Genomic DNA, 144,179 nt, shown 5'->3' on the forward strand with positions numbered 1-144,179 from the left:
TGTACACCTATGTCTTCTCGTACTCTCGGCACTAAGTAGGATTTAACATAAAGACATACCCCTCCCCCTTTATGGTTTCCATGGTCCCAGTAAATTCACTGTCCAGTCACATTCTTCATCAAGCCATGTTTCTGTTATGCCTGCTATACAGGTGCTCCCCGACTTGCGAACAGGTTCCGTTCCGGGAGCCCGTTCACAAGTCCGTTTTGTTCGCAAGTCGAACAAATGGTTGTATGGAGGGGATCGCGGGTGGATCCCGCTCCATACAACGTCGGTTGCCGGCTGTTCTTACAGCGGGCACCCGGCGGCAGCAGTTCCGACGAGCCGCGCCGCTTGTCAGAACTGTTAACACTTTAAATACCGCTCTGACAGTGGTATTTAGAGTGTTAACAGTTCCGCCGAGCGGCGCGGCTCGTCGGAACTGCTGCCGCCGGGTGCCCGCTGTAAGAACAGCCGGCACCCGACGTTCAGGGGGCCCGTACAGCGTCCCACGATGAGATCGCAGGACGCTGTGTGGTTGCTAGGCAGCCGGGGACCTCCTGAAAGGCCCCAGGGCTGTCTATGCAGAGTGCCCATCAAGCGCACGGCTTGATAGGCGCTCTGCATAGACAGCCCTAGGGCCTTCCAGAAGGCCCCCGGCTGCCTAGCAACCGCAGTGTCCCGCGATCTGACCGGACAGGCTTCTATCAGGCTTGATAGAAGCCTGTCCGGTCCCTGCACAGTATGATGTAATGCCATAGCATTACATCATACTGTGCAAAACAGATAGTTCGTATCTAGCGAAATTCGTAAGTCGAATGTTCGCAAGTCGGGGACTATCTGTATTGTAGTTTTCTTCAGACCTCCTCGCTTCAAGATTACCAACTTTACTGATCAGACTCTCCCCCCCCCCCCCCCCACCTATCTCTCTTGTTGTCCACCCCCCACCCCCCGGTCCCTAGTTTAAACACTTCTCCAATCTTGTAGCCATCTTCTCCCCAGCACAGCTGCACCCTCCCCATTGAGATGCAACCCGTCCATGCGGTAGAGCCTCTAGCTAACAGCAAAGTCAGCCGAGTTTACCAGGAACCCAAACCCATCTTGCTTGCACCAACTATGAAGCCACATGTTTATCTCCCTAATCTCCTGCTGCCTTTGTGGCGTGGCTCGTGGTACAGGTAGTATTTCTGAGTAAACTACCTTGGAGGACCTTGTAATCTGTCTACCCGATCCGTGAAGTGTTGAACTCGAACGCCAGGAAGTCAACGCACTGTTCAACGATCCCAGACTTTGTGGCAGATTGCCCTGTCTGTCCCCCTAATAATTGAGTCCCCCCCCACTAGGACCTGTCTAGTCTGCCCTGCGCTCCTAGATAGAAATAAAATAGATATATGTGAGAAATAGACAGTTATGAAAGAGATAGTTATTAGATAAATAGATATGAGATAGATAGATTAGATTTGAGAGAGATAAATATGAAAGAGGTAAATATGGGACAGATAGATATTACATAGATAGTGTATTAGTGTATCTTGACACCACCAGGAAGCTAGGGGTTTGACAGGGGGAACGCCCCTCTCACATCTCTAGCTGCCGTGGCTGGATTCGTCAAGGTACTTGAAGGTCCTTTTACCAGGGTCTGCATACCCATTGGTGAATTCCTGCCAGCGGTCCCTGGCTCCCTCAGAAGGAGGTTGGTGAGTTCTATGCTCCCCCACTTACACCAGCCGCACATTGCTGCACAACGGCCACTGCACCCCCTGAAGCGCCCCGTGATTTAACTGTGAGATGGGGATAGGGGGGATAGCGAGTGCAGCGTTTCAGTAGCTTTAGGCTGTATTTACCTTCCAGCTTTAAAACACCCGCTGCGCTTGGAAAATAACGGGGGTTGCGGCTTCAGGTTCAGCGCCAGGAAAGCCCTTGCCAAAGATCGCCCGGCTGTATGTCTTATGCACCTGGGGACGCTGTATCGCTTTTCTTAAAGGGGTTGTCCCGCGAAAGCAAGTGGGGTTATACACTTCTGTATGGCCATATTAATGCACTTTGTAATGTACATCGTGCATTAATTATGAGCCATACAGAAGTTATCAGAAGTTATTCACTTACCTGTTCCGTTGCTAGCGTCCTCGTCTCCATGGTGCCGTCTAATTTTCAGCGTCTAATCGCCGGATTAGACGCGCTTGCGCATTCCTGTCTTCTTTTCTGAATGGGGCTGCTCGTGCCGGAGAGCGGCTCCTTGTAGCTCCGCCCCGTCACGTGCCGATTCCAGCCAATCAGGAGGCTGGAATCGGCAATGGACCGCACAGAAGACCTGCGGTCCACCGAGGGAGAAGATCCCGGCGGCCATCTCCACCAGGTAAGTAAGAAGTCACCAGAGCGCGGGGATTCAGGTAAGCACTATCCCGTTTTCTTGCGTTTCTTTCGTTGTCTCGCGCCGAACGGGGGGGCTATTGAAAACAAAAAAAACCCGTTTCGGCGCGGGACAACCCCTTTAACATCTCTACTGCCCTTCCACAACCTGCAGCCTAAGCACATGTGGAGCCAATCAGGTACAGGGGGCGTTGCCACAGTGTGAATGTTGACTCCACCAGGAGTTCCTGGTGGTGTCAAGATACACTAATACCGATTTGAGCGATAGATATGAGAAAGATAGATGAGAGAGCTATGCAGCAAATATGTAATTCATTGCGTACTTTTTATGTGTTTTTTGCGCGGCAGACACGAACGCAGTAAACGCTCATGTTAGAGAGCCCTAATACATGGGAAGGAGGTGTGTGACTGCCGGCCTGCTGTGGGCTCTCAGCTCCAGAGCAGCTCTGTGTTGTGACTGCAGCAGATTATTGCTACAATGTTGCAGCTTGCTCCTGGCAGAGGAGAGCAGAACAGAATTGGTACTTTATGGGGATGCAAGGATTTACCAAAGCAAGCTGGTTTTCAATCACAATATTGCTGGCACAATCTAAGTGATGGCCACGATTCGCTGCTGATCGCACTATTTCTCCTTTTTTTAAACCCTATATAAATCCAAATGATGCATTTTTTTCAGTTTTCTTTCAGTTTCCGTCCTCCAAAAGCAAAGCAGAGGCGGAATCTCTGAATTGATCCTAAGACCGGCTGCACACGAGCGTTCACGTATTTGCGTACATCAGAGTGCTTAGTTTCTGCAGAATGAATAATCCGTTTTTGCGTTCGCATCAGCCTATTTTACTGTACTTTTTGCACCCACAAGATATGTACATTTGCACGCGACAAACAAAGCTGCACCGATAGAAATGGCTAATTAGTGTTAATGAGCTTCAGATGTGATCTTTTTGCAGCACAATTACGCAGCGCTTCATGTATATCCTGGTGTGTCGCACATACATTTGCGCACCCTCCATTAACGTCTATGCTAACCTTTGGTGCGTAAATACGCAGAAAAATAGAATGTTCTTTTTTTTTTTTTTGCACAACTGAAATTCGCATCCAAATTACATAAATGTGAGCGAACGGATTGAAGTCAATGCCATCTCTTCTCTGCGTGTTACACACATAAGTGTTCGTGCACAAATACGGCCATGTGAAGCCGGGCTCATGCAGGTGTGAAAGGAGCCTAATGTCTACCTGCCCGAGAAAGCGGCCATGTTGGACCAATGAAATGCGTTGCAGTTTGTATGGACGGCCTGTGCAGGTCCCTACAATAGATCTGGATGATAGCTTTACCCCCTGCAGACCATCGGTCCTGACCCCGCGATACCATTGGGATAGATTTATGGGCACACCTGGTAGGTGGTTGGTGTCTGGGTCCACCCCCTGCTCGGAGTAAGGCCCTCGGGCGGATCTTTGCTGTGGAATCCGCGGTCAGCATCTGCATTACGAATTTGCAGCAAATATCGGCTGTTACTTCCTTTGGAGATCCGCTGCTCCCTACACACGAGCGGAAATCAATTGCAATTTCCGCTTGCAGAGGAAAAATCACAGCATGCTCCATTTTCATGACGTCAATGAAAGCCGTCCGACCCGCGACCATGTCTGCAATGAACATTGCAGACAGGTGATGGATTCCACATCATTGCATAGCGGTGGCGCGGGCAAAAAAAGGATTTGAAAAGGAATATCTGTACTGTGCATGTGCAACGAGGAGCCAGGCATCCGCAGTACAGAACAAAGGCAACTTGCGGAATCCAACCGCCTGTGTGCAGGCGATGCTGCAAGGTTAAAAAAAATGCTGCAGTTCCTACTTTTTCAATCAAGCACACCGCATCCTGTGCAACGTGTACATGCGTGCCATGTGATGCTTCCCGTTAAAATCAATCGGAAACCCTTATCAATTCTCTGACATGCGTGAAAATAGCGCCGGAAGATCACAATTTGACAGCGTGTGTCGGCCTGCATAGATACATAGATATGAGATAGATAGATAATTATGGTGGCCAGGAACTGGCAGATCATAGAGACGGCAGAGAACTGCAGGTGACATTTTGTCCTGAAACCAGAGGGTTTCCAATTTCTGTTGCTTCAGAATACAAATTGTTTCGGCTGTGACACTGTTAGCCCGAGTTCACTTAGGCTGGTCTCACACGACTGGATTTGAATTGCAGAATTGGCGATCAGCACCCGCTTGAACAATCCGCCGTATTCCACATTCATTCAAAAAATAGAACATTTGCGAGTCTCCTCATATGAGCGAACAACGATAGCGATTTCCGCTTGTGGAAATGATAAGCATGTTCTACTTTCTTGTGGATTCAGCACGGACGGCTTCCATTGTAGTCTGCGGGCTCTGCGTCCGTGTAAGACCAGCCTGTGCAGCTCATTCATTCTCCGACTGGTCAGTAGACGCCGCTTACCACCCTCACGGAATAACGCCGTTCTGTGGTATCACCTGCGATGTCTCTGGAGTTCTTGCCACTTTCCTGCTACACCTCATCAACTGTGCCCAGCTATATATCACCCATGGGCAGCGTGACCTAGCATCTCCATGCCTTTATGTAGTTTCTGCCTTATGGCATTCCTATACATGCCACTGCATTAGGCGGCTTCAGATGAGTGTATGCGCAGAGACGCTCACCTCAGCGCAACATATTTGCTCGGTTGATTTGCCCGCACATCGGCGCATTGCACTGTGCGTTTTTGCGCATGCAGGGCCTGTTCATATTAACTTATGGGGTCCACCCACTTTACGCCCAGCTTTTGGGCGGCAGATAACGCGCTGCATGCAACGTCTTTTCTTCAGGTATTTTCATCTGCATCTGTGACAGAACCTCCGACCGACGCAGATGTGAAACCAGAGTTATTTAAGTATCTTCAGCAAGAATGTGATAGTTCTGTCACATTTGGTTCATTTCCATTGGGGTGCAGACATGGGGGTCATTTCCTATCCCTCTATGGCCTCCTACCCACGCCTGGATATTTGCTGCGGAATCCGTGGAGGGCTTCCCTACTGTGGATCCAAAGCAAATACCGCCCATAGTATACTATAGAAAATCGATTCTTCCTGCACGCTTGCTGAAACCAATTGCGGTTAGTGCAAGCGGAGGAAAAATCACAACATACTCCACTTTTCCGTGGATTCAGTGAGGACGGCTTCTAGTGAAGTCAATGGAAGCCATCCGATCCGTGGACCTTCCGCAATCATCATTGCGGAAAGAATACGGGATCCGCGGGATAAGCAGTAATTAAAAAAAACTGTACTGTGCATGCCTGACGGCGTGACGGCCGGGCCATCCGCAGAACAGAGAAAGAAAAGAGACGTACGCGGGGTTACCAGCCGGGGGGCAGAGCCGGATTCTGTGTGAGATTTCGTGTCCAGAATCTGGGCAGCCTGTCTGTGTTGCACCATTGGCGATATTTTTATGGAAGTAACTAGACCAGCCATATTTATATTACCTGGCAGGTTGGATCCCCTACAGGGAAGCTTCATATCTGCTTTAGAAGCTCTTGTCAGAGGTTCTGCCGCAGATGTGGTTCAAAATACTGGAAGAAAAAGCGCCATGTGCAGCAGTTCTTCCATCCAGCCGGGCCAAAACCGAACGGACGCCATTATAGTCAATGGCGTCTGTTTAGCGCTCTTCGGTTCCATTCTGAGACAGAGCCATTTGGCCATGGGGTTTTCACTTTCTTATTCCCTGAAAGGCGCAGGAAAGCGGAACCACAATCAGCCAGGGGATTCAAATGTCAGAATTGTATTAACAGCTCTGATGAGCGGCGTGGCTTACCGGAGCTGTTGCTGGCAGGTGCCTACTGTTAGAAATAGCCTGCACTCACGTTGTATGGAGGGAAATCGCTACATGATCTCCCTTCATACTTAATGCCATCAGCGTGTAAGTAGAGAATCACATACAATGGGCTTATTGTATAAGACACCACATATTACACTACATTACAGGTATATCATTGATGATTAATAAGTGTTGATAATAGGATGGAGAAGGATACGGATGGGATAAACATGGAGGAAAACGAGGAATCGGAGGGCGACTATGAGGAGGATGAGGCAGGATACATGATGAGATGGATCTTATTACAGGACCCCGCAGCAGTGACTGTTACCCCAATATCTGGGCTCATCCTCCTGGACATCCCCCCACTAACTCATCAGAAATCACACTTCAGAGACAAGGGGCGGATATGATGGGGATATAATATACAATCATTACAACACATGACATCATTAGTTCGCCGTACATCAGGGATGGCCACAGAATATAATGGTTTAGCTTTGCTTTTGGACTTTTAGTTACTCATCATATTTTTCTTCAGCAGCAAAATCAGCAAAAAGAAAAGCCGATGGAGAAGATTCAGCAGGTGAGTACAAGACTCATTCACTCACTCATTCATCCATCCATTCTTTCTTTATGTCTTACAATTTATTTTCTCTGGGGCTCATGGAATGCAGGCTTCGGCTATGTTCACATCTGTGTTGTGGATTCTGTATTCCTCCTGTGTTATGAGAGCAGTAAAGGCCCTTTTACACGCAGATAATCTTACAAAGGACTAAAAGATTGAAAGATTTAGCGAACTATTTGAATAACATGTTAATGTCCATTAACACTTCATTTGCATGTAAAAGGACCCACAGGCACATTCCATTGTTCTAGTATAAACACGCCTTGGGGAGAATATCCTGCAGTCTATGGAAAGATGAGTGAAATACATTCAAATGGAATATATTTTCTCAGCCTTTCAGCTGCCAAACTAAAATCCATCATTCAAACAAAACGTGCGTGATGTCTGCGTTTACATGTAACGATTATCGCTCATTTCTGTCCGTTTGGACAAATTTGAGTAATATTCATTTTGTGTAATAGGGCCTTAAGAAAGAATTTCCCGGCCAGAAGGTTCCATCTTATAATGGAACTGTATGATGCTAAGCAGCCCCCATTGACTATAATGGGTCTGTTCGGTTCCTGTTATCCCGCCCAGCATTTTACCGGACATAAATGTTCTGCATGCAGGACTCTCTTATCCAACATTTCGCACAATCTGTGCCGGAGGCTCCGGATACAACCTCCACCTACCGATGTCAGCAAAGCCTTATTTCCCCCCTACATTCCCCTATGTACAGATTAGAGGTAATGGTGATGCAATTGTTACCAGCCATTAAGTGCTGTTACCAGTTATCTGTACAGAGAACAATGCCCAGAACACACAGCGTCCCCCTGACATGTCTCCCCCATCCATCGAATACAGGAAGCCTTATATATATCACTGCTTCTCCGACCCCGCACTTCTGGCTTCTGTACCCACAAGACCCCTTGCTGACCCCCCCATTCTCTAGTACAAAGTCAATTCCCCAGTCACTACTGTCCTCACAGGACTAATCTTCTCTTATGAAAGTCTCACACTTGTTTTCTTTTTTTCCCCGGAGCCATCAGAAACCTAATTTTCCTGCTGCAAGCCCAAGACTTCTGATGACTAAAACATCTTGTCTCCCCATCTCCCTCCCACAACCTGCCCCCATAACCCTTTCCCCTCCCCCCTGTATAACCCTCTCCTTTTCCAAATCATCTCCACTCCCGCAACTCTATAACTCTCTCCCCAATCCCCTCCACTCAGGGGCGTACCTAAAGATACCCAGATAGATAGATAGTTAGAGAGATAGATGAGATTAGCAGCTGCGGCTCTATTGAAGACAACGCGAGCATTCCCTATGGTGCACGCCTGTAAAGCACGGACATGTGAACACACCATAGGGAATGCATTGGGGCTAATAGACGTGTGTTTTTGTGCGTGCGTATGCATGCACAAAATACACGCTCGTCTGAAGCCACCCTTAGGCCTCCTTCCCACGAACGGATTTCCGCCGCGTAATTCGCGGCGAAAATCCGCTGCGTTGCCCGCAGCTATTAGGTTCTATTGAACCTAATAGCACAATGCTCACGATGCGTAATTCCACCGCGGAATTACGCACCGCGATTTCTCCCGTCCTCACCCGCAGCATGCTCTATTTTCTGCGGGTGAGGACGGGCTGTACGCACTGACGGCTTCCATTGCAGTCAATGGAAGCCGTCCATTCACGCTATCTCCCGCTGTAACCAGCGGGAGATAGCGTGAAAAAACGCTTTCCCGCCCACCGCCGCGCGTCATATGACGCCATATGACGCTGCCGGCCGCGTCACGTGACACGGCCGGCCGTGCACGTGACACGGCAGGTGACGCGGTGGTGGTGGGCGGTGACGGGCGGTGACGCGGCGGCGGTGGGCGGGGAAGCGATTTCACGCTATCTCCCGCAGGTAAGTATAGGGGCTCTGGGGGGCGCCGTGACGGGCTTCACTGCGTAATATTACGCGGCGGACCCCGTCACGCTCGTGGGAAGGAGGCCTTACTCTGTATGTTATAACCATTAACATTTAATAAGTGGACAGATATTAATCTTCATATTCAGTATTCATGTAATGTTTATATCCTCTGGATATATCTTCTCCATAATGATTAAAGGGGTTGTCCCATGAAATCAAGTGGGGTTAAGTACTTCTGTATGGCCATAATAATGCACTTTGTAATGTACATCGTGCATTAAATATGAGCCATACAGAAGTTATACACTTACCCCCTCCCGATGCTGGCGTCTCCGTCTCCATGGCTCCGTCTAATTTCTGCATCTTCTGGCTTCTTTAGACGCGCTTGCGCTGTCCGGTCTTCTGCTCTGTTGAATGGGGCCGCTCCGGCGTGCTCGCGCCAGAGAGCTGGTCTGCGCATCGTCATCGTAGCTCCGCCTCCGTCACATGGTGCCGATCAGCCAATTAGGTGACTGTAATCAGCAGTGGAACGCAAGACAGGAGAAGATAATCCACGGTGCACCATGGGAGAAGACCGCGGTGCATCCTTGGGAAAGGACCGGCGGCCATCTTTAAAAGAAGAAACTGCCCGAACGGGGATGCAGGTAAGCGATTTTTTTATTTTTTTTTAAATAACAAAGGGATTGTTTTTAACAGGGCACAATGTGGGGGTATGTAGGAAAAATTTTTTTTGAGACAACCCCTTTAATATTTATCTATTTCTTCTCTTTCTATATGGGTTTGAGTCCACAATATAGACAAGTATGATCAGTGCACATTGTATGTACAGCAATGTAGGGGTTAACTTTCAGCTGTCACTTATGGTTTTAACTGATTTTAATTGCACTAGACTTATAAGGAATCGATGGTCTCACAGAGATTAGGGGACCAAGGTCTGCTGCGGAGCGAAACGCGTCCTGTGTGACTTCTGTTCTGACACTTTAAACAATAAAGGCTTTGTATCTTCATCCACAAGCAGCGTTCACCTTTTTTGAAGATTTTATTAGAAACAGTCCTTGGAAATCCCCACTTTCTGACCACTAGGTGGCGCACACACTCCACACATCATCTATTAGCTCTCTGGATTTGTTTGTTTGCTTTTCCAAATAACTGAAACAATTGTTACAGTTTTCTAACTTTCTCTTTTACTGACTGATGTTACATATTTTGCATACTGGATACAAACAGTAATAGCCTGATGCAGACAATACTGCATGGTAATAAGGGGTTACAGTAGTAGCGGTGGGGAGAGTGGAGTAGGGGGCTGCACAGTATTACTGATCAGGGGGATCAGCACGCAGCGGACTGTTAGGAGCTGAGCCCATCTCTGACTCACACCTCCGTAGACAAGTAGTTCACCTGCTATCCAGGACCTGAGCGGGGCGAGTCTGCACGGATTCCAGGATGGATGCTCTGGAGATGTCTTCTCCTTCCAGGACTGAGCGGGTTTCCAGTAATGTGGCACATAAAGTGGATTGATTTGCTGATTTGAATGCATAGAGCTATTGGTCAAGGGAAAAATCTACCACCCAAATCTCGCCCAGTGTAAGAGGTGAGCTTTATTTGAGGTTCCCCATGTCTCCTGAAAGCGCATTGTAAAACCTTCGGACATCGGATGTAAGAGAGGGTTGAACATTGTCCCATATCTGTTGCAAACAAACAGGAATCCAGGTCTTATGAATATGTAAGGTTTTAACCCCATAGTGACGGCCCAATAGTGTTTTTACATCCTGCCATTGCAGGACGTGTATAGAGGGAGATAGCGCCGCTATCTCCCTCCATACAATGCGGGCGTCAGCTGTTTATTACAGCTGACACCCGTGGGCAATAGCTGCAATTGACCGCGCGGCCAATCGCAGCTATAAACCCATTAAATGCCGCTGTCAATTCTGACAGCGGCATTTAAATCCTCCGAACAAGAGAAACCAAGTAATCTTGTAGATATACCACCTTTTAATGCCTAAGGGTGCATTCACATGAGCGCGTGCGTACATAAGTGCGCACAAAAGCGCACACCAACGTATGTGCACAAACACGTGTGAATGTAGGTTCGTGCCCATTGCCTTCAATGGGGCTGCGGCTGCTGCTGGCGGCCCCATGGAAGGCAATGGGCTGCCGGCAACTCCTACAGTGATTTTCGGGAAAGGGCTTGAAATATAAGCCCTTCCATGAAAATCAACCATGTTTGTGTAAAAGAAAAAAAGTGAAAAATATATATGCTCACCTCTCCGCCACTGCTATGTAAATATTCCCCATTGGGAGTCCCCTTGTCACTGAACACTGTGACAGCACTGTCACAGTGTTCAGTGACAAGGGGATTCCCGACAGAGTAAAGAATCCCCTGCCACAGCTGTGGCAGAGGATCGCTATGCTCTCCCATTGTTTTCAATGGCACTGCCACTTCTGCAGTCCCATTGAAAGCAATGGGCTGCCGACAAGCCATGCAGGGATTTTTTTTGGGGGGGGGGGGAGGGCTTTAAATATAAGTCCTTCCCTGAAAATCGTCCACAGAATGTGTTAAAAATGAAAAATATATATACTCACCTCAGCTGCCGGGGCTCAGGAGCATCCAGCCTGTCTTCTTCCTGCACTGCTCTGAAGCGCTTTCAGCAGGTGGGGATTTAAAATCCCCGCCTGCTGAAAGGGCTATATCTGATTGGCTGAGAGCTCAGCCAATCACAGGCAGCGCTTGGCCATTCATTGAATCTCTGCTATAGATTTTTCATACTTCCCACTCACGCATGAATTCTCGTGAAAAATTTAACCCTCTATTAAAAGTGTCAAAAGTTATGAGTTTATATTCCCAAACTCTTCTATGGCTTTGTGACTTGCAATTGCCTTTCAATGTCATAAATTTCATATTTTCTATGTCGTCTCAATGACTAGAGAAATTCATGATCACAGGTAATTCTGTCTTTCTCTGTTTAATCATGTGGCAATGAGATCTCATTTTCTCTAAGTTTTTGACCTGTTTTTCCAAAAACTTTAAGCGAGGATAAGATCTCATTGCCACATGATTAAACATCATTGGTTCTAATTAGAGATGAGCGAACGTGTTCGTCCGAACTTGATATCCGTGCGGATATTAGGGTGTTCGGGATGTTCGTTATTCGTAACGAACACCATGTGTTGTTCGGGTTACTTTCACTTCCTTCCCTGAGACGTTAGCGCGCTTTTCTGGCCGATTGAAAGACAGGGAAGGCATTACAACTTCCCCCTGCGTTGTTCAAGCCCTATACCACCCCCCTGCTGTGAGTGGCTGGCGAGATCAGGTGTCCGCCTAATATAAAAGTCGGCCCCTCCCGCAGCTCGCCTCAGATGCCGTGTGAGTTAGATGAGGGACAGTGCTGTTTGTACCGGAGCTGCTGTAGGGAAAGAATTGGTAGTTAGTGTAGGCTTCAAGACCCCCAAAGGTCCTTATTAGGGCCACTGATAGCTGTGTGTTGGCTGCTGTTAGCAGTGGCAATTTTTTTTCTCTCAAAATCGGCTCTGCAGAGCGTTGCACCCGGCATTAGGGACAGAAGTGTTGCATAGGCAGGGAGAGTGTTAGGAGTGAGTGTAGCCTTCAAGAACCTCAACGTTCCTTTCTAGGGCCATATTTAACCGTGTGCAGTACTGTGCTGGCTGCTGTTAGCTGTGCTGCATATTTTTTTTTTTCTCAAAATCGCCTCTGCAGAGCATTGCACCCTCCATTGATACTGCAGGGAAAGAATTGTGTAGGCAGGGCCACAACACAGTTATTATTCATTGAATATACGCAGTGCGGCCTTTTGCTTGTAAAACAAGTGAAAATAATTCTATTTGTCCAGCCTCTGTCCGTCCTAAGGGCGGTGGACACGTGTCGGCTGCGTGTGCAACGTTTAAAAATCAGACGCACCCAGCTACGTTTTACTCCTGGCTTCGCCATTTGCTTTCCTTAATTTGGAAAAAAAATACCTGCTCTGCCAGATTTAATAACTCTGCTACCCTCAAGTTCTGTGCCACATTAGCAGGGCCACAGCACAGTTATTAAACTTCTCATGTTCATTGAATATACGCAGTGCTGCTTTTTGGTGGAAAAAAAACTGAAAATAATTCTATTTGTCCTGCCTCTGTCCGTCCTAAGGGCGGTGGACACGTGTCGGCTGCGTGTGCAACGTTTAAAAATCAGACGCACCCAGCTACGGTTTACTGCTGGCTTCGCCATTTGCTTTCCTTAATTGGGAAAAAAAATACCTGCTCTGCCCGAGTTATAATAACTCTGCTACCCTCACGTTCTGTGACACATTAGCAGGGCCACAGCACAGTTATTAAACTTAGATTATTCATTCACTAGAGGCAGTGGGGCCTTTCGTTTTCAAAAAAGGGAAAAAATTATATTTGGCCTGCAGTCTTGCGCCAATTTATTTCCTGCCTGTGAAATCAAATTACTGGTAATACAGCATGCTGAGGGGTAGGGGTAGGCCTAGAGGACGTGGACGCGGCCGAGGACGCGGAGGGCCAAGTCAGGGTGTGGCCACAGGCCGAGCTCCTGATCCAGGTGTGTCGCAGCCGACTGCTGCGCGATTAGGAGAGAGGCACGTTTCTGGCGTCCCCACATTCATCGCCCAATTAATGGGTCCACGCGGGCGACGGTTATTAGAAAATGAGCAGTGTGAGCAGGTCCTGTCCTGGATGGCAGAAAGTGCTTCGAGCAACCTATCGTCAACACGCAGTTCTGCGCCGTCCACTGCTGCAAATCCGAATCCTTTGTCTGCTGCTCCTCCTTCCTCCCAGCCTCCTCACTCCACTACAATGACACCTGCTCAGGAGCGGGAACACTCCCAGGAACTGTTCTCGGGCCCCTGCTTAGATTGGGCAGCAGCGGTTCCTCTCCCACCAGAGGAGTTTATCGTCACTGATGCCCAACCATTCGAAAGTTCCCGGGGTCCGGGGGAAGAGGCTGGGGACTTCCGCCAACTGTCTCAACAACTTTCTGTGGGTGAGGAGGACGATGACGATCAGACACAGTTGTCTTGCAGTGAGGTAGTAGTAAGGGCAGTAAGTCCGAGGGAGCAGCGCACAGAGGATTCGGAGGAAGAGCAGCAGGACGATGAGGTGACTGACCCCACCTGGTGTGCAACGCTTACTCAGGAGGACAGGTCTTCAGAGGGGGAGTCAAGGGCATCAGCAGGGCAGGTTGCAAGAGGCAGTGCGGTGGCCAGGGGTAGAGGCAGGGCCAGACCGAATAATCCACCAACTGTTTCCCAAAGCGCCCCCTCGCGCCATGCCACCCTGCAGAGGCCGAGGTGCTCAAAGGTCTGGCAGTTTTTCACAGAGACGCCTGACGACCGACGAACAGTGGTGTGCAACCTTTGTCGCGCAAAGCTCAGCCGGGGAGCCAACACCAACAGCCTCACCACCACCACCATGCGCAGACATATGATGGCCAAGCACCCCACAAGGTGGGACGAAGGCCGTTCAGCGCCTCCGGTTTGCACCCCTGCCTCTCCCCCTGTGCCCCAACCTGCCACTGAGATCCAACCCCCCTCTCAGGACACGGGCACTACCGCCTCATGACCTGCACCCACACCCTCATCTCCGCTGTCCTCGGCCCCATCCAGCAGTGTAGTTCAGCGCACCGTCCAGCCGTCGCTTGCGCAACTGTTGGAGCGCAAGTGCAAGTACGCCGCCACGCACCCGCACGCTCAAACGTTAACCGTCCGCATAGCAAAATTCATCAGCCTTGAGATGCTGCCGTATAGGGTTGTGGAAACGGAGTCCTTCAAAAGTATCATGGAGGCGGCGGCCCCGCGCTACTCAGTTCCCAGTCGCCACTACTTTTCCCGATGTGCCGTCCCAGCCCTGCACGACCACGTCTCCCGCAACATTGTACGCGCCCTCACCAACGCGGTTACTGCCACGGTCCACTTAACAACGGACACGTGGACAAGCACAGGCGGGCAGGGCCACTACATCTCCCTGACGGCACATTGGGTGAATTTAGTGGAGGCTGGGACAGAGTCAGAGCCTGGGACCGCTCACGTCCTACCCACCCCCAGAATTGCGGGCCCCAGCTCGGTGCTGGTATCTGCGGAGGTGTATGCTTCCTCCACTAAAGCACCCTCCTCCTCCTCTGTCTCGCAATCAAGATGTGTTAGCAGCAGCATGTCGCCAGCAGTCGGTGTCGCGCGGTGTGGCAGCACAGCGGTGGGCAAGCGTCAGCAGGCCGTGCTGAAACTACTCAGCTTAGGAGATAGGAGGCACACGGCCCACGAACTGCTGCAGGGTCTGACACAGCAGACCGACCGCTGGCTTGCGCCGCTGAGCCTCCAACCGGGCATGGTCGTGTGTGACAACGGCCGTAACCTGGTGGCGGCTCTGCAGCTCGGCAGCCTCACGCACGTGCCATGCCTGGCCCACGTCTTTAATTTGGTGGTTCAGTGCTTTCTGAAAAGCTACCCACGCTTGTCAGACCTGCTCGTAAAGGCGCGCCGGCTCTGCGCACATTTCCGCAAGTCCCACACGGACGCTGCCACCCTGCGCACCCTGCAACATCACTTTAAGCTGCCAGTGCACCGACTGCTGTGCGACGTGCCCACACGGTGGAACTCTACGCTCCACATGTTGGCCAGGCTCTATGAACAGCGTAGAGCTATAGTCGAATACCAACTCCAACATGGGCGGCGCAGTGGGAGTCAGCCTCCTCAATTCCTTTCAGAAGAGTGGGCCTGGTTGGCAGACATCTGCCATGTCCTTGGTAATTTTGAGGAGTCTACCCAGGTGGTGAGCGGCGATGCTACAATCATTAGCGTCACCATTCCTCTGCTATGCATCTTGAGAAATTCCCTGCAAACCATAAAGGCAGCTGCTTTGCGCTCGGAAACGGGGGCGGGGGAAGACAGTATGCCGCTGGATAGTCAGGGCACCCTCCTGTCTATTTCTCAGCGCGTACAGAAGGAGGAGGAGGAGCATGAGGAGGATGAGGAGGAGGGGGAAGAGACAGCTTGGCCCGCTGCTGACGGTACACCGGCTGATTGCCTGTCATCCTTTCAGCGTGTATGGCCTGAGGAGGAGGAGGATCCTGAAAGTGATCTTCGTAGTGAGGACAGCCATGTGTTGCGTACAGGTACCCTGGCACACATGGCTGACTTCATGTTAGGATGCCTTTCTTGTGACCCTCGCGTTGCACGCATTCTGGCCATAACGGATTACTGGGTGTACACACTGCTCGACCCACGCTATAAGGAGAACCTTTCCACTCTCATTCCCGAAGAGGAAAGGGGTTCGAGAGTGTTGCTATACCACAGGACCCTTGCGGACAAGCTGATGGTAAAATTCCCAGCCGACAGCGCTAGTGGCAGAAGGCGCAGTACCGAGGGCAAGGTAGCAGGGGAGGTGCGGAGATCGAGCAGCATGTACATCCCAGGCAGTGCAACAGTCTTTAAGGGCCTGGCCAGCTTTATGACTCCCCACCAAGACTGTGTCACCGCTCCCCAGTCAAGGCTGAGTCGGCGGGAGCACTGTAAAAGGATGGTGAGGGAGTACGTAGCCGATCGCACGACCATCCTCGGTGACGCCTCTGCCCCCTACAACTACTGGGTGTCGAAGCTGGACACGTGGCCTGAACTAGCGCTGTATGCCCTGGAGGTGCTTGCTTGTCCTGCGGCTAGCGTCTTGTCGGAGAGGGTGTTTAGTGCGGCTGGGGGAATCATCACAGATAAGCATACCCGCCTGTCAACCGACAGTGCCGACAGGCTTACACTCATCAAGATGAACAAAGCCTGGATTTCCCCAGACTTCTGTTCTCCACCAGCGGACAGCAGCGATACGTAAGCAATACGTAGGCTGCACCCGCGGATGGAAGCTACGTTCTCTCTCACCATCCAAAACGGGGACATTTCTGCTTCATCAATCTGTGTCTAATATTCCTCCTCCTCCTCCTGCTCCTCCTCCTGAAACCTCACGTAATCACGCTGAACGGGCAATTTTTCTTAGGGCCACAAGGCTCACTTAAATAATTTTTCTGAACAATTTTTATAAGTTTCAATGCGCTTAAAAGCGTTGGAACTTTAACTTGAACCAATTTTTCGTTACACTGGGCTGCCTCCAGGCCTAGTTACCACTTAAGCCACATTAACCAAAGCGATTCACCTGCCATCTTGGTTGGGCATGGCCAATTTTTACTGAGGTACATTAGTACTGTTGGTACACCAATTTTTTGGGGCTCTCACCTACAGTGTAATCATAGCAATTTGTATGTTCTTCGCCTGCACTCATGGTACAGAAAGGTGTGTGGGGTTGGCCTACACTTTAGCTACATAAATGTAACTTGGGCCTTGGCTATACTAAGGCTACTGAAATGGAACTAAGACTGCGCTCCCACTATACTGCTGCTTCAGAATTGTTACTGGGGCCTGTCTTGAGTGCTACTATTGCTGACATGGAACGAAGACTGCGCTCCCGCTATACTGCTGCTTCGGAATTGTTACTGGGGCCTGTCTTGAGTGCTACCATTGCTGACATGGAACGAAGACTGCGCTCCCGCTATACTGCTGCTTCGGAATTGTTACTGGGGCCTGTCTTGAGTGCTACTATTGCTGACATGGAACGAAGACTGCGCTCCCGCTATACTGCTGCTTCGGAATTGTTACTGGGGCCTGTCTTGAGTGCTACTATTGCTGACATGGAACGAAGACTGCGCTCCCGCTATACTGCTGCTTCGGAATTGTTACTGGGGCCTGTCTTGAGTGCTACTATTGCTGACATGGAACGAAGACTGCGCTCCCGCTATACTGCTGCTTCAGAATTGTTACTGGGGCCTGTCTTGAGTGCTACTATTGCTGACATGGAACGAAGACTGCGCTCCTCCTATAATGCTGCTAGTGATATGTTAGTGGGGCCTGTCCTAATGCTACGGCTGAAATGTTACGAATTCTGGGCTCTGCCTATACCGCTGCTAATGGTATGTCTCTGGGGTGTGGAAACAGAGGCTTCCCAAAGATATGATGGCGGCGAGGCCATTTCCCACCAACGCGGTTACTGTTAAGGTGCATATAACCACGGACACGTGGAGAGGACACGTAGTGCCTCAAAAACATCCCCCTCCTCCTCCAACAGGGAAAACATTCTTGGCAAATGCCTTTGCATTGGTTCGTCTGGTGGCAGTCCAAGAATTTCACCTTTACCCACACAACAAGAGAGCCCCCACACCATCCCCCCGCCACGGCCCACTTAATCCTGGCCGCATTCCGAAAACCAACAAAATACAACCGCGCTACTAGGTCCGCAGTCACCACCACATTACCACCAACGCGGTTACTGTTAAGGTACATATTACCAGTCTGACTGGGGCATGCAGACACCTTGACAGAATGAATAGTGTGTGGCACATAGGTTCCCCATTGCTATGCCTACGTGTGCAGCTCCTGATGGCGGTGGCACAGGATTCTATTTCTCATTGCTTCTGTACAGCATTGTGGGCTATCGCCCCGCCCCTTTTAAAGAGGGTCGCTGCCTAGCCGTGCCAACCCTCTGCAGTGTGTGCCTGCGGTTCCTCCTCATGGCAGACGCACTTCTAAATAGACATGAGGGTGGTGTGGCATGAGGGCAGCTGAAGGCTGCGCAGGGACACTTTGGTGTGCGCTGTGGGGGGGAGGGGGGGGCGGTTGGGCAGCATGTAACCCAGGAGAAGTGGCAGCGGAGTGTCATCCAGGCAGTGATTGTGCTTTGTTGTAGCTAGTGTGGTGCTTAGCAAAGGTATGCCATGCTATTGAGGGCTTTTCAGAAGTAAAAGTTGTTGGGAGGGGGGGGGGGGGGGGGCCCGCTCTTGCCGGTATTGTGGCTTAATAGTGGGACCTGTGAACTTGAGATGCAGCCCAACATGTAGCCCCTCGCCTGCCCTATCCGTTTCTGTGTCATTCCCATCACTTTCTTGAATTGCCCAGATTTTCACACATGAAAACCTTAGCGAGCATCGGCGAAATACAAAAATGCTCTGGTCGCCCATTGACTTCAATGGGGTTTGTTATTCGAAACGAACCCTCGAGCATCGCGGGAAGTTCGTTCCGAGTAACGAGCACCCGAGCATTTTGGTGCTCGCTCATCTCTAGTTCTAATGCATGTGTGCGAGTTGTACCCAAGAGGTTCGGCTGTAACGCTCATCGGACAGCCCTCCATGTGCTGCCGATGATTAACGCTTAATTTTGTTTATTGCAGCGATTGTCGTTCAGTCTAAATGGGGCATTCAGAAGGGTCGGTGATTGAGGGATTATTCTGATTTCCAGATTGGAGTCAGGAAAGAATTTTTTTCCCCCTTAAAAGGGGAAAATTGGCTTTTACCTAATTTTTTTTTTACCTTGCTCTGGATCAACATTGAGAGGTAATAGGCTGAAATGGATGGAGATATGTCTTATCCTAGCCTTACATCCTATGTTACTAATCAAATGCAAAAAAAGATAAAATCCTACTTCAAAGGACCCCTTTATAGATGGCAGGGCCGGAGGTAAGTGAAGGGCAAACAAGTGACGGCACATAGATAGGAAGCCATCACTACAAATTCAAATAACCCCTAAACACTCTGAACAAAGTGGGTAATTTCCTTAGAGACTGTTTCTTCACACAGATACACATCTCATATATTCACTATATCTCTTGTGGTCTCTGAAAGAAAAATTCATGCAGTTATCCAAAGTGGTGAAAAAAAAAAAGGAGGTTGGGTACCAAAATAAAACTATTCCTACATGCATCCTATTCTCACCCTAAGAGCAGGGGGGTTGCCCTGAAAAGCGCGTCCCTGTTCAACCGATGGCTTACCGCTATCACACCCTAATAACCCTCTTGCTCCAGCATCAACAGTCTCTAGTAGGACTTAGAGCACTCCAACATAACAGGTTTCCCCTTAAATGATGGTATACGGTTCATATGGCAGTAATCACATATGCAAGCAAAGTGGTTCGATTTGTATACAGCCAGCTTGACAGATAGTGACATCCCAGATATGGACGACCTGACTAGTACCAATACACGCCCAAATATTTTTGAACTAATCCCCTTCTCCATCCATATAGAGTGACCAATCTTAAGGAGACACGCGGCACACACCCACCCATAGTGCAAAATCTCCCATGCCTCACTACTGCAACACGCTCTCCAAAGTATTCTGCATATGTGCACAACGCTCCCTTCTGATGACACCACCCCAACTTAACTCTATTGCTTGGGGGGGGGGGGGGGGGGGGGTTACTGCGGCTGCACACCAGTGGATATCAGGGGAGTGCTGCTGTGGCTCTATACACATAAATAACTTTGATGGCCTCTCAATATTAAAGGGGTTGTCTCGCACCGAAACGTTGTTTTTTTTTTGCATAGGCCCCCCGTTCGGCGCAGGACAAACCCAAGGGATGTGTTAAAATAAAAAAAAAAATATTACTTACCCGAATCCCCGCTCTGCGACTTCTTCCTTCTCCAAGATGGCCGCCGGGATCTTCACCCACGATGCACCGCGGGTCTTCTCCCATGGTGCACCGTGGGCTCTGTGCGGTCCATTGCCGATTCCAGCCTCCTGATTGGCTGGAATCGGCACACGTGATGGGGCAGAGCTACGCGATGACACGTAGAAGAGGGCGGAGCCAGAACACCGCTTGTGCCCGGACCGACCAGAAGGAGAAGACCCTTCTGCGCAAGCGCGTCTAAAAAAGCAAGAAGACCCCGAAATTAGACAGAGCCATGGAGACGGGGACGCCAGCAACGGAGCAGGTAAGTGAATAACTTCTGTATGGCTCATATTTAATGCACAATGTATATTACAAAGTGCATTAATATGGCCATACAGAAGTGCTGAACCCCACTTGCTGCCGCGAGACAACCCCTTTAATAAGATCTCCAACTGCGCCCGCACAAGCCTAGTCAGCACACTTCTCATCGGCAATGCTACCCGAATGGAGGCTGGGAATATACATAGTAACACACTTTTCATTTCAGCGAAACCTTTTTACATATTGATGATCATGAATAAATGGGAGATATGCTGCCTTATTCATAGCCAGCAGTGGGGACCACAATACAGAATATCACCAATATATATTATTAGGGTTATGTTTCATCATATCACTCTATGGTCACCAAAGCATGTCAAATGTGCTGTCTGAGATAAGAGACATGACAATGAGCGCTGAAATTCAATGTCATAAAAGGTTTATACAGAAATTCCCCAGAGTAATTTTTCTCGAGAAAGGAGAGAAAGCTTCCCATCAAAAAGCTTGGCCCAATCATACGAAAAAAATCATGTGTAGACTTCTAAAGGAGAAACCAAAAATGGCAACAGCACTCCTAATATATTCACTATCAGAGGCATACGTACCTATAACCAATACTCTAACCACATTAAATAATGCAAGGTTCTTGGTATATCATTTGATCAAATCATATTGGCCCATCTACCAAGGTCCAGGTGACCGAGCTCTCAGATGGGTCCTATCTTATCTTAATCACTCATTTATACAGGCAGAAGTAGAATTTTGAAATGGGGGTTCCAGGGAATCATGGACCACCGACTTCAGCAACATGAGATCAATGGGGGGGGGGTTCTATATTGCAGCCCCTGCTCCTAACGATTGGCCAGCCATGGAATACACAAAACCCCTAAAGGATTCTCCACAAATGACTCCCAACCCCCTGCAAAGTTCGGAGAACCCTAAGGGGTAACAGACATATGACCCAAAGTGTGTCATCGTGCGGCTCGGACTGACCTTACGCCGCCAGTCCGTTTCCACATTAGACCAGTTATGCTACGACTCTGTCACGGCTATTGAACCATGAAGCTGCAATGCTAAGGAAATCCTGAAAACATGATCTGTTCCGGGTATTGGATGCCCAGAGGTGAGGATAACTATTCTAGAACTCTAAGTCTGTGTCACATGATGATTACAGCTGGCTAGTTAGCATTACAGAAGCCCAAGATCAGCATGGTCTGCATACTTTATTACTTGTCACAGTAACCGAGACAAGTATCGTTAGTTGTCTAACACATCCTTCATGTACTTTAAGAGGAAGGTCATTCCTATACTGGTCATGCAATGCTCCCTGGGAATAAGGCATGCAAATGAGCAAGGGCATAATCGTCCACAGTGCCAACTATTGGAATGATAGCTACCCTGAGTAGATAACAGGCCTTTCAATAGGGATATAAGCCAGGCAAAAATATCCATGTACATACAGCTGTTTGGGGATATTGTCCCTCAGTGTACAGTAGGATTCTGTCTGGCTTCATGAGAGGTCATTGACCAGAAAAGGAGGTTACATTTTTTTCCTTGTGCAGGGCACAGAAGATGTAGCGAGTCTCATGTAGGCCACGTGGAGGATTATTCTATCACTCATTTACATGATTTTTATCCTCCAGAAAGTGTTGCATAGCCTATATAACACTCACTCACCACAAGGAGAAACATTACCCCACCCCCCAGGCTCACACCTGGCCAGCTAGAATCTTACTATACACCAATGAGGTGCGATAACCCATAAGCAGATGTACATGAATATTCTGGTTTGTCTTACATACCTAGTTGTATTGCAGGGGTTAGATATTAACTTGTAGGGGAAGTTTCTCTTCCAATAGGTGGCACTGTGGAGAATTAGCTTAGTCACTCATTTATACAGGCAAAAGCAGAATTTTGAAATGGGGGCTCCAAATTTGTTGCCAAGGGCTGCCAGCCAGTCCCTGCTCCTCCTTCTCCTCTCACTAACAAGATGTGGAAAAAGAGTCAATTAATATTGCAAATTTCCAAGACCCCCGCCTCCATTCACAGAAAGCAAGCAGTTGTTTATAAGTGATAACTACCAGTTTACAGAGGCCGCTGCATCCTTCAGTTTTCTGCATGCGGAAACTGAACTCATTAGAATTTGTTGGCTTCTTTTTCTTCGTTCCGTTGGGGCATGCATTTACACTACAATAAGAAGGCTTTTCTACTGCTCCTCCAATCGCTGCTCATGAAGAGGGGAGGGAAGACTGTTACTCCTCTCCTCCATCATACTGCTCTCTGCATCTAGCGCCCCTTCCAGCTACAGGACAGACAGTTCCTGCTTGTTAGTCTGATACAAGACAGTGAAGGTGGCTGCAAGTTAAAGTTCAATGACTGTCAGCTGGTGCCGCTCCACAGCAAGGAGCCGCCCTAGGTACTGGACCTCCCTCCAGTGGCTAATACAGCCTTGTCACCAGGTTCATGAAGCTTGACTAAGCTCTAAGTCGCAGAGGCGGGTAGTATACACATCATGCAGGCAGACAGCCTTCTCCCATTTGTTTATGGGAAGAGCGTAGTCACCCTGCATACTGCGGGCGGGGAGCCTCCGTGACTCACGAGCAGCACGCGTCATGATGACGGAATCCCTTAAACTACTGACCTAGATGGGCGGTTGGACAAACTACTATTAGAAGGATGCAATTTGCCAATAGTACCAAAACACAAGTTACTGCATCCACCATTAGGACTTCGTATTTGTAGAATATAATTGACCTATGATTACATTCATTTTAAAACCAGGAAAAGCTCACGCTGTCTGCCGGTACTATCCCTTTAACAAGGAGAGACGACGAACTAAACTGCTCAAAAAAACAAACACATTGATGTTGCAGGCAGCATACGTTCACCACGGTGTCTCTCACATCAGACTTATGTGCTCAGTGAGAACGGGGCGCCGACCGCGGATCTGCCAATTCTGGTGCTCTCCAACAAATGCCATTAGAAATGCTCATTGCAGGGCTGTGAGGATAAGTCCTGCCACAGGATGTCAGACCCTCATTGTATCTATATCAGACACAAGCAGACCACTAGCCCACTGGAGATCATGTTCTAGAGCTCTGGCAGTGCTCCTCCTGTTCCCCCTAGAACAAAGGAGCAGATGCCAGTCCTGATCCTGGGTTGATGCTCTTCTCCAGTCTTGTGCAGCTCTCCTCGTGTAATGGCCCATATCCTGGTATCTGCTAGATGCTCTTCAGACTACTACCGATAGGAGACACAGCAAACCACCTTGCAACTGCATGTATGGATGTGTCATCCTGGAGGAACAGGACTAATTATGCAACCTGATTGACTAAGTCACACCACACGCTACCCAAAGTGCCAAGGCCACTGGCAAAATTTAGAAGCATTAGGAAGGATAAAGGAGAGCACAAGTATCTGTAGCTTCAAAACCAAACCTTTTGGGGGGGATGTCTTGCTGCTGCCTCTCCAATGCAGCTGTTTTGGTGCAAATTAAATTGAGTGACAGTCATTTATACAGCCTAACTGGACAGATTGATAGCCCTGAAGTTTAAAGGACTTAGGGTCTCAACAGAAGGACCCCCACTGATAAGTGCAGTTAGGGCCTCATTTACACGCAACCATTATCGCTCAAATTTCGTTCAAAAGGCCAAAAATGAGTGATAATCCTTACATGTAAATGCCATCATCATGCACTTTTCATCTGAATCAGGATTTTAAGGTGAACTTAAAATCCATCGTTCAGCTGCAGAGAGATGAAGTGTCTCTCAATAGACCGCATGCGGTGTTCTCCACGAAAGCCAGGAGATTACATTGTATTCTGCCGTCAGCCCCAAGGAGAACAGTGAAGCCATTTGCAGAGCCCAGTGTGTGATTAATCACAGTGTCAGCTATGCAAACAGCTCCTGTTGGCCATTTTACATGCAAATGATGATTGCTGCAAGGCAATCCATCAAATACTCTGTGCCAACTACTGTAAAATAAAAGACAGAAAAGGCAGATTCTATAATGAATACGTTTATTGTCTTACAAAATTCATTGTCTAGAAATATGGGATATACACGGGGGGTGAGGGGGAAGAGGGAGATCCCAGGGAATGGGCAGGTGATTTCGGCAGCTGTTACGCATTTCTTAAAAAAGAAAAAAAATATATATAATAATTGGACAGACATTTTAGGCGCACACAGAGATAACCTGTATTAACCCTCATCGGTCCAGGAGGGGGCGACACCACCCCTCCCAAACAGGATGAGTATGAAGCTTTTAATAAAATAAAAAACAAAAACAAAAAAAACAAAAAAAAAACAAAACACATGATATTTCCAGCACAAGTTCCGAGTAATACTGACTTCTGGACTGAACCTATTAGTGATATAATGCGCAGTAACAATCTCATTCAGTCTGCTTGGAGAAGTGGATATGCGTTTTGATATTCTCAATTGACTAAGTGTCTAAGGCACCGTTTATGTCATTAAATATTTTTGTATCTTTTTTTAAAGGTTTTTAAAAATTCCAAGTGGGATCTGAACAAGGTGCTAAATCACAGGTTGAGATGCAGTTTGGATGGAATCGATCCAAACTACCAACATCACCGTGTTGGCAGAATAGCTGGTGCCAGGCAACTGATAAACGGAGAGCGTGCCCGACCCAGATAACTGCAGTTATTGAGAGATTCTGACGTCTGGCAGATTCACAGTTTAGTCATGCAACTTCTGTCCTGGAGTCCCCCACATACTGGAATAGTGGGACCAGATACAACATGAGAAAAAAATGGGGTAGGAATCGCGCGTCTTCCCTTCACCCCCGTCACCACCCACGTGGGATAAGGACATGTAGTGTAAGTTGTTTATCCACATGATGCTATAAAGAAAGAGCAAAAAAAGTCTTAAAACAGACACCGTAAAATGGAAATTGAGACGGAATAAGTAAATCTCTTTGTTGCCTGCTGTCTGTGCATGGGGGTGAAGATAGGTGGTCTCCACCTCGTTCCTGCGGAAATCAAGAAATTCTGCAGGAAACCTGTTGAAAACGGATTTGTGTTTTAGCATTACAAAGACCAAAGCCGTCTGGAGAGAAGCGAGATACAGACTCCTCCAGACTGGATGATCCCTTGGTGCCTCCACCAGCAGTTTAAATGTCCCTTCATTGTCGCTCCCTAGGCGGCCCAGACTTGGGCAGAGGAATGCCGCGGAGTGATGTCACTCGGCTGGGGAAGAAGCAGATGTCTCATTGACCTCATTGGTTTTACTCTCCGTGTCCTCATCTGAGAGATCGAGGGAAGCCCCCTCTATCTGGAGCTGACGGCGACCAGAACGGCTGGATGTTGAGGAGAAGGACATGGGACCACCCCTCCTGCAAGAGGGAACAATGATCAACATTCAGAAACTTATGGCAACTGTTACATGCAAGAATGGTTCTCCACCTTGTCAACTCTCTAGTCTCAATGGTCCACCCTGAATTAAAAAACCTCGAACAACCAAAACCTACGTCTTCCTGGGGAATGTCTAAGGTCATAAATATGATAGTTGTTGGTCCCGTTGAAATTGTCGACAGTCTTGTGTCTACGGGAAACACAGATTGGATATCATCATGTTCCAATCCTTTGGCTTCTTTTCTAAGAAACGTCAGCAGGTGTCTGACGGTCTGTTTTCTGCATTCATCCACAGAAAAAGTAGTCATGAAGATTGCGGGGACCTACCTCTATGATGTCTAATGTCCTTTGTGTGACAACCCTTTTAAAAGAGTGATTGGACTGCCCAACTTTGTTGGATCTCATTGGTGGAGCCGATGACCTCGTATCACTCCGGCTTCCACTCCAAATTTTTATCTCTAGCAATCTGATTTTAGGTAAAGCCTGGTTTAGACAATGATTATCGCTCAACTATTGAGCAATAATCGTTGTGCCTTTAAGCGCAAGGTGATTGCTCAAATGTTGAGCGATCACCTTGCGCTCCAAGCGGGGCTGCTTGTTTTCTGCATTCAGCTGTTCTCTGCTTGGAGCGCCTGGCTGTTATATAGTCAAGCGCTCCGAGCGGGGGATGAAGAACACAGCTGGACAGTTGTGTTCTTCATACCCCGCCTGTCTTCAGGGAGCGAGATACAGCGGAAATAATAGTATCAGCTGTATCCCACTGTGAATTCCTGATAAGACAATTAGCAACTGCTTAAGAAAATCTGTACGATGTCAGTGCAGTTAGACAACGATTATCGCTCAAAAGACAGCTTTGAACTATTTTTGAGCGAAAATCGTTGTGTCTAAATCAGCCTTAAGCGCCACAGATCTGAACGCGCCCTTTTTCAGAATTATGTCAAAGATTTCCAGTGTTGGTCTGCACTCTCAGGGGCAAAAATGTCTATTGTAGACTAAAAAGTTAATTAGAAGCGTTCAAGTAATGTGCAGGGCTGCAATACCAGAGTCCACAGGCAAGAAAGCATTTATGATTGTCTAATCTAATGCAACCCCTTTAAATGAAGAAAAAGCGGATTAGGAAGCCATTGGGCCACCTGCAGAAGTGACTGAATGCCAGCTTTATCTGCTTCAATAATTCTCCCTTCCTGGGTGACCCAACATCTGCTGTAGGCTTGGGCTGATGTAATTCCTACTTCCTGGTGAAGTTTAATTAAAAGGGGTTGTACAACAATTACAAGTTATCCCCTATACACAAGACAGGGGAAAATTTGATTAGTTAGGGTCTCACCGCTGATACCCCCACTGATCCTGAGAATGGGGGTCCCATGTTCCCCTCACTTTGGCGATGCTTCTCTCATCCACAGTGACATCACACTGAATGGAGCGCAGGGTGAGCATGCAGGTTCGACGCTTTATTCTTTTCACTGGGGTTGTTGGAAACACCTTAGCACTTGTCACTCTGCTATATCGAGCAATCCAACTGAAAATGAATGGAGCCACAGTACGCTTGTGCAACTGCAACCCCAACTCCATTCCTTCTCACTATGGGGGATGCAGTAAGCCAGCAATAAGAGGACTGGGGAAACAGGACCTCTGTTCTCGCAGATCAGTGGGGATCTCACTGCTGAGACCACCACCAATCCCAAATTATCCCCTATCCTATGGTACACCCCCTTTCACAGGCTCTTCTCATTACCCTCCCCAGTTTGGTTTTCTCACCTCAGTCTATTCTTAAGGGTAGACACTTCGCGAATTAGACCCTCATTGGCTTCTGACGCATCATCCAGCTCTCGCTGCAACTTGCGTCTTGAGGCGTTTGCACGAGTCGCTTCCTCTTCTGCTTCCTCCAGCTGCCTCTTCAGTTGTTTCATGCGGACGTTGGCTTTTTCCATCTGTAGAAGGATTAACCAGAGATTTACTGGAGTGGTGCACTAGTGATCACCTGAGCCATGTAAGGGTTAAACCAAGTGATGGTGATCCAACCAGCATTCAACATGTGGACACGCACCTGCTCTTTGTACTGGTCCGCATGTCGTCTTTCATCTTCCACTTGCATGAACACTTCCTTTAGTTTCTTCTCTGTCCTGCGCACAAGCTTGTTGGCTGCGGCTCGCTCTCTGTAAGTGGAGAGATAGACAGTTCACCAAGTGTTACAAGTCTTCATTCAGCAGGACAGAATTTCAGGAAACTCTAAGACCCCTCAGCTCTCCTGCCGGGCCTATTCTAGTAAATCCTTATATTCCACAAGAATTTTGAAACATTTTCTTAGCACTCAATTTCTTTGTAGGTTTCTATTAGTAATGGCAAACTGGGCAATCACTTTACCCCTATTAATGGGGCGTGCTCCTACACAGTCTAATCAGCACTGATTGGCCAATGTCAGACTGTGTAGGGGCACACCAAATAACACACAGTCCATTTATTCATAAACTTCTAGGGGGAGTAAGGCCTCCTGCACACGGGCGGGTCGGACCCCGCATGTGGGATTCCCGCAGAGCTTGACCTGGTGCCTGGCCGGTGGCCCCTGCATACCTGTCCCAAGTCTTCTGCACTGTGGATGTGCCAGCTGGCACTCTGTCGCGCATGTGCAGTAGCCGCCGGCGCTCTACGATGATGCGGATGCCGAGATACTTCCGCAGTGCTCACTGAGAAAAACCAGTTGCACAAACGGCTTCCACTGACTTCAAAGGAAGCCGGCCGTGCGCAGCCCGCGAGCAGAAAAATTGCACGTGATTTCCGCTCGTGAGCAGGAAATCATGGATTGTCATTGCATGCGATGGGCTGGATTTTGCTATGCAAATCTGCCCATGTGCAAGAGGCTGTAGTAGTGGAGCGACAGAGTCCTGAGGATGCCCCAGAATTGTTATTTCATGGGGAATAGAATTACTTACTAAATCATACATGTCTTCAAAGTAGATCTAGCAGGTAGAAGATGCACCATAGTGACGCCCGCACAACTGACTTGGTGCGTCTTGCAAGACACAGACAACAACCTTGAGGTTGGCTTATTTTCTTCCAGTATTTACTATAATTTTGGCGCTCGCCATTAATACACCTAGCACATTTTAGAACTCCCTTTAGTCGTGCCCCCTAATCTAGACACTTTCAAAACGGTTTAGGGAGAAGCAAAATGTCTAAAACTAATAAATCTGGCACATGAACGTACGCCAGGTATCCGGCACAATGTGCATCACAATTCTAGTAAATTTGCCACCTTGTTCCAGCAGATCCCTATCTTATGTTGACCACCTTGATCGCAGTAACACATTGTCACCCTTGGCTCTAGATACTTACTTTGCCTCTTGTTCCAGTTGCTCCTCAACCTGTGCAATCTTTGATTCAAGGGTGGCAATAGTGGCTTTAAACTTGGACTTCACAGTCCCTTCCAGTTCCTGGAGTTTGGCTTTCAGCTCCTTGTTTTGTCGTTCCAGTTGCTGCCGTGCGTTCTCGCTCTTCTGGGCTGAACTGCGCTCCCCGGCCAACTCCGCATTGAGGGTGTCCACCTAGTGATGGGAATGTAGACACTATGATCATCATTAAGACTACTATGTACACTTATGACGTCACCCTCAATGGAGGCCACGATACCATGTGACCTCGTCGGAACACAACTGGAAGTGGCAGGTCCGACTCTACACATTATGGTAAGAAATTTAAAATCGCCGGATAACCCCTTTAAGCTACAGTAGATGCAGACCATGTGAGGGAGTGAGGGCAGAGCATTTCATTTAACCCATTTTTTTAACTAGAAATTAAAGGTGATTCCCATAGTGTTCTATGGAGGGCAACAGCCAAGTATCAAACTATATATATTCTAATACCCCCTCCCTATGACCAAAATATGGGGTTCAAGAGTGTTACTCCCACCTGGAGAGTGGTTTTGCGGAAGCGGTCATTCAGAAGCTCCATATTGCTCTGCTCTTCTTCCAACTCTTCCTCAAGCTGAGAGATCCTGGCTTCCAAACGTCTTTTCTCATCCAAGAGGGCAGACCTGGTAAAAAGTGGGTTCATATAAATACGAGGATACGGCTCTCTCTGTAATACGTCTTACCACCTTTGTGCCAGCAGAAGTTATTGCATCAGCGACGACCACAGCATCTCTGTATTATATGGCCATATACAGGATCAGTTTAACCTGCAATATCCTTCTAATGGGAGGGAGATATCGGCCCAATTGAGGATACACATTGGACGGAAATACGGCAATCTATTCCCAAATCCATAGTGAGGTGCATCACTTGTCCCAGATTTCTTTTCTTCCATAGGGTGTATTGTACTCTCAAACTTTGGGGGAAGTGAGGTGGGGGGGGGGGGGGGGGGGGGGGGGGGGGGAGTGTTATTTAAAAGATTAACTGTTATTAGCATTACAAAACGGGAGTGCATATTAACTTTGAATGTAAATGTGAAAAGTTTTGGGCAAGATGGCCGAGCACTCCTGAGCAGACCTGTCCGTGATAATGCCAAGTGTATGACCAGCAGAGAGTGAGGCCAGTCATTACAGCCCTGATGAAAATAACCTGAAAATGACAAGTCGACTCACTTTCCTGAGGTGCTGTTTGAGATCTCATCAGCCAGTTCATCCCTCTCCTGCTCCGCATGACGCCTGGACCGCTCTGAAGCAGCAAGCTCCTGTGGATATTATTAGGAAAACTGTTAGAGTACAGAACAGGAAGGTATAGAGGATACCTATATACACACAAAACCACCAATATAGTAAGGAACGGAATGCAGGAATAACTTTGCTTTTATTTCTACATATAAAGTACAAAGATAGCTGAAAATCTCACAAAGTCCAACGATACAAAATGTACAAGACACTGCAATGCGCCTGAAACCCTGGATGTAACCAAAACACACTTTAAATGCCCGCGTCAACATACCATTTAATGATCCATTTACATGCAACCATTATCGCTTAAAATGTGTTCACAATTGTCCGTGTAAATGCAACACCCCCACCCCCTCGTTCATCCGCAAGTCGTCATCGCATAAAGACTAATCGCTGGATCACGGGCTTGTCGTTCCATGTAAATGCTCCCCACTCAGCGCTTCACAGAGGGTGAAGCGCTGAGCAAGAAGCCCGCAATCCAGCAGTGAAGTCCGCCTGCTAAAGGCTCTGCACAAGCGCCAATGCCATAGCGGTGACGTCAGTTACTGGGAAACCTATGGGGTAAAAGGGAACCAGAGAATGACTGACCCCATTAGTCCCCATTTAAGCTATTATGCCCCAAATGGAAGCAGTGGGGTAATGACATATGTCCTAGTGTGTTTCACCCTACCTTTATAGGATTGCCAGGTACAGCGATTAATACAAGTATGGGGTGTAAAGTAAAACTATTAAAAGTATAAGGGACAACTGTAAAGACACCAAAACTGCACTAAGCAGTATACAAAACAAAAAAAATTGGTAACAGGGGACTAAATAGGCAGCTGCTTGTGGCAACAGTGCAAGAGGCTACAATGGTAGCTCACCTGCTATGGCTAATGCAGTTTTGGTGACTTTAGAGTTTTTTTTCTACTTTCAATAGCTTACTTTGTACCCCATAGTTCTATCAAGTGGTTTATTTAGTCCCACCCCCGAGGAGCCCATAAAACTAGTGTGAACTGCGTTTAACCATCTGTAATGCAGGGGACTGTTTGTTAGGACTAGAACATGGTTGTCTGTTGTAGGGTCATCGTGGGCAGTCCTTATCAAGGCAATCGCCCAGCCACTTCTTCCATTAGGGCATAATAGTTTAAATAGGAGCCAATAGTGTCAGTCACTCTGTGGTCCTTTTACACCATATAGATAGATACCCCACTGTTGTCCAGAAAGCCATACAAAACAATAATGGTCTTTGGGAGTCATCGGCTCCTGTTGAATAGCACATGCCAAGAATGATGTTCTTACATGCTATTCTGATATCGGAGGCTACCCTCCTTGATTGATCCAGTTACTTCCAGGGTTTTATGCGCATTGCAGTCTCTTGTACATTTTGTATATATAGACTGTTATTTTCAGCCATTCTTGCACTTTATATATAGTAATAAAAGCCAAGATCTTACTTTGTCACATATCACCCCACTCCTATACACACAGGAACAGGGTTAAAATAAAACAAAGCAGCCTCATGTCTATAGAGGAGTCCTCTGCAGTTCATACTGTGCAGTTAGGCATTACTATAGGTTGTTTCATTAGCCATGCCATGACTTACCTCTTGGAGTTGAAGAATTTCTGCCTCTAGATTCTTCAACTTCTTCTCATTCTCCTTAGACTGAGCAAATATGTCATCTCGAGATGCTCTTGCCTCTTCAAGTTCCCGTTGGTAATCCTTCATCTGAGCCTGACAACACACAGAAACTAAGTTAGACCATCGATGGGTCATCTAGTGCTCTGCCATGTCCATATAACCACGTGACAATACCTGCTGTTTACGTAGCTGTTTGATGGCATCCTCCCGGCCCTTATTTGCTGCTTCTATCTGTGACTCTAGATCCTTCAAATCCATTTCCCACTTTTTCTTGGTGGCAACAGCCAGAGCTCGCTGCTTGCGCTCATCCTCCAATTCTGCTTCCATTTCTCTCACCTTGGAAAAAGTAGAAAAATTAGGTCAACTTTGCAACTTTGTATTAGTGAATGGATAGGCTTATATAAAACAGTCTGGGCAACTGCATCACCTGGTATCAGTCATCCCTTACCTGCTTCACCAACATACGTTTCTTTTCCTCATTTTGCTCATCGCGTGCCTGTAGGTCCCGCTCAAATTGTGCCTTCATGGCCTGCATGTTCACCTCCAATCTAAGCTTGGCATCTTCCGTGCCCTGAAGCTCATCCTCTAACTCTTCAAGCTGAGTCCTCATCTCCTCCACCTGCTGCTCGAGTGTACGCTTCGACTTCTCCAACTCATGGACCTGCCAAAAATGAGCAGTCGCAGTGAGTAGTGACATAGTACCTATGAACTTGAAATCACTTAATTCATTAGAAGACTAAACATATATTAAAATATGGCTGATAATGCACTCACGTTCTTCCCGACATCATCCTTTGAGTTCATGAGATCCTCCATCTCTGCTCTGAGCTGCTTGTTCAGCCTCTCAAACTCATCTCGAGCCTCCAATGCTTCTTCAAGGCATCTGCCCAGAGACAGGGCCTTGGTTTCCTTCTCTCGAGCATCGGCCTCTGCTTTGTCCCGTTCTTCGGCACATCGTGATGCAACGCTTTTCTCTTCAGCATGGAGCTGAAAGCAATGACAAAGGGAAGATAAGCTTACATCATTTGTTTAGTACCCTGTCTTTCCAATAAGGTCGACCTCTGTAGCTACATGGTTTTGACCGCAGACCCACCTGGTCAAACTTCTTCTGTTTCTTCTCTAGATTAGACACGATTTGCCTCTGGTGATCCAGGTCCACCATCAGATCATCCAACTCTTGCTGAAGTCGGTTTTTTGTTTTTTCCAACTTCTCGTAGGCTAGACCTTTTTCCTCCAAGCGCTGACCCGTCAACTCCATATCTTTGAGCAGCTTCTTCTTGACCTCTTCCAGTCCCTCTATTGTTCCCACATCATCCTCCACTTTTTTCTTGGCGTCTGTAAGCTAAGTATGAGCAGTACAGTTTATTAATATAGCTGCAGGAATGTAACAAGGCCAGGACACAGTGTAGTACTTTGATATCTTACAAGGACCTATGGGCCCACCACTATGAACTACCTGTGCTTGGAGGGTGAGGATTTGCTTCTCCAGGGCTTTTCTGGCTTCCTCCTCTTCCTCCTGCTGCTCTTGTAGGTTGTTCTTTTCCTCCTCCAGCTGACGGATGCGGCTGCTGAGGTTGAGTTTCTGTCGCGTTTCTTCTTGGAGCAGCTCCTAACAGTGGAAATACTTGGTTGAGTTCCTTTATAGAACAGATTACTCCAATAAACCAAACTTCTAAGCAATGATGGGTTATAATGGACAACTGATGGTGGCCAACCAGCAAATTAGAACAAGTTAGAAAATGTTGTTTAGAACCAGATTCTACAAGACAAGCACCAGCCTGTATGGAGAGTAACCACACTTCCCCTTTTTGGTTGGGGGGGGGGGGGGGGGGCGCTATACTTAGTACAGCAGTTGTCTTCTACACAAGCTAGTAAGCATTCTGGTGGTATTACGCCAGGCTTGGACAAATCTAGGTCAGAAAGGTTGTTGATCTGGGGATTATTCTGATTGCCAGATTGAAGTCGGGAAGGAATTTTTCCATTAAATGGGGAAAATTGGCTTCTACCTCATTGGGGTTTCCGCCCTCCTCTGGATCAACATTAGAGGGCAATAGGCTGAACTGGATGGACCGGCGTCTTTCCAGCCTAACATACAGTTATTATAAAAGGTCTAGGAGTCAGCAATGACAGGTAGGTCATCCATCAAAACCAGTCAAGGTGCAATCTGTGGACATTTAATGCCTTCACGCCTTATGACAGACATGTACATCATGGGCAGCGGGAGTTTAACAGAAAATGCCATATAGTTAAGACCTGTACATGGATTCAGAAGCTGAGCCAGAGCTATCTACAGTGGGAGACTACTATAACTGACAGCCAGCCTCCCGCTGTTAACCCCGCCCTTACATGCCGCAATCAATGTTGTCGCAGTATGTAGGAGGTTAAAAGAAGAAGTGTGCTCCCTTGGACGTCATCTGCCCTCCAACATGAAATTACAGAGGGCTAAAAATAGATTGTCATGGCAACTGGACCCCAGCCAATGGTATCCAAGTCTACCATGGCCTGTGATCGGTATGAGAAGCGATAATACACTGCAGTACAAAAGTAATGCAGTGGACTATTGGGAGAAATCATGCGATCACGAAAAAAAAAAAAAAACAGAAATGGACAGCAGATACTAGGGATCCTTTGAAATAATTATTTTAAGGTTTATTGAATATCTCCACACATCCACGAACATATACCATGCCTGAAGATATTCAATAAACCTTACAGCATTAGAGGGAGTAGTACCTTCAACTTTTCTACAAGTCTCCTACAGAGACATAGAAAAATTGAAAATAGTGGAAAAAACACATTAGAAAAACACAGTCTTAAAAGAGATATATATCCTAAAAAATGGTCATGTTCTTAAGTCCAAACTAGGCCATGTCCTAAAAGGGGTTGTTGACTTTTAAAACTAATCGATAGCCCATCCTTAAAATAGATCAATAGTAGATCAGCAGTTTCAGTCACTGAGGAACCCTGCTGAACAGTTCACTAAAGCCAGCAAGCTCTTGCACTGAGCTGATTTCTGCAGGAAGCAGACAACTCTGTTCTTACTGTAGTGGCCAGGCCTGGTACTGCAGGCCAACCTATAACTGAAATGAATGGAAACTTAGTCTGTTTGGCTAATACAGTAAAAATGGTGTTTTGCTTCCTTCAGAAATCAGTTTCGTGCATGAGTGCACTAGCGCAGCAAAAAGATGATCGGTAGGGGTCCTGGGCGACGGAACCCCACCAATCTACTATAGATAAATTCTAAGAATCTACTATTGATGACCTGTCCTGTGGGTAGGACAGCCCCTTTAAGGGGATAACTTATTTCAGATAACTTTTCAGAATAAGCTGTTTGTGTGTATGTGAGAAACCATTATTTTGGCCCATTATATGACTTGCATTTACCAAGAGTTTTCCCAGTCTGTATCTCTGAATTCTCAGTTTTCTCTGAGCTGGGTTAGACTGCTGGGATGTCTACCATAAGCTGTACATTGATAGACCAGCAGATTCGCTTAATAGCACTGTCTGAGATGCAGCAGCATATAGGAAATTATAGAAGTGCTGACCAGTAATGCCATGAATAAAGCATCTGAGAGGGAACGCTCTCTATTAGCGGCAGCCACCTCCGTCTCTGCTTCCCTCTCACTTAGTCTATGGAGAGGGAAGAGGAGCAGGAGTAGAAGCTATGGGCAGCATTTAAATTTGATTTTTCAGTGAGCTAAAAGCCAGATTTTAGCAGATTTTCAGTCTATGAAGAGTTTGTAAAGGAGGTGGAAGAAGAAAGGAGATAAGCGGTGGAAGACATTCTCATATGCTACAAAGTTTGTTTTATTTGCTTGCACCAAAGATTGTTGAAACAGCCATGGCCATCCTAAAAGGTAAGGGTAACGTGAGCTTGACTTGACACATCAAGCTCTGGCCCCCCAGTAGTAAGACTACAGCTCCCACGGGTAGTTACAACAATGTATTTTTATCTTAGTAGTAAATATTGTGCACCCCCTGCCGCCAGTTATGAGATGGGTTTTCATTTATCCCCATGGAAAACCTTGTATGGCGGGGATTTACTACTTACTGCTCCAGACAATTACTAAAACTATACAGAAAACAAAATATCTTGTCGCTGTGCAATCGGCAGCGCAGAAGACTTCTAATATAAATTAATGTACGAACTTCTAGTGTTAATATACATGTTCTTACCTGGGTATCCTGCAGCTGCGACTCCAGGCCGGACACATCCTTCACTAGTTTAATACCCTTTTTCTCAGCTTCCTCAAGCAGACTGGAGACATTATCCAACTCATTCTGAAAAAGAATATAAAAAGACATAAAAATGGAAACTAATACGTTCAAGTGATGGAGCGGCAGTCTACTAGTTCCATTCTTGTACATAAAGGGCAGTATTGTAGTAGTTATATTCTTGTACATAGGAGTAGTGTTATAGTAGTTATATTCTTGTACATAGGAGGCAGTATTATAGTAGTTATATTCTTGTACATAGGGGGCAGTATTATAGTAGTTATATTCTTGTACATAGGTGGCAGTATTATAGTAGTTATATTCTTGTACATAGGGGGCAGTATTATAGTAGTTATATTCTTGTACATAGAGGGCAGTATTATAGTAGTTATATTCTTGTACATAGAGGGCAGTATTATAGTAGTTATATTCTTGTACATAGGGAGCAGTATTATAGTAGTTATATTCTTGTACATAGAGGGCAGTATTATAGTAGTTATATTCTTGTACATAGGGGGCAGTATTATAGTAGTTATATTCTTGTACATAGGGGGCAGTATTATAGTAGTTATATTCTTGTACATAGGGAGCAGTATTATAGTAGTTATATTCTTGTACATAGGGAGCAGTATTATAGTAGTTATATTCTTGTACATAGAGGGCAGTATTATAGTAGTTATATTCTTGTACATAGAGGGCAGTATTATAGTAGTTATATTCTTGTACATAGAGGGCAGTATTATAGTAGTTATATTCTTGTACATAGAGGGCAGTATTATAGTTGTTATATTCTTGTACATAGGAGCAGTATTATAGTAGTTATATTCTTGTACATAGGGGCAGTATTATAGTAGTTCTATTCTTGTACATAGGGGGCAGTATTATAGTAGTTATATTCTTGTACATAGGAGGCAGTATTATAGTAGTTATATTCTTGTACATAGGAGGCAGTATTATAGTAGTTATATTCTTGTACATAGGGGGCAGTATTATAGTAGTTATATTCTTGTACATAGGAGGCAGTATTATAGTAGTTATATTCTTGTACATAGGAGGCAGTATTATAGTAGTTATATTCTTGTACATAGGAGGCAGTATTATAGTACATAGGGGGCAGTATTATAGTACATAGGGGGCAGTATTATAGTAGTTATAGTCTTGTACATAGGGGGCAGTATTGTAGTAGTTATATTCTTGTACATAGGGGACAGTATTGTAGTAGTTATATTCTTGTACATAGGGGACAGTATTGTAGTAGTTATATTCTTGCACATAGGGGACAGTATTATAGTAGTTATATTCTTGTACATAGGGAGCAGTATTATAGTAGTTATATTCTTGTACATAGGGAGCAGTATTATAGTAGTTATATTCTTGTACATAGAGGGCAGTATTATAGTAGTTATATTCTTGTACATAGAGGGCAGTATTATAGTAGTTATATTCTTGTACATAGAGGGCAGTATTATAGTAGTTATATTCTTGTACATAGAGGGCAGTATTATAGTAGTTATATTCTTGTACATAGGGAGCAGTATTATAGTAGTTATATTCTTGTACATAGGGGGCAGTATTATAGTAGTTCTATTCTTGTACATAGGGGGCAGTATTATAGTAGTTCTATTCTTGTACATAGGGGGCAGTATTATAGTAGTTCTATTCTTGTACATAGGAGGCAGTATTATAGTGGTTATATTCTTGTACATAGGGGGCAGTATTGTAGTGGTTATATTCTTGTACATAGGGGGCAGTATTGTAGTTATATTCTTGTACATAGAGGGTAGTATTATAGTAGTTATATTCTTGTACATAGGAGGCAGTATTATAGTAGTTATATTCTTGTACATAGGGGGCAGTATTATAGTAGTTATATTCTTGTACATAGGGGGCAGTATTATAGTAGTTCTATTCTTGTACATAGGGGGCAGTATTATAGTAGTTCTATTCTTGTACATAGGAGGCAGTATTATAGTAGTTCTATTCTTGTACATAGGAGGCAGTATTATAGTAGTTCTATTCTTGTACATAGGAGGCAGTATTATAGTAGTTCTATTCTTGTACATAGGAGGCAGTATTATAGTAGTTATATTCTTGTACATAGGAGGCAGTATTATAGTAGTTATATCCTTGTACATAGGAGGCAGTATTATAGTAGTTATATTCTTTACATAGGGGGCAGTATTATAGTAGTTATATTCTTGTACATAGGGAGCAGTAATATAGTAGTTATATTCTTGTACACGGGGGCAGTATTATAGTAGTTATATTCTTGTACATAGGGGGCAGTATTATAGTAGTTATATTCTTGTACATAGGGGCAGTATTATAGTAGTTATATTCTTGTACATAGGGGGGGGGGGGTTTATTGTGGTTATATTCTTGTACATAGGAGCAGTATTATAGTAGCTATATTCCTGTAAATAGGAGGCAGTATTATAGAACTATTTTAGTTATATTCTATATAACTGCTCTAATGTACAAGAGTATAAATACTATAATACTGCCCTCTATGTACAAGTAGTTATATTCCTGCACACATAAGGCAGTTCTCCTTGTACCAGTAGCTCAAAGTGCATTACGCAAGAAGTGAATAGTGAGTACAGGAGAAAATTGCTCTTAACAGAATATAAAATTCGTCTGCTGCACCCAAGATATGAGGTTGTGCTTTAAGTGTGCAGCATAGTGTATGATTATACCATTAGGGTGTACTGTAATTTGACGTAGATGTTACTTTGCATTCCTTACATGCAATGTATTGGAGACAGTACCTGCAGCTTACTACTCTTTTCCCCAAGTTCTGCCCGCAGCCGATCCCCTTCTGACACTTTGGTATGGAGTTCCTGCACCTGTGCCTCCAGCTTCTTCCTTTTGTATTCAGACTCTGATTTCTGCTGCTGCAGCACCTTCACCTCTCCAGCCAGCTCCTTGTTATCAGACTCCAGGCTCTGCTTGTTCTTCTCTAGATTAACTTTAAACTGTGGTAAATTGATAAATTTGTAAGAGTAGAACAATTCTGATTCTGCAATTACAAGACGCCAACATGAGGATGCTTGCCCTGCTATCACCCTCTCCTCTTACCCTCTTGACCTGCTCCAGTTGCTCAGATAACTCCTCTAAGGCTGTGGCCTGCCGCTGCCTCATCTCCTGGATCTGAGCTTCATGGTTCTTGGTCTCCTCTTCAATGCTCTTCTTCAGTTCAGCTACTTCTTGCTCACGCTTGGTCCTACAAATCACATTTCATTTCAAGTGAATGGGACTGATCTGCAGTGCTGAGCACAGCCATTAACAAGGATAGGCCACTGTTTAAACTGTGAAGCAAGAGTTGCGCTGAAACACTAGAGCCCTTCACGCTGTTTATCAGTGAGGGTCCTGGAGGTTCAGACGCCCAATGATCAATAAGTTCCAGTGAATCCCCTTAAAAGGAGTTACCTGGTTGTGTCAAATATACTTTGATCATTGTACAATGAAAAGTTCTGCAAAACTTTCTAATATACTTCATGCTCCAATTCTCATACGCTATATTTTGCTGTTAGTGGATGGGAAAGTTCTCCTTTTACAAGCCGTTACTGAACAACCATACTGATCACATACAGGTGACACAGCTGCAGGTCTAGTAAGTGATCACCTACAGGTGACACAGCTGCAGGTCTAGTAAGTGATCACCTACAGGTGACACAGCTGCAGGTCTAGTAAGTGATCACCTACAGGTGACACAGCTGCAGGTCTAGTAAGTGATCACCTACAGGTGACACAGCTGCAGGTCTAGTAAGTGATCACCTACAGGTGACACAGCTGCAGGTCTAGTAAGTGATCACCTACAGGTGACACAGCTGCAGGTCTAGTAAGTGATCACCTACAGGTGACACAGCTGCAGGTCTAGTAAGTGATCACCTACAGGTGACACAGCTGCAGAACTAGTAAGTGATCACCTACAGGTGACACAGCTGCAGAACTAGTAAGTGATCACCTACAGGTGACACAGCTGCAGAACTAGTAAGTGATCACCTACAGGTGACACAGCTGCAGGTCTAGTAAGTGATCACCTACAGGTGACACAGCTGCAGGTCTAGTAAGTGATCACCTACAGGTGACACAGCTGCAGAACTAGTAAGTGATCACCTACAGGTGACACAGCTGCAGGTCTAGTAAGTGATCACCTACAGGTGACACAGCTGCAGGTCTAGTAAGTGATCACCTACAGGTGACACAGCTGCAGGTCTAGTAAGTGATCACCTACAGGTGACACAGCTGCAGAACTAGTAAGTGATCACCTACAGGTGACACAGCTGCAGAACTAGTAAGTGATCACCTACAGGTGACACAGCTGCAGAACTAGTAAGTGATCACCTACAGGTGACACAGCTGCAGGTCTAGTAAGTGATCACCTACAGGTGACACAGCTGCAGGTCTAGTAAGTGATCACCTACAGGTGACACAGCTGCAGGTCTAGTAAGTGATCACCTACAGGTGACACAGCTGCAGGTCTAGTAAGTGATCACCTATAGGTGACACAGCTGCAGGTCTAGTAAGTGATCACCTACAGGTGACACAGCTGCAGGTCTAGTAAGTGATCACCTACAGGTGACACAGCTGCAGAACTAGTAAGTGATCACCTACAGGTGACACAGCTGCAGAACTAGTAAGTGATCACCTACAGGTGACACAGCTGCAGAACTAGTAAGTGATCACCTACAGGTGACACAGCTGCAGAACTAGTAAGTGATCACCTACAGGTGACACAGCTGCAGAACTAGTAAGTGATCACCTACAGGTGACACAGCTGCAGGTCTAGTAAGTGATCACCTACAGGTGACACAGCTGCAGGTCTAGTAAGTGATCACCTACAGGTGACACAGCTGCAGAACTAGTAAGTGATCACCTACAGGTGACACAGCTGCAGGTCTAGTAAGTGATCACCTACAGGTGACACAGCTGCAGGTCTAGTAAGTGATCACCTACAGGTGACACAGCTGCAGGTCTAGTAAGTGATCACCTACAGGTGACACAGCTGCAGGTCTAGTAAGTGATCACCTACAGGTGACACAGCTGCAGAACTAGTAAGTGATCACCTACAGGTGACACAGCTGCAGAACTAGTAAGTGATCACCTACAGGTGACACAGCTGCAGAACTAGTAAGTGATCACCTACAGGTGACACAGCTGCAGGTCTAGTAAGTGATCACCTACAGGTGACACAGCTGCAGGTCTAGTAAGTGATCACCTACAGGTGACACAGCTGCAGGTCTAGTAAGTGATCACCTACAGGTGACACAGCTGCAGGTCTAGTAAGTGATCACCTATAGGTGACACAGCTGCAGGTCTAGTAAGTGATCACCTACAGGTGACACAGCTGCAGGTCTAGTAAGTGATCACCTACAGGTGACACAGCTGCAGAACTAGTAAGTGATCACCTACAGGTGACACAGCTGCAGAACTAGTAAGTGATCACCTACAGGTGACACAGCTGCAGAACTAGTAAGTGATCACCTACAGGTGACACAGCTGCAGGTCTAGTAAGTGATCACCTACAGGTGACACAGCTGCAGGTCTAGTAAGTGATCACCTACAGGTGACACAGCTGCAGAACTAGTAAGTGATCACCTACAGGTGACACAGCTGCAGAACTAGTAAGTGATCACCTACAGGTGACACAGCTGCAGAACTAGTAAGTGATCACCTACAGGTGACACAGCTGCAGAACTAGTAAGTGATCACCTACAGGTGACACAGCTGCAGAACTAGTAAGTGATCACCTACAGGTGACACAGCTGCAGAACTAGTAAGTGATCACCTACAGGTGACACAGCTGCAGAACTAGTAAGTGATCACCTACAGGTGACACAGCTGCAGAACTAGTAAGTGATCACATCCAGGTGACACAGCTGCAGAACTAGTAAGTGATCACATCCAGGTGACACAGCTGCAGAACTAGTAAGTGATCACATCCAGGTGACACAGCTGCAGGACTAGTAAGTGATCACATACAGGTGACAGCTGCAGGCCTAGTAAGTGTACTACAGGTGTCATGCACCCGTGTTCATGGCTGACAAGTTCTCAATTCTAACACTGATAAAATAGTCAAAACTGCATTCACAGTGACAGCACCTCAGCTCCTGCTGGGCAGCCGTAGTGTCCAGAGTGTCCTCCAGTTCTGTTTTTAGGGCTTCCAGCTCCTCACTTAGGTCTCTCTTCTGCTTTTCAGCTTTGTTACGGGAAGCCTTCTCTGACTCCAGGTCTTCTTGTAACTCAGCTATCTGTGCCTGCAGCTCCCGGACCACCTTCAGAGCATTGTTCTTCTGAACCACCTCATCGTCTCCTCTGTGTGCAGAATGGAAAAGAGATGATCAGTAACCACGTCCAAGAGAGCAAAACCCCACAGTGTGACAGTGGTAGCACATTAGTGTGGTCTGATTATAAGCACTGGTCAAGTATAGGTTACCCATTATCACCTTGCTAACGCAGCCTGCAGCTCCTCTTCTTTTTTGGCCAGCTGTAGCTTAAGTTCTTCAATCTGTGCCTGGAGCTCAGCTATTTGGTCCTGCAGGTCGGTGGTTTCCCCATCGAGCTTTCTTTTAGCCTTCTCAAGCTCCTGACGAGTCTTTTCTTCCTTTTTCAACCTCTCTGCAAAAGGAAAAGCAGAGAAAAGAACAGCAAATAAAAACGAAGGGGAATTCCAATGACTGAAATGGTTAGAAGTTTGACCAGATCCCACCTTCTAGATCAGAGATCATCATCTCCTGCTTGTTCTTCAGCTTGGCTAGATTCTTGGCCTTCTCCTCTTCCTCGGCCAGCTGCACTGTGCATTCCGAAATCCTTTCCTCCATTAACTTTTTCTCCTGTATAAATACAGAGTCTAACTTTACACAATTTATCAACTTCCCTCCTTCCTCCCTGACATTATTTCGTTCGGATTGAGTTATACATGTAAAAAAACTCCACTATAAAAAACAACCAGACTTCTGCTGGCCACCACTGACAGCCACAAGATGCGCCCTAGAATACACTGCAGTACACACACAGAATTCTGTGGAAGTACAGCTGCAATCAAAATGATTTAATTCCCGCTGTAAATTGGACAAATGAACCTAATTTTCAGCTGTTTGCAAAAAACAAGCAAGCACAAATTAAATAAGTCAACAAGCGGTTTCTCTAAATTCAACACAAATTGCTACTTTTAGTGACTACTTCAGTCTCAGAATGATTGAATTCCTTTGTGGCAAACTTCTTTAGGCTTTAGTAAAGCACCTTTTTGCTCTTATGACCTGCAGCAAACGCGATGCATAGCCAGACACCGGCTTCTAATAGCGTTCCCGAAAAATCCTAACTCATTCCTCATTGGCAATTAGCCTCCAGTTCACTAATATTCTTGGGGTTTTGTTGCAACTACCATCAAAGATTTTCTATAGGGTTCAAGTTCGGTCGACTGACGGCCACCCCAGAATCTTCCAGGACTACTTCTAAAACAAAGCATTGGTGGACTTTTGAGGTATGCTGGGATCACTGTCCTATTGGAAGGTCTAATAATGGCCAAGCTTCAGCTTCCTCAGAAGAGGCATGACGTTTCCTCCTAGGACTTCTTGGTACTCTAGTGAATCCATCTTGTCTTACACACGCTGCAGTTTCCAGTGCCAGTGGAAGGAAAGCTCAGACCATCACGGAGCCACCTCCATGCTTTATTGCAGACAGGTGGTTCTTTTCAGCATTATCGTTCATCCTTCCACCCTCAGACATACTGCTGATCCATAAGCCCAAAAATTCCAGTTTTGATTCATGGTTCCACAGAACAGAATCCCAAAACTTCGGCGGCTTATTTATATGGTTTTAAGCATATTGGCATCAACTTTTCTTGCGATTCTGGGTTAGTAGAGATGTAGAGTCCGGGCATGAAGACCTTCAGCATGTAGTGCGCACCTTACTATGCAGAGGGAAACCTCAGTGTTGCTGCCACCAAATCCTGTTGCAGGTCTCCTACAGTCGCTGAAGAGTTTTTGACCACCTGCTTTCTCGGGAATCTGATGGCAGCCGGTGATGGCTCTTTTTCCCATGTTCAGGTAGTGTAGCCAGCGCTCCTTCAACTCTGAACTTGCAAACTATGCCTCCAACTGTAGCGCTAGTGCTTATGCCATTTCTACATTCTTTTCCTTGTTTGTGGAAGCAAATGATGTAAACTTTTTGGACCACTCTTGACTTATTTCTAACATGCTATTTAACATCAGACAACAAAGCTCCAGACAATCCAGGAATTTGATGTGTTATCTCAAGCACACCTGATGCAGCTAGTCAAGGGCTTCGGTAGCTGCATCAGGTGTGCTTGAGGCAACATCTGATTTGCAAATGTGTGCTCTAATGAGGGATTCTAGTCAGGGGGTGAACAATTCCGAGACTGCAGTAGTCATTAAAAGTGGCATCTTGTGTTGAATTTGAAGAAGCCACTTGTTATATTTGACTGTCATTACACAGAAAGATTACTGCTTCGCAAAAAACAGGAGGGGCTCCACCGATTAGACAGCAGCTGGATGTCTCAGTAATTGAACTGAGACCCCCAAAGCGCCGGCTGTAATCAATGTAGCTGCTCCTGAATTCTGCAGTGCAGCAATGCATCGTGTAATAACTTTAATTGTGTTGAGCCATTTAAATTGGTCTTGTTGCACAGTTCTTTTTGCAAACAGCTTAAAATTTGTAAATGTGACAAAAGCTATTTGGAATGGAGGCTGGGGAATTCTGATTGCAACTGCATAGAGTCTTCTAGTGCAAGCTAAAAAAAAAAGACCAACATGAGATGGAATAGCTTAAAAGCAGCACTCCTGCAATTTTTTTCCATTCATTATTAAGCTGCCCTCCCCCCATGTATTAAGTAGGCTAGTTTTACCTAGGTTCCTTATTTCTTTTTGTCTGAAACTTCTGTCCTCTCTCCCCTCAGATAGTCATGTGATCTCATTTCTGACCAGCTTGGATCTACTTGGGTTTTGTGCTCAGTTTCTAGTCAAATCCTCAGCCTGTTATGCGGTTACATAAAACCACAGAAACTGCCTACAGGGGGACATAGACAGTCACTGATGAGGTCCTATTACAGGTATAATAGAGGAGATCACCGCTCATCCTCCTGACTGCAAACTTCTGGTCTTTAGATTATTTAGAAGAATATAGAAGGTAATAATTAAGCTTCCCCAGCAGGCAGAAGCTGTATAGGCTCTAGCTGATGCTGTACCGATATATCATGGGATAGATTTGAAAGTGAAAGCAAAAATTTTCCACCATCACGGTGGTACCAGATAAGCATCAGACAGGGGGCTCCACTGCATGAAAGTAGTGGCAATATACAGAGGACATCTTCAGAGTGTGACAGGCAATTAGGCAATAGAGGGCGGGTGGGAGAATGCAGAAATGGAAAGTTCCTGAACATTATTTGTAAACTGTACAATAGTGTTCAGCATATCGCCTGCATACAATTACAGGATCCAAGAAATAACCTTTCCTTGGTGATGCCCCTGACCTTAATAAACTTTGAGTTTTGATCTTCCAGCAGCAAAATATCCTCTTCCATCTTCTTTATTTTGGCTTCTGCTGTCACTTTCTCCAGCTGTAGCTTCTGTCGAGCAGCTTCTTCCTCATCCAACTGTTCCTCGAGATCCTACAACAGGAAAAAGGGTAGCGCACAGGTTACACTAGAGCAGACTTATACCCCAGCCAAAACACTAGAAGCATGAGAAATGGGCAGCAAATAAATCCAATTATTAAATGCAACTGGTGCAGCCAAGCAAAGTGTGAGGCTTCTTACTTGGATGTGGGTTTGCATCTTTTTCTTCTCGTTCTGCAGAACCTGGTTCCTTTCCTCCTCCTCTTCCATGCGGATCTCTAGGTCTCTCAAGATCTCTTCTAGTTCCTGCTTCTTCACAGCAAGGCGAGCCCTCATCTCCTCAGCCTCTGCAAATAGCTCGATTTCGGCTTGAAGCTGCTCTGCGAGAATGTTCTTCTCCTCTACCAGCTGAAGGAGGTGATTGGAGGTTAGTGCTTAACACAGTCTACCATTGCCTGATCATGCACCAGGCGACCAACATAACGTTACTTACTTGCTGATGCTTCCTCTCCATCTCCACCAGGTCTCCCTCCACTTTGGATTGCTTTTCCCTCACTTTTAAGAGTTCCTCATCTTTGGCCAAGAGCTCTTCTTCCTGCCTGGTAACTTGAAGTAGTGGTTTTACCTACAAACAACCACAGCATTGTGAGGCACAGAGGGTGTCTTGGAAGGCATCTATGGTCAAATCAACCTGAAGAAGAACTACAAAATACAGGACTCACCTTGGTGAAGAGTCTCCACCATTGCCAGTGCCGCAGTTTCAGGTAGGCTGCACAGTTTCTTTGTAGTACCTTCAGGGCACTCAGCTGCTGCTGCTTTTTGGCAAACGCCCTAGGAGATGAAGAGCCCATGTGTTGTATCAGAATGGAGTAAAAACGTAATCCTATTAAAAGTAGGCTCTACTTAGGGCTCATGTGCGATGCAGGGCTGCGTAATATGCAGTGAATGGAGTCAATGGAAGTCCATGCACATGAGCGTGTAGATATGCATGAAAAATAGATCGCAGCATGCTCTATATCTCGGCGTAACACACAGCATGAGCCCTATGCTTTTATATGGGCAGCGTATACACACGCTGTCCATACGCAATACATTGCATATTGGGAAGCGATTTCATACACATCCCCACTATGAACAAAGTTGCGCTTGACCGCATACGTGCACAGCCTCTGCCGGGAGAGAACATCGGTAAGACACTATGGGGACACCCGCAGCGTTTTACCATACGGCCGGGGACATGAGGCCTTAACGGCAGCTGATCTTAAAGATATAGTTGTGTGGCAACAACCTCAAGTACCTCCAGGTCTAATGTGATGAAGCAATAGAAATAATCACGTATTACATGTTGCCCCAGTGGGGCAGCCGTTAAAAGGGACACATCACATGACAATAATAAGGCCACGGGAAGAGAATAAGTCACATCATTGTCCTAGACTCTCTCAACAACTGCGCTACTAGTGGACAGTTAACATAATGCACCATGTGTAGAAAACCAAGTCAAGTTGAAGTGTATGGCTGCTTGTTCTACAATGGACAAACTCCATATATAGCCCCTATAGTGGAATGCACTGGATGTCTTAGTGGTCATTACTGGTACTTCAGTTTCCAAGGACCATAACATGACTACCACATCCCTCTGATCGGCACTCACTTTCTGGCTAGGTAACCTCTGCACACAGCTTGGAAGTAGATAATAATATCGGTTATCTTGAGGTCCCGTTCCTCCTCCAGGTGCGCCAGCACACCTGCACGAAAGAAGATCTTACTCTGCCCAATTCGGAAAAGATTTGGATCCAACTCAAGAGCCCGGATCTGTTGGAAAAGGTAGCAGTCAGGCGAACAGAAATCTTAAGAGTGTATTAGGATATAGTCACCGTCTATAAGGAGACCCTCCTTACCATCCGTTCACAAGCCTGCTTCCCATCCATGAATCCTTTTGGAATGGCATTGGGGGTGAGAATTTCATATCTAGAGAAACACACAAAAAAAAATCAGTTAAGCTCACATTGTAAATGACCGTCTTCGAGTCCGTTTAGACCTGACAACTTCTCGTTTGAATCAGCGAACAATGTCAGCATTTGATGTTCATATTACTGTTAGCTCGTTCTATCCAGGGGATCCATCAAATGCAGGAAGGAATAGTAGGGCTGCATGCTGCGCTATCGCTTCCCAGTAAAATGAGCGAACCCTCCACATATAATCAGTGGGTTCCGTCAGGTGCTGCTGGGAGCCGGCCTTTTATTTTTGTTCTTCTGCTCCACAATGGAACACAAGGACAGAAATACGAAAGGAACCTAAAGCCTCGCGTCACGTTTGCCTTCTTTTCAACAAGCTACCGTCCCTTTAAATAAATTGTTTATGCATTACCTTTGTCTGAACTCCTGGAAGACAATTCGGTTGGGAAATCCTTGGCGGCATATTCGGATACCTTCCAAAACACCATTACATCTTAACTGGTCTAACACCAAGTGAGGATCCAGCTTACCGGCCTGTAGGAGACAGCATAAAGGAGTTCATCTTACGAATCACATTACAAAATCATCATTAACCCCTTAATGATACAGCCCTTTTTTCACCCCATTTTCGTTTTTTCTTCGGCCCTTTTAAAAAATCATAACTCCTTTATTTATCCTCACCGTAGCTATATGAGAGCTTGTTTCTTGTGGGACGAGTTGTATTCTTCATTAGTACTATTTAATGTACCATATAATGTACTGAAAAACTTAAAAAAATTGTAAGTGGCGTAAAATGACATTCCGCCATCTTATAGCAATAACTTATTTTTCCGTCGACGTAGTTGTGCGAGGGCTCATTTTTTGCGGTAGTTTGCTTTGGTACCATTTTTGATCACTTTTTATTGCATTTTTTCTGGGAGACAGGGTGACTTATGGACACAGCGATACCAAATATGTATTATAAATATGGCATAGGGGCTTTTTAAAAAAACAAACAAAAAAAACCAACTTATTTTTAGATTTGGTAAAACTATTGTTTAAATCTAACTTTTTTTTTTTTTTAAACACTCCCCACAGGGCACAAACAACTTACAATGCTTTGATCACTCCTGCAGTATGACGCAATGCCCTAGCATTACATCATACCGTGATCGGGCAGGCATTCTATCAAGCTCCCCCATGGGTTAATAGCGCCGATCAGCCGTGTGGCTGATTGCTACTATTGCCAGCAGGTGTCAGACGGTGCTATTAATAAACAGCCGGCGCCCACGCTGTATGAAGAGAGGTCGCCCCAGGATCTCTCTTCGTACATACCCCGACCCCGCAGGACGTAACTGTACATCCTATAGTGGGAAGGGGTTAAAAGGGAATGCAATAGTATAAAATTTTCAACATTTAAGTTATGATAGTGACACTTTTTGGTTGCTGATTCTTGTACTGCCCACTAGGTGGCATCACTTCCATATCATATCAAGTGATGAGGAATTCAAGACTAATGAATCTAGCATGCAGGTCAGGGCAGACATGAGCAATCGCATACTGATGCTATATATTATAAGTCATCAGTGATAAGAGTAGGAAAACCCATTCAAGTAGTAAGTACAAAGATAGAAATACAACTCTGCTGAAACCAACCGCATACCACGATACAGGGCTGAGGGTCTGTAGAGCTGTCTGCTCGATCTGGCACACTTACCCGCTTCTCGTGGTTGGGGATTATACAGCGCACAAAGTTGGGGTTGGTATTACGAAGTGTCGCCATGAGTTTGGTCAGTGACTCCTTGTACAGCTGGCCCACGGTCCTGAACATGCCCTTTTTGGTTTTGTATGCAGAACCGAAGGCAGTCTCTGTCATTCCAGCCACTTGGTCAAGGCCAACAATACGATCCACTGCAGATAGAGGAATAGCAGACATAAAAAGGGTCACCGTACAAAGCTCAATTCTCGTAGGACAAGCTCTATTCTTGCTGTCACTGAATGGAAAGATTACCCTTGAGAGACTGAAAACCTGTCCGGATCAAGTGCTACAATTCTGAGCAACACAATTTAGGATTCTTTTTCTTGAACTAAATGTAAGCAAGAATATTTCCATTCACTGACAGCAATAGATTTTGGAAATAGTGGAGAACTGAAACATAGTGTATAAGAAAGCTGCTAGCAAGATAAAATCAGCAAAAGGAACCAATGTCATCAGCAAGGTAAGAGGTCATCACCGTTGTATGCAGAGGCGTCTGTCTACGGGGCTCTTGGTCTATTCCTTAGTGCACTCCATGCATGCAGGCTAGTCTACAAAGCTAACTAGGTCTATGCATTCACCTCCACATAAGTGGTCATAAAAGGAGGCTCTCTGGACAGTCTGTATATCTAGGAGAAGCGCCGTTCAAGAGGAGATACAAAAACTGGTTAGGGTCCACTCAAGGGTTAAACCAAAAAAGTTTCAGATGGCGAATGATCATCAGGGTCATAATGCAAAAAAACATGGGTTGCCGTACCGTCCTTCCAGAGCTCGCTCACAAACTTGTCTGTGGACTGGTGGAGCAAGGTGGCCACGTTGTCATTCAGAGGGTCCATGTTCTTCATCAGCCATTCATCTGCTTTATAATCCACCTACGGCGGGAGATGGAACTGGGTCAATGTCAAAACAGGAGGCTCAGCTTTCTCATACATTGTACTCCAGTCACATCCAAAGCTGCAGCCACAATGTAGGTTGTAATGCATCTGCAGGTCTCAATACACTACAGTAAAACATGATGTCCAAACACAAGTATGGAGAGATGACCTAAGATCAGCATTTGCATTCACTTGATGGGTTTAATACAGATGACGCTATATGGCCGAATGTCCACGGGCGGATCAGGTTTGCGGAATCCGCATGGGTCCCTCATGTCGAAGATCCACAAATCAAGACGCCCATAGAGATACATGGACGTCCGCAAATGAAATAAAGCATGCAAATCTGATTAGCGGACCTTTTGGTCCAGAGGGAAAAAAAAAAAAAAAAATTTAAATCGTAGCATGCTTTATTTCAGTGTGGATCCCGCACAGACGGCTTTCATTGAAAGCGGTCTGATCCGTGGCCCGTCTGCAATTGAATTGCGGATAGGCCACGGATTGGACGGTTTCCATTAAAGCCAAAAGCAGGAGTTTAAAAAAATTTTTTTTAAAAACACACACACACACACACACACACACACACACACACACACACACACACACACACACACACTGTGTGACGCCGGCGCTGCCACAGACCCGGGAATAGAAGACCCGGAGAGGTAAACGCAGTGTCCTTGGCCGCGGGCACGATGAGACTCCGCTGCGGGCTCCCGTGAACATGAGGCCTATGCCACAATCTTACAGCCGATGCCTGCGACGGAGCTGGTCACATATACAATCACCACAGTGCAGTAAAGTGATTTACCCTGCCAGCATAATGAATGATACAGAAGTCAGCCTTGTCCTTTAGCTGCCGCGGCTTCTGGAATTTGGAGTGCGTGCCTTGTTCCTGGACCAGCTTGTCCACAAAAGTCTTGTCTGTGGCCTTGGGGAACCAGCACTCCTCATCCAGCAGAGCAAGGACTCCAGGAGGGTTCGCCTGCAGAGAACATACATGGGTGAATGAAGCGGAGGGGTTTCAGACATTTAGATGATGGAAGAACGAGGCTATGTACAACACTGAAAGACAAATGTCAGGAGGCCCAACAGGACATCACTGTGAACTGAAGTGGGATAAATCTGCTGGCTTGCAAGAACTATCCCATCAACGTCTATGGCGCAGAATATCCTCTGCTAAACTACCATAGAAGTATGAAGGTAGGTAGGGGCAGAGACACCAAGATCCCAGGTAAATGGGCTGGACAGGTTTTCCCAATGGAAAGCGTCAAATTACCTGTAGTAAGCCTGCAGGACTTACCGGCCTCTCGATGAGGTCAATGCAAGGTTGCAAATCCAGACCAAAGTCGATGAAGTTCCACTCAATGCCCTCCCGCTGGTACTCCTCCTGCTCCAGGATGAACATGGTGTGGTTGAAGAGCTGCTGCAACTTCTCATTTGTGTAATTAATGCAGAGCTGCTCAAAAGAGTTTAGCTGCAAAAAAAAAAAAAAAAATGAAAATCGACCAGTGAGTGGCGCTATTAGCAGGACATCAGGGACATAGACGATTTATAGCCTTGCAGATAAGGATGTGGCTGGAGCACTATAGCCATGCAGCCTAAAGTATGCCTCTTCCCTGAGCCCTCCCTTTATCATAGGGCTGAGTGATCCAGCAGTGCTCTGCCCGATTATTAGAGAGACCTGTGCAGCCATATATTACAGGTGCACAGTCCAGGAAGCGGGACCACCAACCTCCCATTACAGAAGACTGGACCCCAGGCATGCAGCATTAACCACCCTTCCATTACCCTGAAACTTAACCCGTTCACTGTGCTAGAACAAGGATCCCCAGAGTAACCCATTCACTGTGCTAGATCAAGGATCCCCAGAGTAACCCATTCACTGTGCTAGATCAAGGATCCCCAGAGTAACCCATTCACTGTGCTAGATCAAGGATCCCCAGAGTAACCCATTCACTGTGCTAGATCAAGGATCCCCAGAGTAACCCATTCACTGTGCTAAATCAAGGATCCCCAGAGTAACCCATTCACTGTGCTAGATCAAGGATCCCCAGAGTAGCCCATTCACTGTGCTAGATCAAGGATCCCCACAGTAACCCATTCACTGTGCTAGATCAAGGATCCCCAGAGTAGCCCATTCACTGTGCTAGATCAAGGATCCCCACAGTAACCCATTCACTGTGCTAGATCAAGGATCCCAACAGTAGCCCATTCACTGTGCTAGATCAAGGATCCCTACAGTAACCCATTCACTGTGCTAGATCAAGGATCCCGACAGTAACCCATTCACTGTGCTAGATCAAGGATCCCGACAGTAACCCATTCACTGTGCTAGATCAAGGATCCCGACAGTAACCCATTCACTGTGCTAGATCAAGGATTCCTACAGTAACCCTTTCACTGTACTAGATCAAGGATTCCTACAGTAACCCATTCACTGTACTAGATCAAGGATCCCTGCATTAACCCATTCACTGTGCTAGATCAAGGATCCCCAGAGTAACCCATTCACTGTGCTAGATCAAGGATTCCTACAGTAACCCATTCACTGTGCTAGATCAGGGATCCCTACAGTAACCCATTCAGTGTGCTAGAGCACCAGGGATTATGACCTTAACCTCATGAGCTGACTTGGGCCAACGGGAATACCAACTAACATTTTCACTGCCCTAGAACAGCAGGGATAATACTATTAATCCTTTCACAGTACTAGATAACCAGGGATGCGAGTATTAGTGTTTTTTAGTATTAATTTTCATTATGTAACTAGTCCCCCAGTATATAGGTCAGCTAGTTTTACCTTGGTTAGTTCTTGCTTTCTATCTGAAACTTTATTGAGTCCTCCTTCAGGTAGGTCATGTGATCTCATTCTAATCACCTGAGATTTACTCGGATTTGTTTTCCAACTCAAAAAGTCAGTTTTTCAGTTAACCTAATTTCTGTGTGATGGACTCTACCACACAAGTGCTTCAAAAAGGGGAGACAAACCGTTACTACTGATGATTAGAGGCTCCTGTCACACAACTATAATGAAGGAAATGACGATTTGGCCTCCTGACTGTATACTTATGCTCTGTAGAGGTAATTATACTCCCAACAGGCAGAGATGGTACAGGCTCTACCTGCTCATGTGATGTTGTGCTAATGCATCATGAGCGTGAAATCCTTTCTCTAAAACAGAATAGTTCTAGAGGCAGCAGGGACATATCTCTGCATCAAGATGCTTCCTGACAAGCATCAGACAGGAGGCTGCACTGCACGAAAGTGACTGCAATATAAATGGAAGCCCAGAGTGTGACAAGCAATCAGGTGAGGGGGTGCAGGGGTGAAGAAAATAGGTTTTGGCCAGAGGTTAATATTACATGCCTGCGTGCTATGTGACCCTGTATATCTGGCAGCTTTATAAAAGGTTAGGGTGTTGTAGGTCAATACTACTGTACGGATAGGCTTAGAGGAAACCGTGCCCAGGTCCCTAACCTCCCCATTCACCATCTATCAAATGCTTAGGGTAGAATATACGTCAGGATATCAGATAAGGGTATAGGATTTTGAATAACTTTACAAACCTATGTAAATTATAAGGACCTATGAAGGGCCCAGCACTGTGAACTATCTAGATCATAACTGAGCCTAATGACAGTCGCATGTTCCATAACCAAGTAACTGGATTACAATGAATAGGTTATATAACGCACTATGCCACCAATTTATGAATTATATTACTTCTTTCACGAGTCCTCCACTTTTGACATCCGAGTGATGTAAATCACTCAGATGACCGATGTCTGCATGTAGATTGGTGACTAAGTGCTCAGACTCCTATATATGGAAATCAGAGTCACGGATACTCTGATTGGGACAACTTGATTAACTTAAAGGGGTTGTCCCGCGGCAGCAAGTGGGTCTATACACTTCTGTATGGCCATATTAATGCACTTTGTAATGTACATTGTGCATTAATTATGAGCCATACAGAAGTTATAAAAAGTTTTTTACTTACCTGCTCCGTTGCTAGCGTCCTCGTTCCCATGGAGCCGACTAATTTTCGCCCTCCGATGGCCAAATTAGCCGCGCTTGCGCAGTCCGGGTCTTCTGCTCTCTTCTATGGAGCCGCTCGTGCAGAATGCCGCCTCCGTGTAGCTCCGCCCCGTCACGTGCCGATTCCAGCCAATCAGGAGGCTGGAATCGGCAATGGACCGCACAGAAGAGCTGCGGTCCACGGAGGGAGCAGACCCCGGCGGCCATCTTCAGCAGGTAAGTATGAAGACGCCGGACCCCCGGGATTCAGGTAAGCGCTGAGCGGTTTGTTTTTTTAACCCCTGCATCGGGGTTGTCTCGCGCCGAACGGGTGGGGGGGTGGGGGGGTTAAAAAAAAAAAACAAAAAAAATCCGTTTCGGCGCGGGACAACCCCTTTAAGTGTTAATTCTTCCCTCTCCACAACTTATATACAGTCATGCAGGGGAAGGATCCATACTGCTCCATGCAGCCAGTCAGCATGCCGCCTTTGCCAACTCTGGTTGAAGAGTGCACTGGCTGTTGTCTCAGGATAGGCAACAGCTAGTGATTCAATGTTTGTCTAGCTGCAATCTCGAGTCTGTAGAAACACAGGTGGCAGTGAAGTGCAGTTATATGTAGCTCCCACTTCAACCTACACCCAGGGTGCATCGGCAACTAGAGGCAAAGATTCTTGGCTTTTAACAAGACCAAGATAAAAGCTCTAGAGACAACACAGCCTGAGAGAGTCAGTATCATCACGTATGGACTTATACATTCTTAGCTACTGCAGTGCCTTCTTGCAAGACATATGAGCTATACTCTTGGCAATAAAAGTGTTAAAGGGGGAACTAATTAAACAGGGTTTGAGAAAAGGTTCTTTTAACTCTTACTTGGAGAAACTGGTCTTTAATGGAAACAGTAAAAACAAACCTCAAAAATCTCAAAGCCAGCAATATCTAGGATGCCGATAAAGGAGGCTCCTTGGCGCTTGGTGCGATCCAGAGCTTTGTTGATCCGATGGACCAACCAGCGGAAGAGACGCTCATAAGTAGCTTTGGCCAAAGCCTCTATTGCAAAGTCCGCCTGTAAAAAGAGAACAAAAAAAACCAGTAACTATCACACAGTTCCTATTGGTGGTCTGAATTAAAAGTACAGAGGACCTCAAAGCTGGACAATTTTACTTTTAGGAACAATATTTTGTGCTAATTACATTATATTTACAGTGGTTGGAGTCCTGGTAATAAGAGTTTCAAACTCCCTTTATACAAAATAAAAAAACAAAAAAAAAACCACAAACTTAGAATGGCTGCTTTTGTCTGATCTATCAAAGTAACACATTGTTTATTCTGCACGATGGTCAGAAAAAAAAAAAAAAGATATACACAACATCAAAAAGTGCTTTCTTTGGTCACCCAGTCTTCAAGGTGGCAAAAAAAGGTCCGCGTCCTTGAGGGGTTAAATAATGCTGCCTCCACTAGGAGGAACTCGCTACTTATGATATTAAACAGCTCCTATAACAAACCCGTATTCTGTAAACATAGTGGGGGCCGGAGGCAGAGAAGGTTTCATCATGAGACACTATATGTAACCAATGGGTGCCAACCGCTATATAGATATTAATGTTACTTCAGCGGTCGCACACTTTATTGAAATATACAGTAAGAAGCCTTAATCCCACAATCTTACAAACTTGTGAGACGCCTAAACCTGAACTTGGATACCCTCAGGTACATAAACATAACTACTTAGTTTCCGAACAGATCAGTGCCAGTTTCCAGCTTCCTCTGCCGGCATCATGCCCTCGACGGGGCCTCCGCTCACCTGCTCCTTTGTCTGCGCCTTCTGCACGTAGTCCCGACCCACTTTGATGCGCGGAGTGAGGATGGCTCGGGTAAACTCCATGACGTTCATGCCCAGCAGATGGCAGAGTTTCTGTGCGGCTGGAAAGTGAAGACAGGGTAAGTTCTCGCACCGGGTCTATGTCGAGCACACAGCTCACCTCCTCGCTACCCCTGTACTTGGAACTGAACGCATTCTGCTTACTAATATAGCCTGCAAGAACAGACGTGGCCGTGTATACTGAGAAACTCGGATTTAATCACCACCGGACAAAAGGTCAAGTCCCCCGGAGTCATGACCGACCCCTCGGGTGACGTCACATCAGGACGTTTTCTCGGCAGACTGTTTTTGCGGGGTGGTTTGCCATTGCCTTCCCCAGGCATCTTTTACCCTCCAGGAAGCCGGGTACCCAGTTCACCGACCTCGGAAGGATGGAAAGCTGCGTCAAACTCAAGTCGGCTACCTGACTCAAGCGGGGACTGAACCCGCAACCTTCAGGTTGTGAGCGAGCGCTCAGGACTGCATTACCGCTGCCTTGCCACACGAGGCAAAACAATGGTCTTATTTTCCGAATATAGGCAAAGTATTAAAATGTCAAGTAATTATTACACAGAAGGCGTTCTAGGGTATTCGTAAACCAGGGGTACAATTTCCCCTATTGTTCATCAAAAGTGTCAATGAGGGGTTAGCTGACATGTAACCTAAGAAAGTACATCACCAGCCTATCTTGGCTCCGCAGAATGACTGCGAGGGGCACAAAAGTGTGCACTATGGGGCCTCCCCGTCATTGTATATGCAACACCTAGTAAAAGCATCCTGTAGATTACAATTTCTGTTCAACTAGGGGGCATAAGAGCTACTTAATGGTCAGTTACTAAGTTAATAATGTAAGGAAGTGTCTCACCAGCCTCTCTTGGATCTGCAGAATGGCCAAGGAGGAGCTTATGGGAATACAATTGTGTTATAGAACCCCCTTTCTATTTTATGTACTCCCTTTTAACATTGTCCTTATTCGCCCTCCGGACTTCTCAAACCTTATTATTTCTTAACTAATTACCCCAATAAATGTCAATCTCCACTTGCATCAGGAACGAGACTTTGAAGAGGTCCGCAAACTTAGGAGTCCCAGAACTTCCTGCTCTTACTCAGACCTGAGCTGGAAGAAGCTATGTGCTTGGAAACAAGGGTCCCCCAGGAAGGAAGAAAGGAAGGAAGGAAGGAAGGGGGACCTCTTTAATGTGCACCTATTTAAGACTGGAAGGGGTATAAATTTGAGAGGGCAGCTGCATGCAGAGTGGGAACAGTAGATAATGGGGCAGCCATGGAGATTAAAACTCTTTAATTTGGCATCCAAGCACCAGCTAGGTGTTGATTTAGCAGATATTCTGGCTTACCAGATGGTCATAAAAAAAGCTTGTGATGAGAGAGCCTTCATACAGACTGAGCAAGAGGAAAGTCCCATCTGATCATATATTGCATCTGTTACCTACAGCCAGATTAAGAGACTTTCTGGATGAGGGGCATCTGCTAATCCATAAAGGCGGCTATATACAATGTATTGTTCTCTGCTTATTTAACTGGGGCGAAACGAGAACCTCCGGCACAATCTGTCAGTCACCGGGAATGCAGAGTGTTAGCTGTGGATTGATGGGTTGAGTGCTCTGAAAGCGCAGGGCATCATGGGAGGCCGCGATCACATTATAAAGACCGTTGGAGGATCTGGACCAGAGCTTATAATAAATTCCTGCACTGCGGGAAACAATAGGTTAGCGCGTCCAGAGAGCATTGCTTTGCCTTGGCTTACACACATTCCTTGGGGTTTGGAGAGATGGCTGCAGATTCTTGGCCTCCGCTCTGTTCTCCACAGTCCGAACCCAATGAAAATAAACACTGAGAACACGCTATGTAGATGCTGCCTCTACCGAGCCCCAGCCCGACTTCTGGAAACTGATTAGACGCAAATTACCAACAGGGAGGAGCTACGGCACACGGGTCATCTGAAGCTCGGGTTACCGGATGAGCATGAAGTATTGTACATAGCGGTAAGTGTAGGCATTTACAGTAGCACTCCTATATGTTGCACTTCTGGTAGCGAGGATAATTCACACTTTGGACATGTACAAATACAACCCAAGTTATAAAACATTTAACTCCCGTACCCTTATATTTTCTGAAATCGGAACCTGGCACCTTGTCAAAAAGTGCAAAACTTTTTGGGTCAAACAGGATTTAAAAAAAAAATAATGCACTAAAACATTTATTTGTGCCTAAAACCAAATGCAGGCAGCAGTTTACAGACGACGGCGTGCAAAGTTCATACATCATCATCAACAAGAGCTTGTCTACTCATATAGGAAACCAAGGCCATGCAGGACTTGGCTGCACAACGCAGACAGCTTCCAGACCACCAAATCTGTGAGCGCTCCATACCATGCATACAACTTCACCATTACACTCATCTACCTTCAGGCAACTTTGTATCAAACAGTAATTATGAGCAAAAAGTGTATGAAAAATTTAAATTTGCAACTAAAATGTGTTCTTAAGCCAAGCCTTGTAACAGAATACATTCAGCAACAAACCCTGTTATGAGGAGCTAATACAAACCACGTGTGTCTGCAGTCACAGCTCTGGGTTTCAGAGAAACACCAAAAACGCAAGACTTTGCAAACAATTTTTGCAAATTGGGGATTACATAGGTCTACATGCATTAATTATGGCTGCTTTGAGACGGCCTAAAAAGGGTGCTTTTTCACCGACAAACTGCGTCCAAAACACCTGAATATCCCGAAGGTTCATCTGAACCACAGAGCGCTGCAAGCCTGATCACCTGCGGGAAGATTGTGTGTTGTATCCAATGCGGACGCAAGAAAAGAGCCATATAATGTCTATTCGAAAGTGGTTACATACAGATTTCTGTTGAGGAGTTAAGGCCCATTTAAGCACAATGATTATATCGCTCAAAAGTGGTTCAAACGAGCGAAAGTGAGCGATAATCAGAGTGAAGCAAAAAAAACCCCAAAAAACGCTCACTTGTCATTCGCGGTTGTTTAAGCGGACTTTTCAGTCCCCTTAAAAAAAAAAAAATTAAAAAAACAACCTTGCTGGCACCCGTTGGCTTGTCATCCTGTGTAAAAGCTCCTCACTCCGCGCTTCCCATAGGAGGTGAAGCACTGAGTGAAAAGCAGACGAGAAGCCCATGAGCCGCCGGCGCGGCTTTCAGTTTGAATGCTCTGCACGAGGCGCCGACGACCTTAGTGGTGACCTCAGCGCTGGTGCAGCTGTCTGAACGGCTGTCGGCCCCTGTAAAAAGGCCTTTACTTGAAAATTATAGTTCTAATCGGTGTGAAAATGTGTCAGATCTTCCTGTCTGATAACAGTTAATACCGACTGTCGCATGTAAGCGGTATCTCTATAGGAGTCAGTATGTTTTACGCCAAAGACTGGGTCAATACAGGATAGGGAGGAGTGTAAAATCCATGAACTATTGACTGCCGTGTGATGCGGCTGTTCGTGTGACTTGACACAGCTCTCCGGTAAACATTTGGCTGATGGAATCAAACTGCCAAATTACATAAAGAGTGAGTAGATGAGCAAGTTCTCACCTTTTCTGCAGGAAAAAAAGACCTCCATGTGTGACAGAGAGCAAGTATGCTCTGCGGTAAGGATGGGTGATAACATGTTACCTCCGCCTGGGGTCATATCTACAAGGATGTGCTTGACTATCCCTTGTCAGTTACACAGAAGTAAAATAAAGTTACCCAAGCTGGGTACTCATTTTACAGACCTCGGAAGGCTGAGTCAACCTTGAGCCGGCTACCTGGACCACGCGGGGATTGAACCCACACAACCTTCAGGTCGTGAGCGAGAGCTTAGGACTGCATTTCCGCTATTGTAACACTCAGCGCCACAAGAGGCTCTTTATTCTCAGAAGTGAATGAAGCAGTGCTTACGTTAAACATTGAAACGTTTTCCAACCCAACTTTATAGAAGTCTCTGGTCCAAAGCCCACCTACCTGTATTCTCTGGCATAGATGCTTGGTCGGTGTTCCTCTCCTTCTTGAAGATAATGTTTCCAAACTGAAGAACTGCAGAAACTACCTTCAGCATAGCTGTGGGAGAAGAGAGAAGGGACATACGAGAGTGGGTATACAAGGTATACAGTTTAAATACTAGTCCTCACTTCCGAGATTATCTAGTAGGTAAAAGGTCAACCACAACCCTAGATCAACGGTGTCCAACTGATGGCTCTTCAGCCATGAAGAAACAACAACTCTAAAAATGGGATCTGAACCACCAAATTATCTGACTTACACAGTATCTCATCATGAGAGAAGCCCATGATGTGCATCGCTTCCATGGTCTCTTGAAAGTTGTCCTTGTCCTGCTGCCCAGGGATAGGTATGTAGCCATTAGAGACAAATTTGTAGTTGTTGAAGCCCTCCAGTAGTAAATCGGCTGTAGTCAGAAAAAGACGCAAGGTTAACAAGGCCGTCTTCTCCATACCTGGTTGGCCATGTGATATTCCACAACATGCACTCTATCTGCTATAGGACAACAGTGATGGATGGACAAGACCACCAAGACTTACATTGCAGATGTTCTCCTGATCCAGCAAGCAGCTGGTAGAAGATATGAAAGGTCCTCTCATCCTTGGCTTGTCGGATGGCTCGAGACTTTTCTAACAAGTCTGGAGACTGGAATTAAGGAGTTTACAAAGTGAATAATGGGCAAACCAAGCATAGATTTTCTAGAAGATGCAAACACTCGGCAGGACCTCAGAGGCGGATGTTATAAAGGTGGCGGGTCCAGACAACGTCCACCCCAGAGGTCTTTAAGAACTCCAACCTGTAATGGCCGATTTATTTAACCAGCCCCTTCTAACAGGCGACGTCCCTGATGACTGGAGAACGTTGCACCCATCCAAGGAGGGCACAGCGGATGTAAACCACTGAACGATTTGCGAGTGTAATTCAGAATATAATTGCGAATAGTTTACCGGTCCGTGTAAAAGGAGCCCAAGATGTCAGTTTAAAACTGGGCCTCATGAACTAACACGGGTCCTGCCTGAAGTGTCGAATGGCCAAGAGCTATTAGAGGAGCCTAACATATGGGGATGCTCTATATATTGACCCTTGATGGGCAGGTTACTGCGTGCCAATAAACACCAATCCCATGGCAGCTATATATCCATAGACAGGTAAGTACATACACATTTTTCCGCTTTTCTTCAGCACTGTGCTGCGTTCTATCAGTCCCGCACCGGAGAGGAGTAGAGTGGTTTTAATTAAGAAAAGCTGAAATTCATCTAAAACTTGGCGCTGTGAAGAATCTGAGGAATGATATTGAGTTTCCCTGCAGCAGAGAAATGCCCCAGGTTGGGTTGAGCTTCGTCCATGGTGTCCCTACTAACAACAGTCCTCGGCACAACATATAAACAGCGGGTCCCGGGGTAGTAACATGAGATAACGAGTACACAAGACTCTGGGCTTGTAGAGACCTCAGCAGGATCCATTAATGAAAAGGTTTTGGCGGAAAGGATAAGCTTGTGAATATGAAGAAGACTTCACAGGGTAATGTAAGGAAGGAAAAAAATGAAATTTGTGTGCGTTCTACGCAAAAGGACAGAACCCGTTGATTTCAATGGGTTAATTTACATGAGCAGCAGTGGCTAGGCCAAGGCAGCAGTGGGCAGGCCAAGGCAGCAGTGGGCAGGCCAAGGCAGCAGTGGGCAGGCCAAGGCAGCAGTGGGCAGGCCAAGGCAGCAGTGGGCAGGCCAAGGCAGCAGTGGACAGGCCAAGGCAGCAGTGGACAGGCCAAGGCAGCAGTGGACAGGCCAAGGCAGCAGTGGACAGGCCAAGGCAGCAGTGGACAGGCCAAGGCAGCAGTGGACAGGCCAAGGCAGCAGTGTGTTGCCCATCAACCACATGATTTCTATGTACTATACCATCCACATGCCCACGGTAGAGGCCACTCTCCGACATCGCCAGGAAGCAACTACGGTTTGTTATACCGCCACCTCTAGTCCAAGATTGTTATGCTTCCACTATAAAGTGAGCTATGGGATAGTGGGGAGCCGGGGGCCTAAATGGGGGCACCTGCAGCCTACCTGCTGCCCATGCTTACACATTTCTAGATACATAAGGGGGTACCGCACTGTGATCCAACGAGTCCAACCACAGTCAGATAATACAAAGTACTAAATCGTTTATACATCGATGAACTTCGCTTCCACCAATCAACTAAGGGCCTTTTTACAGGGAACGATTATAGTTAAAAGAAAATTAAAGAGTGAATTCTGTCCCTGTTCCCGCGTGCAGACGATTTATTACTGCGCGTAAAAGGAGCCGCAGTTTCAATTATATACCCAGCCAAGCAGGTCGTACTGCCAGCTGCCAGAGGAACGCAGCAACATCTGTATCAGATTCAGACGAGATCAAGTCAGTAAAAATACTTCCCCTTCAGAGACACAACACGGGTGCGAGACTGACCATTTTAGGAATTCCCAGCTAATATCCATACCCTGTACGATAAAGCAGATGCCATCAATTCATTTTATTTACTGTACACAGATTTGGGAGTGTAAGCTCTCGCCTACGACCTGGAGGTTGCAAGTTCGATTCCCACATGAATCAGGTAGCCGGCTCAAGGTTGACTCAGCCTTCCATCCTTCCGAGGTCGGTAAAATGAGAACCCAGCTTGGTGGGGGGTAATAAGTAATAATTACCTGAAAGCGCTGCGGAATAAGTTGGCGCTATACAAATACCATGATTTGATTTTTTGATTTGAATTAAACCCAATTTGGTACTCGTGTGGAACGGGAAAGTTGAGTAGCTTAAAGCAGCAGCGACATCCCGCTATTTGGTGAAGCCGAGCATCTGGTGATGGGATGAGAGGTTAGCACACAGAAGTAGAGGATACAGGTCTCAATATTGGCCCCCACAATGTAACCGGTCACGTCAAAGTTTATCCGGATGAACTTGCCCTGGAGAAGGGTGAAAAAAAATATATATATCAGAATTGCCCCATAGGAATAAATGATAATTACATTCTGAAATTTGCAGATTCCTACTTGCCCCTTGGCCCCCAGCGATGAGCGATCCCAAAGTCAATCACTAAGGAATTTTGGCCCTTTTTTGCATCTAATATGTACACAAAAGCATGGCCAAAACACAATAGGTTACCATCCTGGGTATACTATCTGTACATGCTATATGCACCAACTACAGTGTATCTTATGAGATCCGGCTTCACACTGCTCACCCCACCAGAAGCAGGAGGCACGAGAGAGCAGTGTGAAGCTGCATCACACAGGGATACATAGAGTCTGCCGCACTGTGACCGTCACCGCAGAGCCAGAAGCAGAATGGGAAATGTAGGCGGCATTATGGGAACCATAAGAGAGGAAGCCGCCAAAATGACAGCTAACATCCGGCACGTCCACTGAAACAGGCATATATAACAGGATCTGTAATTAATAGCCTATTAAATAAACAGAAAAATAATTCCTAGAATGCTTCTTTAACCCTTTACAATCCAATTTTGGATTCAGGGTTTTCCTAGGGGGCTTCCTCTTTCTGCCATTATATAAAGGCACCATCTGCTGGCTAGAGCTAGTACTGCGGTATGGAACATGCTGGAGAGGCCCCCCGACAACAGAGCGGCCGGCAATATTCGGTGAGAATACCCTTCCGGACGTCTTCCGACATCGGAGCTGTACAGCCTTTAATCAGAATGTCTTCAGACGTCAGACAGTGGATTGGAAAGGGTTAAATGCTTTAGCTATTTTCGTGGGAGTCATTTTTGGAACAAAGACTTCCCCAACATGGGAGATGTAGGATATAGTCTGGCTCTCGGACCCAACTTACAACCTTTGGCACTTACAAAGCGGGATGAGTTGTCATTCTTGACCGTCTTGGCATTCCCGAAAGACTCTAAAATAGGATTGGCCTGTAGCAGCTGGCGCTCCAACTCACCCTATAGAGAGAGAGGCATACATTCACATGAAAACGTACGGTGGAGGGGATACCTCCAACTAGCGGCACTACAGGTATGTACGCTTTTTCTAGTTCGACACATTTTGGAATAAACTAACTAAACACATGTGACAAACAAACTACATTGACGGAATGGACATTGCAGGTGACTTAAAGGGAGCTAAAATGTGTCTGCAGTAAGCTCCTCATCGCCCCCTAGTGATGGGTGCAGACAGACAAAATGTTACTATTGAGATTTCTACCAGAATGACATCTGATGGAAAAGGTGATGATTAAAATCCTTTGATTTCTGGCAACACAATGCACTGGCATCTCCATAGGAGATACCAAGAGTTTATTATTGCCCCAATTGATCAACAGCTTTCTCTATGGATAGTGGATGATTACACACCATGGCGGATATCACCCGGACATTTAAACACATATCCTTGGCTCTCTGGATGGGGCTGCCATTCAGGAATCGGGGAAAGCTGGGTGTCATATCTGCAATGGCTCCTAATAGAAAATAGCTGTTTTATAACCCGATTCATTCCTGACATTGCTACTTCCCCCATACTAAATATCCCTCACGATTAACAAGCCACGGCGGCAGGTTCCGATGACTACCCCCCCCCCCCCCCCCAATATAATAGCACCTTGCATGTGACAGCGCAGAACAAAAGAGCAGCGAACAAGAGAAGCACGTTTATGGAAATGTCCTTATTAGACAATAAATCAGGCACTTTGTACGTCTCCCCCGCGCCGGCAGCTCGCCCGCGGCCAGGAGGCTTTGTTCACTACAATCGCACTTATTAGCCGAGCGCCACAACTTCTGGGTAGATGATTGCCATCTACATCTTGCAGAGGAAAAACCCTGCAGAGTTTCGTTTCTGCAGTACTCCCCCTCAGTATACACCCCGGTGAACGATTAATGCCCGAGGGGAACGGGGTTACCATATAGGACAATTGTAACATCTGAACGCTACTTTACAGGTTGTATACAGAAATAACCTACATAAAACAGGTGTGTAGATCTATACACACACCAATATAATATACACACATACATACACTGTGGTTCTCCAAAAATACGTCCTACCACGATAGTAAGATCTATCGGGTTTTCGTGGGGGGCTTGAAATATAAGGTCTCCCCCAAAAATAGGACCTAGCTAAAATGGCTGTGATTGGCTAATTGAGCGCCAGCAGCCAATCACAGCACTCGCTTTACTGGAGGCAAGGTATTCAAAGCCCCGTCACCAGCAGAAACTCAGCTGTGATACGAGGACGACGTAGTTTTCCGCAGCGCCACCAAAGACCCCCCCCCCCCCCCGAAAATAGGAAACACTGCCATTTTGGGGGTAAAAATTAATATAAGACAGTGTCTTTTTTGGGGGAAGCACGGTATATAGAGAGCTGAACTCACCATTTCACGGATTACTAGAAATCAGCAAGTTTGTCCCCAGACAGCTCAGGGCCTGTTTACATCGCACCTTCCATTTATACGTAGTAATCTATTCCATGGCGCGGTGTCCAGTATTTTAAAAGAACCAAAACCTGGGTCTAATGGATGGCAACGTATGGCATCTGTCACGGGCGTCCATTGAACACACATGTCCGGAGCTCAAGTGACGCAACGGTCCACATATGGAGCTTCTTTGGGCCGAGAGGAGACTGGAAGCACCCGACTGCAAGCGAGAAGACCGGGAGGAGAGTGGGGGTGTACGCTGCTCCTTTGCAGCACCTGTACCCTGCAGGAGGAAGGGGGGCGGTTGGGCTCACATTTAGTAGAGCCGATGATATGGGGGGGGGGGGGGGGGGATTATTGATCCTTGCGGCTTTCGTTTACTTTAGCACTTTACACAGCACCTATCACTAACACTCCCAGACTTGATGAAATGAGCCTATTCTTAGGGTGCATTCACACAGGCAAATGTGTATTTTGGTCCGTGGATACAGTGTGTATTCAGGGGCCAAAATACGCCGCTGCCCTGCGATTTTCTGTCTATGCATGTACAAAAAAAAAAAAGGGGGGGGGGGGGCCCTTCACCCATTACAGGTGCCCATGTGAATAATCCCAAAAATGTAAAAATGAAGGAAGAGACTATCCTTAAACGGGAGGAAGGATCACTCTATATTCCGCAGCAATAATTCAAGATAAGCAGCTATGCGACAGATATGCAAGCACAACCCTAGACTTCAGGCGTTTCCGATTCGGGGGGGAGAGAATAAAGAAAAAAAAAAAGTGTTAAAAAATGTGAGGAATGGTGATTGAGCAGCTGGATGAAGTTAGACAGAAGACATGTAGGGAGCGTGTCATGCAGAGTGCGGTATGAGCAAGGACAGAGATGAGATGATGGCAGGGTATGAGGCGGAGCAGGGATGGGGTGCGAGAGTGTATGGGGACGGGGAGAGGGTGAAAAGAGCGTGAGAAATTAATATTGGGTGCTGGTAAGTGTTGAAGGGAGGAGAGCTACATGCTACTCACATACAACAAGGATCCACTCTGTAGTTTAACAATATGACAGTGGAAGGGGGAAAAAAAAATACGTTAATGGTTATGGTTTATGCAGCACACCAAATTCAACACAGGGATTAGACTACTATAGAGGCACTCTGGACACGGGACCTACCTCCTCCCACTATGACAGAAGGGCATTTGGGGTAGCCAATGGCTTTCAAAGTGACACCCCTCCACCCCGCCATCCTAACGGCCTTTTTTGGGGGTCTCGCAGGCCTAGGGGAGGTTCCTTTAGAGGCCGACAATCCCTTATGGAGTGTCAAAATGGCTTTAAGACAGATGTCACTCCCATGCTAGTCTACGGAGAGGTGCAACACCTGCCCAATCTAGGAGTAGACAGTGTTAAAATGATGTGAGCACCAAGAACGAAATGGTTATGTTGTTAATGGGCCTATGAGATACATGGAGCTGAATACATCCTTATGGGTGAAGAGAGAACTCAGGAGCTACCAGTCACCTCCACACAATGCAGGTGGCCATATTGTGGGCTAAATCAAGTACAGAGTCCAACAAAGTGGCTACTTCCATAGGGTGAAGGCGCTACATATGCTACAAGACGTAGAGTGGGTAAGAGGAGGAAATCCACTTGCCTGATGTTTGATGGGTTTAGGGGACTCCGTCTGTTGTGGCAAACAAACACAAGTTAGTAATAAGGTAGTAATCAACAAGTAGTGCACCCAAATCCACCACCCAAACATGGAATGTAAGTAATGGCCAACCATACGGCAAGAAAAGGCACTAACGTCAGTGGCAAGGATTACAACATATCAACCCAAGAGGTTCCTTTTTTATTAGCGCCCTCTCATAATCCCAAATGTTCTACCCACCAGAGGCCTTTAATGTAAAGACTTCCTTCCGGGAGCCCCCTGTACTGACCCAAGTACGTAGTCATGCACCCATGGGATTCTAACAAAAATGAGCAGGTTCCCAGACTGCTGGACAACCTAATTTAACCACACGAGTAATGATCCTGACCCTAGGATCTGATCTGTATGTTCATGGACAGGATCAGCTCTACACCACACAACCTGCCAGAACCACCATGGGGCGGCACGTAGTGTCAATGAGAGCTCCTGGAGCCTGTAGAGCCCCCTGGTGAGGAGGACTGAGGGATACTACTATGACTCCAAGTCAAGAGACCTCCACATAGTTGTATTGACCCTGGTCATAAGACTGATCAGATAAGAAAACTCCAACTTACAGGAATATTATGGTCCTTCTTTCCCTTATGTGAAGAGGCTACATGAGCCAAGTACTGGATGACTTTCTTGGTATTTTCGGTCTTCCCAGCTCCGGATTCACCTCTAAGAAAACAAAAAGAAACCCCAATTTATCCAAAGACCAGTAAAACCCAACGATCAAGAAACCTTGCATATTGCACCAGTCCTCTGGAACGCACTACCAAAGGCTACCCGAGCAATCCAGGACTCGCAGAACTTCAGGCGTGCTCTAAAAACGTACCTCTTCAGGGAGGCATACCGCATTCCCTAAACAAACCCCTCTGTACTCCGCCTGATAACATGCTCCCTGACCTACTGACTGCAATCCCTGCTAGCCATCATAAACCGCTCCTGCAGTCACACCAATCCTGCCGTCACACGGCTAAATGTCTGACCATTGTCTGTGTATAACATCGCTCACTCTCCACCTCCCCATACCTGCACATCTCCAGCCCCTTACCATCTGTATCACCCCATCACTTGTAGTATGTAAGCTCGTTGGAGCAGGACCCTCACCCCTACTGTCTCCATCAATTGATTACTATGTAACCGTGGTTCTGTAATGTTTGTATTTTGTCTTTCTGTATCCCCCCTGTCTATGTAAGCGTTGCGGAATATGTTGGCGCTATACAAATAAAGTTTATTATAATTATTGATTTAACATATATGTCAAGCTTCACTAAAAAGGAAATATCCGCTCCTATGAGAAGCATAAGGTAAACATATGGGCTCCAAGGAGCTGAGACACTGAATCCAGGGATTGAAAGTCTTATACTCCCCTTCCTCGCCATTCCCCGCTGTGCCTATGTAGTCTATTGGGTGCATGCTGACAGCGTACCGCGGGGAATGGTGAGGAAGGCAAGTATTAGACCCTTATCCCTGGATTCAGTGACTCAGCTCCTTTAACCCTTTCCAATCCACTGTCTGATGTCTGAAGACATTATGATTTACGGCTGTACAGCTCCGATGTTGGAAGACGGTTGCTGGGTTCTCGTACTGTATATTGCCAACCTCTCTGCTGTTGGAGCCTATCCAACGTGTCACCTCATGCAGTACCGGATTTAGCCAGCAGATATACAACGGCGCTAACGGCAGAGAAAAATTAAGCCCCCTAGGAAAACAAGCCCGTAAGTTTGCCTTATTCTTCTCATAGGAGCGGACATTCCCTTTAAAAGAGCCACCTACAATTACTAGCCAATGGCTTATAATAATAGGTGCAGGAGCATAATAAGAGGAGCGGCTGATTTCAGTCACATACAGTTGAGGTTATAAGTTCTCATACACTTAGGGTGAATACAGATTTCACAGCAACAAATTCTAGTTCTCGGGACCGTCGGCCAGCTACAGTTTCCCAGCAAATATTGTACATACAGACCATTTATAATTCACTGCACCATCATACAAAAAGGGACACCTGAGCAAGAATAAATAGTATTTGATTTGCTTATGTTAATACTTAGAAAGTAGGGCCTAAGGACGCAGCACTAATATCTGACACTTTAGCGGTTTCCCTCCATTCATCCTGCAAATGTCTGGTGAGTTCTCTCAAAAATGCATTGTCCGTCTACAACAGTGCTGCCATAGGGCAGTTGAGTAATGGAAGAACGTTCTATAAAGTGAAGAATTAAGTTACTCCATCTTCAAATCAGATGGACGTACCTGGTGTGGAGGATGCCTGGGGAACACCTTTTGCCCGAGTGTGTTGTGCGAATAGTTAAGTACAGATGTCCTTAATGATCTGGGGATGTGTTACGTGTCATGGTCTCAGTCCGTTGGTTGTAGAGACAAGAACCATGAACATGCAGGTGACCCTTGACATACTAGACAATGTGCTGCTGACAATACTCTGGGAATGGTCGGCCATACTTCCAACAAGACAATACGCCTTGTCACAAATCCTACGCTGTTTTACATTAGTTTGAGGATATGGATGTTCATAATTGGATCAGCTGCACAGACTCCTGATCTGAACCCCACTGAACATCTTTGGGACAAACTGGTACGGTATGGGTGGAGAAATATAAATATTGTATATTTTCTTTGAGAGAACTCGCCAGACGTTTGCAGGATGACTTGAGGGAAATACCAGCTGAAGTGTATCAGACATTACTGGAGAGAACCCGATGTCATTAATCATAGAATGGTAGAGTTCGAAGGGACCTTCAGGGTCATCGGGTCCAACCCCCTGCTCAGTGCAGGATTCACTAAATCATCCCAGACAGAGATTTGTCCAGCCTTTGTTTGAAGACTTCCATTGAAGGAGAACTCACCACCTCCCGTGGTAACCTGTTCCACTCATTCATCCCCCTCACTGTCTGATATCTAAATCGGTGTCTCCTCCCTTTCAGTTTCATCCCATTGCTTCTAGTCTTTCCTTGTGCAGAAAATAGGGCTGATCCCTCTGCACTGACAGCCCTTCAGATATTTGTAGACAGCTATTAAGTCTCCTCTTAGCCTTCTTTTCTGTAAGCTAAACCTTCCCAGATCCTTTAACTGTTCTTCATAGAACATAATTTGCAGACCGCTTACCATCTTGGTAACTCTTCTCTGAACTTGCTCCAGTTTGTCTATGTCTTTTTAAAGTGGGATGCCCAGAACTGGACACAGTGATCCAGATGAGGTCTGACTAAGGAAGAGTAGAGGGGGATAATTACCTCATGTGATCTAGACTCTATGTTTCTCTTAATACATCCCAGAATTGTGTTTGCCTTTTTGGCTGCTGCATCACATTGTTGACTCATGTTCAGTCTATGATCTATTAGTATACCCAAGTCTTTTTCACATGTGCTGCTTAGCCCAATTCCTCCCATTCTGTATGAGCTTTCTTCATTTTTCTTGCCCAGATGTAGGACTTTGCATTTCTCCTTGTTAACTACCATTCTGTTAGTCGCTGCCCACTGTTCAAGCTTTTCTAGATCTTTTTTTAATACTCTTTCTTCCCTAGTTAGCTATCCCTCCTAGCCTTGTGTCATCGGCAAATTTGATCAGTTTCTCATCAATTCCTTCCTCCAGATCATTTATAAAAATGTTGAACAACACTGGGCCTAGGACAGAGCCTTGTGGTACCCCACTTGATACATTCTTCCACTTGGATGTGCAGCCATTTATGACCACTCTGAGTACGATCACTCAGCCAGTTCTGAATCCACCTAACATTTGCCTTGTCAATCCCATATTTGGTCATTTTTTCAATAAATATAGTATGAGATACTTTGTCACATGCTTTACTAAAGTCAAGATATAGTATATCTACCGCAATTCCCTGATCAACCCAGTCAGTGATACTGTCATAGAAGGAAATTAGATTAGTCTGGCATGACTTGTTTGTTACAAACCCATGCTGGCTCTGGTTAATTACTCCATTTTCATCCAAGTACTTGCATACATGATGTTTAATAATTTGTTCAAAGATCTTTCCCGGTATAGAAGTCAGGCTCACAGGTCTGTAGTTTCCTGGATCCACCTTCTTCCCTTTTTTGAAGATAGGGATAACATTTCCCCTTTTCCAATCTTCTGGGACTTCTCCTGTTCTCCAGCAGTTTTCAAAGATTATGGTGAGTGGTTCAGCAATTACCTCTGCTGCTTTCTTTAGTATCCTAGGATGTAATTCATCTGGACCTTGAGACTTGAATTCATTTAAGTTAGCTAAGTGTTCCCTCAACATCTCTCAGCTTATAGATAGCCTGCATTCTTTTATTCCCCTAATAGCACAGGGAAGATCAGTTGATGTTACATCTACTTTGTGAGAGAAAACAGATACAAAATAGGAATTTAAAAGTTCGGCCTTCTCAACATCATTCTTAACCAATTCACCATTTTCATCTTGTAAGCATCCAATAGCATCTTTGACTTTTCTTTTGCTTTTGACATTCCCCCAAAATCCTTTATTGCTTTTGGCCTCTGTTGCAAGCCTCAATTCATTATCAGCTTTAGCTTTTCTGACACTTGCCCTACAGTTTCTGCAGACCCCATTATATTCTTTAGATATTTCCCCCTCTTTCCATTTGATAAACATATTTTTCTTCATTTTTAACATGTATGTAAGTTCTGTGCTCATCCATCCTGGTTTCTTTAAATGCTTCCCATTCTCTCTTCTTTTAGGGATTGTTAACAATTGTGTTTTGAGAATCTCATTTTGCAATATTTCCCAACCTTCTTAGACATTTGTGTCCTTAAGAACATCCAGCCATTGGATTCTTCCTATCCTCTTTCCGAGTTCATTGAAATCTGCCTTTCTGAAATCCAACCTTGAGGTCTGAGTTTTCTCAGGTCTTCCCCCCTTTTTATCCAAAATTTAAGGATATCATGATCACTGCCTCCTAAGGTCCCAGCCACTCTTACTTCCTCAACCATTTCCTCCCTGTTTGTAAGAAGTAGGTCCAAGATAGCAGATCCCCTTGTTTTCTCTTCAACCTTTTGGAAGATAAAGTTGTCAGCAAGAGCGGATAAGAATTTGTTGGATCCATTACTTTTAACTGAGAGAGATTCCCAACAAATGTCTGGATAGGTAAAATCTCCCATAATCACTATATCATGCTCGTTTAAGAGCTTGGCCATCTGATGTAGAAAGAGTTCATCCATATGTTCTGCTTGTCCAGGCGGCCTATAGTAAATGCCTACAATGGTGTCCTTTCTGTTGTGCTCTCTTTGTATTCTTACCCAAACAGTTTCTACAGAACTCCCATGTTCTGAAGCTTGAATCTCTGTGGAGATTAATGTTTTCCTAACATACAACGCAACACCTCCTCCCCTTTTTTTTGGTCTGTTTCTTATAAATAAGTTGTATCCTTCAAGCCTTCTATTCCAATCGTGTATCATCCCACCAAGTTTCCGTGATGCCTATGACATCCTATTTCTCTTCCTGTGTTCGGAGCTCCAATTCTCCTTGTTTGTTTCCCATGCTCTGTGCATTTGTGTAAAAACATTTTAGTTTGATCGGTGTCTCTTGTTCCTCTACTTGCCTTCTGAATTTTTTGTCTTTGTTCTGTCTTTCCACTTCTAATAGTGAGGGTCTCAAATGCATTATTTAGCTGTATATTTTTACTTGGCTTTTCACTTCCCTTCCCATACTGTTCTAGTTTAAAGGGCCAAAGGGCCATTAGGGCCAAAGGAGTCCTACTATATAGTAACATATGGAAATAAATACAATTTTTGATACCTGCGCAGGTGTCCGGGTACTTTTTCATAGGATAGTGTACGTCAAAATTTCAGACCTTTACATACACCAAGATAACACTGCCGTTCCAGAAAATTATGTAATGTGCTTAGAAGCTTCTCGTAGGCCAATTTACATCAATTGGGTTAATTGAAGAGTAAATGTAGATCTATTTTACACCCTCCATTCAAAGCCTACCTGCCTCGTTTCTTGACATCATAGGAATACAAATAAAAAAAAGTAATTGTCTATCACATCATAAAAAGTTGTGGCCTTCCACAAGTCTGGTACATCCTTGTGCGCCATTTCCAATCGCCAGAAGGTACCATGTTCATCTGTTCGAATGGTAATATACAAGTTTAAACACCATGGGACTATCAGATAGCAAAGTTAATGAGCTTTAGGATATTGGGAGCCAAAAGCAGAAGTCTAAACAAAGATTGCTAGAAGTTTATATTCGTTCCTATAAAGGTCTAAACCTGGAAAATTCTATATTCCGCCACCCGTTTACTCCTTGGTGTTAGATTCTAGAACAATGTAGTGTATAATCTTGGACAACTATGAATACTTTGCTCATCTTGTGCTATTCTATGGCCCCAGCAGGCAGAGCTGCACTCAGAATTCTGTTTCCTGCCCCATGAAAGCCACCAACCTTGTACCAACAGTCTCGTGTCCAACACCCTACTGGAGCTCTTCTAAAGCGGAGCGTACAGCCCCCGAACTAGCCCGGACGCAGGATATGACCGGAGTAGAATGACGTACAGTATAACACTATAGGCACATGAGCACTCTAGAAGAATCACGCATTGTTGCCCAGCACAACCCTTCAAGGAGCATTAGAAGAAGTGAAAGCTGGGCTGCAATTGGTTACGAGCAACAGAGAGGGATTTTTTGCCATTTGTTTCATGAACCTCCCCAAATGTGGCACGATCAGCAAATTCTGTTATCGTAACCTTTGCGCCAGTCCTCGTAACGGACCATCTGCCCGCAGAGAGAAGAGGCAGCTGCCGGCCAAGACATTCACAATTGGACTCGCATTCTGGAGGTTATTGTAATAAGTAACCAAGATCTGCTGGCTCCGACTTACCTCAGCTGGGAGCAGTTCTGTCGCTCCTTTTACTTTTGTATTGCATCCATTTTTCACAGAGAAAAAAATTGGGCCTGTGGGTTTTTGTGTATTAAGACATCCAAAAAATACGGAAAGAACACAGAATGCATCATGCAAGTTTTTTGCATTCTCATTCACTTCAATGGGTTTGCAGGACACTGCATTTCTTTTTCGTGGTAACCATGTGTGAAAAGGCAGATTAGTAAGAATTGTCTACTATGGGTCTGTGTGCTGTTCAGAGTCTAGTCTGTTGTAGACTCAACAGACCAAACCAGAGTTTGTACGAATCAGCCCTTACGGATGAAAAGCCCAGAGCGTTTGCTGCATCCAAGGGGTGCTCCCATCATGGCTTCTTATGGCTGAAATGGGAAAGCCTGGCCCTCCGTTTCCGGCCAGCTGTTGGAAACAACCGAGTGCCTCAACCCAACGCGGTTTGAAGTGAATGAGAGCTACAGAAATAATTCAGTGCCCCAATAGAAAATACAAGATGGAGGAGAGCGGTGCCGGGTATGTACAGCATTCTTGTGGATCAGTAGGGCAGCTTCTTAAAGGGAACCCGTCACCAAAAAAGGTCCTTTTCTGTTGGGGCATCTTGCAGAGGCTGAAATAGTTGTGTATCCAATAAAAAGGCCACACTGATTGGCGCTTCAAGACAGGCAGAATTAAAAAGTTCAACTCCGCCAATCAGGACATGGAATAGACACTGTGGTCACATCTGTCTCACTAACTGGGAACCTGATGTGTATGAGCAGGTTCAGACATTTAGTCTAAAGGGAACCCATCACATCCCCACAGCACTATAAACAGTTATGGCGGTGCTAGGGAAGGTGACGGAGCGGGGTGGGGGTGGGGGGTCTACTTTTTATAGTCCCCTGCTCCCAACATCCAGCAGGGTCCTTGTCTGAAGTTGTCACACAGCACAAAAATAGGACTATATAAGTCTATAAGACTATAGAAGTCCATGGAGATTTTTGTGCCACGCACCAACTTCAAAAAGGGATATATCGAAGGGTGGCGGGACTTGGAGAGTATAAAGCATCATAACCTTCCTATTTGTCGCAGAAATGACTGTACATGTGATGGAAATGGTTGCTTCGCTCCACCGCACCTTCTGAAGAACCCTTGAAGTGCCCAGGTGTCTCATATAAGCTGCGTCCTGATAGGACAGAAACCCCGGCACAAACACCGGTCTCTGGTATTTACTTACGTGCAAAGTATTGATTGGTCCTCGCGATCTGAAAGACAAAAGTAGAAGAAAAAAAAAAGAAAAGTGAGAATTCTGCATCCCAGTTTAACGCAAACTTTATGTGAATGAAGCTTTTACATGAGTTTCCAGCGATACAACTTATTTCAGTTCTTCACCACGTTCTTTTTAGTAAACGCAAACATCCTTGATGTCATCACATCACCCTGATACAGACGGAGTGCTGATACATTGTAACGAACTCTCCATCCGTAGGAGTCCCGAGAAAGGTTTCTATTCTATGAATCTAAAAACGTTCCCTGCAAATATGCCTAAAAAGGTTTAAGAGTTGTAACAAAGTACATCAGATCACTACAGAGTATATAATCGAGAGCTTAAGCTTGATACATTGTACATCATCTCATGTACTGCAGACACGCTAAGGCTGAGCTCACACCGCTGGATTGTAATTGTGTGTAATTGCAGAAGGGATATCATCAATCCTTAGGGAGAGCACCTAGGAGGTGAGTGAGGAGACTAAGGCCATCCATGCTCCTCTGGGAAATATGCAAATAAGGCAGATGGAACAATAACTCTGTAGCGCCACCTATTGGAAGGCAGCATTCCTGTAAGTCAATGTCCGACCATTTAAAGCTCTTAATGATTGGAAATTGAAAAGGGGCAAACACCCTGAAACAGCTGCCTGTGTATGGATTCTGGTTTGGTTTTCAATTCCCAATTATTTTATAACCTGTATAAAGGGTTGGACATTGAGTTGAGGGAATACTGCCATCCAATAGGTGGCGCTGCGGAGGTATCGTTCCATCTTCCTTATTTGCATATCTTGCAGGTAAGCCCGACAGAAGAATGCAAGAAGAGTCCTCCAGGAACTAGACGGATGAAGAATGCCAGACAAGACCACCAGGAACTAGACGTGGGAGGGAAAGCTACTAAAAGCACCATTTCGTGGCTCCTACAAGCCTTCCTGACAACATTGAGGTGCATCGCCACAAAGCTCCGAGGTCTCAATATGTGCATATCTGTACTGAGGTCAGTTACATAGGTGACGATACCCTATATATCGTTGACAAAATGCATAGAAATGGCTTATCAAAATAAAAGGGCTGTAAGAAAGTTTCCAGAGGAGATTGGCTGCCAGATCCCAAGTCAGAGGAGGTTGTAGCGTCATGGCTGCCCCTCCAGACTGCGGACATAACCCGGGCCAGGCGGTGGCATGTAAGCCATGTTGGACGTCTGTTGAGCTAATGCCACGATTAGTATGATGAATGGCGGATGTTAAGCGCACATTATCATCACCACACTATTAACAGACAGCCGAGGACTGTTTATACGGCCATTAATCTCCATCGTCTGTGATGTCACCACTACTGTATATCCCCGCACTCACAGCCAAGCTGCCAACGCCAAGGAGAACAAGTAGCTCATTTATCTTATTACTAATACGGCCGGTCAGAGGAGAACGGGCAGGAAATGCCCTGCAAATATAGGGACATGGCAAGCGCTTCGCCCCCAGCAAATAAGCTGTAGGTGACCACCAAGATGGCAGACATTACAGACTTACACCCCCTCTCCCCTCCCCGCTGGGACCCAGCTACATCTGCCTAGTAATGATAACCAACCACCAGAATTACCCTTTAGCCCAGACTAGGGGGCGCCTGTGGGAGTGGTGATGCCAGCCCCACTGGTCTCCACCGTAAATGCCCCTTTTAAAGGGCAGTCGACCATAGGATGGTGGCAGGTGGTCTTATTAACCACATCCGATACATATTTCAGCTCACACAACACCGGATAACAAATCACAGTACAGGCAAAAGGGTGCCAAATTCCACCACCCTAACGTATGCCAAGAGTGCCGTCCTGGCATTAGTCCTTTCCCAGACTATGCGCACATCAGGAGCGCCCATTACTATGTGTTCTTTACTCATCCGTTCCCGACATGCAGGGAGACAACGGGACGGACGCTGTAACCTGGCATCTGTTCCCGAGAAGACTGATGTGGGCAGCTGTGCCATCCCTGAATGCCCGGGCAGTGAGGCTGCAGCTGCTTCTTTATTAGAAGCGGGCGCTACTACTTATGAACACCACTTATGTGAAATCACCACATTCCATACAGAAGAGTGCGGGAAGAGCGCGCCTCACTGCCGTGTACCATCAGTTACCACACAAGTCGCACTACACGTTGCACCTATTGCACGACGCCACGCTACACGTCCCCCCCCCCCCCACTGTGCGACCTCCACGACCGCCATGCTACACATCATCCTCACCCTCACTGCAAGTAACCCTCCACTGTTTCATCACCATGCTACACGTCGCCCCTCCACTGTCACTGCCCCGCTGTGTGACCGCCACGCTACGCACGGCCCCCCGCTGTGTGACCGCCACGCTACACATGGCCCCCACAGGGAAAAGGGGTTGCAGTGCTCACAGACAGTAGGGCGACTAATGGGCAACAACCTACCCCACCAGCCTACCAACACAAACCATCACACTTGTATAGCCACTGCTAGGCCTGACGAAAATACCAGAAGGAGCCGTCCCATCTCTGAATATCACTAAGCCTCTAATTTGTAAAATTGCTGAGAACAAAAAGTACAAATGCCCGCCCAGGGCGCCCCTCGCCCCAGGGAAGCCCGCCCAGGGCGCCCCTCGCCCCAGGGAAGCCCGCCCAGGGCGCCCCTCGCCCCAGGGAAGCCCGCCCAGGGCGCCCCTCGCCCCAGGGAAGCCCGCCCAGGGAGCCCCTCGCCCCAGGGAAGCCCGCCCAGGGAGCCCCTCGCCCCAGGGAAGCCCGCCCAGGGAGCCCCTCGCCCCAGGGAAGCCCGCCCAGGGAGCCCCTCGCCCCAGGGAAGCCCGCCCAGGGAGCCCCTCGCCCCAGGGAAGCCCGCCCAGGGAGCCACTCGCCCCAGGGAAGCCCGCCCAGGGAGCCACTCGCCCCAGGGAAGCCCGCCCAGGGAGCCACTCGCCCCAGGGAAGCCCGCCCAGGGAGCCACTCGCCCCAGGGAAGCCCGCCCAGGGAGCCACTCGACCCAGGGAAGCCCGCCCAGGGAGCCACTCGACCCAGGGAAGCCCGCCCAGGGAGCCACTCGACCCAGGGAAGCCCGCTTGCCCGCCCCAGGGAAGCCCGCCCAGGGAGCCACTCGCCCAGGGAGCCCCTCGCCCCGGGAAGCGAGGCAGGGTAGACATAATCCAGCTGGCTGCAGCCCGTTCTTCTGTCGTCCGTGCAGGTAGAAGCCGTTAATAGAACTGAACTATGGGACTGAGCCCAATCCTTAGTAGAGACAGGTTTCCAGATTCACATTTAAAGGTTTTAAAACTTGTGGTCTGGAATAGAGATTTCCATGCACTTGGCTGCCCCCGGCGCTCCACATCCCTGCTCTATCCCAAATATCGTTATTGGTCAGGCAGCAGAACATTGCCATAGGATCGCAGAGCGCTAGAAGAGCTGGTACCAGCCCCTATGGATGCAATACGGTTATAGTGGGCAAGTTTGCCCGTCAGGACTCTGGGAAAGTGGAGGTCCAGGTTATGTGAGACATCTGTTGACAGAAGGGGGTTTGGCTATTGTAGGGCGACAACATGGCATCAACAAGAAATTCAGGAATGGGGTAACAATGGGGAAATACTAAGGTCCAACATAAGCATTAGATCTGGATGGCAGTTGAAGAGTTCAACAATAATACAAGCACGGGTCAACAAAAATATACAGAAACCACTGATGTGACTCCAGCGCAGGCGAGGAAGGGGGGGAGGGGTGGGGGCGTAACCTCAACGTGACCGGGCGTTATCCTCCGCGACTCATAGAACATACAAGTGTATCCGTGTAGGAACCACTAGATGGTAAGTAAGGCAGAGACTCCACGACTTCAGCTACCGCCGCCAAAACTACTTTCATCCTCAAACCTAGAACTTTAACTCTTTAAGGACCAGGACGCCCTAAGGTTTTTTCTTTAAATACCAAAATAATTTTTGATGCATTTTTATTCAATGACATAATGCTATTTTTTATATCTTTTTTTCACAGATTTTTTTTTATTTTTATTTTTTTTGTTTCCATTGAGTTTAATAAGGGGTAAAAAATATATACCTACCCACCCTACCATAAAAACACACAAATATATACATGCTATTAGGAAATTACAATACCAGAATTTCCAGTGGCACAGTGCGCCACACAGCTCTGCTACGTGCCCTGTCACGTGCCACACAGCTCTGCTACGTGCCCTGTCACGTGCCACACAGCTCTGCTACGTGCCCTGTCACGTGCCACACAGCGTCCGTGAACTGCACAGGACCTGTGACGACATCACCATCATGTGATTAGGGGCGGAGCATGTAACTTACTCAGGGAAGGACAAGTGGTTGTTAGTATTTATACACAAACACACACAGTGTGATCAAAAAGTGTCCAACCTTAATTTTTTGTGTGTAGACAAATGAAGCTGGGGAAGGGGGGGGGGGGGGGGGGAGGGGTTTGGTCCACATATTTAGGCGACCCCAATGCCCATGCTTGGATTTTTTTCCTAACTGCAGACGCGGTCAGACAGACGATGGATGAGGATTTTGACAAAATGACAGTAAAACTTGAACACTGCAGCATTAAAATTTTGTGTAAATCTTGGCGATTCCCAAGTGGAAACGATCAGCAAGATTTAAAAGGCCTTTGGGGATGAAGCACCACACAGATTACGGAGGGGTACAACTGCTTCACAGATGGGCGCACACCAGTGGAGAGTGAAGCACGTTCTGGTCAGCCCTAAACATCCAGAAATGAGATGGTCATTGACCAAGTGAGGACCCCGGTGATGCGGGATCGTCGAATCACCTTGGGAGAACTTGCAGACGAGGCGATCATCAGCACTGGATCCGTTCATTCCATGTTGACTGAGGATTTGGGCTTTAGGAGAAGCTCAGCGAAGTTCGTGCCAAAGATGCTAACGATCGAGCAGAAGCAACTCCGTTTGGAGATCGCACTGAACATGCTGCAGACTGAACGGGAATCCCGAATTCCTCCACACAGTGATCACCAGCGAGTTCTGGGTTCATGGGGACGACCCAGAAACCAAGTTACAGTCATCACAATGGAAGCATCCAACATCCCCGAGGCCAAAAAAAGCGAGGCAGGTTCACAGTAATGACAAAGTCATGCCGACCATCGTCTGACTCCGATGGTGTGGTTCATCAGGAGTACGCAGCACACGGCACAACCATCACCAAGGAGTACTACCAAGACGTTCTGCGAGGCCTTCGTAACGCTGTGAGACACAAACAGCCGGACCTGTGGGCAGCGGGCAAATACCAACTCCATCAAAATAGTGCGCACGCCCCAATCTTCACATTTGAGTTCCCTGGCCCAACATAACACACCTGGGCTTCATCAGGCTCCCTTCTCTCCCCGCGGCCGCATGGGACTTCTGGCTTTTCCCCTGAAAGGCACCAGATTTCAGTCCAGAGAAAACGTCCTGCAGAATGTGACGGACCATCTCAAAAGAGGCGTTTCAGCACTGCCACTGACAGTGGCAGAAGAGTTGGGAGAAGCGTGTGGTGGCCCAAGGGCACTACAATAAAGTACAGGAACAGGTTCCTCACTTTGTTTTGGACATTTGGATACGTAATTTGCATAGTCTCGGATTACAGGGCACGTATGGAAGCTATTTTGGTTGGCATCCACAGTGGGTTTTGTTTATATTTTTTTATATACATAATATTTATTTTCTGTTTTAGGTTTTTTTTTACTACTTGTTTTTGTAACTTTTTTTTTTTTTTTTTAAATCAATGTTACCCGTGACATCATATAAGTCCTCCCCCCCACTTCACACTTTTACTTTAGCTGGGGCATCCATAGGAGCCCAAGTTACAGGGGAAAACCTCCCCTGTAGTGACAGTAGTCATTAAGGCCAGGCCGGATTCCATATGAGTGAACCTGCAGCAGAATCTGGCCCTAACCGCGGCCAGCGAGCCCGCGTACCTGCATTATCCTTACTGCAGACGCTAGTCATCAATACAAATCCGGTTGTGCGAGGCTGGCCTAACAGGGCTGATCTGGGTCTGCTAAGACCCTGCAGCTCTGCTGTGGCAAGGGCACCTGGCGACCACTTGATCGCAGGGTTGAATAGTGGAAGTGGCGCTTTCGCTCTTTACTACACATAGTGATCAAGGAGTGCTATGTAGTCTGCAAGAGACAGCAGAAGCTGTTCAAAACAGCTTCTGCCCTCTCTGTGGGTCCTTGGGTGTGATTTACAGCCAAGGACTCGACCTGCTCCTGCTACATTGCAGGAGCTTTAATCCCTGCCGTATTTATCCATCTGCCGGGATTAAAGCCCAGGACCAAGCACTGTAAGTGTACGATGCTTGGTCCTCATTGGGTTAAATTCAGATTAGCACCATCTACAGTCCATTTCATTTGCTCTGCTGTAGAATGCAGTCTGCTGCTCCATTATCACCGGCTGATGAGGGCCGACTGGTATTCAATGGGTAGACCATGATTTTTCAGGACTTCCCAGCACCCATTTCCTGCTGCCAGGTTTCTCATACATTAGATTGTCGGACAAGCAGGGGATTCTAGGAAATTTAGGCTCTCAAGTCTGAAAAAAATTATGAATGCAATTCTGGAGTAAAATCCAGGCCGTAACTGAAGTTATGTGATGTAACGCACAGAGTGCCTCCACCAGCAGAACAGCGAGCGCAGCTCTGAAGTGTAATATTGGATGCAACTCAGCAAATCTCCATATTGCATGGTTTGTACCGATCCTAGTATGTAACGGGAATGGGTCATCAGGAAAGGATTACATAAATCACATTTTTGGTGAGTTTAACCAATTTGCATTTAATTTAAAAAAAAAAAAAAAAAATCCCAAAATCCTGAATTTCTCACACTGAGCAGAGAGGCTGATACTTCCTAATCTGTAGGGAGAGCTTTACAATAATCATCTCACTAAGGGCCCTTTTACACGAGTCAACAAGTCGTTCAGATCCCCCCAATCAGTGTAAAAGCGTGCATGCAGAAAACAGGACAAATTATGATTGCTATGTAAACAGGCAGTTCATCTATGAACGACTGCCTGTTTACTCCCCTTACCGCAAAATCACCCCTGTATCTACAACAGTCTCCATACACGTCAATAGGTCCCTCCTGTCCGTTGTGTGAGTATCCCATGAAGCTGCTGTAAAGCAAATCTCTAAATGCTGTTAACGGTAGCTCAGGAAAGATGTCCGCCCCCATAGTCCTGTACAGGCAACAGAATAAAAATTTTAAAAAATCTGAAAATAAACCCTTTCCTAAATCTGTTTTTAGCGGATTTTAATTAATACCACATTTTCGGTGATCGTCCCTTTAAGACGGATTTACAAAGCACAAGATTTGTCAGTGGCTCGTCTATATGATTAATCTGGCACATCGTTAGACTGCCTAGTCCATGTTTATACCACCTATTAACTGCCTCTGTTAATAGGTGGGATAGTTAATGGGGTCTGTTTGGTGCTATTTGGTTTCGTCCTGAGACAGAACCGCTCGCCATTGAGATGTAATATAGCATCCAAGAGCAATAGAAGGCAGAAGACCCTTTAAACCGTGCATCAACCCAGATTGGTGCAGAATGAGACCCCCCTCTAGCATCGGGGACGCGGCGCAGCAGCCGCGCTGGCATAATAAAGCCATTATTACATACTAACAGGGAGATCTGTGTTTAAACACTCCAATAAATCACTTCTCTATTAAGAGGTCGGCACATAAAAGCTGCAGCGAGGCAGCTGCCATTAAACAGGCCTGGTGAGCGTCCCCGCAGCTGTCACCAGACCGCACAAGGACTCCAACACATTGCTACAACAAGCATCCCTCAGATGATGATGTACATGGAAGTGCAACAAGGAACCCATGTCATTTACACGCAGGTCCGTCCACTTAATGTCACCATCTTTTTGCACCCCTATCAGAGAGCAGAACAAGAGTAGTGACTGGCACAGTGATTGCAGTGATAGGTCTGCTGTGTGGATCTGTGCAGTAGGTTTGGAGAAACTTGCAATAGTAGCTAATGCATAGAAGAATACTTAAAGTAGTCCCGGATATTCCTGAGCTGCAGGCTAGCTCCACCCAGCCCACCCGCCAATGACTGACTGCAGCTCATGAATATGCAGGACTACTTCTGTGTTCGGACATTTAATAAAATGCACGTTTCTCCCAAACTACAGCACAGATCCACATAGACATATCACTGTAATCAGTGTGACAGGAACTACCCCATGGTACTGCAGTGAGGACTGCAAAAACATGGCAACATATATAAAGCTGTTGGCGGGGATCACCAGGCGTGTTTGTGCATAAATAGATAAGAGGTACAACGGGGCGTAAGGAGGGTGCAGTGGGAAGAATGGGCTCAGGTTTCCAAGTGGAGTGTAGAAGCGGGGAAGACTGAGAAGGTGTCATCACTGTGGGGAGCTTTATGGATCCCAAAGGGGGCGGCGTCGGGCGCAGTGACCAATCCCAAAGGGGGGCGGCATCGGGCGCAGTGACCAATCCCAAAGGGGGGGCGGCGTCGGGCGCAGTGGTGCAGGGTTCTGCAAACAGACTTTTGTACTAAGGGGTTAATAATATGCCCGCGTTTCCACTACAGCAGCCGATGGTCCGACAACAGTCATGAATGTCTTATATCAAGCGAGTCCCAATGTTTCTAAATCCGTAGGGCCTCTTCAAACCAAATCAGGACAGACACATGCCTACTGAGGTCTTTCAAATCGGCGCTGTCTTGAATAGACCACTTGGGTTACGGCACTCTCCAGGACGACTGCAGCAACTATATTAAGGCAGATCCCACTAATCACCATTCATTCCACAGACTAGATTTTACATTATGGCCGTATAAAGGAGAGCTATTCTGCAGGACTCCGGCTACACGGACGGTCTTCGCACGCAGCTGGATGAACTTCTGGATTATGAATGCAAATATAAAAAGGAACTCAAAACTATGAGCCTCGGCATATGGAAGCATTACAATAACCCAGAAGTGAGATGATACAGCCGGCCCATCAGTAGACAGGAGCACTTCACCACGGCCATGACAGCCATTACATAGCATGACTGTGTCCGCGGCCCGTTGTTTCTATGGACGGAAAGACAAAAACCTCTAAAGCCACAGCAGACAAGTAATACATGAGAGAGTTGGAGTGTTTCTGCACCTTGGAGGTAAGTTATCACTTAACCCGCTCAGAGGATGTCAGGAGATGCTTGGAGAGCCCCTTCCATTCTCTACGAGCGGCTTGTTGGCCAAGTGTCAAGAGATGTTTGGTTCTCACTTTTAATACTTATTCGACTCCTCTTGCCGTTCCTCCTCCCCTCCTTCACAGCAAACATGCAGAGAACATATTGAATAACTCTTGAAGAAAGACGGGTTTACATACATACAGAAGTCTATAATCATTGGCCAACACCACCACCGATAGACCCATGCAAGGGTATCCGATAGTGCCGATACATTATGGGTCAAGGGACCATTCCTGTTGGCAGGTGATCAAGGAGCGTCCATAATATTTCACGGTTTTCCAATTATCCACCTTATTCCTAATCGTAGACAGTGAATATTTTTGTGCTCTTCGTCCTCCATGAGAAAGAGTCCTGCCATCTAAGAGCGTCCAATGGCCAAGCAGAAGGGACGTATGAGCGGATGTTGTGTACTGTGCCCTTCCACTGTCTATGGGAAATGTCGTAAATATATAATCATGGCCTGTTCACAGTAATTCTGATAAATCGGTCAAGTCGCCATATTAGTACATAAAACTGATCCCCAGCACTTGGCCATCAGGTTAGAGCCAAGAATCAACTCCAACTACTCACCACTGTAAGGGGAAGACTTGAATACTTAGTCTGACAACACGTGTGTCATATGGGGCATGACAATACACAAGTGCACTTAAAGGGACTGTCCACTTACTAGACAACCTCCTTTTCAACAGGACTTCCTGGGTAAAGTGATAAACAGAGATACGTACCCCCTCCACAGTTGCCAGGATCCAGGGCTGTGGCTCGCTGTGGTCCCAGTGATTGTTGTGACAGATGTCGTAGGAAGTCACATGACAGCGAGTCCACAGCGTTGCGTTCCTGACCACCTGGCATCATGGTCCTCAACACGCGAGCACCGACGCCGCTGCAGCGGTCACGTGATTTCCTGTGACATCATCTGTCACAACAATGCTGGAATTGCAGCACGATGCAGCGCTGGATCCGGCCGGCTGCGGAGCGGTATCTCTGTTTAATATTTTACCCCAGGCAGTCCTATTAAAAAGGAGGGTTGTCCACTAACCAGACAACCCCTTTAGTAAGACAAAGCACATAAGAGTACCCAATATTCTGCCCCACTCACAAGCATGTCATGCACTCCATCTTCCTGCAAGCTCCTTTCTTGGCACCGGTTGGGGATGAGACGCGAGGAAGTAAGCAGGAATTAGTCAGACTAAATGCCAAGAGTCAGTCTTGAGGTGGCCTTAAAAGAGGATTAGGGTCACGCTTCCGGATTACATAACTTGATGTCCTGGGAGATGGATTGGCTGCGTGTTATATGGCAGGTCTTGGCTGCAGACACGATCTGAGGCTCTCCGAGAACTAAAAGGCTTCGATGGAAGCCGTCCGTGCCGAGTCTGCCAAAATATAGAGCGTGCTGCCATTTTTCCTCCACTCGCAGGAATGGCAATTCAGTCCCACGAGTGTGGCGGAAAAAGCGAGTTTACATAGCATGCCATGAGCGGTATTTGATGCAGATCCTCCATGCACACTCCCACCGCAAAAATCCGTTTGTGCGCAGCTGGCCTAAGGTGTAAGTTATCGGCTGGCTGAACACAGGCGGATTGGCATTGTGGAATCCACAGCCGGCGTCCGCATGGAGGATCCGCAGCAAGTGGCATGTATTGAAGGCACGTAGAAACAGCTTTTCCTATCACACTCGTAGAAACAAATTGCGATTTCCGTGAGCGGACGGTGGGGAATTCGCAGCATGCTTTGTTTTGCTGCAGACTTCACACGGACGGCCTCCATTACAGTCGGACTGCGAGTGTCTGCAGTCATCCGCACTACAGATTTTGCAGGCACACGAGGGTCGCCGGCTGGGGGTAGAGCCGGATTTAACTGCCGGGCTCCTGCATGCGGAATCTGGATGACCATTGAGCAGCCGGCCTTGCTCAGGCATGTGAATGTTATTCAAGTTTTTCATAGACCACCAGCAGCCCCTACACCAGGAATGAGTGGTGGTCCGAGCTCACAAACGTCACCAACCTTCCCATATGGATTAAGGTAGACTACTCCTTTAAGACCGGAAGAGGTTTGCCAACCTCGTTCCCACTCTCTTCTTGGAGGCAGGGTGGGAGAAGGGAGAAGGGGTTTCATTCGCAACCTTTCTGGACGGCCCAGCACCTCCTCGAATTGAACAAGAACCAGTTTATTTCAATGAGCACCGTCTAATACCATACATCTCCTGTAGGGGCGCTGCAGCAGAACTGGACAGCCACTGCTCGGCACGCCCACAGAATACAGTTGATCACTGGGTTCCTCTAGAAGTGGAATTGTCTCCATCTCATTTTGGAGGGTCCCTTGCTCTTGACAATCTTTTCGGGGAGACAAGCTCTTCAAACTACACAGAAGGGCAGAATTCAGTTCTACTTTTTGCAATTCGTACTCCATGCAATAGCCCAGCAGTGGAAGGGTTAACAGAGTTCGTATTCTGAAGACAATGACTCCCAAAGACTTGCCAGACATTACAAAAACAGAGATTGAAAGGGGGAGGGGGGGGGGGGGGGGGTAAAAGGAAGTGGCGGGTGGGTCTGGCCCCCTGACCGAAAAGAGGAAACCGTCAGTGGCAGAGCTATGGGATTCACTAGTGCCATCTGCCTGCCGAGTCCATCGATCTAATTAGATTATACAGAAAGGGGTGTTCCTTTGCCCCCACATTCATGCTGGGCACAGAGCTGGCACCACAAAGATCAGTCTGCTATACACAAGTGTTCACATATCTACATACATAGGTCAGAAAAGCCTATATTATACAATGAAAGACAAGATAATGGTACCAACTTTCCAAAGTCACCTCCATAAGTGACAGATGCTGTTCCGGTGCCCATAGGGGAGCCACCCTGCTTTCCACATGCCTGGCCTGCCATAGAAGTCTAAACAGATTATTAATCAGAGGTATATGTCCATCTTGTCCGCACGGCTCTACCTGCGATAAGCTGCTTCCACACCAGTGCCAGGGATTCTGCTCGGGGAATAGGCAATGGGAATCCATACGGCTGAACGGTTCAGTCTCTGGATGGAAATGAACAGCAGCGGACAGACCCCACTGACTATAATTGGGTCTGCCCGCCTTCTGCCCACCCCCAGCTAGGCAGCTTTTGCATCATGAGAATCTTGCATCGTGCCCCCTTTGTACCCATTTAGCTTTGAGTGCCCCTTCACATTTCCTGATGTAAGACCTGTATGCACATCATGTAGACAATCCTCACCAATGCAGTGAACGATTATTACAGAAGGATACTAAACTATCGTGTGTCCATCGGGCTGGTTGTACATGTGACACGGCGAGGGGACTGCCATTGGATACGCTAAAGTAAGGGCTCTCACCCGAGCGTTTTCTCCTGCAGGCATAATATGCTCCAAGATAATGCAAGAGGCAAGCTTTTTTGCGTCCCAGGCACCATTGAAAGTAATGTAAAGTTTGTTATCGTATACTTGGCTTTAGCAGCCATTGTTCCCTGGTCTGCCTAATGGACACAGGGAACCCACGATTTAATGGCTGCTAAAGCATAAAAACATGATACTTACTTTGTCTCCTGTTGTTGTAGTCGTCGTCATCATCAGGGGGGTCATCTCCCAGCAGGCGCTGCTCTTCCTCTTCTTCCTCCACGAGCCGCACCGCTCCGGGATCGCGCGCATGCGCAGTAGAGAGGTACCCTCTGACAGGAGTCAGGACGGACCGCGTCTCCACTGCGCACGCGCAGAATCTCGGAGTTCAGCCAGGACGGATGGGCCGCCCACAGCAAGCACTGCTTGTGACGTGCTTGCTGTGGGCGGCCCGTCCGTTCACCTCGGAAGTGGCTGACGGACGGAGCAGAACAGGAAGCGGTCATTTTGACTGCTCCTACTCTGCTTCTACAAGCCACACAAAAAGATGCTGGCTGGAGGAGACATGCCTGGCGATCGGTCCTGGCCAGGCAAGGTGAGTAAAATGTTTTTTTTTTATGTCAGAACCCCTTTAAGGCAGTAGCTTGACTGACAGCCAGGCTCCTGCTCTAACTGCCAGGAGAAGAGAAACCTCAGATCCTGACAGCTTAACCCCTTACATGCCACAATCCATAGCAAGTGAAGCATGTAGGCAGATGACAGATTGAGGGGGCTCTGTGACCCATCAGCATCCCGCAGTACAAACATACCAGAGGAATTCCATTGCAGCAGGAGCCTGACAAATGCCTCAATGTCTGCCATGTAACTCGGCCTTTTAGGCCCGGCCTCCCAGGGTCAACAAGGGCGCCGTCAAAAGTATGCGCTACATAAGTAATGCGGTGTACTATCCTAGGGATCAAACAATAGGATCTTCAAGTCCCCTTCAAGGACTAAAACAGTGTCAAGAAAAGTTCAATAAGGCCTCTTTCACAGGGTGACAGCAATATCACAGCTATGTTCTGTGAGATATCGCTGCGACTTTGCCGGGGTGAGGGTATGCAGATAGGCCTTATTTTAGGGCTTTTACAGTAGGATTTCCTACTGTAAAAGTTGCAGCCCAATCCCATTCACTACAATGAAACCAAGCAGCAATACCAGACCCAAACCATGGACCGGAGTGGTGTTGTCCATGTACGAAAGCAGTTAAGATTTTCTAAGCCTGCAACTCCTATAAAAGGCATTTTCCAGACAGTGCTGGGATACCGACCCCTATGTAGTGGCCACCGCTTGTAACTGCAGGCTGGGTCCCATTGATTTTAATGGGAGCTGCGCCTGCAATTACAAGTGCCGGCCACTACACCGGGGTCAGAGCAGTGCTTCCGCTCCAACCCTGGTGTATCCTGGCACCGACAGCACTGCCTATAAAACCCCTCTGAGGTCATTAGGTAACTACTGATGGACTCACCTTGGAGCATACAGCGGTATGCAGACTCTGATATGGCATAGATGTGTGGTGGCACCTCGTGGCGCTTCTTCCCTCGGTACATCTCAATGATATTCTCTGAATAGATAGGGAGGTTCTTGTAGGGATTGATTACCACACAGAATAACCCGGAGTAAGTCTAGACAGCAGGAGAGAAAATAACAGTTATTAAAAACCTCGTCTGCTATAAATGATTAATACCCCCCTTAAGTGGGCTGCAATGACAAGCGCAATAAAACACGCCATTAACGCCGAGTAGTGTAATTAGGATATCAAACCGGCAAAAACGTGTACTACTGCACAGGCGGAGGAAGAAAGCATTACAAGTTATCCCCCCCATCTCCTGATCAGTGGGGGGTCTCACCACTAAAATCCCCACCAGTCTTGAGAGCAGGGGTCCCATGTGCCCCTGCTGCCCATCACTGCAGAGTCTTATCAGAATGAATGCAGCACTGATCGGAGCTCCCTTCATTCCAATAGGACTGACAGAAATAGCCGAGCACTTGCTGCTCTACCTCTGAATAGGGCGTCAGCGCTTGTGTGGCCAGTGCTCCATGCAGTGAGCATAGGGGACATGGGACCCCCGTTCTTGGCATCAGTGGGGGTCTCAGCAGTGAGCCCCCTCTGATCAGCAAATTATCCCCCATCATGTGGATAGGGGGAATCTTGTATCCCTGGTACGACCTCTAACTGATGCCAAACTAATGGCCAAAGCAATTATGTCCCCCCCAAAAAAAATTCCCTAGGTGTCCACCAGGAGGCAGGAAACCACGTATACCTCCCATCTCTCAACACGCTCAGTCATTCTGCAAACTGTAATGTATATCAAAGAGAAATGCTTTATCCTCCTCCTCCTCCTCTTCCTCCTCTTCCTCCATTGCCAGGCTGCTTTCCTCTTCCCACCTTTCAAGCAATCTGAATGCTGCAAAAAACGGTCATTGTAGAACCAAACAAAAACAGTTCCCTGATAGACCTCATTATATGCTCCCTATAGAAGTCTATGGAGATGAGGAGGAGGAGCTGAGAGGGAAGCAGAGAGATGCTGCTGCAGCTAATAGGTGTTTTACCTTCTTAGCTACTGCAATCACATCTACACTGCTCAGTACTTTTCTAGAACATCCATGATATGATTAGATAGTGACGGGAGGAGCAGGATCTCCTCTGTGTACAGTGTATGGGAGATGACATAGCAGCTAGTTCCCACCTACCAGCTCAGGTAAAACTTAATTTTAAGTTAAAAATGGACCTGCTGAAGGAAAAAAAAAACAAAACAGTGGTGAACATGAAGGACACAAGACATTAAAGCTAGAAGCAGAGTTATTCCTCATGTACAGAAGGCAACTTATTCTAAAAGTAATCAGGCACGTGACAGGTACGCTTTAACAGACGCTGTAAAGTGACATCCGTCATCTATAGGCTACCATGTTTAATAGGAAATGTAAACAAGAGGGCGGAAAAGTATATATTAGTGCAGAAGTTTCTTTCTTACCGACTCCACAGGATGGAATAGTGTAGTCTAGTATTCTACTCCAAGCTTGTGGTATACTGATGTATATCAGTCCTATGTCTAACTGAGCCCTATAGACACATCTAGCATGTATGTTGGGAGCGTACGCGGTAAATGTAAAGGCAAGCCGGTCCTTAGTGTACAATCTCATAGCCAATCTCACAGCCTCTTTATACAAACACTTGCCCTCTGCTGTCATGCAGTGCTCTTTCTTCCGTCCAAAAGCCGGCCAGTTGGGCGGAAAGTGGATGAACCCAATTATAGTCAATGGGGTCCGTCCAGCTCTGTTCCAATCAGAGACGGAGGCATTAGGTGGAAGGGATTTCACTTTTTTGCTCCTCGAATGGAGCAGGAAAGATCAACTCTGAGCACACATGTCAAAAAAACCCTAACTAAACATGGAGGCCAAGAGCTCGCACTTTCCCCTCATCTCCCTACAGTCATCCATTCAAGACTAGTAGTAACTAAATAGGTTGTCATGAAAATGCTTGGAGTCTCCAAAAGAGACCGAGCAACCATAGATCCTTCAGAATATCTTGGCTCAGCCCACTTGGCGAACTTCCCATCAATGTACCAGAGTTGTCGTTGTACCATTACCGACTCAGCTTTAATATGGCTCCTGAATGACATGTGACGGCCACTTAGAGGAATGTCAGTAAACGCCGGTGTCAGTCAATGTTGGGGTGTATTTACCCTCCAACACCATGACCCCCGATACAGAATGGGTCCGGCGCTGCTGAGAAAACGATGCGATTTATACTTTTGTTTACTTAAAGAATTCTTTCTCCATCACGAAAGGCTCCGGAGACGTGTGGGAAAGTGCAGCTCAGACCGGGGGGCTCCATCCGGGGGCCAACAAACAGCTTAATTATCCTGCTCCTTAATAAAAGTTCTTATCTAGTGACATCAGAGATAAACCCCGCTGAGACTACAAGGGGGCGGCTGTCCGGTGCCACCTCCACGATGCCTGGCCACACTGCTCATTGCATAGTGGGACATCATTATACGTCCAGGGACCAAATAAAGTTCTCATAACCTGCCAATTTATAGGGATGTATGGAGCTCTACGGAGAGGGCAAAAGGTTTAGTGCCCAGTAACCGCCACCAGACAATTCTCCCTTGATGCCGAGATGTACACAGTCCATACGATTTCCTCCATCCTCTCCCTAGACTTTCCTCCCCATCTACAATCTAGTGTTCTGCCCACCACAACAACTTGGATGCTTATCTCCCTCTGTTGTGTACATCCTCTTCTCCCTACAAAGCTGGCCATACATATTCAAAATACTAACGAAGACCTGTCCCTCTGTGCTCGAGTGGGTTTGTGAGTGACTTACATGCTCCGCCCCTGATCACATGACTATCACTGGTCCTTTACGCACACGGCTGGTGTTCGCTAGTATTTCATAGCAACTGAGGCCACAGGGGGTTTGTAGTCGGCTAGTAATCTGCACAATGATACAGGACCTGTGATGACATCACAGTCATGTGATCAGGGGCGGAGCATGTAAATCATTCACTTGGGATGAGTCACTGTCATGTGATCAGGAGCAGAGCATGATGGTGACATCACGGTTCCTTCATCTCCCCTACTGTGCTGCTTCTGATCCCTGTTGGGATGAACAATGTATGTAGCAGTGCTGTGTGTGTGATATGCATGTAGCAGAGCTGTCCTTTTGCTCTCATGGAGATAAGCCGCTGCTAGGAGTTTACTACGCCTCTACCCATTTAAAACACACATTTATCGGGGGCATGAGTTGGATAGTTGTCATCTGTTGGGCGCTTGGCCAACAGCCCTTAAGCTGGTTGTTCATTTCTGTGGTTCTGCTCCATCCAAACAAAAATGACAGCAGTTCCAGATCAGTCACACGATGGACACCCGACAAACCCCATTGACTATAACGACACAACCCAACACAGGAGGGAGGTAGACACGGCCAGGACCAGCGCTGTTGAAGACAGTCCAAGTTGCTTAAAAGGAGCAATCCGAGTCAGTTAGTGTTCTACAGGGACACCATAAGAGATGCTGTGCTCTTACCGCTCCAGCCTCCTCTATGACGCTGTACTCCGCCTCCGATGGGATGTCACGGGCTGCTGCAGCCAATCACAGATGTTGGGTCTGGAGAGAACAGACTGCTGCAGCCCATCATACATTGCCACTGCAGCCTGTAAACAGACCCAGACTGAGTACAGCGGTAAGCCGCTGGACATTTGGAGACCCAAGAGCGTATAGGATCTTTGCCATAGGAGAACACCAATTAAAAAATAAATAACTTGAACAATCCCTTTAAATTTTGCACTTTGTAAACAAAGGCTATTACCACGGTGAAGAATACTGGTGAGCACCACAGCGATAACCACCCTCCACCAGTCAAGGATGGTTATGGTAATAAATACCCGACCCCATAGTTACAACCACGCTGTCAGTAACCGTCTTACCATAACTACCCTCCGTTAGTAAGAGATCAGTTACCATGGTGATCACGAGAGTCGCCAGTAATTGCTGCTACCATGGTGATAACTACTCACCATTAAGAACGGCTCCGTTACCCCGGTGACAACCACCCACCGGCAGTGACAGTCACCATGGGGAGGTCTACCCAAGACTGGCATCACTCGCATACATTTCAGGTCTTCACGAACCACTTTATAACATGGATGAAATAAGCTGATGTACTAAAGCTATAACGGGGGCGGGGTGGATGCCACCAGGGTGTTTATTCTTCCATCATTCGGTAAAAATAGCTGATCGGCCCGATTACTGCAATACGGTTTATAGGGATCTTTTTTAACTACTTTTGCACAATAAAAACACCTTTTTAAAGAAAACTGAATCTACATGACATATTTTAAGACGCAGAGCATTTTCATTTTTCCGGCAGCGAAGCTTTGTGGGGGCTTGTTTTTGCGAGAAAAGTTGTCGTTTTTAATGGTACCAGTCTGAGGCACGTGTGACTGCGGGATTGTTTTTTATTGCGTGTTTTTGGGGGGCGAACAGTGAGGAAAAAAAAAATCTATTCTGGTGCCAATTTAAAAAACAAAAAAAAAAAACAAACCACTAATTTCTATGGCGTTCATCGTCCGTGATAAATTATATTCATTGTCCGAGTCGTTACAATGTGGCAATACATATGTGTTGGATTTACAAAACTTCTTTTGGTACTTTAGCAATTTAAGGCTGGGGTCACAAGGGTCGTGTTCCGGGCAATAATCTTGCGGTTCTGCTGTAGCAAAAAAAAAAAACAAAACAAAAAAAAAAAAACACGTGAGATTTCCACTGGGAAAGCACAGCATCAAAACCCGCGGCACTTAGCCGTGGGACTGGGAGCGGCTTGGCCACATGCTTTTCCGTTGCGTCCAGCGCTCCCATATAGACGCAAATTCTGAACGGAGTTTCCGCGGCTGATCCGCCCCCGTGTGAACGCAGCCTAAACGTTTTTTTCATGAGGAAAAACGTGCTTTGATTTTTGAGCTGAAGGGGGTTGGATACGATTGTTGGATCATGAGGATAGCAGACTGCATTACATCAGTATTGCAGTGTACCATGACTACGAGCGCAGCAGAGGGGTCTAATCAACAACGTTAGGCCAGCTTCACATGGCAGAGATTCTGGCATATGATTTGTGCCTCTCGTATGAACCCTATTCTTTTGAACGGGGTCATACATATGAGCGGCATGTTCTATCTTCAGCGTGCCCTCGCCTCGCATCACCCATTGTTTTCAACGGCGCCAGCATTGCACCGCATGCTAGGAGCGCGCAAGTGCGATGCGAGATTTCCCATGGAAGACAATGGGAAACAATCCACGATCGCTACTTCCCTAAAGGGGCGCGAAGCGGTTTGGATACAAAAGCGCCTCTGATATTGTACTCGCGTGTGTGAAATTAGCCCTACATGGCATACATGGAGGCCTTTGCCAGGCTTCTAGCTGCCATGGAACCCATTGGTAGCTTGATGGGGGGGTGGGGGGAATTGGGTGACTTGTCATCTGCCTACATGCTGCAGTTGCTATTGATTGCAGCATGTAAGAGGTTAAACTTCCAGGCTCTGAGGTATCTCCTCTCCTGGCGGTTAGAGCAGGAGCCTGGCCATCAGTCAGCTAAACCACCAGCTAAAATAGAAGTCTATGCAGGCTTAAAGCCCATTAGCAAGGTCAGTAAAAAGGTGTATTGGCCGTCACTAAGGCCTCCTTCACACAGGCGACAGTTGCGTGATTTTCTCGTGATGCGACAGCGCAAAAAAACCCAAAATGCATGTATGTGAAGGCTATCCGGGGCTCCGCTGCAGCTTACCCCCAGACCCCATCACTGTTTCATCATCTCTTTTGGCCGGGGATTGAAAAATCCCCGCCTCCTGGAAGCGCTGCCTCTGGTTGGCAGACGCTTGGCAAATCAGAGTTAGCACTTGATGAATGGCTGCGATTGGTCATCAATTTTTCAATCCCCGGCCAGAAGAGATGACGACCAGTGTCGGGGACCGGGGAGAAGACGCAGTAGAGTCGGACAGCGCTTCTAGGTAAGGTTTACGTTTTTTCCCCTGCAGCTAGGGCTTATTTTTGGGGTAAGGCTTATACTTCAGTTAGCGATTTTCTTGCAGATATGCCATGTAGTCTGAGTGAAGGAGGCCTAAGGGGTTAACTTGGGACATCACAGAGGCTGCCCCATCACTGACCAGTCATGGCGTTCTTTCCAGAAGGGTGGAACAGCGCTGTTTTATGACAGGTATAATGTGTCCCTCACTGCTATACAAGTCAGGTAATTAGGCAGGAATTACCACTGTCCCATTGTCGCACAGTCCCTCCACCATCACGGGGTGGGGGTCATCAAGGAGGATGTGTTGTCAGGTGTGCAGGAAGACCCATTGTATACGTCTGTGCGAAAGAGATGAGCGGGGGTCATCATGGAGGGGAAAGGGACGCCGTCGGGGGTGCAGCAACTAGAAGCAATCATGAATCAGGACGATATAAAGGAAAAGCAAGGAAGTGGCAGGAGATGGCGATCCAATCAAACAGATGTGCAGAGGGGTCTGCTGAAGCCCCTTTTACACAGGACCATGGTGGGCACAGAAGCCCCCCACGATCATTCTTGTGCTTTCCCACATCAGCATTCCTCGCTCTGAACGGAGGTGGAGTGGACCGGAGATCGTTCCAGCCGCCGACCTCCATCCCCAGTAAACAGGCCGTCGTTCCTAGATCAACCACTGCCTGTTTACACGGCCGATGCCGTGCAATGATCAGGGATTTATCGCTGTCCGGTCTGTCACTGCAGTTATGAGCAAACCGCTGAATCTATCAAGCGGCTCACGCAGTCATCGTGCTGCGCAAAACATTAGCATTTGTTTATGACTTTCAGTCTCTGTTTTAATTCTGATTTTCTGCGCTCCAAAAGCAGAACAAACATTTGCGCATAGTACTGTACTTTGTGTGCGAAGGCTCTGGGCGCACACGAGTGACACACCAGCACGCTGGATCTGATGGCTATTTGAGTAAAGCGCAGGGGGCTGTCAGACTCATTTTCCCCGAGGGCCATATCAGAATTCTGGTTGCAGTTTGTAATGGCTCCTTCACACGGGCATGTTTGCATTTTGCATTGCGTGTGTTATATCCCATTTACACTGACAGATGATCGCTCAAATGACCGCTTGAGTGAGGGTTTTACACGATCATCTTTGCATAGTCTGTAGTAGCTAATTAGCTACTATAGAGCTATGTAGGCAGAGTGGAACCCCGCCGCTATCTCTCACCGAACACTACAGCTGTTCTGCATAAGCAAACAGCTATATTCTTCTCCATTCTGACTGCCAGTGTCCCCGCTGTGAATTCACAGCAGGACACAGGCACAGAGAATCTTATCAGTGCTGCCAGCTGATAACAGCTGATTGCTCAATTCTAGCAAGCTAGATTTCAGCAATTAACGACTTGTGCACGAAAACTGCATGATGTCCCTGCATTTGGACAGAACAAGAATCGCTCAAAAGATTATTTTGAGCGATTCGCGTTGTGTCTAAATCAGCCTTAATGCAGACAGTGTGAACAACATTGATTTGCATTGCAGTATTCAGACATGATTTTCACAGGCATGAAAGAAAAAATTCAAAGCATGTCTTAATTTTTTTTTCCATTAAACTCCTTGGGATGGTGTAAATGCACACGAGAATACCCCCCCCCCCTCCAATCAGATAAAGTGAGCCCCACTGCCGAGAATACCCGCCCCCCCAATCAGATAAAGTGAGCCCCGCTGCTGAGAATACCCGTCCCCCCAATCAGATAAAGTGAGCCCCACTGCCGAGAATATCCGCCCCCTCTGATCATACATGGGGGAGCTTGTTGGCTTTGGAACCAGGCAAAGTGTTGAGAAATTCAGTGATAAGTCCGGTATTATGGAAATTTGTCAAGGACTGTCAAATCAGGAGACTTCAATTACTGAGATCAAATACCAGGTCAGCATGAAGCTCGCTCCCCAGACTCTCCGTTTCCGTTTATGGGGATGAAAGGTGATGGCAGGTTCTCTATAAAGACCCGCTGACATTACGTATGGTAGGAACCACTTTCTCCTCCGGGCCCTTGGCTCATACTCAAATTTAGGAGGCAAATAAAAATTTTTTAAAACTCACCAAATTTTAAACATAGTAGCCAAACTTATGATAGAGTACTTCCGGTATGCCGCGCCGTCTCTCCCCCTGATTAGCAATCAAACCATTTGAGCTTCTGGGCTTGAGCGGGGCCCTCGCTCTCTCAATGGTCCAAGGCCCACACTTGTGACTGTTCACTCTGCTCCGTCACCCTCCGTCATATTAGAATGAGACACACTGTCTACAGTTTTCTCCTGATATCCCTCCCCATCATCTCCGTGGGGGTCATTCTGCCAATACCTGGTAAGAGGAGTCTGGATAACGCCAGCATTTCCGCGGTGGTGGCCAATCCATCAGCACTACCTGTAACAGGCCCTTCTAGCATGGTCGCACAACCAATCTACCTGGACGCAGGCGCCAACTTCACAACAGCCGTTACTTTCCAATGCAGAAGATTGCGTTTCTGCGTTGGAATTTCACATACGGATTTGGCCTACTGGCAGAGCGAATTCAGTGTGCGCATCCACGCCAAAAAGCCGCAGTTTTTCAGTTAGACTTAAAGGGGTTGTCTCACGGCAGCAAGTGGGGTTATACACTTCTGTATGGCCATATTAATGCACTTTGTAATGTACATCGTGCATTAAATATGAGCCATACAGAAGTTATTCACTTACCTGCTCCGTTGCTAGCGTCCCCGTCTCCGTCTAATTTCGGGGTCTTCTTGCTTTTTTAGACGCGCTTGCGCAGAAGGGTCTTCTCTCCTCTGGTCGGCCCGGGCACGAGCGGCGTTCTGGCTCCGCCCCCTTCTACGTGTCATCGCGTAGCTCCGCCCCGTCACGTGTGCCGATTCCAGCCAATCAGGAGGCTGGAATCGGCAATGGACCGCACAGAGCCCACGGTGCACCATGGGAGAAGACCCGCGGTGCATCGTGGGTGAAGATCCCGGCGGCCATCTTGGAGAAGGAAGAAGTAGGAAGAAGGAAGAAGTCGCAGAACGGGGATTCGGGTAAGTAATATTTTTTTTTTTATTTTAACACATCCCTTGAGTTTGTCCTGCGCCGAACGGGGGGCCTATGCAAAAAAAAAAAAAAAACCCGTCTCAGCGCGAGACAACCCCTTTAAGTTGGAAACCTCTCCAGTAATTCCTCCATGTGAACATATCTAGGCGTCAATCACAAGGCGCACTGGCATGGGAGCACAAGGTCTACCATCGACGCACTTCATCTTTTCCCACTCAGGATAGTTTGGGGAGCAGGTAAGAGGGTCTTCACCGGCCAAATGGACCTCACAGACTATAATGGGCTCCATTATTGTTTCCGCTCAGCTGGGCGGCATTTTGTGCCAGATCAGCGATAAAACGATTGAAGTCAATATAAGCAGTCCGACCGGCAGCCTGCCAGCCACACATGAGACCGTTCCTCTGGAGTCCGTGCCGCTGGGACTACACCCAGCAAGCTGTGCGGCCCCGCAGGAAAACCGCTGCTGATCAATGCGAGATCTGAAGTCCCCTGCAGGATGTCTGCGCTTCCCCATAGGAAGTTTAGTGTCAGAGCCTCATCTATGGGGCGGGAAATAGGAACAGCAAGGAACCTTACTTAGAGGAAACCTACCAGAATAGAAAGACCCAGAAATCCGCAAAACGTCTGTTAAGGTACATTAAAAAAAAAAAAAAAAAAAATTATATATATATATATTTATTTATTTATTTATTTATTTTTATCGCTTGAACGAGGAGCGGCGTCACCGCAAGGCCGGTCGCGCCACATTTCAAGCTCTGCAACCAACGAACACAGGCACGGAGGACTGGGGGACGCGGATATTTGAGTATATGCCCACTTGTTCTCCTACGGCTTGCAGAAGGGCTTTTGCAAATCATCTATGATGTCGACAACTTCTTTAAGTCACATGGGGCTGTTATCCAACTTTCCCAGACTCCTGAACAGCAGATCCGCGCCGTTAGGGTGCGCTTCTGTTTACGGGTCGCTGACTTGCTGTAGATTTTGGGTGCACTCTGACGCAGATCCACAGCGCCGTGCGAACGCAGCAATACTGCGGACAGAAGATTCATCACAGAGTAAGTGGGTATAATTCCTTTTCAGGAGCCTGGTAAAGCTGGGTGACAGCGCACATCAGACTGGTTGACTATAGTATTGTACTACAACTCCCAGACCTGCACGGCTTAAAGTAACACTCCAGGTTTTTATTCTTCAATTTTGGACAAATTCATCACAATATCACTGCCGATTGCTATGAAGAATCAGTTCTGCACTTTCCTTCCAGGTCAAATGACCAGCACTCTGACAACCCTCTGTGCCCTGCAGCTATTAGAGCAGTTTCTTTACAACAGCTGAAAATCTTGTAACCAATCACAGCGCAGCATTCGTTTTCAAGCGCAGAACACAAAATGAAGGCTGTGCTTGGTTGCTATGGGCAGGACGGGTTATCGTCAGTTATACAATTGTCCCATTGTGTCCTGCCGTTCACTGGGCAGATCCGTGACAACTGACAAAAGCTGGTTTGCCCATAGCAACCAATCACAGAACAGCTTTCACTTCCCATTCTGCTCTTGAAAATAAAAGCTGTGCTGTGATTGGTTAGTATGGGCAAGACTTTCAGCAGCCGTTATGAACCTGCTCCATGAACTGCAGGGCACAAGAGGGTTGTCAGAGTGCTGGTCATGTGACCTGGAGGCCAAAAGAGAAGTGCAGAATACAGAATACACAGCCTGCAGGGGACGAACTACAGAACCAGATTCTTCACAGCAGAGGGCAGTGACAATTTCCCCAAAATACAATAAAACTTGAAAAAAAAACAGTAGTGCTTTAAGACTTTTATCTGAGACATTACAGGGTGCGATATGAGGGGGAGGTGGGGGGGGGGACTTGTCCTATAAATGGGAATCATCTGCAACCCATGATGATGAATGGCTTCTGCCGTAAGGGAAAGAACACATACTGAAGCAGGAATGTCAGTATTGGAGGGAAGCAGTTTATCAGCAAGGAATGCTGGAATGTCCCGTACCCTGGCCGTCCTCCAAGGACACCACACGGCCCTCACCCACCAAAGCCCACCAGCCAGATCGGGAATACTAGAGGAACGCTTCACCCCCTTTGCCAGCACTGAGGTATGGGAGATTTAGTATGTACTCCAGTGCTGGAATCACGCCTGGAACATAGACCATCATTAGGATTAGACCACTGACAGGCGGTGATATTACTGGAGGCGGCGCAGGAGCGACAGATAGTGAAATAACGGACTGTGGAAGATCTCTTAGAAATCTCCAACTTTTTCTAGTCCGAGACAATATGTCCCAAGTAACGTGACGGACACATCGGCGCAGTCATCAGGAACGATTCATCATCAGGCCAATCATTGGCTGTATCGTAGAATGAAACGTTCTGTGACTTAATGTTTCAGCCATTCGCAACTCCCAAGATCTGATCCAAAGGGTTAAAGTGCCTCCTGCCCAAGTAGCTGCAGGACGTGATAATGGACATCAGCCTCGAGTCCGTGACCGGACAGACATATGTGCTTGGCAACCATTTTTTGGGTTACTCTTCAATTGCATTAGCTCATACTCCAATCACATCCAAAGCTGTATTAAATGTACGCAAAGACACCGCCTTTCAAAATACAGTCCTTGGGGAGGACAGCAGCTTCCCTTTGCCCTACTCCTAGCTCACCTGTCCACCAACAGTATAGTGGAGGAGCCACAGCCAGCTAGTCAGGGCTTGTTCACACGGGCGAATGCGGGTGTCATCTGTGTAAATACACTGCGTATATACATGACCAAAAAATCCCAATTGCCTGCATTTTCGAGCGCTGCGGTGTGTTATTGTGCACATAAATACGCTGCGTATACATGCACACAAAAAAATAAACACTCAGTACAAATATGCAGGATTTGACCGGCGCATTCGCTGTGTATTTGCGCTAGCCCATTCACTTCAATGGTTCAGTGTGTAATACGCGCCAAAACAGGACATGTGCAGATTTTTTCACGTGAGGATGAGTTGTGTCAAACACCCCTACAGGTGGGTGAACCCCCATAGAAATCAGTGGGCTCTAGTGAATGCGCAATGCGCTATACAAATACGCTTGTGTGGGCGAGCCTTCAAGGACGGCCCAACTTACGGTCTGCTAGAGAAGATGCGGCTCTCCGCTCCGGCTCACAGCGAGGGACCCCATTCTGAAATTCATACCCCATAGTAGGCCCTATGAACAAGGGGGTGGGGGTTATCATCTTTGGATAACCTCTAAGAGCTATACGCAATACGAAGAGATACAACCCATCGGTTTCAATAAGTTCATTCTCACCAGCCTTTTTTGCTGCAGCACACAGTTTCCGCGCATTATAGGCTCCCATAGAAGTCTACTGGGCACTCAATACCCGTGCAGGTCGCTGCGCAATTCCACAAGAAAAGCATCACAACCGGAACTCACCGGGCTAAATAGCCTTTAAAATGACCCTGAAAGTGCCAAAAGTACAGTAATATGCGCAAAAACGCACACAAAAGCGCATCATCCATAGCACAAATGCGCTGCGCTTTTGCGGATCAGCTCGTGTAAAGGAATACGGCGGCCACTGAAACAAGACTGCTCTTCCTGGAAACGGTTGTAAAGACATCTGACCAAACCGCTCCGCTAGAACTTACTACGTGCCAGCGGGAGAATGGTGAATGCAGCTTGGTTGAACGGCCGCTGTGTGAGCAGGACTATACCATGCTAAGCTTCTTGAAATATAAAGGATGTCTCCATTCACTGACAGCAAGCATGGATCTTCAAAATTGAGAAAAGACTTGCATCCGAGCGTGATGCACATTAGCGCATACGTTAAAAAAGTCTAAGTTCGATGAGTAACACCACCAAGCATCTGTCCCTGGGACAGCCCGGGGGCTAGTGTCCGGCGTCTGTCATCGCCGAGCGTGCCCGGCCCGTACTATATCGCTATTAGGAGGCTCTGGTATTCGGATACACGTGTCTCTCCTCAGACGTGCAATTCCCCAGCGTCTGCAAGCAGGAAGCGCCAAACCTCACCCTGACATATCTGTGGCTACAAAGGGAAGGACTGTGGTTGTGTGCGGAGGACGGCCAGGCATGGTCTGTGGGCAGCTGCACATTTCACTATGGATTCCCTTCTGCTGCTGTAGGGGATGAGAAGTTGCAAGAACAACATTTTCATATTAGCCGCATTATTAGGGTCATAGTCCAAAATATACCCTGGGATGGTGGTGTACAATTATGGGATAGACGTATACGCTCGGAGGTTTAACCAGCCGCACTACCGCCAGGACGGAGCAGAGGACAGTGGTTACACATGGCAGGGAGGCAGTCAAAAGTACAGGACTTAGCAAATATTTTTGATTTTTTTTTTTTTGTTTTATACCCTGGACCATCAAAGTTGCTGTAAGTGACCTTCAAGGCCCTGCATCCAGGTAGCTGCTAACGAGCAGATCTGTGAATGCAGCTCTTGATGTGACTAGAGCACAAGACATTTTTTTCCTACAAGCTGCATATTCGCAATCCAGCTAGTCGGAATGGTCAAGAGCCAAATGCAGAAGGTAATACAACAGGAGGAGGGGACGCTGCTTGATCGTAAAAGGCCATATTGTAATACCTTGTTCTGCCAGCAGGAGCGCTACAGGAAAACCCAACACCTACATTGTGGTTCTCAGGAGGGCTCACCGTGAAGGACTAGTTCTACAGAGGACTCGAGTACTGTACAGAAAAGCAAAATTGGCATATGGAGGGGGAGGGAGAATTTTGCAGCAACACAAAAAATGGTGCACAAGAGGAAAAAAACAAAAACACATTCTCCTTACCTATGGGAAAAAGGATTCCCCAAAGCACACGTCAGACAAATAGGCAGGATGTTTCCAATTCCCCCCCCCCCCCCCACCCACCCAGCCCCCGGGCAAAAACAAAGTACAAAAGGGGATCTCACATAAGTCAAGTCGAAGGAAGTCGGAAGAAGTTAAAAATAACCTGACAATACTCCAAGACCGGCAGCGGAGACTTTCTGAAAGGCCCCTTAATGGGCTATAACCCTACATGCCGTCCTTGAGAGGGGGTAACTCATGAAGACCACCCCTTTCTGATATGGACACCACAGAAGTGGTCCGCTGCACACAAGACCTCTTATACGCCCCAACAAAAGAGCAAATGGGCTACCGACAGACAGCCGCCCCACCGCCTGCCGCCTGACACAGGAGCCATAGTCCTTCTGTGACTAGAGGTTGAGCGAGTCAGGGATTGTTCCAGCCACCCGCCTCCCTTCAGTGAACAGGCAGTTCTTCATAGCGGGCCTGCCTGTTCATACGGGCGAATAGTCCCTTTTAGTCCTGCTAGAAAACAAGCGACAAGTCAGTGATTTCTGGCTCAGCGCCCCGTTGGCAGCCATTGCACATGGGAGGAGTATTGCTGAAAGCCACCGTTTCCAGCAATAATTCGGGAGATAACCAGCCCGTGTAAAAGATACCTTAAAGGGGTTTTCCCGTTACTTCAGTTTGCTTCACTAGCACTCTCCCCTTCCTGCTGACCAGGACATGTGACTGCTGCAGCCAATCGCTGGCTATAGAAGGTCACTGATTGGCTGCAGCAGTCACATGTCCTGGTCAGCAGCAACCGGCAAGGGCAGAATACCTGTGAGACAGTTTTAAGTTATGCGAAAACCCCTTTAAGAGAGATCGGACTGCAACATCAGCCACAACACATGGTGGTCCTCAAAATCACCACTAGATCAGGAGCTCAGGCCCAACCTCCTGCACAAGTCACTCCTAGTGCTGCATTGACACGGGGGCTAAACCCCTTAAGGGCAACGATACCAAAACTCTTGGCTTTTATTGTGGAAAAACCTAAAAAAAAAAAAGAAATAAAAATCTTTTGCTGGAAATTTTTTTTCTAAATTGCTGCATATAAAGTCCTATAACTCATTTTTTTAACGGACGGAGCTCTGTGGGGGCTTGTTCTTTGCGTGACGAGCTGTAGTTTTTATGGATATCGTTTTGGGGTACATACGGCTTTTATGATCACTTTTATAGCGTTTTTTGAGAGGCAATGCATTTTGCCTTACGGTTATAGGCAATGGCAAACCAGGATGCCTGTAGCTGATGTCCTGTTGCCATGGCAACCTGTCAGCCCTCCACGATTACATCACGGAGGTCTGATGACATCACGAAGGGAGCCCGCTCCCTCTGGGAACCCTTTTCACGCTGTCATCTACATAGATTGTGGCAGATAAGGGGTTAACAGCGGGGTTCGCTGTCCTTATGTAGCCCCCCCGCTGTTGCAGTAGGAGACCAGCTATCAGTAACAGCTGGCTCCTGCTGCTGGATGGCGCGGGATCTCTTCTGATCTTGCGCTATCCACGGGGCGCTCGTGTACATCCTGGCAACCGCTTGGTTTGAAGACAACCTCTGCTGTATTAGGGATGGAAATATACGACAGGGGGAAGGTTTTATCTTCATAGGCACCGCACTTGGACCGGACGGAGGAGATTTAGGCACAAGTCTCGAAGAGGTCTGGCATTGGTGCTACACTACTCTGTACGAGAGTGGCACGCGGTGGGCATGGGAGGGGGGGGGGGGGGGGTGGTGGACGCCACGTGCTGCTTATGGATGATGTCGCGTATCTCCGTCTAGACATGTCCTGCCAACAGTCATCACCGGCCGCAGATAAGCGCTCTCGGTGGATTCCTTCAGACCAGACTGAAATAGACAAGTGACAGCCGTCTGCCTTCTATAGCGCTCTCCGCCTGACAGCTTATCTCCCGGCAAACACTTGGCTGTTCCTCTACCGACGCTTTCCATTCCTTACCGCTGACGCCCGGCATACTTGGACGGACCGCAACCATTTCTTGGCTGAATTTCGCTTTATCTTGCCCGCGGAACACAAAAAGCGCCATGTATTCGGAATGAGGGATATAGGGACTGAGAGATATAACGCGTGAAGATATGGAAGATGGAGGCCTCGCATAGAAGAGCTGAAACCAGGATATCAGATCAGCATATATGTGGCCCATGTATTACACGCTCGCAATATGCAACATACCGGAAATATGCATTTACATCCTCATAGCCTATATTGGTGCATAACACGTACCTAAATACGACCTGGAGGGGTTGTTTTGGGGTTTTTTTTAATACACATCATATAGTCACAAGAATTGGACATATTGCTTTTTTCCCCACGTGTTAAAAAAATGCAGGTGTGAGCGGCCCAATAGAAAGGAATAGCCTTTTAGAATGGCGTAATACATGGGCCATGTTACACCCATGTGACTGAGCGCTAATAGACCATACAGGGACTGAGGAAGGGGCACCTTACACATACGGCTCCTAAAAGTGTACGTAAGGTTTCAAAAGCCTTTTAAGAGTAGCGGCTCATTCACGCGATCGTGATTTTGGCGTGTATTATGCATACGATGCACGGTCACGTGATGAATGGAGCCAATGGAAGTACATAGACTATCACTGATCTGTTCACATTAGCGTGTAGATACGCTCGCAGCAGATCTAATACACTGCGTATCACGCAGCTCAACCCTGATTCTTTGCTATGGGCAGCATACGCAACACTGCCCGTACGTGATACATTGTGTATGAGGTACAACTCGGGCACAACCGGCTATGAAACAGAGCGGGGCATTAACAGTTACACTGGCTGGTAAACCACTGAGACCCACGCAGCGTTTTACGCACACGACGGTGTGAATGAGCCCCAAGCTGCAGTGTACACAAGGACCAACACTATCTGCCCATTAAGATACTCATATGCTGCATTTTCTCCCTTTGCAGGTTGCATACAGCATCCGATTCTATCTGAACTGGTGGGGAAATCGTGGCGTACGACCGTGTCAGAATCGTGGCAGAATCCAACTAGTTTCCATGTGGATTCCACCACTAAAATCGTGGGAAAAAAATCTGCGTGTGGAATTTGACAACATTTCTGTATGAAGTAGTGATGCGTCACATGGAACCAGATGTACATACAATACATAGCTGTGCATGTAATTCTGTAATGTCCGGTACCGATTAGTGAGTGTCCAGCCGTACATACAATACATAGCTGTGCATGTAATTCTGTAATGTCCGGTACCGATTAGTGAGTGTCCAGCCGTACATACAATACATAGCTGTGCATGTAATTCTGTAATGTCCGGTACCGATTAGCGAGTGTCCAGCCGTACATACAATACATAGCTGTGCATGTAATTCTGTAATGTCCGGTACCGATTAGCGAGTGTCCAGCCGTACATACAATACGTAGCTGTGCATGTAATTCTGTAATGTCCGATACCGATTAGCGAGTGTCCAGCCATGCATACAATACGTAGCTGTGCATGTAATTCGGTAATGCCTGGTACCGATTAGCGAGTGTCCAGCCGTACATACAATACGTAGCTGTGCATGTAATTCTGTAATGTCCGATACCGATTAGCGAGTGTCCAGCCATGCATACAATACGTAGCTGTGCATGTAATTCGGTAATGCCTGGTACCGATTAGCGAGTGTCCAGCCATACATACAATACATAGCTGTGCATGTAATAATGCAATGTGCGGTACTGATTAGCGAGTGTCCAGCCGTACATAGAATACGTAGCTGTGCATGCAATTCTGTAATGTCCAGTACCGATTAGCGAGTGTCCAGCCATACATACAATACATAGCTGTGCATGTAATTCTGTAATGTCCGATACAGATTAGCGAGTGTCCAGCCATACCCGGCAGTGAGTCCGGACGGCAACCCTGTGTACCCGTTTCCCCTTTATTGTGAATGACCATGGCGCCTCAGTGGCGGTCATGCGCAGTACAAGGTTTTTTTGGGTTTTCAGTCTGTATTTCCCGTGCCATTGCTTAGCGATGACGAGGGTACCTGTAGCCCATACGCAATATTAACTGTGTATGAGCCATGGCGGCCGTCCGTGCAGATTCTGCGGCAAAATAAAACATATTGCGATTTTTCGCCCATTCACAGAATACGCAATTCATATCCGCGAGTGAACAAAAAAAGCGAAAATGCATGCCTTCCAATGCTACGTTTTACCGCGAATCACATGCGGACGGCAATTAATGAATCCGTAATCCAAATCCATGTGTGACCCGGCCTAAGACACAGAGGTAAGGCAGAGGACGAGGTTTGTGGGGGTCCAGATGGAAACTTGGCTCCGCTCTGCAGACAACTTGGATAGCAGAAGACCCCTCACAGCAAGGCGATCGTATAAAATAGTCCTATACAGCCCAGCAGAAGACAGGTTACATACATAGCTGGCACAGCATGGAGCTCACACCCCTGCAGCGGCCCGGGACTCCGACTCTAAATATGTGCTTTCATCCGAGACTGGCAATTAAAAAGAATGAAGTTGTGGCCAAGGAAGGATTTACGGACATCACTACATATCAAGAGTCAAATAGAAGGAAAGCCAGTCATGTCCGTAGATGGAGAAAAACGGTGCGGAAATAGTCAGCCGCACGTCACACGCAGGTTGTAGGGTTAATGACATGGCAGACTCTAAAGAGGTTTTCCAGGACTAATGCCCCATTTACACGTGGCGACTGCCGTCTAAATAAGCTAGTGGTTCGTGCAGACCGTTTACACAGGCAGATCACTGAGAATCGCTCACTCCTCGCTCAGCGCTTCACTGAGTGCAAAGCGTTTAGACGCAGCGAGCGAGCCGGCGAATATTTTTAAGTAGGCTGAAACAGAGCGACAAAACAAGAAGCAAGTGAATAACGCACAATGGCGCGCGTTCGGACGTAAAGATTATCGTGTTTTGTTAGTTTGGGCAAATTTTGCAGGACCACCCTACGGGCCACTAGATATCGATGATCGATCATCATTACCACCTCAGTGGGGATCAGACTTTCAGCACCCCCGCTGCTCAGCTGTGTGAAGAGCCAGCAATGCTCCTGTATAGCCCGTGACAGGTCATGTGACCAGCATACGCGAATGTGCCGCTCCCCCTATACAAGTGAATGGAATGGTTTGTGTAATACCAGGCACCACTACTTGGTGTACAGCGAAGTGGGCACAGGACTCAGACGAACACTGCAGCCTCATCAAACATCTGATCGGCCGGGGTAACGGGGACGGACCCCCATAGAAGTCATTCTGGAAAAACTCCCTTTAACTGTGAGACACAGAGAGCTCCATTCAAAACACCCAACGTCCCGAGGGCGAGGCACTGGACCGAGAGGACAGCAGTCTACTAAAGTTTAGGGTGGAGGTTACTAGTTCAGAGGACGCTACAGATTTGAAATGATGCACGTTGGCCCCCAGTCACGAAGCAAGACCAAACCACTAATTGTAGATCAAGCCCAAATTACCGCCTGATGACTTTATGTCCCATGCCGAGTCACGTTCAACTCATCAAACCCTACTGCAAGTCAGGAAGTGCCCGAAATTAGCCAAGAAAGTCCATAACTGACGTCTCCTCAAGTCTCCGGGCAGCCCTACAGAAAGTTTCTCCTGCCAATCGCTTGGTGACCAGAACTAGGTGGGTCCTTGGTTGACTATTTCTGAAGACACAAGTAATATGGAGCATATCAATCCCATAATCCTCTGCTCGCTTTACCCAGTCTCAAAGAAAGGATAGGGAACAGCAGGTGACCATTAGCTGCCAGCAGACTACAATTTTAGGGTCCTTTTACACGGGAGACTTGTTGGGCACTTAGGAGTCTACCAGTCATCCCACCGATTATCGGTCGAGCTTTCACAAAGGAGTGATAAGAATCGTTCAATCAACGGAGGTCGCTTCTGGCCATCGGCCTCCATTCACAGTAAACAGGCAGTGGAACTGAGCTGACACATGAATGAAGCGAATGAGACCAAGCTACAATACCACACAAGCGTGCTTCATAGGAGAAAGCAGCCATGTTTTAGTAATATCGGGCACCCATGGAAAACATCCCATAAGAACAGTCCCAGTGCTGCAAACACTACAAGCAGAGAAGTACTTACATAGATGAGTCCCGAGTAGTATCTGTCCTTGAGATTGTGCAGGACAGAGGCCTCATTGAGGCAAGTCAACTCCGCCATGTCTTCCACCTTGGAGAACTTGGGTGGGTTCATCTTCTGAATGTCATCTTTGTTGACCATGGCCTTCTTGCCATTCTCAGCTAGCTCTACCACCACCTCGTCACCTCGCTCTTCCTTGATGCTGGCCGCTTCAAACCCATGCCGTTCTGATGGCACCCACACCAGCTTCTTGGCCGTCCAGTCAGCCTGCGTGGCCGGATTGTAGACCACATCACGGTCAACAAAGAGATATCGCTCGGGGTCATCCTGTCCCACTCTCTGAGACATTATGACTTGGAGTCTCTAGGAATCACCTAAGGAGAGAAGAAAAAGAAGTCGGTGAGTTAACGGTAAAGTCATAGCATCCCATTACTCAGCAATTAGTTTAAAGCGCCATTAAAGGGGTTTTCCGGGCAAATACTATTGATGACCCATCTTCAGTATAAGTCATAGGTAAGTGATCGGCTGGGATCCACCGCTTGAAACCACAGCTGATCAACAGAGAGAGTGAACCCAGCCCATCCACACTGGACACTAGGCAGGAACCCAAGTAGCACAGTGCGGTGAAGGAAGCCGACTCCATCATGGATGGAACCAATTCCAAAACACAAGTTTTATCCAGCACTCAAGAAGTTAAAAACAAAACTTTTTTTAATAGCATCCTCAAAAACATCCTTATAGAAGCAAACTGAAAAATAGGGGGAATTGGAACCACAGCTGATCAGGCTCCCATTGGCAGAGCCACAGACATTGGGTATGGAGTGGAAGCAGTAGTGGCTGGCGCTCGTATTGCAAGCACAGCTTCCCATTAAAAGCAATAGGAGCTGCACCTGCAATTACCAGCACCGGCCACTACACAGGGGTCAGAGCTAACTGCTTCCACTCCATACGCAGTGTGTTGTGACGTTCATAGTGGGTGCTCGATCAGCCAAGTGGCCAGGACCAAAGTGGTGAACCCCAACTGATCAACATGATGAATACCATTTGCCTGGAAACCCCCTTTTATTCCAGGTTGCTGTACATGTAAAAAAAAGGGGTTTAAGTATATTACATAACAGAGTATAACCACCATGAGCTGGGTGACAGAGGGAGGAGGACCCTGCCCATGAGGGAAGGAGGTCGCAGCTCAGAGCACATGAATGGCAACAACACGCTACAATAGGGATTATAAACCGGATTCTCATATTTACAGCACACAAATCTAAAGTTCTTCATATATATTTTGACCCAAGTCCCTACAAATGGGACTTTACCCCAGACAGACTTTGGGCTGCTTTCATCCCTTTTATTGGTGCAGCTTTTTCACGCATCTGCCACAAACGCTTTCGCACACCGATCAAAACATGCAGCAAGAACTAATAAGGCATGAGGCAAGGAGTTGCCATAGAGTGACCACCCAGATCAGTATTGCAGGTAAAGCTCCCACGGAACTCCATGAGAGCTGCATGTCCAATACAAACCTTGGCCATTGCTCTACCGGCAGCTGCCTGCTTCTTGTGCACAGGGGGGCAGTATTATAGCAGCTCTAGTCTTGTGCACAGGGGGGCAGTATTATAGCAGCTCTAGTCTTGTGCACAGGGGGGCAGTATTATAGCAGCTCTAGTCTTGTGCACAGGGGGCAGTATTATAGCAGCTCTAGTCTTGTGCACAGGGGGGCAGTATTATAGCAGCTCTAGTCTTGTGCACAGGGGGGCAGTATTATAGCAGCTCTAGTCTTGTGCACAGGGGGGCAGTATTATAGCAGCTCTAGTCTTGTGCACAGGGGGGCAGTATTATAGCAGCTCTAGTCTTGTGCACAGGGGGGCAGTATTATAGCAGCTCTAGTCTTGTGCACAGGGGGGCAGTATTATAGCAGCTCTAGTCTTGTGCACAGGGGGGCAGTATTATAGCAGCTCTAGTCTTGTGCACAGGGGGGCAGTATTATAGCAGCTCTAGTCTTGTGCACAGGGGGGCAGTATTATAGCAGCTCTAGTCTTGTGCACAGGGGGGCAGTATTATAGCAGCTCTAGTCTTGTGTACAGGGGGCAGTATTATAGCAGCTCTAGTCTTGTGCACAGGGGGGCAGTATTATAGCAGCTCTAGTCTTGTGCACAGGGGGCAGTATTATAGCAGCTCTATTCTTGTGCACAGGGGACAGTATTATAGCAGCTCTATTCTTGTGCACAGGGGGCAGTATTATAGCAGCTCTAGTCTTGTGCACAGGGGGCAGTATTATAGCAGCTCTAGTCTTGTGCACAGGGGGCAGTATTATAGCAGCTCTAGTCTTGTGCACAGGGGGCAGTATTATAGCAGCTCTAGTCTTGTGCACAGGGGGCAGTATTATAGCAGCTCTAGTCTTGTGCACAGGGGGCAGTATTATAGCAGCTCTAGTCTTGTGCACAGGGGGCAGTATTATAGCAGCTCTAGTCTTGTGCACAGGGGGCAGTATTATAGCAGCTCTAGTCTTGTGCACAGGGGGCAGTATTATAGCAGCTCTAGTCTTGTGCACAGGGGGAAGTATTATAGCAGCTCTAGTCTTGTGCACAGGGGGCAGTATTATAGCAGCTCTATTCTTGTGCACAGGGGGCAGTATTATAGCAGCTCTATTCTTGTGCACAGGGGGCAGTATTATAGCAGCTCTATTCTTGTGCACAGGGGGCAGTATTATAGCAGTTCTATTCTTGTGCACAGGGGGCAGTATTATAGCAGTTCTATTCTTGTGCACAGGGGCAGTATTATAGCAGTTCTATTCTTGTGCACAGGGGGCAGTATTATAGCAGTGCTATTCTTGTGCACAGGGGGCAGTATTATAGCAGTTCTATTCTTGTGCACAGGGGGCAGTATTATAGCAGTTCTATTCTTGTGCACAGGGGGCAGTATTATAGCAGTTCTATTCTTGTGCACAGGGGGCAGTATTATAGCAGTTCTATTCTTGTGCACAGGGGGCAGTATTATAGCAGTTCTATTCTTGTGCACAGGGGGCAGTATTATAGCAGTTCTATTCTTGTGCACAGGGGGCAGTATTATAGCAGTTCTATTCTTGTGCACAGGGGGCAGTATTATAGCAGTTCTATTCTTGTGCACAGGGGGCAGTATTATAGCAGTTCTATTCTTGTGCACAGGGGGCAGTATTATAGCAGTTCTATTCTTGTGCACAGGGGGCAGTATTATAGCAGTTCTATTCTTGTGCACAGGGGGCAGTATTATAGCAGTTCTATTCTTGTGCACAGGGGGCAGTATTATAGCAGCTCTATTCTTGTGCACAGGGGGCAGTATTATAGCAGCTCTATTCTTGTGCACAGGGGGCAGTATTATAGCAGCTCTATTCTTGTGCACAGGGGGCAGTATTATAGCAGCTCTATTCTTGTGCACAGGGGGCAGTATTATAGCAGCTCTAGTCTTGTGCACAGGGGGCAGTATTATAGCAGTTCTATTCTTGTGCACAGGGGGCAGTATTATAGCAGTTCTATTCTTGTGCACAGGGGGCAGTATTATAGCAGTTCTATTCTTGTGCACAGGGGGCAGTATTATAGCAGTTCTATTCTTGTGCACAGGGGGCAGTATTATAGCAGTTCTATTCTTTTACATAGGGGCAGTAATATAGCAGTTACATTCTTTTACGTAGGGGCAGTATTATAGCAGTTCTATTCTTTTACATAGGGGCAGTAATATAGCAGTTACATTCTTTTACGTAGGGGCAGTATTATAGCAGTTATATTCTTTTACATAGGGGGCAGTATTATAGTAGTTATATTCTTGTACATAGGGGGCAGCATTATAGCAATTTTGTACATAGGAGAAAAGTGTTAGTTGTGCTCGTTAATATGAGGGACGGACAATTAAAGACAACAAAGAATCAGCAACACACAGCATCTGCCGCGTAGTTTAGTAATAATGACACTACATCACTGATGTGAACTACATACAACCCGCCTCTGTGAACAAGTGACTAGTTTTAGCACTTCCCTGGAGACATTCTACTTGGATGAGTGTGGATTTTGCCGTCTCCCAGTAGGGGATGTACTTAGCAATCAGACTGGATATAGACTTCCCTTATTACTGAGCCGGGTGACTAATGACTTCACCTGTTACTTCTTTCCTGGCACAAACACACGGACCCTCATAAACCTACAGGAAGCCCATCAGTGCGTCATCTGAGCCACTACAAAACCCGAACATCTCATTGAAGTTTGCGCATCTCTACCTTCCCTTCCCAGACCCTCACCAACCTAAAATCCAAGTACATGACGGCTGGCAGCACAATGCCCACATCTGCCTGCTGAGAGTCCAATACAAGAGCAGACGGACAAGTGTATGAATCAAACATATACCAATAGACGAATGTGCTGTAGATCAGAGCCGCCATGGGGCAGAGCCCAACGTGAGCGACGACCGTGGAACATGTATGCACTACAGAAGGGAGGGGGAACGCTAAGCTTGGGGTTCCGTTCATGGGAAATGGAGCAAAGGAGTTGGCGTCGCCCCAATATGTTAGGATCACCGTACCAACTATGAACACGTCGAGATTCATCTCTGGCCAAAAATTAGGCCGGTCGCACGCAACCGGATTTCAATTGCGGATCCGGTGATTGCCGTCCGTGGTAAAATGCGCACATTGAAAGGCAGGCATTTTCGTATTTTCCTTCACACATACGGGTACAAATCAGCATGGATGGCTTCCATTAATGTCAGTGGTGGCGTGCCACCTGCTGCCCATATGCAATGTGGGTACGCGAGTCATCCCTAAGCGACGGCGCAGGAAATACAAACCACCCCAAAAAAAACCATGTACTTCGCATTACTGCCTGCAAGCGTCCGTGAGCATACGCAATACCTTATGCAGGGGTCGCCATTTGGGCTCACAGACGGAAGCCGCTGCGGGGTTCCCACGTGCGGACTCTTACCTGGTTGTTTAAACCCAGCCTTAAAGGGGGAATTTCAACTTATGGCTCATGTGCACGGCCGTATACATTAGGCCTCCTTCACACGGTGCGATATCGCTGCGGTTTCTCGCAGTGATACCGAGATTTTGCAGTGCTACAAAGTCGTGCGAGTTTGTAGCGCCGCATGGGAGACGGTGGGAGACTTGAAATATAAGCACTACTCCAAAAATAAGCCCTAGCTGCAGACAAAAAGTATACATCACCTTAAAGGCCCGCACGCACATAAATGTCTCTCCATGCGCCCCGGCTCTGCACAGGCACGGCTGGCCAGCAGTCGGCACATCAAAGAGCAGGAGCCACGGGAGAAGTGAGTGCCACACTGGTCCCCGCAGGGGCTCGGGTCTGGTTTCGCTGCGAGAATTCTCACAGCGGGATTCGACCCGGCCGTCTGCGGGGACCTATCTGTCAGATAGGCTGACCGGCGGAGATCAATCTGCCGGCTCCTGCTCCAGGGGCGGCGGCTCCCGCGGCGGAGATTGGTTGCGGGATTCCGCCACGCCCGTGGATAGGCAGCCTTACTGCATTGTTTAAAAACATTTGAACACGTCAAAAGTTCGGAACCGCGGGGTGTCCGGGTCTTGAGACCCCCACCGATTGCCCAAATGAATGGGCTGCAGCGCTCACTATGACGCGTCGCCTGTCTGCTCTTCTTGGCAGCTGAAGACGAACGCACAGATTGCATGTAAAAGGGTTAGATGGCAGGGATAGGAGGGTTCTCTGGTCCCTGCTGTTAGAGCAAGTGCCAGGTTGTCATCCGCAACTACTCCCACCTGCCATGGGAGATCCATGCCGGCCGGCATTCTGATGCAACACCGTGAAAAGGCGCATGGGCAGTTGTTAAACAGCCTCATGTAGCGCAGAGAGTTAAGACAGTCCTAAGCTCTCGCTCACGACCTGAAGGTTGCAAGTTCAATCTCTGCTTGGTTCAGGTAGACGGCTCAAGGTCGACTCAGCCTTCCGAGGTCGGTAAAATGCGTACCTAACTTGGTGGGGGGTAATTAATAAATTACCTGGAAGCGCTGTGGAATAGGTAGGTGCTATACAAATAAGATCTGTGTATGGAGCACATTTACGGCTGGTCTGATGAAGGCTGAGCGGGATTGGTCTACATTGGGGTATTCAGGTATCTGCTTCACATACGTGAAAAAAAATTAAATGAAAAAATTTTTTAAAAATGGCAGCATTCCCTATTTTGGTCTGTATTACTCAACGCAAACAGCCCAATGGGATTGCATGAATACGCACTTATGCGTGAAAGCAGGGTGGCCGCCTTTTTTGCAGGCGTGAAAATGTGCTAAACACGCAGTCATTTTTTTTTCCCTTTTGCAATACGCAAAAAAAAAAAAAAAAAAAAAAAAAAATCGGCCATGCCTTGTACTACCTCCATTACATCATGCTCTCTCAGTAACCGGCTCCCTAAAAAGCTTATGCCCGGCATGAACGGGTCATTGTCGGGGGGTTCTAGTGTCAAGCACAAGGTGAATCCCGAAACACCAACCCCACATCTGCCAGGATACAACATACAGGCTGGATGCCACTCCGGCAGAAAGGATCTACAACGAGAACCCTAGAAACCGATTCATCCGGAAGTCTGCTGGCGGCGGCCAACTTCTTGGGACCGCAGCTCTTACTGTCTTGGCTTCTAAAGCAAGGCTAGCTGGCCAAACTGGCTATTAAAGTCTATAGTTCCACGGGCAACCCCATCTTGTGCCCTGGTTATATTACTGCCTTAAAGGGGTATTCCGGGCATTCACTAGCGATGACGTTTCCTACAGAAAGGTTGTCAATAGTGATCGGCCACTCGGGATCGCCTCTGATCAGCTGATAATCCGTCAGTGAGGCCGGCCAGACATGGTGATCAGTCGTCAAGGCCTCTGACACTGACCGCAATGAGAAGGCCGATCTCACATGACCGGATTTGAATTGTGAATTCCACGATCGGCGACTGCACGGACGATTCGCGGTAAAACGCGGGCATTGAAAGGCGTGCACTTTCGAATTTTCCTTTACACTCGCAGATACAAACTGCATATTCCGTGAGCGGAAAAAAGAAATAAATGGCTGCACGCCCTATTTTACTGCAGATGACCCCCACTGATGTCAATGGAGGCATCCGACCCGCAGCCCATGCACAATTAATGGTGCAGGAGATAAGCCAACCCTATACTGCACACGACCGCCTGCGAGCCTCCGCAGTCAAGTGCGATCTAGTACAGTGCCGTACGCAGGGTCGCCGGCCGGGCTTACAAACTGAATCCGCTGCGGGCCTCCAACACGCGCAACCCGCCCCAATGGGAGGCATTGCTGCAGTTAATGTCAATGGAGTGAAGCCGTGCACTCACACCGCCGTACGCGGAATGCGGGCTGTAAAGACGCAGCATATCGACAGGCCAGAATACGCTAATACGTTGCGTTCTTCCGCCAATCGTACGTATGATGTGCATTTGCATGTGCAAAAAAAGCGTACAAACTCCCATTAGGTTAATGCATAAATACGCAGCGATTCCGCAGGCTTCCTGCACATTTGCGCACGCCCACTGATGTCAATGGGCTATTACAGTCCGCACCCGGACAGGACTGCAGCGTTTTTTCATTAACGGGCACTACGCAACGCTCTTGCGTCCGTGTGAATGAGCCCCTGCACCGATACGGACGTACGGCCATGCTGCACCAACCACGTGCCGGGGGAATCAGCGGGGATTCTGAGTGGCGCCCTCCCCCTTAAATAGCCGATATCTTCTAAACGGAGCCCGCCATTCCTGAGGACCCTCCTGTATCGCGCACACCCGGCTGATTCTGGGGGTCCGATGAGGAGGACGACACTGAGCAGTATATTTACCGAGCCCCCCACAAGCCAATACTAGCATCTCCCCCTAACACAGCAGATACCCCCCATGCCCAGCGCTGACCATCCTACACCAGTGCCCCCTCCTGTATACATCTATAACCCCCCGCAGCGATCCTACAAGTAATCGTGGGCATAAGCGGCAGCAGATTACTCGGCCGGCCGCCTCCGGGTCTCAAGAGTCTGAAAAGAATTAAGAACTTCTTAGAAGACAAATTAAATCCATCTTTATTGTAACATTTGCATATAATAGTGCCGATTATAAGGCTGGCGGCTCGGGGGGAGATTACATAGCGGGCGACGCTTCGGGAAGACCCACTGCTGCCTAGACAGCCATGTAACGGGGAGCACATGGCAGCGGCTGACCCCGATACGGATATTTGGGGTAGGACAGGCGTGCCAGGCTGGGCCTGAGGGGGCCGGAGCGCATGGAAGCTGCAAGTCATGATGTAGACAGGCTCTTTGTTCCCTGGGAGCTGCTGCAATAAGATCTGAGCAGCCGCCCACCCAGCGCCCGCCGGTAACCCTTCTCCACATTTGTTTCTCAGACTTAACCCTTTCCCTGCATCCCCTCCCCACCCCACCCCACTAAACAAGGTCAAGCAAGCCCACCCTACGGGAGCTGATGAGAGCCCGCTCACTAGCCCAGAGCTGGGTGGTGCCGCCGATCATGTGCGAGGAGGCACCCGCCGAGTGCCCGTGGCGTGCCACATACAGATGACAGGAGGCTAAGCCACCCTTAAAGGAACCCGCCGCCATATGGACAATCCATTAACCCTTCGGCTGCTGCAAACAAAACATGGCTGCCTCCACAATTACTGAATGAATGGAAGGGGGGCAGTACCCGGCGTGGCATCATCCCTGGCAGATCCATGCACACCTCATCTCTGCAAAGCACAGCAGAAATAGTGATGATCACCATCCAGATATAGATTACATTGTCATCCAAACTGGGAGGGGGGCAACGCTGAGTGTGCACGGAAGGGGCATCCTGGCATGTCACCCCGCAGGTATACGTGGGCTCGGCTTTGGTGGATTTTAGAGGGAAGTGTTAAGATGGGCAAAACAGGTTGGCACTGCCAGGCAACTACACGGGGCATCCCGCGCGGCTACGTACGGAAACAGGGCGGACAATGAGACGTACAGGAATGTGCGGACCGCTACGGGTTGGCAAGGCGCCATGCGTTCTATAGGGGGCATCCTTCTGGGGAGCTGATAACGTGGGGGCATTCACCCCGCTGTGCCAGGACGTGGCGTATTCACGGGCCGCGCCACTCATACCATGTGGGCTTCTGCCAAGTTGGCATTTTTCTTGCCCGTGCAAAAAGGTAGCGGATTTGCGTTAAAAAAGAAAAGCGTAGAAAGCCCCGCCGATTGCACATAGATACGTGTTTTTCCTGCGTATTCGCGCACGCCCTTCGCCTGCGATGGGGTACAGCGGTCAGTAATACGAACCAAGATGCGTTTTTTTATCCCGCGACCAACAATACGCCGCTGTGAAGGCATCCATTGGAATGAACGGGCAGCGTTCCGTGCGGCGGGCGCCATACACAGCGTCTTCATACTCACGGACGGGCGTTAGGGTGCCGCTTCACCCCCAAGATCCGGGCAGATCCTTAACATCCCGGTATTCTGTGGCAGGAGGAATCTTGCACATGGCATTGGGGCACAGTGGGCACTTCAGGGGGCACAGGAATCTGGGGGGAGGGGGTGATATTTCAGGGGTGGCGGCTGACAGCATGGGCAGCCTGGTATCTGAGGAGGGTAGAGCTGGGGGCATCGCACCAGAGGGGATTACATCCACATTAATGGAAGGACACTTGCAGAGCTGCCGTGAAGCCCTGGGCGGGTGAGGCCGCCAGCAGGGCGGGGGACTACCGTTATCATGCAGCCACTGAGACGGAACCCTCCCGGCCCCCATCCCCCTCTTACCGGCGGCTCCTGAGCTCCCTCTCTCTGTCTCTGCGCCTCCCGGTAACCACCAGCCCGTCACCTCGCCGACCACGCCTACCGACACTAGGAGGAGCTACACTACCCTTTCCACCTCCGCTATTGGCCTACGTCGCCGCTCCTCCGCCCCCTCTCTCCCCTGTGATTGGCAGTCGGCGCCGTCAATCATCTCGAAACCGTTACTTCGCTGCTTCTCCATCATTTTCTTCCCTCTTCTTCCCGCCCTCTCCTGCAGGAAAGAGGCTGGAGACTGCTGTCAATCATCAGCGCGCTGCTCCTACTGGCTGCTGTGGTTTCCATGGAATCCAGCAGGGTAGGAGGGACCGGATTGCGCAAGTTTGATTGACAGCAGTGTGAGCCCCACGTGGGTGTAATGCTGATTAGAAGAGGCGCAGGTAGAGGAGTGTTTGCTGTCCTGATACCCCAATCCCTCCTGCCTTATAGGGCGCCCTGTTTAGCCGCTCTGTGTGACACCAAAGAGCGAGCTGGTGACCCAGTTGGGTGTGTTCACACGGGGCGAGCGCGGTACCGGTCGGAGTTTATTGGAGGATTGCGATTCTGGATGCGAGAACGACCCGTTTTTGCTTAAAAAATGCTTTGCGTCCGCGACCGTGCAATCGTCACGCAAGTGCTTCCAATAGTTTCAATGGTAAAAATCGCATTTGCGTGCAAATCACATGACATGCGAGGGCGATTTTTTTTTTTTGTAAAATTGTAAGAAATCGCCCATTATTTCCTACAGGATCTTAAAAAAAAAAACCGGATTTGTAGCACATTTTCAATCTCTTTTGCGCAGCATCGGTACGGATTTTTAATGGAAATCAGGTGCGTATCCGTGATTTCAGAAGATATGGCGCTCCTCTCGCTTCCGAAATCTCCGTGCTGCCGGCGCTCTCAAGGGAGCACAGCACCGCTGATCACGTGACTCCACTTTATGTGACGAGCGGCGCTACGCTACGGCCGGGGAGCGCTGACAGATGAAGGCTTCAAAGGTGAGGCCGCTTTCACACGGCCGAGAAAATTGCGCAAGATTTGTGCATTGCGAGACGCACAAATCTCACACGAATAGGAACCCCATTCGTATATACATGAGCGATTTTTTATTTTTTTTTTCCTGCATTGCGGTCTGGGAAAAAACTGCGCCATTAACTATCTTTGGAACGCATCGCCCATTGTTTTCAATGGGACCGGAAAAAACATCGCAGGGCGTGGGAAGGGCGCACGGTGAAAACAATGGGAATCACTTCGCAATCCTCCGCCGCGAATAAAAGCTTCGGCGGAGGATCGCTACTTCCCCGAAGTGATGTGAGGCGGTTTTAGCACCAAAACGTCTCGCATTCCACGGGGACATCGCACGTTGGCGAGCGCGATATTGGGCGGAGTTTCACGGCCCGATATCACCCTTGTGAAACTAGTCTAAGGGGGGCGCCGTATCTTCTGAAATCAGAGGCGGATACGCAGTTGATTTCGAGTAAAAATCTGCATCCATGGTGCGGATTTTGACTCTGTTTTGGGTGGCGAAATGGCGTAGAATTTGCCATGTAAATGTACCTTAAGGGCTCATTCACACGACCGAGATTTCAGCAGGTATTACGGCCGCGTGACACATGAATGGAGTCAATGAAAGCACATAGACTTTCATGGATCCGTTCACATTGGCGCGTAAACACCGCGTGTCTAGATGCACGAAAAATACATCGCAGCACGCTCTATTTTTCTGCCTACCACGCAGCGTGAGCCCTACACATTCGTATAGGCAGCGTATAAACTGTCCACGCGCAATATATTTCGTATGGGCGTAATTTTCATATGTAACCCCGCTATAAGGCCTCATGTCCACGGGCAAAATATGATTTTAAATCCGCAGCGGATCACCTGCATGCAGATCCGCATCCCATAGGGATGCATTGACCACCCGCGGGTAGATAAATACCTGCGGATGGTCAATAAAAGGGAATAAAAAAAAAATGGAGCATGAAAAAATCTGGACCATGCTCCATTTTCGTGCGGGTCTCCCGCGGGCTTCTATTGAAGCCTATAGAAGCCGTCCGGATCTGCAGGAGACCTAAAATAAGAATAACTTACCCGCAGCGGGCCGGGCAGATCTTCTCTTCCTCACGGCTGGATCTTCTTTCTTCGGCCGGCGGATGTACTTACTGCGGGTAAGTTTATTCTTATTTTTAGGCCTCATGTCCGCGGAGCAGGACGGACCCGCTGTGGGTTCTCCATGGAGAATCCGTAGTGGGCCTGATTTTCCCCGTGGACATGAGGCCTAAAACAGGAAATTAAAAATAAAAGACGGAGTCACACTGCGCATGGCCACGTGCGTGAGATACGCGGTCATGCGCAGTGCACTCTACCAACTCACGCAGACCGGTTTTACGGATACGGTCGTGTGACTGAGCCTTAAAGGGGTTTTCTATCATTTAGAACCCATTGTTGTCTATGGGTGCGTACAAAATTAACGGCGTATACGCGGTGTATATAAGCACCTCCGCTAAGCGCCAAAGTGGGAGATTAAGAAAAAAATTAAACTAGGAAGACTGTCAATGACGCCGTGCGTGAGATATGCTGTCATTCTCAGTGAAAAATGGCTGCCATATGCAGCGTTACGCCGTCTCACACAGCGGTAAACGCTGCGTAATACATGCAGCGTTCTATGCGTTCGCCAGGCCTTAAAGAGGCTCTACTCCCCCATCTTCCGGCCTCTGTTTACAGCCTGCAGTCCTCCACCACAGGCTGCTGCAGCCAATCATAGACCTCGGTATAAGGGTGTGACAGGATGGTGAGGTGTCGTTCAGTCGCCGCGGGAACACCTCGTGTGTTTACATATATGACTTGCGATCATGCGATTTGCCGCGTAGCCTCGTGTGATTTGCGCCCCCCGCATCACCATTAGTTTATTTAGTCTGATCGTGGCTCATCCTCCCCCCAGACAAGTCCATATTATATCACCTCACGGACCTGCGTCTTATATTACGGTATAGGACCGGGCAGTCACACGTGTACCGCGCCCGCGCCGTTCACATGTGGCGGTTACAGTCGCTCTTTCCAGATGTCACTACAGCTCTGCATGAGACGCGGTGACGTCAGTACCTGGCTGTAAGTTCACGGCCGGGGTACGCGGAGTGACAGAGCCGCCGCTGCGTTGCCGGTGGAGTGTCGCGCTGTCACATTCATCAGCTCGTTCTGCCGCTCTCTGATTTTATTTATGACACATGACCTAATTTTCCATTTGTGATGGCTCCCAACTCCTGTCTGGGACAAGCTAGCCGCAGGAAATGTGGCGCCTGATTCCGCCATTTTGTTTAGTCATATTGAAATGAGTTAAGCCGGGCTCACTCCTACGGATTCCACTTGCGGAATCCGCAATTGCCGTCCGCGGCAAAACACAGGCATTGAAAGGCATGAACTTTCGATTTTTCCTTCACATTCGCGGACACAAATTGCGTATTCTACAAGTGGAAGAAAAATCGCAGCGTGCTCTTTTTTGCTGCGGACTCCATGGAGGCGTTTGACCCGTATCCCATACGCAAATTAACATTGCGGGGGAATTCAAAGGAAGGAAAAAAAACGCAAACTGTACTGCTCATGAACCGCCGCAGTCATCCGCAATACAGCTAGATCAGGTACGCGGGGTCGCCGGCCGGGCTTAGTATGCAGCGTCAGGGAAAAAAAGGCAATTTTTGGGAGTTTTTTTGTTAATAATTGGCCCATATCTGTGGTTACGTGAAAGGCTGGTGCCGCACAGGTGTAAGCACATTTGCGCCATGTATTTACGCAATAGGCATCCTGTATTTGTGCATGCATGAGAGTGTTTAAGGCCACTCTCCTACAAACTTTATTTTTCACCACAATTAGCGCGGCGCTATCCGCGATACAACGCTGCTATTGATTTTAATGGGGCTCCTCAGACCTGTGCTCGAACGCGGCCTGTGCTGTAACGCCGCAATGTTCGAGCGCTGTCTGTTCTATTTTTCAGCATTTTTGTATTTTTTAACACACTCCGTCACCCATCACAATCATGGGGTGCGTTAAAAAATTACTGCAAAAAGCTCTGACACGCGTTCAAAAACGCCATTTGAAAACACGGAAAAATGCTGCCGTTCCGAGCAGTGTTTAACAACGCATGTGTGAGAGTGGCCTTACTGTACTGTTTGCGCATGCAAATCGTGCGCATATACGCACACAAAGAAGCACAACCACACTACTATTTAGGACTCCTTCACACTGGCGAACGCAATATCGCCACAAGAAAATCACGGTAAAATCGCAGTTTCGTCCATAAGATGTCTGAGCATCAGCTAGGCCTTTTTTTTGCAAAAACATTGCCGCCACTTGCGATTTTCTCACGTAAACAAAACGATTTTGCCACGATTTTTTTTTTACGTGAAAGTCAATAGGACTTTCTAATGTTGAAAACGCATCACACAAAAAACGCGAGTTCAGGCTTTGTGTTGCAATAAAAATGAGACTCCACAGTGAAACCTGGGAGACTTAAAAAAAAACGCAAAACCCCGAACTATAGGACATGTTGCTATTTTTTTTCTCACATCACTTGAGTGAAAACATCACAAATGTGAAGGAAACCATTAAAAATCATTGGTTTCATTACTCTTGCATTGCTTAAAAATCACGCAATTTTGTCGCCAGTGTGAAGGCGCCCTCATTGGGCAATTAAGTGAATTAGTTCAATTGGTGCTATTTTTGTGCGCAACTGTGCAATGACATAGTACATGCTGTGTATTGTTCTACGTAAACGAAATACGCGCGCAGAATACGCTTATGTGAGCGAACTCGTTGAAATCAATGGGTTCTCTTTACTGCGTATTGCACACGCAAATTGTATGTTTGCGCGACACAGACCTTCGGCTGGATTCATAAGACCAATCTGTGTACCTTTTCATGTGCGCAAAATTTGCTTGCGCAACATGCAGAAATTAGAACCCATTGATTTCAATAGGTTCATTCACGTGTATATTTTGCGTGCGCATTTTGGTCGTGCAGAATAATACGCAGCTTTCTCTGTTTTTCTGCACACTTTGACTCAGGAAACTATTGGCCATTTCAATGGTTGAGAGCGTCGGTACGTGTTTTTTGGCTCATGGAAAAAACGCAACGCCCATTCTGGAAAAAGTGCAGCGCAAATGCGCATCTGCTTGTGTGAACCCGGCCTGACATTACAGTTCAGCCGCGGTCACTTCGGCAGAGCTGAGATGCAATACCAGAACCAGCCCATCCATCCAGCCCTGTTTATCCCTTAGGGTGCCTTTACACTTGCGAGAAAATTGCGCGTTTTTTGAGCATTGTGATGCAGAATTATGGAACCGATGCTTTTCAGTGGTCTCATTCACATCTGGGATGTTGTGAGATTTGTAAATCGCAGCATGCTCTATCTTTCTGCGTTTTCCTTTTTTTTCATCGCCCATGTTTCCCTATGGAGACTTCGTTTTATCGCATTGCAATACACGAACGTGCGATTTTTATGCAATACGGTTTTAGCATTAGAATCTCCTATTTTCTATCGCGAGAAAAACACGCAAGAAAATTGCAAGCGGCAGCGATGTTTTTGCAAGAAAAAGCATCGCTGACGCTCAGACATCTCATGAGCAAAACTGCAATATTGTCGCGATTTTCTCGCAGCAATATCGTGATCGCCTGGGTGAAACCAGCCTCAGTAATAAAGCCTGTTTGCGCCTTAACTAGAGATGAGCAAACGTACTCGTTTAGGGCGATTTCGCACTCGAGCACCGCTTTTTCCGAGTAACTGACTACTCGGACGAAAAGATTTGGGGGGCGCCGGGGGGCAGCGTGGTGGAGCGGGGGGTAGCAGTGGGGAACAGGGGGGAGCTCTCACTCTCCCCCACTCCCCTCTGCAACCCCCGGCGCCCCCCAAATCTTTTCGTCCGAGTAGTCAGTTACTCGGAAAAAGCGCTGCTCGAGTGCAAAAACACCCGAACCGAGTACGCTCGCTCATCTCTAGCCTTAACCCCTTAAGGACCAGGCTGTTTTGTACCTGAAGGACCAGACACTTTTTAGGGATTTTACTGCTCTATTTATCTTCAGCTACCAAGATTATTTTTGCTGTGACACATAGGACGATTCTTTATCTTTTTCCCTTGACTATTTTTTTCCGTTTTTTATTTTTATTGGGAGGTAAAAGTCTATTTTTTAAATTTGTATATTTACACTAGAATAAAGTATGGGAACGGATTTCTCATTTTGTTTCAGACGTTTTGATATATAATATGTATAGTTTGGGATTTCAGGGTGCATATGGCAACTGTTTTGGTTGGTGTCGGCGGTAATTTTCTTTTTTATATATGTATGTATTTTTATTTTATTCTGTATTTTTTTACTCGTTTTTGTAACTATTGTTTTTACCATCTATGCCCCCCATGACATCATATAAGACCGCTGGGGGTCAATCACATAGTCTCTTTTTTCTTTATTTGACACTTTCACACTGTAGCTGTGGCATCCATAAGGGCCCCAGTTACGGGGGGGAAAAAAACCCTGTAGTGACAATAGTCACTAATAGAGCTGATCAGGATCTACTAGGACCCTGCAGCTCTGCTGTAGCAGGGAATCATGGTGGTCACGTGAACGCTGGGTCACATAGTGGAAGTAATATTTCCACTTTCACTTCTTAGTAAATAGTACTAATTGAGCGCTGTGGACCTGGGAACGGAAAAGGTAGAAGCAGTTAAAAACCGCTTCTCCCTTCTCTTATGGGTGTGTCTGACAGCTGGGGACCCAACCGGCACCTGCTTTACTGCAGACCCAGAGGATTTAATCCCACGCCGCATTTCTACTATCTGCGTGGATTAAGTCCAGGACCAAGCATCGTAGATTAAGGGGTTAATGACCAACTAATTTTTCAATATTTACATTGTCGCAATCCAGTAACCGTAACTTTTAAATTTTTCCGTCGACATATCCCTATGGGGGCTTGTTTTTTGCAGGACAAGTATTTTTTAATGGCATTATTTTGGGGTACATATTATGTATAACTTGGGCGGAAAAAAAAGAAATTCCGCCATTTGCATGCAAAATAAATTCAGCATGCAAAATAAATAATGTGAGAACATCATTCTGTAGGTCAGTACGGTTCCAGCGATACCAAGTTTATAAGCACTTTCACACTGTTCAGTGATGATGGGTCTCCCAACGGACACAAAAGAATTCCCTACCACAGCTGTCACAGCAGTGGCAGAGGACCATGATGCTATCCCAGCAGAGCTGCTTCCACCCCACTGAAAGCAATGGGATGAAGGCAACCCCTACAGCGATGATTTTCAGGAAGGGGGGGGGGCGTGAAATATAAGCCCTACCCCAGAAATCATTCCTAGCTGTTAAAAAAAAAATAACTCACCTAAAAGCTCTGTCCGGCTCTTCTCCCTGTCAGTCTTGATCTGAAAAATCCCCACCCTCCAGAAAGTGCTGCCTCTGACTGGCTGAGCACTCTGACCAATCAGAGGCAGCACTCAGCCATTCATTGATTTCAATGAATGGCTGAGCACTACCTCTGATTGGCTGAGTGCTCTGACCAATCACCGGCAGCGCTCAGCTGTCATTCATGGAGACCCTACAGTCACATTGTGGGGGTCTGATGGGTGACAGAGGGAGCACCCTCTCTGTCAGCCTTTTGCATGACACAGCATGTAAAGAGTTAAACAGCAGGGATCTCCTGTTATCCAACAGCCAAGCACCCACTCTCCCTGGCACAAAAGACCTGTGCAAGGCTTATGATGTTGCACCGTAAATAGACGATTGTATCAGAATAACACCCTTTAGCAGCCGCTGTCAAAAAGTGTATGGGTGGTCATTGAGGGGGTTTCAGGCACAAAATGCAAATTCTAAAAATGCTGAAATCTAGGAGATACAGATGAGTCACGGCAACCTGTCCCTTTTATCTGTCACTCTGCATTCTCTTCTTCCCAAGCAGCCGCCGATCTACTCTGTGTTTACATAAATCACTCTATCTTTTCTCCTTAGGGAGAGCACCTAGACAGTGAGTGAGGAGACTCAAAAGGCGATTCATGCTCCTCTGGGTAATATGCAAATAGGGAGATGGAATAATACCTCCACAGTGCCACTTATTATTCCATCTCCATTATTTGCATATTACCCAGAGGAGCATGAATGGCCTTTTGGGTCTCCTCACTCACCATCTAGGTTCTCTCCCTAAGGCTGGGTTCACACGGGGCGGATTTGCCGCGGAAATTCCGTCTGGAATCTTGCCGCGACAAATCCGCCTGCGGCCGCTAATCCCGCGCTTGGCCAGCCACGTGGACGGGATTTCTCAGAAATCTCGTCCACACAGGACGGCAAATCTGCCGCTGCAATGCCGGCAGAAGCCAGCGCTGCGGCGCAGATTCACCGGCCGCATCATGTTCGTTTTTTACTTCTTCCGCTGCTGCCGCGCTCTCCTCTATGGGATCGCCGGCCGCAGTGGAAGAGGTAAAAAAATGAACATGCTGCGGCCGGCGAATCCGTTAAGTGCTGCAGGTTTTGAAGCAGCGAAAAACCGCAAGATTTCCGCCGGGAATCCGGCATATGAGAAACCAGGCTAAGGAGAAAAGATAGCGTTTCTGACCCCCGTCCCAGGCCTTTCACTAGCAAAGCCAGACTCCTACTGCACACTGATGAAGGGCAAATACTCTGAAACAGGCGGATCCGGACAGGTGAGTACAGGGTCTCTGGGGGGCACCGGGTCTGATTCCGCTGTGATATTGCGCACGCGGAATCCGTCCAGCCGTGGGCAGAAGGCCTAAATCTCTAGAACATCACAGATGTGTTTCAGCTTCCCAATGTTATCGTGAGCCAAAGTTCAGCAAGTTTCGATTTCTTGTGATCATCAACCTACGGTCGCAGTGTTGTAATTGTGCAGCCTGTGTCACTGTCAAATTTTCGGCCTAGTCTTAGCCTTAGGCTGGTTTCACACTAGCATTAAAATTGCAGAGTGAGTAAAAAGCTTTTTATCTCCCATGTTTCCCTATTGAGCCTCCATTTTATTGCATCACAAAGCACGTATTTGCGATTTTCATGCAATGCATTTTTCACATTAGAAAGTCCTATTGACATTTATGCAAAAAAAAATCACGGCAAAATCACGTGAAAAAATGCATGAGAAAATCGTCAGTAGGCGCTATGTTTTTGCAAGAAAAAGCAGCGCTGCTGCTCAAAAATTGGGGGGAAAAAAGTCACAATTTTGCCACGATTTTCTCACATTGATATCACAATCGCCAGTGTGAAGGAGCCCTTAGGGTGGTTTCACACGGGCGAGAAAATCACACGATTTTCACGTGATGCGATAGTCAGTAAAAAAAAGCAGATTATGAAGCCAGTGATTTTCAATGGTTTTCTTCTAGACATGAGCGAGCGTACTCGGTTCGGGTGTTTTTGCACTCGAGCACCGCTTTTTCCGAGTAACTGACCACTCGGAAGAAAAGATTCAGGGGGCGCCGGGGGGCAGGGGGTGGCGTGGTGAAGCAGGGGGTAGCAGTGGGGAGCGGGGGAGCTCTCCCCCCCCCCACTCCCCTCTGCAACCCCCCACTCACCCCCTGACGCCCACCGAATCTTTTCCTGATCCGGGGTCAACCTCCAGGTAGTGCCATCATGGTGGACTCTTGGAAGCACAGTTCCTATTCCTACTCATGCAATTGAGAATAATTTTCCTGTGCCCCAGGTATAGGTGTGTCATTGTCCCCTGCCCCAGTGTCACTTTCCTGTACCCCAAGTGTCAGTGGGTACTGCTGCATCTTGTCTCCACTGGAAGCTAGGGGTTGACCAGGCTTAGCTGGAGGGTACGCTCTGGTCATGCCCCTAGCTGCCGATTGGCTGCTGGTGGTTAGTGCTGTCCTGTCCCCATCTCCAAGATGGCAGCGGTGGCTAACAACCCAGCACACAGCGCAGAAGACATTGGCACAGACCCTGCGGGGGACGAAGGTGTGAGTCAGCACCCCGTCTTGCGCTATGTTGGGCGGCTGTGGCAGTGACTGACAGCTGCTGTGCGGCCAGCAGCAGTAGTAGTGGCCTGAGGTTCTAGTACATTGGAGCTGGCCACCCAGCAGCAGTAGCGTCCGCTGCCCCAGTGCCGACGGCTACAGCGGCATGTGTTGGGTGAGGGGCGGGAGGGTTGGGGGGAAGCTGGAGGAGGTGGGTGGCCAGCAGCAGCAGTAGCGGCCTCTGCCTTAGCAGCGGTGCCGATTCAGGCAGCATTTGCTGGTGAGGGCCATGATGGTTGCTTGAGAAGATCAGCAGCAGTAGCAGTATGTTTGCGGCAGCCAATCAGCTGCTGGGGGCGTTTCATCATACAACTGCCAAACCAGGTCTCCACCCATTATTCTAGTGGAGACAAGATGCACCAGTACCATGTCAGCCTGTCACTTTCCTGTGCCTTAAGTGTCAATGTCATTGTCCCCTGCCCCAAGTGTCAGTGTGTCACTTTCCTGTACCCCAAGTAAATGATGATTGGGATGATTTAGTGATCCTGCACAGAGCAGGGGGTTGGACCAGAAGACCCTGGAGGTCCCTTCCAACTCTACCATTCTATGATTTTAAGTATTAGTGTGTCATTCTCATGTTCCAACCCTGTCAGTGTGCCATTGTCCTGTATCCCCAGTGTCAGTGTGTCATTCTCAAGTACCGCCAGTGTCAGTGTGTCACTTTCCTGTACCCCAAGTATCAGTGTGTCATTGTCCTGTACCCCAAGTATCAGTGTGTCATTCTCATGTACCCCAAGTGTCAGTGTGTCATTCTCATGTTCCAACCCTGTCAGTGTGTCATTGTCCTGTACCCCCAGTATCAGTGTGTCATTCTGATGTACTGCCAGTGTCAGTGTGTCACTTTCCTGTACCCCAAGTATCAGTGTGTTATTGTCCTGTACCCCCAGTATCAGTGTATCATTCTCATATACCACCAGTGTCAGTGTGTCACTTTCCTGTACCCCAAGTATCAGTGTGTTATTGTCCTGTACCCCCAGTATCAGTGTATCATTCTCATATACCACCAGTGTCAGTGTGTCACTTTCCTGTACCCAAAGTATCAGTGTGTTATTGTCCTGTACCCCAAGTATCAGTGTGTCATTATCCTGTACCCCAAGTATCAGTGTGTTATTCTCATGTACCGCCAGTGTCAGTGTGTCACTTTTCTGTACCCCAAATTTCAGTGTGTCATTGTCCTGTACCCCAAGTATCAGTGTGTCATTCTCATGTACCGCCAGTGTCAGTGTGTCACTTTCCTTTATCCCAAGTATCAGTGTGTCATTGTGCTGTACCCCAAGTATCAGTGTGTCATTCTCATGTTCCAACCCTGTCAGTGTGTCATTGTCCTGTACCCCAACTATCAGTGTGTCATTGTCCTGTACCCCAAGTATCAGTGTATCATTCTCATGTACCGCCAGTGTCAGTGTGTCATTCTCATGTACCGCCAGTGTCAGTGTGTCACTTTCCTGTATCCCAAATATCAGTGTGTCATTGTCCTGTACCCCAAGTATCAGTGTGTCATTCTCATGTACCGCCAGTGTCAGTGTGTCACTTTTCTGTACCCCGAATATCAGTGTGTCATTGTCCTGTACCCCAAGTATCAGTGTGTCATTCTCATGTACCGCCAGTGTCAGTGTGTCACTTTTCTGTACCCCGAATATCAGTGTGTCATTGTCCTGTACCCCAAGTATCAGTGTGTCATTCTCATGTACCGCCAGTGTCAGTGTGTCACTTTTCTGTACCCCAAATATCAGTGTGTCATTGTCCTGTACCCCAAGTATCAGTGTGTCATTCTTATGTACCGCCAGTGTCAGTGTGTCACTTTTCTGTACCCCGAATATCAGTGTGTCATTGTCCTGTACCCCAAGTATCAGTGTATCATTCTCATGTACCACCAGTGTCAGTGTGTCACTTTCCTGTATCCCAAGTATCAGTGTGTCATTGTCCTGTACCCCAAGTATCAGTGTGTCATTCTCATGTACCGTCGGTGTCAGTGTGTCACTTTCCTGCACCCCAACTATCAGTGTGTCATTGTCCTGTACCCCAAGTATCAGTGTGTCATTGTCCTGTACCCCAAGTATCAGTGTGTCATTCTCATGTACCGCCAGTGTCAGTGTGTCATTCTCATGTACTGCCAGTGTCAGTGTGTCACTTTCCTGTATCCCAAATATCAGTGTGTCATTGTCCTGTACCCCAAGTATCAGTGTGTCATTCTCATGTACCGCCAGTGTCAGTGTGTCACTTTCCTGTACCCCAACTATCAGTGTGTCATTATCCTGTACCCCAAGTGACAGTGTGTCATTCTCATGTACCGCCAGTGTCAGTGTGTCACTTTTCTGTACCCCGAATATCAGTGTGTCATTGTCCTGTACCCCAAGTATCAGTGTATCATTCTCATGTACCACCAGTGTCAGTGTGTCACTTTCCTGTACCCCAAGTATCAGTGTGTCATTGTCCTGTACCCCAAGTGTCAGTGTGTCATTGTCCTGTACCCCAAGTGTCAGTGTTCCATTGTGCTGTACCGTCAGTGTGTCATTCTCATGTACCCCCAGTGCCATTATGCCAGTGGCATATGTAATAATCACTTATGACTTCAGAAGGGTCAGTGATCCGGGGATTATTCCGGTTGTCAGGTTGGAGCCAGGAAGAATTTTTTTTCCTTAAATGGGGACAATTGGCTTCTACCTCATTGGGGTTTCTTGCCTTCCTCTGGATCAACATTGGGGGGTAACAGGCTGAACTGGGTGGACATAAGTCTTTTTTCGGCCTTGCATACTGCGTTACTACATTGTTGTTTTGGGCTCCTTGTACTTTCGTGCCGGGGAGAGCCGTGACTCTGCTGCTATCTCTGGTACACTCACTACTTGGCAGGAGACCCACATTTCTGTGCTGGCGCTCAGATGGACTATGAAGCCAGGTCAGGTCATATTCTGCTTTGGTGTCTCATGTGTCATTCTGTTTACATAGCTCTTTAGTAATTCATAAATACATCCAGAGTGAGTTTCTGGTTATATATAAGAGGACGGCTCCAGAGGATGACATACAAGGATAAATGCCATTGTGTATACTTGGCCACGCTATAATACATCTTATGGAGATGCATCAGACTATACATAGAATGTGACCGATTGGGAGCTTCATTTGCCAAGACCAATGCTAGGTGCAACGTTATCTCATCAGAATGCGGCGGCGATGGTCAGAGGCGCTTCGTGATGCATATTTAGCCATTGCAGTGACATGATTCCCATAAAGGAAATAATAGGGTTGTCTGCCACTTCCATTATTTACTTTACATAGCACATAACTATAGGCAAGTGTTACATTGTAACCATAAAATATGTGCCAAAGGGTTCTGTGCCATACTGCCTCCTAGTGACCACTTCAGTTTCAGTACATTATTGTATTTGACCTTTTGCGTGCCCCTTAGAAGAACCAGGGCTGCAGGAGAGGGGTGTGATGATCTCGTTGGATCAGAACCTCAGGGGATAACGTCAGCTTCATCATGTGAGAAGGAGTAGAAAGACAATTGGGAAGTCACAGAGTGAGAATTGCACCGTGGAAAGAGCAGAATTCTTTCAGCAGCACAGAGTATTTCAGGAAAGGATGTAGAGATCCTGTGGGAGGTGGTGACTTGATCACTGATGATGATGGTAGGGAGGACAGGACTGCATATGACAGGAGCAGTCACAGGAATGCTTCATGAAAACCCACCTCTAGGGGGCGCCTACTGCAGAAGGATTTATTATAGAGCTTAGTGGGAGCTGTATCAATCCCCTTGTAATGCGCCCCCCTAGTGGTGATTGGAAATTTATCATGCAACTCTGTGGCTGTGTGAAGTCAGGCTACATTGACACGGGTGAGCGCGAGTTTTCCGGCCCAATATTGCACTTGCTAACGTGCATTTTTTTGTTCAAAAATGCCTCGCGTCACTTCTGTAAGATAATCACAAGTGTTTCCAATTGATTTCAACGGGAAACAGCACATCGCACGGCACACAAGTGCTATGCAATATTTTTAAAGGTCCCATTGAAAACAATGGGTGAGGTGTTCCAAGGGAACGCCCAAAGACAGAACATGCTGCAAGGATAAAAATCGCAATATCGCTCATGTGAATAAGTCCATTCGGAAGAATGAAGTTCATATTTGTGTGTTTTTTGTGCATCGCTTTGTACATGGAGTCTGGCTTGGCTTTTAATTCCCAGTCATCGTTACAAGGCTTGTATAAAGAGTCTAACTTTGGCTTGAAGGAATGCTGCCTTCCAATAGGTAGCACTGTGGGGGTTTTATTCCATCTCCCTTATTTGCATATTACCCAGAGGAGCGTGCATGGCCTTTTGAGTCTCCTCACTCACTGTCTAGGTGCTCTCCCTATGGAGAAAAGATAGTGTTTCCGACCCCCATCCCAGGCCTCTCACTAGCAAAGCCAGACTCCTACTGTACACTGATGAAGGGGAAATACCCTGAAACAGCTGTCTGTACATGGAGTCTGACTTTGCTTTTAATTCCCAGTCATTGTTACAAGGCTTGTATAAAGAGTCTATCTTTGGCTTGAAGGAATGCTGCCTTCGAATGGGTGGCACTGTGGAGGTTTTATTCAATCTCCCTTATTTTTATGCATCTCACAATGCACAAAACCCGCACAGGATTCTCACCTACATGAATAAGCCCTTAAGCCGAAGATTTGGAGCTCTGCATTAGGGTGCATTCACACGGGTGAGAAAACTGTGCAAGTTTTGTGCATTGCGAGATTCAGAAAACTCGCATGAAAATGCAACCCATTATTTGCAGTTGTTCTATTTACATAGGCGAATTTTCTCTCGCAGCAACTACATGGGGTCGGAGCGCTGCCTGGAAAACCCCTTTAAGGCATCCTCCGTGAACATTTCAGAGCTCTATTGGTTGTCACCCAACTTCCCTAGTAACAGAAAGAATTAACCGTCATCAAACAGCTTCCGTCATCACCAGTGAGGCGTTAATAACTGGATGGAGTCATGTTTATTCTCACCGCTGATATGTCCTATTTCAAGTATTTGGTGACTTGTGTCACATCGTCCTCTTCCAAGAATCAAAGCTCTTGACGGCAGCATATAATCTTGTCCCCTGGCCGCTGCTCCTGATTCTCCAACGACTACAGAAGAGCAGGACAGTAATAGTCCTTGATCTATTTGTACCAGTCTTAAAATAGTGGATGTAGTATATATTGAACAGAAACACCAAACAAATCTCCGCCTCCCGCAATGCTGTCCTGAGATACTCTGTTCTACTGGTGGATCCTGCTTCTTCCACCATGTAATTCTCGGGCCATATTTACACGGGTGAGTACGTTATCAGTCCCAGAGACTTGCACTGATATTGCACTTGTAAGGGCTCTTTCACACGGCCGAATTGCGTATTTCACCAAACAACATATGGCAAATTCGACAAACACATGGAAGAAGGTTCTCCGGTCAAATCAGACTAAAACTGAACTTTTTGTCCATTAACCCCTTCAGTGGCAGGTTTATTATTGCCATATTATGGCAGGGAAATCTCAGGGGCTTGCTGTGCTGAGTATGCAGTAAAAACCCCAGAAGATTTCAGATGACAGCTCAGTGCTCTGCACATTTCAGCACTTTCAGAGCTGTCCACAGAAATCTTCCGGGGTTTAACTGCATGGTCACTGCAGCAAGCCCAGGAGATTTTCCGGGTGTGCCACTAAAGGGGTTAAGGGAAACACTGCGGGTGATACAAACCCAACACTTCCCATCTCCCAAGAGCACCATTCCCACAGTGAAGTCCAGTGGTGGCAGCATCATGCTGCGGGGTATTTCTCATCTACAAGGAATGGAAAACTGGTCAGGACTGAAGAAAAGATGTGTGGCAGTAAATACGGGTCAAGTCTGGAGGAGAACTGGCTTCAGTCTGCCAGAGATTTGAGACCAGAACCTTCCAGCTGGAAAATGGCCCTAAAAATGCTGCTAAAGCTACACAAGGGGGGGGGGAGGGGCTAAGGGGAAACATGGAAATGTCTTGGAATGCCCTAGTCAAAGCCCACTTTGCACTTTTAAGGTGGTCAGCATATTGTGTAAATCAAATAGTACAAACCCTCCACAAACAATTTTATTTTGAGGTCGAATTTCAAGAAAACCACCAAGGGGGGGTGAATACTTTTGCAAGGTACTGTAGTGTACAAGGTGCATGGACACCTCTTACGTGGGATACAAAGCGGATCCCCAGTGTAGCAAATGTGAGCATGAAGGAGCAGATCAGTTCAATATGCTCTGTAGATGTCCAAAACCCCATGTTTATTGGGCGCAGATAAAAGATTAACTTGGATGTTGACCCATTTTAGGTGCTTCTAGGAATGATGAGCTGGATGTAAAATAGGACTGCAATAAACTTTTTACTTTTTGTTGCGAGAACAATTATTTTAAGATATTGGCTGTCAAGTGAGTCACTTTCAGTAGAGCGATCTGGAAATCAGCTCTGGCAGAAGGAAAAGAACTGGACCATGAGAAAGTCGAAGGTAATCAAATGTAATATGATCTAGGACAGTTCCTACACAACTCGGGGATACAGGGGAGAAGTTAGGTAATTGTGTACATATGTGCATTACGGCGTATACATGTGTGGATGGAAACAGAACAATTGCTGCATCCGTTTGGTGGAAGGCATTTAGGTTAGGCCCAATGTCCACTTGACCGCACGGATTCCACTGCTGAATCCCGCAGTGAAATCCGTGCGTGCCTGCGGACATGAAAAGGTAAAATACATTTTCTTACCTCTCCAGATCCATCGTGGGTCTCCTCCGTTGCACCCGGATCTTCTTTCTTCAGCATGGCCGGCGTGCCGCACAAAGGCGCTGTGCTCTTTCTTTTTTTTTCAAATCTCCTGCTTTCCCGCGGATCCACAGTGACAGCTGTGGGCAGTCCGCAGATCAGATGGCTTTCATTGACAATCCGCAGGAAAATGGAACATGCTGTGACTTCTTCCCACGCATGCGATCCACGCGCTGGGGGAAAAAAAATCACATCCACATGCTTTTTACTGTCCTGCAGACGCTAATGCATCCCTGTGAGCGGCTTGATTTGCGGATCTCCCGCGTGGGGGAGGGCGGTTATAAATCTATAGAGAAAAACATAGAAACACCTGAATTCTGTTTTTCTTCCCCAAAAAGAGAATAGCCAGATGGAATTCAAATGGAATATCTAATGCGGATGTGAACAAGTCCTAACTGCCAGGTTTCCCGACGGATTACCGCAGATCGCTTCTAGCAAATAGAAATGGTCTAAATCCCTTTAGGCTGTGTTCACATGTTGTTTATTTGCAGAGCATTTTATTGCAAAATTTGATGCGAATTTGCAGCAGATCAGTTGAATTAAGATTGAAGTGGTAAAATCTGCACCAAAATCCTCAGCAACTCCGCTACATGTGAACACACAAAGGGGCTGTATAAAGAATTGTTTTAACAGGCAACCTATAGTTTTTATTGGTACCATTTTGGGTTACAAATGACTTTTTGATCACTTTTTATTCTGCTTTTTAGGAGGTAAGATTAGCAAAAAGAGCAATTGTGGAATAGTGATGAGTAGTTAGTAGAAGAATCGTCTCAGGCTGATTTCACCAAAATCATCCTGATTCGGGATGTCCGAATCTGACTCCCACTGAAGTCAATGGCAGTAAATATTCATTAATTTGCCCTTCAGAAGGTCCGCAATACAGCCAAAGCCCTCCAAATTGCATGGTAATACAGCCGCACATCTGGGGAACACTGTGCTTCTCCCAAAAAGGAGTCAAAATTATATACAGTAGGGATCAATCATAGCATGAGGACGTCACTGCAAACAGAAGAAAGCCCATGTAGGGTCTCCTAGGTCAAATATTATGCTAAAGTAGACAGCAGATATTTCTTGTGCTCTAGAAATTTGTCATTTTGGGGGTATGAGGAGGAAACATAAGAGGAGAGGGAGAGCAGCAGGCCCACCACCACAAACAACAGCATCTTGAGGACAGTGCTGCTCCTCATGGAAAAATGAGATCTGTAGCTCCGTATTTCCATATTGACATATTTTTTATTTGTGGTAAAGAAGGAGGAAGAAACATGGCAGAAGAAGGAGAACAGCAGCAACACTTATATGCCTTAAACTGTCTAAGGGTGATGGCCCACATTTCTTGGGTCAGTCCTAAGAGTATCCTGTGGCTGATCCCGCCATCCATGTAGAATATCTGGGCTACATTGTGTAGCCTCCTCCCTTGCGTCTGGACCTATATTATACCCCTTCTCTTCCTTCTGTTCTTCCACCTCTATACTTCTCCCATATTTGAAAAAACCTGTTGGAGAAAATGCTCCCCTTTCTTGCCCAAAGCCACCCTCCCTGCAGTGTTCAGTAATTGCAGACTGGCTAGATATTAGGGAGATTGAGATCCTCTTTCTCCTCCTGTGACAACAACCCATCATTGTCCCTATGGTGCCACGAAGGACACCACCTCAGCCAAGGATAGTAAACCTGGGTAGTTGTTTAGGAAGCGCTACATTGCGAGGTTCATCACATGGGCCAGGCAAGGTACGTGTGTCAAATTGCCGAGGTGAGAGTATGCCAGCAGGATGGCCCCATTGTCACACGCGTATCTGGCTTCAGATTATATGGGGTCAGTCACGTGTCATCCTGGGCCTGCAGAACTATCAACAATCTTCGGCCATGTGGCTGCGCTTCCCTAGAAATATGAGATTAGGACAGCATGTTGGCTTTTACCATATTCAGCTCTGTATGGAGGCTGGGTTTTGTCATATACGGTTACCTGTGCCAAAGTGAAAGGTGGTAAGAAGAGATGAAAGAAGGAGGATGAGGTGAGGGGGTTATAGACATGGGCAAATGCCCCGCAAGTCTTGGGAGTGCCATAAAACATGGACCACCACTTTCAGCTTCATGCCCTACCTGCAGGACATCCCACCCAGTGTGCTGTTAAGGACGTGTAATGCCCCTGGCCATGCTTTCTGGACCACATGTCCATGGTCAGGTGCAGCCTGCCACCCATTGCCAGGGACACATATCACTCACATGGCCGTGCAGGGTAGGGACGGCTTTTTGGAAAATTACAGCTGGGCATCTGGTACTGACTATTACATTGCGGAAGGCGTCTGTATCCACTAGCCTGAAGAGCAGGATTTCCATTGGAAGCAGCTGTGCAATGCTTGCGTTCAGGATCTGTGCTCTTGGGTGGAATTTTTTCTTATGTTCCCATAGGTGGGAAATGGAGGGCTGGCTGCTGACCTGGGACACGCTGGAATATAGGGTAAAGTCAGCGAAGGTGATGTTGATGGCTCAACTTCTGCTCTCCATTTCGCATTCCTTGCTTTGCAGCCTGAGTGACAATTTGTAGAGGAAAGTCCTGAAGTAGTCGTGCTACTGCCCCGACACAAAACTGCCTTTCTGTGCTCAGAGGCTACTGCATAACCAGGGAGGCAGATGGAGGAAGAGGCAACTACAGCAGAAGGCAGGATGAGGCTGACTCTTTCTTTGCCCTCTGGCCCAGGTGAACTCTCCAAGGCAGTGGGTGGTGGGAATTCATGTGACTGTTCATACACATTGTGTTGAGACAGTTTCTTGTCGTGTTTTACACGCTTACCGCAGATCTTACAGATGTCCATTGTTCTTCTTCATCGTCCTCTCCCTTCTTTAATAGACTCTATGCTACAGTGGGCACTGTTTGCTGGCACCTCTGTTTCTGCATCCCTCACACATTGCCTATGAAACACTGACCGGGCGCACAAACCCACCCTCATTTTCCACTTTGGAGTAGAAAAAGGGTTGGGTCAATGTCTTGGTCTTCTCCCTCTGGTTGTTTGGACTGCCCATTGACATCAGTGACGCTGAATGATCAAACAGCTCCTCAAACTGATCCATGTGGACTGCTTCGTCGTGTGCTGGGGATTTGGCAGGGGATGAAGTAGATGGATGATGCTCATGGCCAACTGGTGCAGACTGACTGCTCTGTGCCTGCAACTGGGAAGAAGAGGAGGTGGTGGTAGTTGAGGCGTGCTGTGTCGCCCACTGTATGACCTTTTATGTATGCTATGGATGTAATACACAGGCAGAACTGCTTGTGAGGAATGGCATTGGGCTTGCCTCACCTCCTGCGGAACATGGAGCTTTTACTTCAGTGGGAGCTGCTTGAAGTGCTGTCCTCTACTACCACCATGACTAACGACATGACCTCCACCCCTTGGTTTCTTCATGTTTTATTTTTTTTTAATTTTCTTAATTTATTTGTCTAGTTTTTAGTTCGGTTTTCCTTAACTTTTCATCTAACTTTGTAGTTTGCAGAAAACCACTGGCAGCTGCATCACATATGCTAGTAATTTGTATTGTGCAGACTTGGGACTTTCACCTATGTCTGAGGATGCAAACACACACCATGTCTTTTTGCTGTTTCCCTGGTTTTTTTTTAATTCACTAAAAACCCACTGGCACCTACCTGGCCGCAATCCCAGGGTGGCACAATGTGAGAACAGAAGGACTGAGTGTGCATATTGTGTATTCTGAACTGTCCCTGCTTTACACAGCATAAGTTATTTCACCACACTGCTAGTTGCATAACACTTGCAAATAATTTGTGCAGGTAGCTGCGTCACGTATGCTAGTAAATTGTATTGTCCGGATACGCAACTTTGAAGAACATCTGAGGCTGCTAGCACACACTATCTCTTTTTGCTGTCTCCCTGTTTGTTTTTAAATTTACAAAAAACACTCTGGATAGGGATAACCTGAAATTATTACACACCCCCTTTAAAGAACAACTGTCCGATTCTCTCCAAGAGTTTACAGCCACACATAACATGAAAAGCTCTTGCAAAAGAAAAAGATATTTAAGCTCAGTATCTGGGAACCATCATCAGGTCCCAGCAGATTTTCAGATTGACAGATACTTTCATACAATTCTGACTCTGATTCAGATGCTAACGGCAGCCGGAAGGCACTGAGATACGAGACAATGCTATTCCCGGACAGACCTACCACACGAGAGTGGCCCATATCCGCAGATGCCGCAGTAGCCGCCGGAGTCGTCCTTGTACGACTTGAAGATTGCTTCCATAAGGACATACCCTTCCAAGGGTCCATTTTTGGAGCCGGAGTTTGGGGGAGCCAAACCCCTGTGTTCTAGTCGCGACTCCTCCAAACTAGGCTAGCAACACTGGTTGTTGCACTAATAATTGTTTACTCTTTTGGTAGCGCTATACGCTACACAATTCCCCTTTCTTTTGGACGGGTCTGCCCTGGCCTCAGACCCAGTCCCAACAACAAAGCAGAACCATGCTAGTGTACTACTTAGTCTATTCTTTCTTCTATTTCTCCACTATTTGTCCCCTGTCTCCCCCCCCCCCTAACTCTTCCCATTCTTGCTGGGCTCCCCCCTATCTCACTCATACAGGCGGAGATCCCCTGCGGACGCTCCGTGCAGTCTGGCACCGCCCCCCGGGGAAAGACCAATGGCTTCCATAACAGTAAGTTCGTACAATGCTAGGGGCCTCAACAGCCCAGGGAAGAGGAACCAAATCCTATACAGCTTCCACAAAAAACGGATCATGATGATCCTTTTCCAGGAAACTCATTTTACCGCCACTAACACCCCTAGCTGTCATAACCGATATTATCCACACTGGTACCATTCCCCACACCCAGACCGCAAATCCTGCGGGGTATCTATAGCATTCCACAGATCATTGACTCCCCAGGTCTTATCAATTGAAAGAGACAAAGAGGGAAGATATTTATTCTTAAAAATAAAATGGTCCAACGACATCTACACTATTGCTAACCTTTATTTACCTAATCAAGCACAGGTTTCCTACGGATCCAGGGTTCTTCGGAGACTGGCGGAGTTCTCAGAAAACACCACCATTATAGCCGGAGGCGACTTTAATATGGCACTGGACCCACTCCTGGACACATCCTCCGGCCGATCCTCCGTCTCCCGCTCAGATATCCACAAATTCAAGAGGACACTGGTTAGTCTACATCTCATTGACCTCTGGAGAACACTCCACCCCTCTAACAGGGATTACACTTACCACTCCCAGATTACCAACTCATACAGCAGAATAGATTATATATTCGTCCCACATAGACTCCTAGATGGTCAACCAAAATGCTCACTCGGTAACTTTACATGGTCAGATCATGCCCCTATATATGGCGAGCTAAGCCCCAGAAGGCAGGACTATAGAGGTTACAATTGGAAATTAAACGATAACTTACTTAGAGATCCAACCTGTATGAGCGACCTATCCAGAACCATAACAATTTTTCTTGAGTCTCACGAGTCAGACCCTACTCCAGCCCCGATCAAGTGGGAGGCTTTGAAATGTGTAATGAGAGGGGTATTCATGTCACACGGCACGAGACTCAAGAGGGAAAGGTCATTAAATCTAAAACAGCTACTACTGGCCCTAGAGACGAGAGAGAATGCGAATAAAAAAAGAGCTCAGACACCTTGCTAATGGAAATAACAAATATAAGACACGAAATCCTCTCCATTCTAGACCAGAACACCCTGCACCTGAGGGACAGATTTCGGGCAGGATGGTACGAATATGGCAATAAAAGTGGAAGATGGCTCACAAGAGCCCTGCATCCACGAGCTCCCCAGACAAACACTTTATCCATAAACACCCAGACGGGAAATACAGTACACGCCCCGGGAGAGATACTAGAGACCTTCAGGACATTCTACGCCAAGCTCTACAACATCCTGCGCCCAAGGGAATTGGGCTCAGTTACCCAAGCCAACGACATCAACCACTACTTACAACAAAACATCTCCAAAACCATCCTACCCGAGGTAGCCGAAACACTTGAGGAGGACTTCACCCACGCAGAACTAACGCAGGTTATGAAGGACCTGAAAGTAGGGAAAAGCCCCGGACCAGACGGGTTTACCCCGAGGTTCTATAAAAAATGCGGCGGTCAGATAGCAGAACTCATGCTAGCGGCCTTCAACGCGGTCTCCCGGGGCTCCCCCTTCCCCCCTCAGGCACTACAAGCCCATATAGTAGTTATCCTGAAACCAGGAAAGGACCCCTTATCGTGTAATAGTTACCGGCCCATCTCTCTCATCAACAACGACCTCAAAATTTTCTCCAAGATCCTAGCTAATAGACTAAATCCACACATCCCTCAACTGATCCACATGGATCAGGTGGGCTTCGTCCCGGGCAGGGAGGCACGGGATAATACGATTAAAACCTCCTCTCTGATCAACATCGCTCATAGATCAGCTATCCCCCTGTGCCTGCTTGCTGTGGACGCAGAAAAAGCCTTTGACAGGGTAAACTGGAGCTTCATGGAGGAGACGCTGGGGGGGGGGGGGTGGGCCTGGGACCGAGAATCCTCTCCTGGACTGGATTATGGCCTTATATAGTTCCCCTTCCGCCCGTATCAGAATTAACGGAATACTATCAGACTCATTCGAGATCAGGAACGGAACCAGACAGGGCTTCCCCCTATCTCCGACCCTATACATTATAGTAATGGAACCTTTAGCTGAAGCCCTACAAAATAACCCCGACATACAGGGCGTGAAAGACGGAGACAGAGACTACAAGCTGTCCATCTTCGCAGATGACTTGCTACTATACGTTTCAAACCCCCGGATCAGTCTGCCAGGAATTCTTAGGGAGCTCAGTAATTTTAAAATGAACGCACAAAAGTCCAAAATTCTTAATATTACCCTACCATCTCTGGAAATCGACGCAATGAGACATGCCTTCCAATGGAAAAAGAGTTCCTTGACATACTTAGGGATACAAATCCCAGCTAAATCCTCCCTGACTTACGAACTAAACTATAGCCCCTTATTGACAAAACTGGAGTCGGAGTTAGAGGGGTGGTCCAGGCTGCAACTCTCCTGGTTTGGAAGAATTAACGCATTAAAAATGACCATCTTACCTAGAATCCTGTATGTTTTCCAGACAGTCCCCTGGGACCTCCCAAGACAGTTCTTCACTCGCCTACAGAAACTCATGGGCAGATTTGTCTGGAAAAACTCCCCCCCTAGAATAAGCTACAAGATTTTGACCCGGCCTTGGGAGGGGCAGGACTGCCAGATCTCGAACTATATCACAGGGCGGCGATGGGTAGCTGTATCCTGGATACAATACATCGCACCGGCGAGAAATCTTGGGTGGCCATCGAGTTGGGTCAAAACCACTTCGATCTACACGGGGCTTTCTGGATCCCGGGTAGGGTAGACTGGAAAAAGGAAGGAGCCACACCCCTCGCCCTAAGCCTGATCCAAGCCTGGGCCCGCCTCACGAGAGGAGGACAGGTAGTAATGATCCCCGGCCCTCTGACACCCCTGGTAGGGAATCCGCAAATAACTGCCACAAGATCTAATTCAAATCTGGCTTTTATGCCAAGTAGCCCGACCCCGCGGATCCGGGAGATCGTAGATGCGAATGGGATACGTCCCTTGAACGAACTGAGGGAGGGACCTGGATCAAGGCCAGGAGACTGGATGCAGTACTTCCAGGTGAGAGATTATATAAGGACTCTCAAAGCCCCCGAGTCACTCACGGCGGAGCTCACCCCATTTGAGAAAATATATGTCGACAGCACCCCCCCAACACATGTAGTATCTCTGCTGTATGGGTTGTTGATCAGTGAGCGGGCGAAGAGAGTCCGACTGAGATGGGAATCGAAGTGGGAGGAGGAACTGGGAGGCCGGCTCTCCGAAGAACTCTGAACCAAATCCTATACCCTCTCACACAAATTGTCAATATCGGCTAAAGCCCAGGAATTAAATTACAAAATAG

At 47.2% G+C, this 144,179-nt stretch overlaps 1 protein-coding gene across 2 annotated transcripts; it reads right to left on the reverse strand.

Moving 5' to 3' along the window:
• Positions 1-24,453: 24,453 nt before the first annotated feature.
• MYH10 (myosin heavy chain 10) lies at positions 24,454-119,446 on the reverse strand. Of its 2 annotated transcripts, XM_066586557.1 has the most exons (43): positions 119,382-119,446; positions 109,626-109,996; positions 89,571-89,727; positions 75,475-75,502; positions 67,986-68,088; positions 67,375-67,404; positions 66,752-66,769; positions 64,173-64,265; positions 63,210-63,273; positions 60,880-60,978; positions 60,603-60,746; positions 60,305-60,400; positions 56,271-56,389; positions 55,380-55,532; positions 51,753-51,926; positions 51,261-51,434; positions 50,332-50,446; positions 49,536-49,729; positions 48,252-48,373; positions 47,783-47,852; positions 47,536-47,696; positions 46,607-46,715; positions 46,378-46,509; positions 46,086-46,292; positions 45,801-45,938; positions 43,020-43,143; positions 42,757-42,928; positions 42,413-42,625; positions 39,386-39,530; positions 39,076-39,282; positions 36,269-36,373; positions 33,549-33,701; positions 33,186-33,434; positions 32,867-33,079; positions 32,541-32,753; positions 32,267-32,428; positions 32,057-32,185; positions 30,403-30,491; positions 29,730-29,853; positions 29,157-29,365; positions 27,871-27,979; positions 27,582-27,754; positions 24,454-25,804 (listed from the first exon to the last, which is right to left on the reverse strand). In XM_066586557.1, exons 2-43 carry the CDS (start codon positions 109,968-109,970, stop codon positions 25,651-25,653), a joined length of 5,988 nt encoding a protein of 1,995 aa, XP_066442654.1. In that variant the 5' UTR covers positions 109,971-109,996; positions 119,382-119,446; the 3' UTR covers positions 24,454-25,650. The 2 variants fall into 2 exon arrangements, with proteins under 2 accessions (XP_066442654.1, XP_066442655.1); XM_066586558.1 differs by lacking the exon at positions 66,752-66,769.
• Between the last annotated feature and the right edge of the window lie 24,733 nt (positions 119,447-144,179).

This window comes from Eleutherodactylus coqui, chromosome 13, assembly GCF_035609145.1.
Source record: "Eleutherodactylus coqui strain aEleCoq1 chromosome 13, aEleCoq1.hap1, whole genome shotgun sequence".
Classification (NCBI taxonomy): Eukaryota; Metazoa; Chordata; class Amphibia; order Anura; family Eleutherodactylidae; genus Eleutherodactylus; species Eleutherodactylus coqui.

Coding starts and splice junctions, on each gene's coding strand:
- MYH10 (XM_066586557.1), bottom strand. CDS start 109,970: ATGTCTCAGAGAGTGGGACAGGATGACCCCGAGCGATATCTCTTTGTT. Junction 50,447..51,260: donor TCATTCATTATGCTGGCAGG/GTAAATCACTTT, acceptor CTCCCGCCGTAG/GTGGATTATAAAGCAGATGA. Junction 29,854..30,402: donor TCAAACAGCACCTCAGGAAA/GTGAGTCGACTT, acceptor ACTTTTTACCAG/GTCTGCCCTCTTGGATGAGA.